Source organism: Pagrus major, chromosome 12 (assembly GCF_040436345.1).
Source record: "Pagrus major chromosome 12, Pma_NU_1.0".
NCBI classification, from domain to species: domain Eukaryota; kingdom Metazoa; phylum Chordata; class Actinopteri; order Spariformes; family Sparidae; genus Pagrus; species Pagrus major.
The window spans coordinates 25,508,342-25,624,422 of NC_133226.1; the positions used below are offsets into that span (position 1 = coordinate 25,508,342).

General features: G+C 40.8%; 11 protein-coding genes across 14 annotated transcripts; 4 read left to right on the forward strand and 7 right to left on the reverse strand.

Annotated features, from left to right (window-relative positions):
* Positions 1–769: 769 nt before the first annotated feature.
* Positions 770–14,261, forward strand: LOC141005939 (G protein-coupled receptor kinase 5-like). 2 transcript variants are annotated; one of them, XM_073478005.1, is made up of 17 exons: positions 770–859; positions 3,143–3,306; positions 5,650–5,739; positions 5,820–5,932; positions 7,019–7,096; positions 7,647–7,744; positions 7,829–7,921; positions 8,087–8,150; positions 9,333–9,473; positions 10,369–10,559; positions 10,643–10,680; positions 11,229–11,318; positions 11,608–11,816; positions 11,891–12,028; positions 12,879–13,016; positions 13,102–13,233; positions 13,925–14,261. In XM_073478005.1, exons 3-17 carry the CDS (start codon positions 5,688–5,690, stop codon positions 14,012–14,014), a joined length of 1,665 nt encoding a protein of 554 aa, XP_073334106.1. In that variant the 5' UTR covers positions 770–859; positions 3,143–3,306; positions 5,650–5,687; the 3' UTR covers positions 14,015–14,261. The 2 variants fall into 2 exon arrangements, with proteins under 2 accessions (XP_073334106.1, XP_073334107.1); XM_073478006.1 differs by lacking the exons at positions 770–859; positions 3,143–3,306 and having other exon boundaries at positions 5,595–5,739.
* Positions 14,262–15,184: 923 nt separating this feature from the next.
* Positions 15,185–22,638, reverse strand: ash2l (ash2 like, histone lysine methyltransferase complex subunit). 3 transcript variants are annotated; one of them, XM_073478669.1, is made up of 17 exons: positions 22,556–22,638; positions 21,727–21,793; positions 21,493–21,638; positions 21,320–21,408; positions 21,111–21,205; positions 20,639–20,734; positions 20,368–20,463; positions 20,184–20,259; positions 19,977–19,994; positions 18,268–18,367; positions 17,501–17,718; positions 17,234–17,401; positions 16,821–17,014; positions 16,191–16,283; positions 16,011–16,109; positions 15,864–15,923; positions 15,185–15,768 (listed from the first exon to the last, which is right to left on the reverse strand). In XM_073478669.1, exons 1-17 carry the CDS (start codon positions 22,612–22,614, stop codon positions 15,661–15,663), a joined length of 1,782 nt encoding a protein of 593 aa, XP_073334770.1. In that variant the 5' UTR covers positions 22,615–22,638; the 3' UTR covers positions 15,185–15,660. The 3 variants fall into 3 exon arrangements, with proteins under 3 accessions (XP_073334770.1, XP_073334769.1, XP_073334771.1); XM_073478668.1 differs by having other exon boundaries at positions 20,169–20,259; XM_073478670.1 differs by lacking the exon at positions 19,977–19,994.
* Positions 22,639–28,019: 5,381 nt separating this feature from the next.
* pnx (posterior neuron-specific homeobox) lies at positions 28,020–28,720 on the forward strand. Its single transcript, XM_073477571.1, has 2 exons — positions 28,020–28,134; positions 28,227–28,720. Exons 1-2 carry the CDS (start codon positions 28,020–28,022, stop codon positions 28,718–28,720), a joined length of 609 nt encoding a protein of 202 aa, XP_073333672.1.
* Positions 28,721–32,890: 4,170 nt separating this feature from the next.
* On the forward strand, positions 32,891–48,257 carry aebp1a (AE binding protein 1a). The gene is made up of 21 exons (XM_073478193.1): positions 32,891–33,399; positions 37,931–38,176; positions 38,521–38,589; positions 39,538–39,600; positions 39,949–40,014; positions 40,635–40,694; positions 40,792–40,851; positions 41,419–41,496; positions 42,517–42,626; positions 42,737–42,876; positions 43,125–43,209; positions 43,297–43,441; positions 44,437–44,516; positions 44,611–44,734; positions 45,454–45,650; positions 45,801–45,974; positions 46,060–46,185; positions 46,274–46,520; positions 46,695–46,834; positions 46,984–47,083; positions 47,299–48,257. The coding sequence occupies exons 1-21, from the start codon at positions 33,153–33,155 to the stop codon at positions 47,847–47,849; spliced, it is 3,108 nt and encodes a 1,035-aa protein (XP_073334294.1). The 5' UTR covers positions 32,891–33,152; the 3' UTR covers positions 47,850–48,257.
* A 759-nt stretch (positions 48,258–49,016) lies between these two features.
* Positions 49,017–54,565, reverse strand: ddx56 (DEAD (Asp-Glu-Ala-Asp) box helicase 56). The gene is made up of 14 exons (XM_073478679.1): positions 54,475–54,565; positions 53,545–53,706; positions 53,190–53,344; positions 52,921–53,091; positions 52,365–52,455; positions 51,982–52,223; positions 51,649–51,786; positions 51,443–51,556; positions 51,221–51,315; positions 50,713–50,786; positions 49,952–50,041; positions 49,755–49,860; positions 49,568–49,665; positions 49,017–49,437 (listed from the first exon to the last, which is right to left on the reverse strand). Exons 1-14 carry the CDS (start codon positions 54,529–54,531, stop codon positions 49,354–49,356), a joined length of 1,677 nt encoding a protein of 558 aa, XP_073334780.1. The 5' UTR covers positions 54,532–54,565; the 3' UTR covers positions 49,017–49,353.
* A 1,716-nt stretch (positions 54,566–56,281) lies between these two features.
* dusp26 (dual specificity phosphatase 26) lies at positions 56,282–57,699 on the forward strand. Its single transcript, XM_073478409.1, has 3 exons — positions 56,282–56,460; positions 57,136–57,347; positions 57,488–57,699. The coding sequence occupies exons 1-3, from the start codon at positions 56,282–56,284 to the stop codon at positions 57,697–57,699; spliced, it is 603 nt and encodes a 200-aa protein (XP_073334510.1).
* A 5,151-nt stretch (positions 57,700–62,850) lies between these two features.
* LOC141005871 (uncharacterized) lies at positions 62,851–64,610 on the reverse strand. The gene is made up of 5 exons (XM_073477921.1): positions 64,505–64,610; positions 64,342–64,372; positions 63,384–63,472; positions 63,112–63,284; positions 62,851–63,024 (listed from the first exon to the last, which is right to left on the reverse strand). The coding sequence occupies exons 1-5, from the start codon at positions 64,571–64,573 to the stop codon at positions 62,892–62,894; spliced, it is 495 nt and encodes a 164-aa protein (XP_073334022.1). The 5' UTR covers positions 64,574–64,610; the 3' UTR covers positions 62,851–62,891.
* Positions 64,611–66,818: 2,208 nt separating this feature from the next.
* On the reverse strand, positions 66,819–69,406 carry LOC141005684 (peptidyl-prolyl cis-trans isomerase-like). The gene is made up of 5 exons (XM_073477635.1): positions 69,262–69,406; positions 69,098–69,128; positions 67,624–67,712; positions 67,316–67,488; positions 66,819–67,228 (listed from the first exon to the last, which is right to left on the reverse strand). Exons 1-5 carry the CDS (start codon positions 69,328–69,330, stop codon positions 67,096–67,098), a joined length of 495 nt encoding a protein of 164 aa, XP_073333736.1. The 5' UTR covers positions 69,331–69,406; the 3' UTR covers positions 66,819–67,095.
* Positions 69,407–70,136: 730 nt separating this feature from the next.
* LOC141005682 (peptidyl-prolyl cis-trans isomerase-like) lies at positions 70,137–72,618 on the reverse strand. The gene is made up of 5 exons (XM_073477634.1): positions 72,472–72,618; positions 72,292–72,322; positions 70,932–71,020; positions 70,634–70,806; positions 70,137–70,547 (listed from the first exon to the last, which is right to left on the reverse strand). Exons 1-5 carry the CDS (start codon positions 72,538–72,540, stop codon positions 70,415–70,417), a joined length of 495 nt encoding a protein of 164 aa, XP_073333735.1. The 5' UTR covers positions 72,541–72,618; the 3' UTR covers positions 70,137–70,414.
* Positions 72,619–75,295: 2,677 nt separating this feature from the next.
* Positions 75,296–80,956, reverse strand: LOC141005883 (peptidyl-prolyl cis-trans isomerase-like). Its single transcript, XM_073477937.1, has 5 exons — positions 80,879–80,956; positions 77,537–77,567; positions 76,008–76,096; positions 75,749–75,921; positions 75,296–75,642 (listed from the first exon to the last, which is right to left on the reverse strand). The coding sequence occupies exons 1-5, from the start codon at positions 80,945–80,947 to the stop codon at positions 75,507–75,509; spliced, it is 498 nt and encodes a 165-aa protein (XP_073334038.1). The 5' UTR covers positions 80,948–80,956; the 3' UTR covers positions 75,296–75,506.
* Positions 80,957–81,823: 867 nt separating this feature from the next.
* On the reverse strand, positions 81,824–108,996 carry zmiz2 (zinc finger, MIZ-type containing 2). Its single transcript, XM_073478083.1, has 20 exons — positions 108,751–108,996; positions 101,411–101,512; positions 97,713–97,830; positions 95,078–95,280; positions 94,070–94,238; positions 92,872–93,078; positions 92,218–92,430; positions 90,920–91,003; positions 90,607–90,784; positions 90,318–90,459; positions 89,838–89,916; positions 89,547–89,678; positions 89,331–89,436; positions 88,915–89,072; positions 88,765–88,832; positions 88,605–88,673; positions 88,270–88,511; positions 86,855–86,976; positions 85,431–85,640; positions 81,824–84,633 (listed from the first exon to the last, which is right to left on the reverse strand). Exons 2-20 carry the CDS (start codon positions 101,458–101,460, stop codon positions 84,526–84,528), a joined length of 2,658 nt encoding a protein of 885 aa, XP_073334184.1. The 5' UTR covers positions 101,461–101,512; positions 108,751–108,996; the 3' UTR covers positions 81,824–84,525.
* Between the last annotated feature and the right edge of the window lie 7,085 nt (positions 108,997–116,081).

Sequence of the window (116,081 nt, forward strand, 5' to 3'; positions counted from 1 at the left end):
GTAATAAGTAAAAAGTAAAGATGTATTTCGCTCAAAACTAGTTGAGTTTAAAGCAGCATAAAATGCAAAATACTCATGTAAAGTACAAGTATCTCAAAATAGTACTTAGTACAGTCCATAAGTAAATGTGCAGAGTTAAATTCCAGCACAGAAATTAAGCAAATAAATTCAAATAGCATTAATTCTGATGTAGTTGTTCAGGCTGATGGTATCTGATGAACATAATTACGCAAACAATGGCTGTTTTAAAGTTGAATTTAGTTTAATAACATTTTATTTATCCTCGTTTAAACACATAACGATGCAGCAGATATGAAAAGAAAGAAAAACACAGTGAATCACAAAACAAAAAACAATCAAAAAGGCCATAAGCTTAAAAACTATACGTGGAATTATTTTATCATAAAAAGATAAAATAAATAATGCGTATATAATGAAATCTTCACGATCACAATATAATGGGGCAGTTTAGTCTAAACTCAGTTATATAAACATGTTATAAAATAGGTCACATGCCAGTTAGCAGTGTTGTCTTGTGCGTGCCGACTGGTTTCACCATGTGCCTGCTGTTCCCTTTTCCTAATGTCAGTTTCCTGTGTTTGTCCAATCATGTGACAGCTTTCAAACCTCGACATGTTTTAACAGAATATTTTTAATGTTTCTGTAGACGATGACGACGCTCAACATTTGTGCTTCCTTCTTTTCCAACATATTTATTTGATTAATGTCCACAGTGCAGACCAGAGGAGGGCGGCTGAGGGGAGGGGACTCCAGCTGCTCCGTCATTGGCCGACACCGGCCTGTGACGTCCTCTGATTGGCTGGAATCTGTCTGTGTTTGAGTCTGTGTAGCAGAGGAGGTCTGTCTGTCTGTCTGTGTGTAAGAAACCTACATCACACCTGTCTGTGTCTGATGAGTCTCCATCACACCTGTCTGTGTCTCATGAGCCTCCATCATACCTGTCTGTGTGTGAGGAGCCTCTATCACACCTGTCTGTGTGTGATGAGCCTCCATCGCATGTCTGTGTCTGATGAGCCTCCATCACACCTGTCTGTGTGTGACGAGTCCCCAATCACACCTGTCTGTGTCTCATGAGCCTCCATCACACCTGTCTGTGTCTCATGAGCGTCCATCACACCTGTGTCTCATGAGCCTCCATCACACCTGTATGTCTGATGAGTCTCCATCACACCTGTATGTGTCTGATGAGTCTCTGTCACACCTGTCTGTGTCTCACGAGCCTCCATCACATTTGTGTCTGATGAGTCTCCATCACACCTTTCTGTGTCTCACGAGCCTCCATCACACCTGTATGTATCTGATGAGTCTCCATCACACCTGTATGTGTCTGATGAGTCTCCATCACACCTGTCTGTCTCATGAGCCTCCATCACACCTGTATGTGTCTCATGAGCCTCCATCACACCTGTGTCTCATGAGCCTCCATCACACCTGTCTGTGTCTGATGAGCCTCCATCACACCTGTGTCTCATGAGCCTCCATCACACCTGTCTGTGTCTGATGAGCCTCCATCACACCTGTGTCTCATGAGCCTCCATCACACCTGTATGTGTCTGACGAGCCTCCATCACACCTGTATGTGTCTCATGAGCCTCCATCACACCTGTGTCTGATGAACCTCCATCACACCTGTCTGTGTGTGACGAGCCTCCATCACACCTGTGTCTCATGAGCCTCCATCACACCTGTCTGTGTCTGATGAGCCTCCATCACACCTGTGTCTCATGAGCCTCCATCACACCTGTATGTGTCTGACGAGCCTCCATCACACCTGTATGTGTCTCATGAGCCTCCATCACACCTGTGTCTGATGAACCTCCATCACACCTGTCTGTGTGTGACGAGCCTCTATCACACCTGTATGTGTGTGATGAGCCTCCATCACACCTGTATGTGTCTCATTAACCTCAATCACCTTTCTGTGTCTGACAAACCTCCATCACACCTGTCTGTGTGTGACAAGCTTCTATCACACCTGCCTGCCCTTGTGTCACACACAGCTTCTTCTTCATCATCCGTTGAGTCTCTTCTTCAGGTTTAGACGCAGACGCTGCCACACAAACAAACAAAAACAAACAAACAAACAAAAACACTGTTCTGTCTTTCCCAAACTTAAAAAAACAAAAAAACAAGATGCTGCTTGAATTAAACATTTAAAACTAAACTAATTCAACAATCTGTGATGGATTTCAGTCAAATATGATCCAGTTTGCTCAAATGTTATTAAGTTTTAATCACATTTCACATTAAAAGGCGCTGTGATTAACAGACTCTTCAGTCCTGGAGGGAGCTCTGCCTCTTCCTTCTCTTGAACCCGACACGGAAACAAACACTTTAGACTTTCTATCTGATATCAGCTGATAAAATCTCCCTGCAGTGACTGTGTTACATTAGCTCTATTGTCTAGATGTAAATATAGTCCATCGCTGGATGTGGAGCAGTATTTATTACACCATCGAGGAGCACACACACAAACCGGTTCTGCAAACACCAGCATAAAAACAGACATACATGCACTCAGATCTACATTTATTATTATTATTATATTTCCTACAGTAAAATGCTACAAAATCCTTTAAAGTTTGGTTTGTTCTCACTGTTTGTTCTCACTGTAAAATCACTGTAAAGATGTGAAGATTGACTGTAGAGCTGTTCTGATCATCTTTGTAACAGACATGCAGAGGAAACATGTCGGACCCAGGTCTGTATTTAAAGCCTCACTCCCTCTGATGTCCAATTAGGCCTCAACAGTTTTCCTCTGATTCTTCATGAACAGCACGAAGGCATCTGGTTGGCTTCCTCACATGCGGCCGGACTTCCTCCTGCCAGCTTTCACACACAAACAGAGTCGGAGCTCAAGTCACGGTCATGTAAAACTACGAGGATATAAATGTTTTAGAAAGAAACATGAAGGTAAAGAAATGAAATCCTATTAAAAGAGACATTATTGGTAGACAAATAGCAGATACCTGAACTCAAACAACAGCTGCTAGAAAATTTTAAATCATGAGTCTGGCTTAGGATACTTACCAAAAACTATTTGTCCTGAGTATGTGTGATGATACAAACACAAGTTTAATAACTGTGTTCACACGTGTTTGTTTGCTTTTGTGAGCTGCAGACCTGCAGATTCTGGTCGATGCCCTCAGGGAACCTCACCGCTGGTGCATCTGGAGACAGAGAATTAGACAAGCTGCAATGGTGTCATCCATCCACCAGGTGGCAGGATTACTCCTCCTCGTTTGAATGAGCTGCTGTGACAACACATCTGGAGCATCAGCTCAGGTATATAGTCAGGTGACCACAGCCAACAAAGACATACAAAAGGCTAAAAAATGCAATAATTCAACTTGATTGAAACTGAATTTTAGATCCAGCTCTGACTTGCTATGAAAAAAAAACAGCTGAGATACAAGAGTGTACATCTTAACCTTCTAGTTAAATAGCTCTAAAATGTGCCATTTTTCTTATGGAGTTTTGAACTGGGACTGCAGGACCAAAACAGAATATGTACATGACTGATGTTTCAGCGTTGATATCCTATGACAATGCCACAGTAATGAACCTGCTGCCTGCTGCAACACAACAGTGTCAAGTGTGCGCAGCCTGGACGTCATCTACAGGATACGTCAGGTAACTGTGGACAGAGAGAGGAAAGGTTATACTCTCTACTTTATCAGATATATCATATTCTTTTAGGGTTATATCAGATGTTTAAGTTCACTATATTTATGTGAAAACTAGAGTTACTTTGTCGATACGGATTTTATATAAAGAAAATGTACTTTTGAGCTCCTCTTCAATATATAAAACATGTCACAGCGGCTTCACTCGGACCAACTACATTTAAAATGCTGCTTACATGTTAAAGGTGAAATATGTAAGACTTGGCTTCCTGTTGAATTCATACTCCGAACAGATAGGGGGCAGCATATCACCACAAGAACCGTCGTTGATATTTTCACTTAAGTAAAAGGTATAAATACCAATGGTGTATATTTACTGTATTTAAGTACAATTTTGAGGCTCTTAATTTGAGTATTTGGATTATACTTCTAGTCCACTGCAGTTTAGAGGCACATATTGTTACTTTTTAGATTTATTTCACAGATTTATTGATCTGATTCAACAAATAAATTACGACGTATTAGAAATGGGCCTGTCTGCATAATGAGGACTTTTTACTAAGTCTTTTATTTTCAAGCTAGTAATTGTACTCTTATTTTATGAGGTATTTCTACACTGAGGTATTTCTGCTTTTCCTTAAGTGAGAAATTAGAGCTTTTTCCACCACTGATTCCTCATTCGTTCTTTTTAAAAATCTGACACCAGCTCGACTCCTTCTGTTCAATAACAGTGATGACACGACGTACATGTGAACGCATCACTCCAGCACAGTTTAAATTGAATCGTGATGCAACAACATGATGCAACTCGTCACAGAGTTCGTCCCTCCTCTGTGACGAGGGAGTGTCGCGCTGTCATGCAGAAACACCTGCATCTCCATTCATCAGTGCGTCACTGCAGCGACTGCAGGTTAGACACTCCTCACTGTCTCAACCCGACCAACTGGACTGTTGTTGTTCACTGTGGCTGGTGATGAGCTCTTACTTTACTACAGTCAGTGCATGAACGCTTTGGACAAATAGACAAGGACAACTTGTAGGACAAACACACACTCCTCCATGGAGATTGACAGCATGGTAGCAAATAGTGCTCTGATCAGAGCCAGAGAAGGTAAGAGGCCTCTTTCATGTTTTTCTGCAGACTGTTTGTCCAAAAATGTTTGTAAAAACTTATTTTCTCAGCTGCTGAAAGTAGTTGCAGTGACAAAAACTCATGTAATAGGATGTCAGAGGACGACAGGTGCTTATTATTTATGGTTTAAATGTTTACTGGCACTTTTGGAGCAAAGAAGAGGCTCATTTTAATGTGGTGCACATGGTTTTAGATCAGTGACATGCAGAGTTTTTAGACTTTAATTTGAAGATTTTCCTTTGACAGTTCATGACATAATTTTCTGGATTACAGATGTGGAAGATGTTTCTTGGTGGGGTTATCTGAGGGCACTGACTGTCCTCGACAACACAGTGTTTTGAGGATGATAAATTATTTTGTGCACTGGTTGCTTTAACTTTTCTTTTATTAATCCATGCTAATCTTGGTTTCATTTTCCTCAACGGTTCTTTGCTGGAACATTACAGGGTTCAGTCATCGTTCATCCTCAGTGAATCTTCCAACTAAAACTGAGCAGAAACATATCATTTTGCTTATTAAAGTGAAATGTTAAATATATTATTTGTACATGCTCTGTTTTCTTAAACAAACATGCTCTGGGGGTAATTGAGAAGTGACAGCATGGCCATTGAAGTTTGAAAGTAAGTTGCAGAGTAATGCGGTCCCACAGGCTTTGCTTACCTGTTCTCGGAGCTATTAATAGTCCATTCACTGTCGTGGAGCATACTATTGTCTGAAACCTGACGGGCTAGGCATGCGTGTACGCGTGCACGCTTATGACACGTTGCTGACATAAGCGCCATTCTGAGTTCTTCGTCATCACCATGGTGAACATGTTTTCATAACACGAGAGCCTAAAATACCTTCACTTCCTCCGTCCTGTGCCTGCAGGTGGAGGCAGTAAAGGGAGGAGCTGGAAATGGAAGGAGATGCTTCGCTTTCCTCACATCAGTCAGTGTGTGGACCTGGCCATGAACATAGGTGTGTGTGTGTGTGTGCACAAGTCAGTACATCATCAGTAGCCGTGTGTGATTTCACATGATGTTTATTTTCTCCATCAGAGCGAGATTACTACAAAATGTGTGTGAAGCAGCCGATTGGAAAGAAACTGTTTGAGCTCTTCTGTCGGAGTCGTCCTGAGCTGCAGAACTACATCTCCCTCCTGGACGCTCTGGTACACTTCAAACTCAAAAACATGATTTATAGCATTTCTATTGTAAGAAATACAGAACAACTCAAAGCTCAGGAGGCAAATAAGTGGTTATACAGTATGTAGTTAAAACACACACTAGACAAACTATAAGGACTACAAAATCGTTTTAATGGTACAGTAGCCTCTTATAAATACGTCTTCAAAGGAACAGTTCACCCAAATATTAAAAAATTCAGTCGTTCTCTACTCGTCCCCATTGGTTAAGTTTTGTAGTCCACAAAACATTTCTGGAGCTTCGCAGTAAAACAGAGCTGCAGCATTCTGCTAAACAACCGAAGTAGCTGGAGACTTGTTTTAAAGTAAGTTAGTAAAAGTAACAAAACAATTGAAAGAAAACATTAAATGGCTCCATTCAGCTCATCAAGTGGAATCCAGGTCTGCAGACACCATGAGATCCCAGATTGATTGTTATCTACACCCTTGACGCACGATCGAGTTTGTGTAGCGACTTCAGACGGGGTGCAGCTTAACGATTTCAGCTTTAAAAAGGGTGTAAATCATATCTTTTCAAATCAATTTGGGATCTTGGGGGAAATCTAGAGACTTGGATAACACGGGACGAGCTGTATGAAGCCATTTTATAGTTTTTTCAGTTGTTTTTTTACATTTTAAAACAAGTCTCCAGCTACTTCAGTTGTTTAGCAGAAAGCTGCAACGCTGTTTTGCTGTGAAGCCCCAGAAATGTTTTGTGGGCGACGAAACTTCACCTGACTTCCATCAGCATGATGGTAAAGATTAAATACTATTCACCACATGAAAGGAAACTTTTAAAACTGGACAACCTTATCCCTTTTAACTTTAATGCAATCAATGTTACCTCTATTGCTTTAAAAGTATTGTAATATTGTTATATTGTTTTTAAGATCCAATTTGTAAGTATCATTCCCAACTCAACAACAAATTGGACCCTTAAATCTGTTGCAATTTTGATATTTCTTGTCTTTATATGTTTTATCAGGGTGTCATTGCAAAAGTGAGCCTGCTCTGAATGGCTCTCCCTGTTTAAATAAAGGTATTGATGATGATTTTGTTCTTTGTGCTCTGTAGGAAGCCTTCGAGACAAAATCAGACGAGGAGAGGAAGGAATTTGGCGTCAGCATCATTCAGAGATTCCTCATGAGTCAGGTCTGACAACGACACAGAAAACATGAAATTACAACAAATATTCTTAAAGGAGACATGTTATTCTCAATTTCAGGTTTACAGTTTTATCTGGGTCACTACTAGAATAAGTTTACATGCGTTTGAAATGCTGTTTTAGCTCCCGTCTCTTTAAGGCCCCTCCTCCTGAATACCCAGTCTCCTCTGATTGGTCAGCTCACACACGCCTGAGCCAGCATCGCTAACAACAACAACAGAGCAGCTGTGAAAAATCAATTATTACGTGCCAATTAGCCACTAGGCATAAATTATGCAAATGTGTGACATGGTGACGTAGCGTGATGTCACAAAGTCACAGAATTAAAGGCGGGACTACTGACGAGGCGTTTAAAAGCAGTGTTTTCCGTGGGAGAAAGGACTTTCAAGACCTTTTACATGCACACGAACCTATAACACACCGAAGGAAAGGGGAACACCAAACAAAAAGTCTCATTTAAATCAGATCTACATCCAATCAGAAACCTCACCAGGATTTCTTTATATGTCTGACTCCTGCATGCTGTTTTCTCCTCAGTCCATTCAGTGCGTGTCCGTCGTGCAGAAACACGAGCAGAGCTGCGTCGAGAGTCTGGAGCTCAATCCCTTCGGGGACGTCTTTCACGACTGCAGAGAGTAAGTCCACTCGTTTCCCTCTTTCCTTTTATGTGTGTATATGTTTTAATAATGACTAACCTCTCTAACTGTGTCATGGATCAGAGACCTACATAAGTACCTCAGTGGCGAGACCTTCATCCAGTACCAGGAGAGCATGTTTTTTGACCGTTTCCTACAGTGGAAGACGATAGAGAGGTCAGTACATGTGAGGACACGTGACAGATAAGCCGGGCATCTGGTTTATCTGCTCGTACTTGATCCACTCCGCTGCAATCGCTGTTGGCTCTGTGCCACATTCAGCTCACAGGTTTTTTTCCTTTCAAAACTTGAAAAACTGATCCTGGTGTGTTTCTTTTCAAGGCAGCCCATCACCAAGCACACGTTTAGACAGTACAGACTGCTGGGGAAAGGAGGGTTTGGAGAGGTAAGACTGCAGTCACATCACATAAAGGCATAATTACATATTTATTCATCTTCATACAGCAACTACAAACCTTAGTAAAGGTTTACCAGTGCTCATCAGGCATTTAGTAACATTCTTAATTTCACAAATTCATCTCCTCACCCCCATGCTGATGAACATTTCTGGAGCTTCACAGCAAAACACCGTTGTAACATTCTTCTAAACAACAGAAGTAAATGGAGACTTGTTTTAAAACATAAAAAACAACCACAAAATGGCTCCACACGGCATAATCCCAGTCTCCAGAAGCCCCAAGATCCCAAATTGATTTGTTATTTACACCCTTCTGTCTCCACTGTAGCTGCTAAGCTAAAAGTGTCATCCGAAGTGGGATGCACGAGCTCGACTGTGCATCAAGGGTGTAAATAACAACTTTTTAAGTCAATTTAGGATCTCTGGGCTTCGGGAGACTCAGATTGAGTCTCCATCTACTTCAGTTGTTTAGCAGAATGCTGCAACTCTGTTTTGTTGTGACGCTCCAGAAATGTTTTGTGGAGTACGAAACTTCACCTGACTTTCCATCAACATGAGGGTGAGGTGATGACTGAATAATCCTGTCTGGGTGATCTCATCCTTCAAGAAGTCTATTGTTTACAAATGTCTTATAGTCTAACAGTTAAAGTGTTTTTTTATGCTATTGTTTACACCAATATAGTCTTATAATGTTAATAAACATTTAATCAGGATATATAAGGGCCTTATTATCTATTAACTAACATTTAATAGAGGGAACTTAATATAAAGTGTTTTCTTTTTAGGTCAGATTTCTTTCAGTCAGTTTCTCAGAATCAGAATCAGAATTCCTTTATTTGTCCCGCAAGTGGGGAAATTTCTGTCACAGCAGCCAAAGGAAGATTAGAAAGATTTTTGTCAAGTCGAGGCTGTAAAGATAAAACTATTCGAGTGACATCACGATGGTATCTTGGTTTGAAGCTGAAGGCGTTTACTAATCAAGGAAGTTCGACCAAAACATGTTAATTTGCTTTGTTGTTGTTGTTGATGTTGTTGCATTTTGAGAAAATTTGATTACGTCAACCCCTTTTGACTAATGTCTGTCCCTCTGAAGTCCTCCAACTTCATGGAGGTCTAATGGTAAATCACTGGAGCGCTGTCACTTTAACACATACTGCGTTTTGTCTCCAGGTGTGGGCTTGTCAGGTGCGAGCTACAGGAATGATGTACGCCTGTAAAAAGCTGGAGAAGACTCATGTAAAGAAGAGGAGGGGAGAGGGCATGGCTCTCAATGAGAAACAGATACTGGAGGGGCTGGACAGTCGATTTGTGGTGAGACGACTACAATTTACACTCTTTTCTGTTTCATCCTGCAGCTTTCTGGTTGCTTCACTGAAACAATTGGTTGCGGCAATTCACAAAAAAAGCGTATTAATTCACCAAAAAGAAGACTGCAAGCAAACATGGTCATTAACAGCGCACATTTAAAAAACATTTCCATCAGTGAATAAACAAGCTGTTCTCAGAGGCAAATAAGGTCCTCACAACACTGTTTGATGCTAGTAAGGTGGCAGGGTCCGCCACATATAAACAAAGTAAAACAGTATGAGACTGTGTTGTCCTTTAAGGACAGTTTGTTTAGTTTGTTAGGCATAAAAAAAAAAAAATCAGTCAAGGAATCTTCTGATTAATATTTGTTCCCCAAAACTCCACAGGACGCCTCTAATGTCAAGTAAAAATTAATAGCATAGAATAAAAAGCCTTTAGTGTCATCGTACAGAATATAACGAAATAAGGAGCACTACTCGTGATCAGTGCAGTAAAAAAAGAAAAATATAACATCTCACAACAGTAAACAAACATCTGGGTAGTAAACAGTAGAATAATAGAATAAAAACTACTGAGCTAGAATAAGAAATATTAAAAAAATAAACACAATGCATTATCCATTAAATACCAGAACAGCCTCAATACACAGGGAGCCATGAGCCACTACGTCCATGCACGCCGCCATCTTGGATCTTGGCATGATAACATAAAAACCGCTGATAGAATCGATATTGAATCAGAAATAAAATCGAATCAAGACTTTTGTGAATCAGAATCAAATTGATTCAAGAAATCGGTGGTGATGCACAGCTCAACTTCAGCGGGAAGCGTTTCTAGTTTTGTATTTTGTACTTTGTAATCTGATCTAAACTTCACATGCACTTCCTCCTCTGCTCAGGTGAACCTGGCGTACGCTTACGAGACCAAACACGCCCTCTGCATGGTCTTGACCATGATGAGCGGCGGGGACTTGAAGTATCATATTCATAACATCGGCTCGCCCGGCCTGGACAAAGAACGAGTGCGGTTCTACGCTGCAGAAGTCTGCTGCGGTTTAATTCACCTCCACCAGAAGTCGATATTATATAGGTCAGTGAGTTTCCACGTCAGCATCAAGTCATATTTCTTCTGGCCTGGACACACTGAATGACACACTGCTGTTTATCTTCCAGAGATCTGAAACCAGAAAACATTCTGCTGGATGACAATGGTATGTACCGACACGGTGTTTAAAAAAAGCTCCTCAGATCCTCAGATCACATTCCAACCTCTGCAGACAGAACACGAGGACGTTCTTGACAGACACCTCGCTGCTCGGCTATTTATAGCTCTGAAATTAGTTTGTCTGGTTTCATTGATAACAGTCGGTCAATTGCTGGGCCAATCAGATTCACTCTTCACATGCACCTACTTGTTTTTTGAGAAGGAAATGGTGTCGAAGGTATTTTTTAACAGGTTAGTATGAGGAAGTGAAGAGCTTGGGGGAATCAGGCGTGGTGTCTATTTAAAGCACACCTCTGCACCTGTGGCTGCATTCTTGGCTGAACGTTTGAAGACCTGGAACCACCTTAGTTTTGAATGCCATTGTAATTACAAAAGGCTAGTTAGAGTATTTACGGCTGTCACATGGTGTCTGTAACAGTTACACTAACCAGGGCCAACTCCTGGGGAGGCAAAGTAGGATCTGATTAAGTAGAGTAGAAGCAAACATCTCAAACCAGTTCTGTGGATTTTTTTGATTGTTTTTGTTCCCCCAAGGACACATCCGCATCTCTGACCTGGGCCTGGCTGTGAGGCTGACTGATGGGAAACTGGTGCGAGGCAGGGTGGGAACGCTGGGTTATATGGGTATGTATCTACGTCACATTATCGATGTTCAGCCAGTGTCTACAGAGGCTTAGACTGATTTCGCTCATGGAGCCAAAAGAGGCACTAATCTGTCAACTGTGCTAAAATAGCATGTAAAAAAAATATGTGAAAATCTGGAATTCACATGTGAAGATGCAAATTTACACGTTTTACACAACTGGAAATTCTGATCCACGTGTGAAAACAGTCATATATGATCATATGTAATGCACATGCACGAAATTGGAAAAATCACAAGCAGATTTTTGGATTTGCGTCGTATTTTCAGCTCCTGAGGTGATCGGCCACAAACATTACGGGATGAGTGCTGACTGGTGGGGCCTCGGCTGTCTGATTTATGAGATGACCGCCGGTCAGCCTCCACTCAGGGAGCACGGAGAACATCCCAAACCCTCAGAGATGGAGAGGAGGATTCTGACAGAGCAGGAGGAATATGGTGACAAGTTCAGCAAGTGGGTGAAGGACCTGTGCTCTTCGGTAAGTTCAGAAACTTCTCAACAGGTTCATGAATCAAACATCAGGAAGTAACAGGTTTCTGTCCTGGACTGCAGCTGCTGACCAAGGATCCAGCTCAGAGGTTGGGTTGCCAGAGCTCAGGGGGGGCAGAGGTACAGTCACATCCTTTCTTCAAAAAAATCAACTTCAGGATGCTGGAGGCCGGACTTGTTGAGCCTCCATTTAAACCTGACGTGAGTACACAAATGATTTATACAACTTATAATAAAGAAAATAACACAAATACTGTCTCTGCACACGTGTGGATTTACCTGTCAATGACGTTGAACTGACAGAAGTATTCAGATCCTTTTCTTGAAGTAGAAATACCACAGTGTCAACATACTCTATTACAGATAAAAGTATTAAAAAAGTATTATCAGGAAAATGTACTTTTGCATTTGGTATCACTTTCTAATAAACCAGTTTATGAGGGGTTTATACAACCTATGAAAAGTCTGTACTTGGTATTAATTATACACAAAATAGAGTCAAAGTTCTGTTATTTTAGCTTCAGTTTAAAAGCAGTTGTTGAGGGACGTCCACAGGACTCTTCATGCTTGAATGTAAATGTCTGGAGATTGACGTCACGTTTGCACGTTCAGTTGACCGGCTGTGCACTCACCAGAAAGTAAATCACACCAGAAATATGAGGAAACGATGCACTGATAACGTGGGTTATGGTAATTCGAGAGTATTCCACTTTCCTAATAAAAAATCTGCTTCCTACATAACTTGCTTTGTCTTTGTGTAACTCTACCTCCGAGGAATTCACCTCCAGTGGATAGTTTGAGCACTTTGTACCTTCTGCATCCAGAACTTTAAGAAAAAAAAAACACATTTTAAAAAGTATGCTTCTGTGGTTTCTGAATGTAACATCATTGTCATTAAATACACATCCCAGGTCTGTAACTGTTTATCAGATGTAAAGTAGGTCATAACTACAAATAAAGTGATTATGTCATAACAATGTTGTGTTTTAAAGTATGTGGGTGGTTCGTTTATGAGCTCACTGTATTCTGTGATTTGTTTTCACTCCTCCAGCCCAGACAGGTTTACTGCAGCGACGTGCAGGACATCGAAGAGTTTTCTTCAGTGAAGGGAGTCACTCTGGACCGGACGGACAGCAACTTCTACTCCGAGTTCATCACAGGCAGCGTCCCCATCACCTGGCAAAATGAGGTACGCTCATGTCAGGGTTACATTATATCATCAATCCAGAAAGAATCTACAAACTTCACTAACTGTCTTCTTCCTCCTTTTATAGATGATAGAGACGGGATGTTTCAGGGAGCTGAATACTTTTGGACCTGAGGGATCTCGATCTCCAGACCTCGACTGGTCCCAGGCCCCCGGAAGCCCCAAACGCAGCCTGCTGGACCGGATCTTCCGCAGACGTGTAAGAACACTTTCTTCTGTGACTTGTCAAAAGTGCACACATTCATTACGCAAGTAATGAGTAATTACTCGAGTGAAAGTAATAAAGTACAGGCTCTGAAATGTACTCAGTGTATCAAAATTTGTGGTCAAAGCTAACTGAAGCTCACGTCATATTAATATAATTCAAAGACTATTAAAGTTAAAGGTAGAATCAGTAGGATTTGTCCCAGCTGTTCCTGAACGCACCACAAAGATAGTTGATTGTTGAGTCTCATTCCCAGGACGTCAAATAGCCACATGTTGGGTTGGTAAAGCGTCCCGAGCAGCAATAAAGTGAGAAAATAAGAAAATCTCTGCAGATACGAGACACTAACACGCCTTTTCTCCCCAATCCAGTCTCCCTCTCTGTCTGTTTACGTCTTCTTACGTCTTTGTTTCGTCTGAAATCAGTCTTGTGATGTTGGGGAGGCGGCGTGCGATGATGCAAAATAAAAATAATCCATAATTCACATCAAATGCATCAAACTAAAGTAACGAGCCTGTTTTGAAAATGTGAGGAGGAGAAAGTTCAGTATTCAGTTCAATAAATACTCAAGTAAAGTACAGATACCTGAAAAACCTACCTAAGTACAATAACAAAGTATTTGTACTTAGTTACTTCCCACCTCTGGGAGTGTTTGAGACGGCTGAACATTTCTCTCTTCTAACAGCACCCTTCAGATGCGTCAGAGGAAAGCAAACAGAGTTTGGTGCCCAGTGAAACCTACATGAAGTCAGGACTGCTCAGCACGGCCCTCTGAGGACGCTCACAGCACACTGCTGCTCTAAAGACACTAAGACACAACAATCATCCAGCACGCTTGTAAATCACAGCATAGCATGTTTCACTGTATTAGCACTTGCTTCTTCTTGTAAATTTGAACTGTTCTGTCAGTCACGCACACGCTCCAACATTTATTATTTCCATCCATTTTAAAAACACATTGTGAACGGCCGTTTGCTTTTTGTACTTGTATTGTAAATACTTGAATTTTGATACAAACAGCAGGACACATGAAGCTACTTCATAACAATAATTCCACCAGTTACGCTGTTTTAAGTGAAATGCCTTAAATAAAACTGATTTTTTTTTTTTTACGCAGTGCTTCCAGGAGTTTTATCCAGATTAGATGGCTGAGTAGGAAAATATGTGTTACATGTTAACCATTCTTGTGAAAGCGAGATCAGAGGAACAACTTGATGGAATTTCTTCAAATTTGGCTCAAACGTCCACTTGGACTCGAGGATGGACGGCTTCGATTTTGGTGGTTAAAGGTCACTATAGTCACACTTAACCGAATGTAGACTGTTATTCCTTCTTATACCTTCCTTCCTTTTTTTTGGTCAAGTTACTTTGAAACCCTGTTCGCTAATGGCACGAAGGTTAACAAGCTAGCAGCTGTTATTTCCTTTAGCAGGGATTTACCAGAACTCACCTCCCCACATGCAAACCAAGTTTTCCCAAGAGTAGCGTCATGGCTTCCTGGGTTAAACACAGCACAAGATGGTTGAGTGGTTTAAAGACATGCAAACAAACCAGAGCGTTGTGCAATGCAAGAGTAGTTGTAGTCCTATTTAAAAGTCCAGTGAGTAGGATTAAGTGGCCTCTGGTGGTAAGGTTGTAGATTACAACTAACTCTATACCCCTCGCCTCTCCATCCTCTACAGTGGCCGCTAAAAACGCCAATGTTTGGTTTGTCCATTCTGAGCTACTGTAGAAACATGGCGGTGAAGAGGAGCTGCTCCATCTGTAGACACGAAAGACTGAGATTCTAAGTTTCAGTTGATAATGTACTGATGTAAACACGATTATTATTATATTCCTCCTAAATCCTACACACTGCACCTTTATTTTTAAAGGCTCACAAGCCAAAAAAGTCAGGAACCACCAGTTTAATGTCAAATGTCCAGGTTTTATGAATGACTCCAACTTTGTCCATGTAGCATTTTTTTTTATTTAACTCAAGAGTATAAAACAGTAAATAACTGACACACATTGTAAAACAAATAAAAATAGCAAAAAGACTGAACACACTAAAGACTGCAGAATCGACTCCTGTCTACAGAATGAAGTGGGTCTGTTTGGGCTTCACCAGAGGTTCGACATGATACCCGGTGACGTCTCTCGACAGCAACAGCAACTTCAAAATATAAATATTTTAAAGCAGAGCACCAAAAATAAGTTGATTCATTTGTCAGATGTTCAGAGTGGAATGTCAGCAGATGACACGCTAACAGATGTTGACAAGCAGCCATCGTGAACGTCATCGTTTTCACAACAAATTTACAATTTTTTAAATCAGGCACATGTTTGCTGCAGCGTGTGGTGGTTTAACTTCACTGTCTGAAAGTGGAACCATGTTTTGACTGGCGGTGTGTGTGTGTGTGTGTGTGTGTGTGTGTGTGTTCATCCTTCCCACGGAGGGCTGCGTCGTCCGTCCACGTCCGTCTCCACGTGGTACAGCATGTCAGCCAGTGTGTGCTCGATCACAGCTCCCCAGCCCATGTCGCTCATCTGAGTGGGAGAGAAAAACAAACCACAGAGGATCAAACGACAGCTGACGTGAGTGTGAGGTTTGTAAGGATGTGAGTCTTTACAGAAGCTCTCACCGGCTGGTACTTCAGGTCCTTTGGAGGGTGTTTGAAATGTGGCCCAAAATTGACAGACACCTGAAAAGAGACGGGGTGAAGTTTAGTTAACTGAAGGAAAAACAAACAGGGAGCAGGAAAATCACCTACACAACATGTGCGACTAACCGTGCAGCTCTTGTAGAGTGAGATGGCGGGGAAGTAGAGGCCTTCAAACAGGTTTTCATAAGCAACACCTTGGCTCACTCCGTTTTTAAAGAATATCATCTGAAAAACAGTAACCTCAGGTTAACAGCAGCAAACAGCGGCAGGATTTCTGACTGGATTTTATTTTGGAGGTGTCCTCACCCTGCTGGGGCTCGTCGGCTTGAGGCTTTTCTCTGCTTTGTCTACGTAGTCCTTCTCCTCAAAGTACAGGTAACTCTTGAACTTGATTAGCGCCTGGAAACAGAACAGATTTGAGTTGTCAGAACAGGGGTTTTGCAGAATTTTTAAAATTAGATTCAATGTTTTTAAGACCTTCTAAGACCTCAACACACAACGTATGATGTAAGACCAGATGAATGTTGAAACAATTTCTTTGAAAGACGAGAAAGAGTCCCAACTTTTGTCATGAAATGATCTGCACCTCAGCTTTTTGTGTTTCTGGTGGTGACACAAAATTGCTCAATGAAGTTTCAGTTGTGCTACATGCAAACAATGCAGGCCCACTAGATGTCGCTGTGTACTGCGGCTGCTTCTCAGGTTTCATGTGAAATTCAAAAGCTTTCTCCCTCATGGTCTCTAATGTATAAGTCTTTGAGCATAAATCACACCTGGCTTCGTTTCCTAGTGGCACCAACCACCTGTGAGTCATTAAACTTGTATTTATGAACTTCAATTTATTATTGGATTAAGACTATTAAGGAGAGGTGAGAACCCTGCAGAATGAAGATGTGTGTTGAGTCAGTGTGGTTCTCTGTGTGTCTCAGCTGTTACCTTGTCCTTGTACGTATCAGGCAGAGCCTTGGCGGTCTCTGTGGTGTCGGGCAGCTCTATGAAGAAGCCCAGCGTGTCTCCCTGACCGTAGCTGGAGGAATAATGCTTTCCTAGCGACTGGTGAAACTTTGTGCCCTTCTTGCTGCGCCACGAGTAGCTGAACTTGTCGTAGCCCAGAGGTGCCTGCAGGTTGCCTGCAAAATAAAAGAGAGTCAAGAGTTACTCTAACAAAATATAATGGTTCTTTTAATCCATCTGGTTTTTATTCCTGATTCCTGAAATAAATGTATGTATATATATCTGACAGCTTTAGTTATTTAGGACCTCTGAGCTAAATAAAATGTTTATAAACCCTCTTGGATTAGCTGAAAATGCATCGTCACAAAGCTTCCTCGAGATGAAGCAGTACTGACCGAGTGGTTGCGACCAGCCGAGCCTGGCTGCAGTCTCTGACGGCATCTCCTCAATAGAAACCTCAAAGTACCAGGAGCCTTTCCGTACGCCATGAGAGGCTCGCACCATGGAGTAGCCCTTCTCCCCGGTCACTGTCAGACGGTCGTCAGAGATCTTCAGCTGAGGTGCTGCAACATGAACATGTATTAGTCTTGCTCAATTACATATAACCTCCTTTTTAAAGGTTAAACCACTTTTCCAAAAAATGTGTCTTGACTTGTTAGTACCTCGGTCATGTAAAGCCAACAGCACTCTCTCATACAGACAGGCTCTGTACAGATCACCAGGGATGGGTTTACCGGCCCAGCAGTCCAGTTCGAGCTTCTCCGGGTCCGGAGCGTGAGGATCTGGTTCTGCTAGGATGTAACGGTAACCGTCTTTATTAAAGGGATGCTCCAGTGGGTAACCGTGAGGAGGCAGGCGCTGGGCCGAGAACAGAGGGTCGCTGTGATGAGGGAGAAGAGAAGTTTGTTTAGCATCTTCACTGATTTAAAGGACGACTCCAGTGATATTCTAAATAATCCTTAATTTCATCTCATGGTGATACTACAGGGATGAATAAGGTGCCTCTTTTCTTCCTTGACCTCTATGTTTCTGAAGATCTGCAGGCGACAGGCTGCACACCTCCAACTTCTCAGTAAGGCAAAAAAAACTTTGTCCTCATTAATGTCATCGGGTCTAATTCTGAAATATTTTCCCAAAAAGGTGCTTTTGCTTTTCGCTTCGACAGCAAGTTAAATGTGACTCTCTGTGTTGTGCTGCTGCACTGAGTAGACACCTGCAGCAGTTTGTAATCGCAGCGTCCATCGTCTGACTAATAAAGCAATTTTTTTAAAAGCAAAACGACTAAAGGGGCGGGGGGCAAGTAATGTAATCAGTGTAAGCCTGAGGTTATGGTGGGAACTGAAAACATGGTGTCTCATCTCAGTTTGCATCATGAACACATGAATAGTTTCTGTGTGTGTGTGTGTGTGTTCGCTGACAGTTCTTCTACCTTCTGGTTCTCTTCGTGGCTCCTGCAGCTGTGCCCTCCTGTTGCTGCTGTTGTTTACGTTTTGCCCCTCTTCCTTTTCCAGGGCCCGGGGCCAAAGCACCTTCAAAAACATCAGACGGATTATACACCTGAACATAAAGAAATTCTCACACACACAAACACACACAGGCAGTCAGTGGCACAGGGAATATCCACTCAGTTGCCAGCTTATTCGGTACACCTGCGTAGCTACAGTCATTGCAGTCTAACACAACAGACGTACATTAAATCCAACCTCTCCTTCACAGTGACTTTGGTGCTGTTCAATTGTGTTGCACTACATTAAGAGGTGTTTCTAATATTTTGTCCACCACATTTATGTGAATGAGGGTAGACTAAATATTTAAAACACGTCTGACTCCTGCCATCATTAAGGTGAGCTTCACTGAAGGACTGTTGTATTAGACTGCAGTAGTTTCAGATAAGTGTACTTATACGCTAAATTTAGGGAGAGAACAGACATCCACACGATGCCATTCCTCCCCACAAAAACTACTGAATACTACAGTCCAGTCTTACTATTGTGGACTATGTGCCAACTTACCACCAAATCCTTCTCTTCATAATCTTTAAACACTGACAACAATGCCACGACTGCCACTGAGCACACACACACACACACAGACTTACACAAAAGGTGAAAGCAGGTTATTAGGTGTTTGGTGTACACGGGGAAACAGCAGGCACAAAAAGGCAGGAATTAGTCCGCATGGCGTTTTCCAAACACTATCAGCCTCTTAATACACCTCCTCAATGTGACACAGATCGAGAAACAAGAACTTTTGAGAAACGTCCACAATCGAGAGAGAGGGTGAAGGTCTCAATTTTCATGTCATGTTAATACAATAAAAAAAGTGATGAATACATGTAATCTGCTACAAAACGGTTACACACAGCCCCTTTAAAGCATTTGAAAAAGTGGTATACAGAGACCATAGATTTGAGGTGTATTCATTGCGTAGTGTCAAAAGAAAACCGCACATTACAAAAAAAGTTTGGCTGTTCTTGCTTGTCACGCTTTTTAAAAGCTCGGGCCAGACAGAACCGGAGAGAACAGTTGCTTAGAGCTGCGTGAAGTTGACGCCAGCTTGACGTTTGTGGTCGAGACACAGGGTGAGAAGTAGTTCTGCACTTTAAACTTATAACTTTAAACTCACATTTTACATAATTTAATTTCAGCAGAATCAATGTGGCTAAGGGTCTGACACCAAAAAACTGCAAATGGAGAAGAAGGAAGAGAGAGGATGAGGCTAATCAGCATTGGATGAAGCCCATGGCAAATCAAAAATGGCTCTCTGCTCCCACATGTGTTGCCATGTAGAGGACAGAGAGTCATTTCAGTGAGGAGATTTTGGAGCCCATTAGCAGCAAGCCAGAGACGAGGAAGATATGTTCACCAATCAAAGGGGGCAAAGCTTTTGGGAGGGGAGGGGAGGGAAGGGAAGGGAAAGGGGACGGGGGGCACCAAACAGATGCGGAAAGCAGACAGGGAGTTTACAACTGGACATGGATGAAGTTGCCCACAAGATGCTAATTTAGGATCAGTTTGGTTTGAGCTGAGGGGCAAACTGAAGTCTGATTGGAACCTCAGGGCCAACTTCTATCCAGAGGGTTACAAGACACAAAAACACACTGATCAGCTGCCAGATGCCAAGATACCACATATTCACCTGAGAAAGCAGATCCACCTGGAACACAATGCACAAAATCACCACAGTCATCACATTTAACAGGCTCTCACTCTCAGCTTTGGGGAGTGATTACAGGCCAGGGATGTGAAACATTTCCCCTCTGGGCCATGGTGTATTAATCTTTATCTGTGTTACAATACTTTTTTTTTTCAGTTTCAATTTTTTTCTTACATTTTACATCCTTACCATTCAGCCCGCCAGCAGTGGGGGCAGCAGTGGTCTGTTTCTGATTGTCATAGGAGGGTCCGATGTTTCCCAGGTCCTTCAGGAGAATAACAGTGGAAAACCATTACTTTATGTGTAAATAAACATTCTTCAGTATCTGCAGTCCAAATCCTTTTTACGTGCAACAGCAACAAGTGGTCAATACCTGATCTAACAGGCCAAATTTGGGGTACTCCTCCTCTGGGTCTTTACTGCCGGGATCAGGGTGTTCCTTCACCAGGAAAACATCTCGCTCTTTACTCTAGAAAATGAGAAAAAGTACAAAATCATTACTGTAAAGAAACAATGGATGGCTGCAACAAAGCAGCTGCTGGCGGAGATTCAATGCAAGGGGCAACTTGCTAGAATGATGAGACACAACAGCCCTTCCAATTGGCTGCCTCAGACTGTTTCCCCACTATCCACCACAACATTACCATTGACTTCACTATGTTGTTGGGCCAGGTGAGCTTCCCCGGTCTCTGACGAGTTGTCATGCACTCCCAGTACTTGTCAATGAATGGTATGATATCCTGCATTGGAAATGAAAAAACAGACAAATATGTTGATAAGTGATAAAGCATTCACAACTACATCAGGAGACATTCATCACACTTCACATTGATCATTTATTAGTTGTTTAATTTCCACCTGTTGTCACAGGCAGCAAGAAGCAACTCAAATAGTATCCTACAACTAATATCAATTTAAATGGAAAATCAGAATTATTGTAGTCATTCAGTAACAGTAAGAATTCCTTCCTTCTTGGCTGGTAAAAATCTGGCCTTAGTTTGTAGAATTATCTTTATCTTTGAAAGTCAATTTCCCATATGCTTGAATTCAAGAGTACTAGAGTCTTTAGAGGCTCACATGAGCACCTACAAAAGTTGAGACACATCTTATGCTCACCTTGTCTTTGGAGAACATCGTCTTTGGGTGCTCCTCTTGTGTTCTGGACCGCCATGTCAGGTTTGCCAGGGCTGTGAGACACATCTCCTTCAGGTCTACAACACAGAAATTACCAGTGGTTTGTGGAAGAAACACTAATGTTGAGTGCAAGAAGCTTAAATCCACTGTTATGGTAATTTTAGGTAGTTTATAAGACACAGAACACCTACTTGCTTGTTTTCTGAGGAAGTATGTGTTGCCACTGTGATGGCACACGTTACAGTGAAACACATAATTAGTCATGAAGGGCAGACAGGTCCTGTAGAAGAGGAGAAGGGTCAGTACTGTACAGTCACATAACTGCTGATATTTCACTGACCACTGAAGAAATAGCTATACATACGCAGTATCGATGCCAAACGTGTCCGCGGTGAACCACTTCATACACAAGGCACACTGCAGCTCCACCTCTCCCAGCTGCCTCCCACTCTCCTCGTCTCCGGATCCAGTCATTGCATCAGCAGCCTCTGAGCCTTCACCTGCTGTCTCCTGTCGAAAAGAAAGTCTTATTAGAAAAACATCATAATTTAAAGCAAAGCCAATGAAAGTCATAAATAATTATATCTAACAGTGTTACCATTCCCTCTTTGCCGTTTGATGATTCAGTATCCATGCTGGTGGGTAGTTCCCCAAATGCAGCATCCCTGAAAGTCAACACAAAGATTAATCAGAAGACTCAATATTTACACAGTTATATGCTGTAAAGCTGGTGTCAATCATTTTTTTGAGAGGACAATGGACACGACATATGAAACTACACTGGTTTTACTTCTCAAGAGGAACTTCCTTGACTTATTACCCAGCCATAACTTGTAGGAAGTCTTCCTAATTTTCCCCACACAGAGAGCTGCGCTGTTAACATCCTCTCTTAGCCGTTCTCCATTTATAGAAATCGCATTTTTCATTTGATTTGCTTATGTACAGCTGTATAATCACTGCATATGAGTTACACGAGTTCAGATATTTCACATCAACTCGGATGTGCTCATCGGCCCCTCCGTTACTATTCCTACCTATCATACACTGTGTTTGCTGAAGTTGACATTTTTCAAACGGAGTCTGGCGTAAGGTGTTTACATATATCATTATTGGAGGGAGATAACAACACATACAAAGTATTCAACTACGCCTCGTAGACTTTATAAGTTCACAGGCAGACAGGGTAACATTAAACGATCAGACACTTTTGGATGTCGGGATGTTTTCTCTTTATAAAGAGCATCTTAGCTGTAACGTTATACGGTTCAGTCGGTGAGTCTGTGGACCGCTAATGTTAGCTAGCCGGCTTGCTAACAGCGTTTACAGCTCAGAAAGAGCGTTTCTGCGGTTTATATTTTCACAGATCACCAGAATTATATCACACAAGCTTGTAATAATAAAAAATGTGCTGCATGACGCAGCCTTACCCCTCTCCAGCCTCCGGTTCGGTTGTTGCAGCGCTGCCCGCCTCCCCTTCAGACGCCATCTTTCAAATCAATGAAAACAAAAAACATCGCGAGACACAGTTCGAGGATCAACTTCCGGGTTGCTGCCGCGGGTTCGCTCGGCAGCGACACCGCTGGTCAACAGGTGAACTGCATCTCATCTTACAATCAATTAAATATATTTACTTTTTAATTAAAATACAATTTAATTGGATTTAAGTAACATTCAACTTGTAATATAAAAATGGTTAATATAAATTATATATATTTAATTTTAAAATAAAGTTTCAATGCACAGAAATTAAATTCTATACAACTTGTAATATATTATATTATGCAAAGATACTTTATCTTAAAACTAAATACAGTTAATTAATGAGTAATCATTTTATATAAGAAGTTACAGAACATTAAATTCCTATGCATTGAAACGTTAAAAATTAAAAATGGAATAGCCTATATTTAATTAACGAGTAATGGTTTTATATTAAAAGTTACATTTTTATAACATCCATCCCTCATACACCTCAGCATAATCCTAAAATCTGTGGTGGAATTTAACTAAGTACATTTATTTAAGTAGTGTACTAAGGTACCGTTATGAGATACACACACATATTGGACAACTACTGAAAACAGTAATCTGACACAAGAGGAACAAACTACATGCAGATTTTTTTAAGAAATCAGAAACAGAATAAGATCATGAACCTCTGAAGCAATGTGTTGTATTTTATCATCTTCTTATTTTGTTCCTTAATGTACTAAAATAATCTGAAAAGTAGCCCAGCTGTTGAATAATTGCATTCAGATTGATCTAATTTTAGAGATTTAAAATAATGCAACAAAAACACTAGAAGATCGATGTCATTGTAATTGTATTAGCGACTGAATGCAGAGTGACTGTTTTTTTTCAGCTGACTCTCTACTGTCTCCATTTTGTCAACCATATGTAGAGTAACACATCATTTTTGCATTTCTAATCCAACAACAAAAAAATATATTTTGGGTTGAGGGACAGAGTTTTATGATAGCACAAATACAGAATGGACGAGACTGTAAACTATCTGGAGATAAAAAATAAATAAATACATTTAAAATAACATGTTCTGGTTTGACCACTAGAGGGCCCATATCAACTTAACACTGCTACAAAAATATTTAGCAAAAATACAACCTGTTAGATGGAAAATCAGTATATTGTTATTAGATTGGAGTTATTTTAGAACTGGTGCATGACTTTATAGCATTTTTTACATTTTTTTCAATTTGAACTTAAACCAGGCAAATATTTAAGAACAAATTTCTTCTTTATTGAATCCGTTAATTATTTTCTAATTCTTATTTGCCTGGTAAAATGCAAAGCCTTTTGAGAGAAGTGGAGTGAAAAGAAAATATCAAAAGTTAAAAGGCAACAGGTGAAAAATGACACTTTACTCTTTGTGGAAAAGATAAGACTGTTATTTTGCTGCATGTTGAATGTTGTGGAAACTTTGCACGCTGTGGATTTTTTTTCTGTTTGATTTAAGACAAACTGGAGATGAGGCTTGTGATTTGGTTAGAGATGATTATAACGTTGACGTGTGATGGTGGAAGTCAGGGTTTTGCTCTGTGGAAGTCGGGTGCTTGTGGATTTGTCCCCTCGTAGTTTTTCTCACTGGATGATGGATGTGCGGTCGGGATGCCTGCAGCTTCAGAAGTTGCCAGAAGAAGAAGCAGCCAGTGGTTCTGGCTGAAACCTGACGACGGGGAAGAATCCAAAGAATGAGAATCCATTTAAGACTCTGAATTAATCATGAAGTCTCACTGAGGTATGATGCTGTGGCAGATTTACTGCTGAAATCTGCAGTCATGCATTTGTGTAAAAACAAATCAGAAGGAGAGCGAGAGACCTGTGCACCCTCAACGTCTCTGCTGTCATCATGTCATCAGTTCCTTCAAGGAAACGACTTCTGAATTTACTTATTTTCTTCTGTTTGTTTGTTTGTTTGTGTTTTAACCTTTTACACTCCTGTAATGTCTTTAACAAAACCTCAGCTCCTCTCCAGCCGTGTTTGTAGTGATGTTTTTAAGTAGACCATGGGACATTTGCAGCCGAGTTTGTGGCGAACAGAACTTGATATTTTTTTACGGAAAGTCGGGCCATCTCGAGCCATGTATGTGGAGACAGAACAGGATGCTATTAAAGTAACCTCTGGACATTTCCAGCAGTGTTTGTGGCAAACAAAGCCGGATATTTTTCAAAGGAAGTCAGGCCATCTCAAGCCGTAGTTGTGGCAACAAAATTAGTATTATTTTTATGCCTAAATCTAACCAGAGCATAAGCACAGCGTCTATTCTGAACTTAGACACTGTCAACAAATCAACCAACTCAGTTGATCCTCAGTGGAAGTAATTACAGAGTTTGAACTGTTGGAGACATTTGGGGTAATGTTTGTGCACAACTCAACAAAATATATCCAAAGGTCAAATTGTTTTTAGACATTTGAATGCAGAAATGTTACATATTATATCTTTAAATGGGACAACTCAAGTAAAGTGCTGGTACCTCACATTTGTACTTAAGTACAGTGATTAGGTACAAGTACTCAGTTACATTCCACCACTGATCTACAGTTGATCTGGTGTTTGGACGTGCAAATGTCTTCTTTACTTTTCTTCACAGAGTCGTATAAGAAGCTTTGTGAGGAGGGGAGACCACCCCACGAACGTTCTGAAAGTCAAACATTATTTAAAGTTTGCGGCGGTCGTTCCAGCACCAGTAAAGACTCGTCGAGCACAAAGACAAGTGTGCCGGCAGTCGTCTCACAAAGGAGCCGGGGGAATGCTGAGAGCACCCCTGGGTGTTGTAGTAAATGCCTTCGAGTCATTGTAAAGAAGATAATAGTCGTGTTTTCTCCTCCCTTTTCCTCCTGCAGTGGAGACACATCTGTGACGTCGGGACAGTGAGAGGAAGTTATGAAGTTTCTGACCTCATGTAACTTTTTCCTCATATTAATTTATAATGAAAGGAAAATGAACTCCACTGTCTTTCTGAAACACTTTTGTATTATTTGTTTATTTTAAGGTTTTGAAGAATTTTTTCCAGTTTGGATGTGAGTCTTGAACTGGTTCCTGTCCAGTATGCCTCTCCTATTCACTGACTGATCAACTCTCGTTGATTTAAAACACTTACTTTGCATTGTTTAGGATTTTTCGCTTGATTAATTTCACATGATTTCCTTAATGTGTTTTTAGCTTTTACACTCCTTTAACGGCGGCCCTCTCCAGAGATTGGGACATTTGTAGCTTTGTAGTGACCAAAACCGCATATTATTCACGGGAAGTCGGGCCATCTCAAGCCATGTTTGTGGCGACAGAACCAGGTATTTTTACGGATATCTCAAGACATTTCCAGTCGAGTTTGTGTAGAAAAAATCTGATGTTTTTAAGGAGACTTCGGGACACTTCCAGCGTCGCTTGCGATGAATAAAACTAGATGTTTTTCAGGGAAAGTCGAGCCACCTCCAGCCATGTTTGTGGCGATAGAGCCGTGTGTTTTTAATGAGACCTCAGGACTTTCCCAGCCGGGTTTGTAGCGATAAAACCGTCTTTTTTAAGGAGAGCTTAATGTTTTGGTGTTTGTGGTGACCAAATCCACATATTTGTCACAGGAAGTCAGGCCATGTTGAGCCATGTTGAACTGGGTATTTTTTTTTTGGATACCTCTGGACATTTCCAGTCATGTTTGTGGTGACTAAAACAGATATTTTCAGCCAAAACATGATGTTGTCTTAACTATAACCGAGTGATTTTTGTGCCTACGCCTAACCAGAGCATGAGCACAGCACTGTGACAAGAGAGGAAAAAGAAAACTAAACCTCAACAACCTTTTTTTTTTACTGTAACGATATTTAAGGGCATGTTTAGCACCACTGCTGCCTCATTTAGAGACTTTTCTCTTCCTCAGTATTTTCAATTTTCTGTCCACACCAGCTTACATTTTCTGTCTTCATCATTCCTTCATCACCTCATCTTTCTCTCCCCCCTGAGTCTATCCACTTCCCCTTGTCCCGCAGAACAAAGCCGAGGGTCAGAGAGGGTCAAGCCCGCTGGTGACATCTGCTAATTGTCCTTACGGGCCGGCCTCTCTTGTCCTTTCAATACCAGCCACTCTGTAGGTGTCTGTACCGGCAGCTGCCACCTTCATGAGTTACCTCCACAGGATCATTTACCCCTCGACTCTGAACCCCTGTGGACCCTCCTTTACATTAAGAGGAGTGGTCACTCTGGGGTTTTAGGAAACTATAACTGATAATGTGGATTTAAAGATGGAGCTGTTACCCGAATTGTGGAGTTAATGAAGCAGTTTAAGGCAGATAAAACTGTGGAGGGGAGATGCAGCCGGTTAAACATGAACACATCAAATACTAACTGGTTATAAATCAGTCAGTGACCTATGTAAGCAAATGAGACCCTTAGTGGGAAGATTAGTTAATGGTAATGTTAATAACTTTAGCATTCTCTACAAAATTACTATTATTTGATTGCAATCAAATCCATGATCTGCAGGCTGCATGAAGGCTAAATAACCTCGGTGTATGGACAGCAGGAAAAAGTTTACTATTGTCATGCTAATCTTACATTTCTACAAATAAATATATTAAACCTCAGAAAAATAGAATTAAAGATATGATGTGTCTTTCTTTCACTTACTTCCAAAACAATGGATGCATGGATGGATGGATGGATGGGTGGATGGATGGATACATGGATGGGGGGCATAACCTCAGTATTTCTAAAATCCTGGCTGCGGCCCTGCTTCTTCTACTTGGTCCACTTGTTCCAGCACCAACTAAATAAAATTAAATACAAAAAAATGTCCCTGAATGTGTCTCACTTCAAACCTTGCAGAGGCTTCAATGATCAGATGGCCTCGTAAAGTTGTTAGTGGGCTTCTAATTAAACCGAGGTGCTTTGTGGGGACGTTGCTCTCAACGGGACAAACGGCACTATGGAAACTGTGACACAAGAGAGAGAAAAAAGCGCAAAACTTTCCCTTTGATGAGTCCATAAATTAGCATCACAACCGGCGTTCACGTGTCCTACCACCGTAAAATCTCACATTTGCAAATAATGACAAGCCAAAGCACAAAAAGGAACACGGAGGGAAAGAAAGGGGGCACATTTTAACCAGATGCCCGGCAATAAATAACCCGGCACAGTGCGCCCCCCCTCCAGCTGAGAGCGCACATTTACATTTTCAAGTGCCCACACGGGGGTCCCACGGGGCCGGAGCGTGTCTGCGCGTAAAGGCGGCGATTGTTCCCGTAAGACGCATCGCTTCATTTGGGTAACTTTGTTGAGTGAAATGTAAATTTGCAAGCGTGTGCAAGAGGCTGGGTATATAAACCCCGGAGGAGCGGCATGCAGGCACCGACACAAGCCGCCTGCCATGAGAGCCGAGATGCAGCCAAACGCAGCCAAACTACCGCTCGTCCACAGGACACCTTTTTCTGTGGAGGATATTCTGGATCCACGAAAGTTTACAAGGAGAATAATCTGTGCTGAGGAGACAACAGGTGAGAAAACAACTCAGAACTGCCGAGATAAGTCGCTGTTGTCTTATTTGTATTCAATTATAATGGATTTATTTGTTAATTTCTTGTTTCAGGAGCTTTTTCTCCAAGAAATGGACCCAAAGCGCAGCAGCATCCTCTGGCAGGTGGAGGCTGCAGCCCGGATGAGGAGGAAGAGGAGGAGGAGGAAGAAGAAGAGGAGGCTCCGTGTAAGAAACCTCAGAGGTCGAAGGCAAAACGCCGGCGGATCCGCACCGCCTTCACCCTGGAGCAGCTGCAGATCCTGGAGCGCAGCTTCCACAGGTGCCACTACCTGTCGGTGCTGGAGCGCCACACCATCGCCTCCGCCCTGCGCCTCACCGAGACCCAGGTGAAGATCTGGTTTCAGAACAGGCGCACCAAGTGGAAGAAGGAGCGGCTGCAGGGTCCGGAGGCAGAGGAGGATCTACACCCCGGCTTCCCCTCGTCCTTCTCCTCACACCCTGCTGCCTGCTCCCCTCTCTCCTACAGGCCTCTGTGCTACCAGCAGCCGCTGCAGCTGTTCGCGCCTGCGCTGCCGCTGGTGCCATATCACCATTATTACAGATGATCTTTGAATCTGCACTGACTGAGCAACATGATGGACCAACATGTCTCCAGGAGAAAATCTGCAAAGAGTATGGCACTATTATTATTATTATTATAATTATTCAGGAGAGCTAAAGTGCCAAACAGGACTGAGTGTAGAAATATTTTTAATGTAATTATGCTATAACTTATTTTAATAAACATTTTTTTATCAAACTTGATCTTGTTTGTTCCTTGTTTCTTCGGACATATTGATTTAACCTCTTGATCTGAGGCGACAGAAAGTCTTTTTGACCCTCAGACAGAAAGAAAAGTTGACTTTTTGAACAAGTGTTGAAAGAAACATACAGTATAATGGATGCAAGACGTTTTTTATTAAACGTACAGTATTCTTAAAGTGTGATAAAGAGGTTGTTCAGATCTGGCTAACATTTTTGCAAACTATTCCAGTCTCGACCAAAGTGGTGTCATCCCTGGAGCAACACCTCAAGCATGGCTAAATCATATCATTAAATAATCAAATAAAGACACAGAGGACCACCTGTATCTTCTACAGGTTTTAAATCAACTTTTCTGCTCCACATGTTGCTTGTTTTCTCCTAAAATGGAGAAAGTATCCGGGTCAGATTTCAGCTAAAAGAATCGCATCGTAAAAAACAAAACACAAAACTCCCTGAACCCTCTTCGACTGGCCTCAGATCAGTTTAACTGGTCACAGGCTGAGGTCAGATGGGGTTAAGAGTGTGTGTGTGTGTGTGTGTGTGTGTGTGTGTGTGTGTGTGTGTGTGTGTGTGTGTGTGTGTGTGTGTGTGGTGAGAGAGACAAAAACAAAAATCCTAACTGGTAAATTCCATCCTTCCTGGAATAAAAGTGTTTCAGTGACACACAAAAAAGAGCTGCTTTAATGTTTTGCTCACAAAATATTTTCTTTCTTACACACACACACACACGCACGCACGCACGCACACGCACGCACACACACACTCCTGAGCACATCTGTATGTAATTTAGCACATACTCTTATCCTCAGATGTCAGGAGGTTCTGAACTCTCCTAAATGTCGATCCACTACAGTGAATGAGACAAATCAGAGAAGTATTTAGTTTAATGAATCACTCAATAAGTCATATCAGCCCTCATAACAAAACTGTACGTGGGGAAAACGTAAACATCAGGGGCGAAAAGGTGCCTCGAACTCTTAAGATTCCTTTACTCAATACATAAATCTTCCTGATAAAAGATGAAAGATAAGACGTCACGTTATCACGAGCTGCTGCTGGGATTTCTTTTTCCTGGCAGGCTGGTTAGAACGAAACAAATCTGAGACCACCTCCATCAATGAGCGATTGGAAACAGATGGAGGCGAAAGAAAACAAAAGTGGATGACTGGACACAAAGGCAGATAGAGGAGGCTATTGTTACAAACACACCATTATGAGTGTGAGCAGAGAAGCGAGTCCACATCTGATGGGGACAGATTAAATGTTCACGATGGAGTCTGCGAGATAAAAGACGACGGATATTGTTGATAAGTGACATCCGGCGAAGGCTTTTCTGTCCTTTTCTGCAGGAATTAAGATCATAAAACCAGCAGACGACACACCTGTTGTCAATCTGCTGAGTCATCAGTTATGTGATGATCACTTCTCTGAACATTTCTGAAATCAAAGTCATGATTATTGACTTTGACGACTAATGTTTACACCATTAACATGCGTCTTTGATAACCACTTGATTGGATTTTACTTCTCAAAATCAACACGTCCATTACTAGGACAAACAGGATGTTTTTTTCCCACAAAGAAGGAAAAACTTAATGGTTAACATTTGCCGAATTTACAAGAAGGCCCAATTAATTAAGAATTTGTCATACAGTGTTCCAAAAAGTTGATAAAGTTTCTCCTAACTCAATGAATCACAAAATTTTACATTTTTGTAAGGGAGTTCGGGGACTTTCTCCACCGTAGCCTTTATTAGTTATTGTTTTTGTAAAAAGAAATTAATGTTCACCATCAATAAAGTGTTTTCTTCTTTTATGAATTTAGTGTAAATGGAGATAGTGTGTGTTCAAACAGCTGCTTAATACGGCAGGTAGGACGCACTTTAGACAGCGATTCTGTGACAAACTGACACTTTTTACAAGGAAAGAAACAACTTAATCTTTTGCATTTAATGCCGAATTCACAAGAAGGCAAAGATATTTTTGAATTTTTCATAGATAGCGTTCACAACATTTATTATGTTTCTCTTAACTCAACAACTCACAAAATGTAGCGTTTTTTCAAGGGACTCTGGGGACATTCTCCACAGGCTGCAAGGAAGTAGCCTTTATTAGTTACCGTTTACTGTATTTGTCAAGTTTGACATGTTTACCATCAATAAAAAGAGTCGGGTCTCAAATGTGTCCTCAATCTGTTTTGAGGGCATCCACACCTGTACTGTCCACTCAGGACGGATGTTAATACCAGGTCTGAACAGGGCCTTAGTTACATCAGCATAGCTGTTAGCACGGCTGTCAACTCTTGTTCTTTCATCACATTAACTTTTGGCATTTTCTGTTTTGGGTGCATGGTACCAAGACTTTTAACGTCCATCTTATCGTTTAATTAATGTCAGCTGACGTTGAGATGACCGAGCGGAACAGAATGTCCCTCGGCTGACTTTACAACATGACTCATTTCGTTCGCTCATGAGTAAATACATCAACCCTCACAGCTGCTAACAGTTTTTCTGACTGAGGTAATGCTGCGTGATCCATCGGGGACCGAGACCTCAATCAAAAAAGTGTTATGTAATACGATTCCTTCATTAAGATATCGCTTTATTTAATCCTCAACACAGTCAAAGTTCACATCTTTTTAACATCAGATTGTTTAAACGTTTCATGCATGTTTTACATGCCGCTTTCTGGCTGAATCTAGAAAACATTTTGGAGGTTTTAGGGCGTCTGTTCTGGCACACACTGGCCGTCAGGACATGGTGATTTAGAGAGAGACTCAGGATATATTTTAAGGGAAAATATCCAGACATCTAGCCAAAAATAGCCAGATTCTTGCCAAAATGCCTTGATAGTTGCTAAAATGACCCAGTTTTATCAATTGAAAGTGGAAGCAAATACTGGTATCAATGTCTCAACACGGTCATGAAGCGGTCTCTTGACTGTCTTGCCAAGCTGTCACGCTAAAACCATCACCCCCGCTTTCCTCCTAAGAAAGTCAGCCAGAGACTGAAAAATTAAGCCCATCTATCGATTGTAGAAACTTACAATGCCAACATTTTACATTCAAGATCCCTAAAAGAGTAATTAATTCAGCTTTAACATTTGCCACCATGAGCTGCTGATCATACACTGTAAAAACAGTTACCGGCAGCTGTGGTTGCCAAAATCTTACAGCTAAATATCTGGTGACAATGTAAAACAGTTAATTACTATGAAAAAAAGAGATTATGTGTTTTCTATGTATGACGACAATAAAAACATTATACTATGTTTGATTTTATGGTCTTTTACCATCGCTACCAAGTAAGGCTGCAGCAGCAAAGACCCTAAATGTGTTGAATTGAGAAATCACTTTTTGATTCAAGGTTTTTATTTATAGACAGAAGAAAAAGTTGCACACTATGTTTGTTTTAAACTACCCAGAGTTTGTGCAGCTACGTTGTGCCCACATTGTTTACATCCTCATATTCATGTCTTATATCTCCCGAGTGTCTCACAGACGTCAAGCAGACGTCCTGGTGTCTATCTTTCTTTTTAAAAGGAGTTGTGGAGCTTCAGCTCAAGTTGTGTTTTCTATCATTTACTTTCCACACTGAGGTGTTTTCCACATTACCTTTCCTTATCCTTTACCTCCACTCTGGTTGAGTGACTCTCAAGTATTCTTATCATTCGAAGAACAACTGCAAACCAGATCAAACTGTCTTTCTTTAATGGTCTTTCTTTCTTTCTTTCTTTCTTTTCCTCCCTCGTAGGAATGTCACATGTGGCAGATGCTCCTCCCCTCTGCTCAGAGATGGGTGAGGGGAAAAGGGGGTGAAGGGCCATGAGGGAGAGATGTGACTGAAGAATATGTAGAAGAGGAGGAGGAGGAGGGAGGTGTGCTGCGCTGCTGCTGCTGGAGAAAATCCACTCCAGACAGATGCATTTCCTCCACTCCAGCACGACCAGAGGGCTGCTTTGAAACTTCCAGCCCACAACATTTTCTCCCTCTCTCCACGCTGACTCGCCATCAGAGAGGAGGAAGCTCTCTAGACTTCCATAGGCTCATCCTTTTGTTCTCTCCAGCACACATCCCTTTCATGTCTCCTTTTTAAGGACCTCAAAGTCTGGTGACACGAGACGTCTGAATCTGTGCATCTGCAGGTCAGATGTTAGTATTTAGCTCTTTTTACAGCTAGTTTCTTGGAGTACGTCTGCTCTGCCTACATCCTCGTCAGCGTTTCCAGTTGAGAAAATGAGGGCTGAGGTGCTGGTCGTCTGGGTGGGTTTGACCCTGTGCTGCGCTCTGGTCCTCGCTCGAGAAGATGTGGAGGAGGAGGACAAACTCTCCAGAGGTCGGATTCAGGTGAGAGAAACCAGAGGACTGGTCGAGGACAGGAGACGGGAGGAGGAAAGGGATGTTGAAATGTCAGATGAGCCTGCTGGAGGGGTGGAAGTGACAAAACCAAAGAAGAAGAAAACACCTGAGGAGATTGAGGCAGGTAAGTAGGAGCTTCTCCAAACATGCTCAACCACAAAGACTACTGATCAGATGATGATTATCTGTGCGTCTATGCAGTGTTGTCAAAATACAATATACAATATTTACCTCCAAAACATAGTGGAGTGGAAGTATAAGTATCAGAAAACTGAAATACTAAATTGCAAGTACCTCAATACTGTAAAAAGTACCGTACTTGAGTAAGTGTACTTAGTTACATTCCATCACTGTGTTATCTGATTGCCAGATAAAATAAATGAATACAAAAATGTATTATTTGTATTATTTTCTATTTGAAAATAGAAATACTCAAGTAAGGAACAAGTACCTCAAAGTTGTAGTACTTGAGTAAATGTACTCAGTTACATTCCATCACTGAGAGTAAAAGCCAGGAGATAAAAGCTTATTCAAACACATTTATGCTCATAGATACAGTGATTGAATGTAACTAAGTACATTTACTTAAGTAGTGTACTTAAGTACATTTTGTGTTTGAAGATTTTTCATGACTTTTCTTGGCTTCTACTCTCAGTGAGGGAATGTAATTGAGTATCTTCATTCAAGTACTGCACTCAAGTACAATTTTGAGGTACATGCTTGTACTTTACTTGAGTATTTCCATTTTTTTGCTACTTTATACTTCCACTTCACTGCATTTAGGAGACAAATATTGTTTACTCCACTACATTTATATGATAATTTTAGTTACTAGTTACTTTGCAGATTGCATGCTAAGACAAAGTAAAACATTTTTAAATTAATTTATTTTAACAGCAATTAGATAGGTATATTAATTGCCAGAAAAATATACATATCTGATATCTTAAATACTATTCGTATGCTTGACTTTCACTTTTACCACAGTAATATTTTAAGACAGTATCTGTACTTTTACTCAAGTATGACTTTTGGGTACTTTTTATGACACTGCTAGTCTGATCTGAGCTTTCGGTGACAGCCAAGCCAAGACAATGACGATACACAGACAGGAAAGGCTGCAATCAATCTCCGAGGCAGGAAAACATTTGGTTTGAACTGTTATCTAGTTCTCCGTCTCCAGCTTTCTCTCTGAACTCGTCCAGCCAATTTCCTCCCTCACAAAAACCTTTGCTAAAGCCTTGTGTCTTTACTAAATGAATTGCACAATAGCAGAAGAGTTTGGGGATTTGGTTTTGATGAAAATATCTCTATGATTCAGGGATGACGGCGCAGAAACTCGCAGTGATTCAGCTGGTGGTCTGACAGATTCTTGGCAGGCCGACCGCACCGCTGCTTACATGACCTGCTTTCTCTGCCAGGAGTACACACAACTGTAAAAGTTTTAGTAGCTTGTTTTGTCCAGGGCAATGATCAGAGAATGAGCTTTTTACCGTGAGAGTGGCGTCTGTGCCTCAATTATGTCTACAAGTGAGACGCATCTGTGGAAAACACAAAGCCTGAGCAACAGCAGGAATATTTCCACTACGATTTTCCATAAGTGAGCCGACAGGATTTATGAGACAGCCCACTTTCAGTAGCACCGATTCAATGGCACTGATGATCTGAATGTTAACTTTCCGCTGCATGAAGCAAAACCGCAGGCCGTAGCAGCCAGAGCTTTTCATGTGTGGCTGATTTAGGTTATGTAAAAGCCCATAATTAACAAAACCGGAGATCCAAAACAATTTTTCATTTCTCTCAAGCTTTGTTTATCCAGGGGAGGCTTTGCTGAGCGTGCAACATCTTTATCAGCCTGTTTCAGACATACTTTTGCATTTTTTTGGAGCCTATCAAGGGTTTGAAGGCTACTATTTTCTCTTTGCCTCCATACAATTAGTCTTTGCATGGCTGGATGCTTTGTTGTTGAGCTCCTACCCTTCAATCCCAAACCTAAAGTTCCTGTTAAATGCATGTCTGTAGTTATTTACCAGAGCTGCTAGCATGGCTTTATTCTTTACTGGACACCAGCTTGTTTAACATAGCCATGGAGTATACCACCCTACATTTCACTGCCCATGTGACAAATTAAACTTATCATTCTTGAATCTGGAATATGCACCATAATATAAACTGAACTGAACTGATTAAAGTCTTAAATGGATTTAAACTACAAAAAGTTACGTTTTCAAGACAAATTAGCGATTATTTTCAGTGACTCACCAAGAAAGCATTAGACATGCAGTGACTCCTGGAGTTTTGGGCCTGTGGGGATCTGGTTCCTGCGGTGTCCAGTTGGTATAGCTATAGTGACACACATCATCTGTGACAGACACCATGTGCAATAAAGCTATAATTATGTCTGAGAAAACAAAACAGGAAAACCTTTGCGGTCAGCTGCAAACACTGGATCTGATGCATGCAGTATAAGGTATAAAAAAACCTTCCATCACTCTCATTCTTTCTGAGTGCAGTCACAGAAAAGGTGAGTGACAGTCATGAAAAGTGGCTCCCCAGTGTACCCAGGGTGAGTAATGGCTTGGCTGCGAGGGAGTGTTGTGTTTAAGGACCGGTAGAACATCAGGAAACACGTATAGTAGACGAAAAACAAGCCGCCCTCTGTGTCTGACTGCGTTGGAGTCTGATGATGCTTACATAACGAAGGCGGATTAAAAACACTGAACCGTGAGGCCCCTTGAAGATCTCCCCTCTGTAATATTCCATGTAGTTTAACATGAAACCAACTATTTTACACTTTAAAGCCCTTACCAAGTTTGTCATCAGACACGCGAGGGGGTGTAAAGCAACACTGAGCTGATTAAAGTTGAAAACATCTGGGAGGTTCTGAGGTCGCCCCTGTGCATCTGTTTGTTGTGCGAGTAATGAGATTTCCAGTTATGTTTATTTTTTGTGATGAAGCAGTTTCCTTTACGCATCGCTCTGATTATGTGACTGTTTAAAGGACAAATAACAAGCCTCAATTAAAAGCATGCACGCTATTGTTTCTCAATGTTTCTGAACAATTTAGATGATTTAGGTGAAAGATCACTTGACCTCATAATTTTAAGTTCTGAAAGGGAGTTGCAGTAAGAGTTAAATGCAGAGGTGTAACTGGAAGAAGGAGAAAACAGCTCACTAATTAACAACTCACTTTACATGAAGAGAAACGTGTAAACAGCAATCTGTGGGTTAATTGGGGATGTTGGAGCTATTTCTTGGGAGAACAACACTCGGGTGTTCACAAATTTGGTGTGGAGAACAAAACCAAAACTGCAAATTTGTTACTTTGACATATCTGGTCAAGTACAGATAAATAAACAAGATACAATTTGTTAATTAAGCCAGCTGTAGGTGTATTTTTTAACTTTGGACAGAGCCAGGTTAGCTGCTTCCCACTGTTTCCAGTCTTTATGCTAAGCTAGGCTAACCATATCCATATGACTTCAGCCTCCATACTCACAGCACAGATGTCACATTGGTCCTAATCTTCTCCTTTCACTCTTGAAAAGTATGCAAACCAAATAAACTATTTAAATAAGAAAATATTAGTTAATTAACAGTAAAGTTATGCTTCCAACAGGAAAACCTAAGAGTCCTGAGTGAGTTAACTGATGACTTTTGACCGAAGGCGTCCGTGGTTAAAGGACGGAAGCTAGCTTGCTAACGTTAGTAGCTAGTTGTAAACAACATAAGGCAGATACAAAGCAGCTAGCCTCAATTCACGTTTCTCTTTTCATTAAAGTAAATATACTTATTCAAGTAGCTAGCTAGCTTCCCTAAAACTTTATTCATCCCTGAGAATAACCAGCAGATAAACTATATACATTTGTTAAACCAGAACAGCAGAATCCAAAAATACAATATACATTATACTGAAATATGCCATTATGCTATAAGAATGTAATGCATGTCTTTTAATTGTTGGTACACTATGGTATTGCTACTTTTACTTCAATCTCTTGTCACAGTTAGTTGCTCTGGTTGGTTGTAAGTCCATAATTGCATCCAGAGACATTCTGGTTGTTGGTAAAGCCCCTTACAAATTGAACATGAGCTGAGAAGTCCCAGACTAATTTACTTTTGGGGATTGTTGTGGCGATGCCAGACTAGAAAAACGCTCTGCAGGCCTTTCCTAACACGCTCTACGATCAGACCAAACTTTGTCTAATCTTATATAACTGTTCCGTCATTTAGACCATACAGTGTTGGCTGTCAAAGGAACAACTTTCTGTGGAGATTATTAGTCTTTGGCAGTGCTCTCCACTGTGACTGCTTTCTCGTTTGGTCTCAGACCAAAACAAACCAGTGAGCCGGCTGAACTCTCCTTCAGAACCGGGTCCTGCTGCATTTATGTGTTATGTCAGTGTCTGAGCTTCAGTTTTATGTTGTTTTACAGGTACAACATGACGCTCGCTGTAAATACACGTGTCCTAACAAACAGACTATAAAGACGAGCTGAAAAGAAACGCTTGGCAATAAAAGTTTTTATAACTCAAAAATAAAATGTTTAAAGAAGCTACACAGCTGCTCCATGTGCCATACTCTCTATCATAAATGTATACATAGACACACATTATAACTGATTGTTTTCCTCTTTTAAACCCATCTCTCTAAAGCCAGGGCAAAGAAAGCAGCAGAGAAGGAGGCCAAAGCAAAGAAGCAGAAAGCCCCTAAGCCCACCAAAAAGCCAAAACCTCCGAAACCCACCAAGAAACCCAAAGCACCAAAACCCACAAAGAAGCCAAAGGCTCCCAAAGCCACCAAGAAACCGAAGGTAGTGACCACGACGCAGCCAGAGCCGAGGCATCCTTCCCTGGACGAGGAAGAGGAGAGGCTGCTGCTTGAACTGGGCTGGGACACATGTACGTACGCATTATATTCAAGGAAATCTATATTATCTGGATATTGATTAACATTTTCTAGGTACCTACAAATCTTACTCTTGACTTGAATATTGTTGTAGATAAATAAAAGATGCAGAATACACCTAAATGTTTCTTCAGTAAAAGATGGTTGTAAATCTCACTGAAATGATTTGATGTTTCAACAAGAAATTTCCACTCTCTGGGAATAAATATAACCTTTAACATTAAACTTAATGATCATTTTTGCAATCAATTATGAGTATTGCATAACCTTTCCCTGGTCACATTTGTTCTGATGGAGTGGTGGGATTCCTTTTAACTCTCTAAGTTCATCTTTACAGTAATTAGACCTGTGACCCCAAAGGGGCCTGGAGTGGGAGAGCCTGTTGAGCCCGTTGAGCCAGGATTGGGTAAGACTTTTAATGGTCACTGAACTGGACTTCTTACATTAAAACTCTGACAACTTGTGTGTTAATCATACACGATCATTCCTTATTCACTGTAGCTAACTTGAGTAAAATACGAAGGTTGGTGTTTTCATTTTCCTCCACTTTATCCTTCTACTCCAGCACATTTCAGAGTGAAATATTGTGCTTTTTACTCCACTTTGTTTATTCATCAGCTGTAGTTATTTGTCACTTCTAATATTCAGATTGAATATATAAAGTATAATCAACAAATAACTTTTGATCTATTATAGTATAAGATACAATTTTTGATCTGGAGGTAAATTCAACACCCAATCAAGTACTTCAAGCAAATAATTAATCAAGTATTTAAAATTAGCTCAACACTTACAAGCTGCAACATCAAATTGATGAGCACATTAATGCATCAATAATTATAATACAACAAAATAATATTCATAATTCTAAGTTCTTATACTTTTTGTACTCGAATCATGTTTCGATGTTATGCTTTTGTTTTTTTATGTAAACCTTTGAATGGTTCACTTGTTCAGCCGAATCGCCAGAATAAATGTTGGCAATGCACGTTTCTGTAAACCACAGATATGTTAATGCTCTGGTTACATTTCAGCACAAAAACCAAACCAAAAGATCATGTTTCGGCTGACCTGCTTCCACAATCGCAGCTAGAAATGTTGAATATTGTAGAAATGTTGATATGATGAAAAGCACAATACCAACATTTTATTCTGGTGACTGAGCTGTACTTCTGCTCTTCACTGTGGTATTACTACTTCAGCTGAATTAAAAGATGTGAGAACTTCTTTCATGACTTTCTAAAATATGAAATAGTCTGTCTGAATCACTTAAAGGGTTGAATTTTCAGTCTGTACTGTATATTTTCTGCCGAAGCCTTAAACCTAATGCTGCCTCCTCGTCTCTTACATGCAGTCCCCAAGAAGCCGACATCTCCAACAAAAACTCTCAGTGAGTTTGACTACTGGGACGCCGGACGTAGGTTTCATCAACTTCTATTCATTCAGAGCCAAATGTTTTATGAATCCTTTTATGCCAAAGTTTAGAGGTTCCAGCAGGGCTGTGAAAATGTGAGATTTTTACGTAGGGGAGCAAATAGAGGCGCAATCAAAGCAGGATACTGTAGTTCAACATAAGACAGGTTTTAAAGTTTTCATCGAGCAAATACAGACACACGACTGGGCCAGAAAATAGTCTTTCGTGTTTTTGTAGTCCATTTATTAATTAGTTTTTCCTGCAGATCTATTTCCCCTATAATGGCACTGAACCTTGTTTTTGAATTTTCTATAAAGTCTGATAACAGAGTTTGCACTGTGTTCTTCACAGATGAGGTGCCTGGTGGACGACCTGATAAGAAAGTCACAACTACTGAGGTCATCATGTATATACCAGGTACCCTTATGTTTTATAATGTTATATAATATATATGTGGTTATCTTTGTGATAAAGTGTTGGTTATCATAATCTTTGGTATGATCATGGAGATATCAGTTTAGGATGTATTTCATTTCAGGTTAACCTCACATTAAAAGATACAGATTTCATAGTTTATAATAATTCTCAGTGTAACAACTGCAGACGTTAAAAGGATCTTTTTTCACTCTCTCGGCTCTGTGTAAGGAACTAATCTGTCTAAAAACAAAATTACACTAGCAGATCAAGATCTTTAAGAAAGGAGGCGGTGGTCCTCATGCAGCTTTCTACCACAGGGGCCGACAGTGGCGAGAAAAAACTGCCTTTTAACAGGAAGAAACCTCGAGCAGAACCAGACTCACTGGTGGGCCGGTTCATTTACAATGAAATATTTACCAGACTATGGTTACTCATTAGTATATCTGTCATTTTCTTTGTTCGATTATATTTGGAGATTACCAAGTAACTGCTGTCACTGTTCACTGACTTTCTTTCGGTTTCTTTTTGTTTGTTTTTACATGTGTAACTGTGTCCATATACCTCCTTGAGGAAGGTAATTAAAGAGAAGTCTAAGCTGTAATCTTCTGCTTCTGTTTCAGAGGAAACGACCACTGTCCCATTTGTCGGCCCCTGGTATGAAGAGTACGATTACGCTGACTGTACGTCCCTCACTGTGATAACTTCCTACCAAATGAGCTTTTATAAATCACCTGTGCTGCAGGTAATGAGTTGTTTCTGTCTCTGATTGATTCACAGTGGCTGCTAAGAGGCAGGAGGAAGAGGATGAGAGAGCTCGAAAAGAAAAAGCAGAAAAAGGTCTTTATTTATCTTTAATGGAAAACATGAATGTTGAAATGATTAATTATATCCCATATTTTTCTTCTGGACAACAAATCACATGAAAAGACCAAACCCAGTATTGGATGTATCTACTAACTAATATTGTCAAAACACTTCCAGCTGCTCTGTTCAGGATCCTGTCGTAGATTGTTACATAAAGCTCAGAGACCAGCTGGCTGCTGTTACGATGATATCAGGAGGAGGGAGGGAGGTGACTGAAAGGATCAATTTTTATAATTAAAGTCTTGCACAACATTTTGGTTTTAGTGTTTCCAGTAAAATCTCATAAAATGTTACAAAACCCTCCACTGACATCCAAACCATTTGCTGCGTTAACAACCTTGAAGGAAGACATGAACTCAAATATTCCAAACTGACCCATATTTCAGATTGGAAACACATGAGGGTTGAATGAGTGGAAATGAAGGTGAACTGTACGAGCACATATGGAAATATTTTTGCGTGGTGGCGGTTGGCTGGAGAGCGAGGTCCATGTGAAAACACTGTTTTGACACATGCTGTTTTCTCATTACGCTGCCGAAGCTGAGCGGCTGAGGAAGCAGTGGGAGGAGGAGGAGGAGGAGCGACTGAGGCAGATTGCAGTGCCTGCTGAGCCCAAAAGTAAGTGATTACATTAAGATTTTGTTTCTTACATTGTTTTAATTCTGTGGGGGTACGCACCTTCAGGAAGTATCAAAAATGCATGTATTTATTTGCAGAGGTGGAACGAAACACAAACGCAAAATCTTCAAGTCTTCAGAGTTAGCATGCACCACGTCTGATGCCAGATTGACCGTGTGTCAAGGATGTAAATAACATCTTTTCATAATAACAACCTTTCAAATCAATTTGGGATCTCTGGGTTTTGGGGGGTTTTCAAGACACACAGTTTTTTCCCCAGTTTTTAATGTTTTAAATCAAGTCTCCAGCTACTTCAGTTGCTTAGGAGAATGCTGCAACGCTGTTTTGCTGTGAAGCTCCAGAAATGTTTTGTGGACTATGAAACTTCCCCTGACTTTCCATCAGGGTTAGTAGATAATGACTAAATTTTTACTGAAGCTGGGCTTTTCCTTTAAAAACCCCTCTTGGATTAGCTGGACAATCCAGTCACAGACAATAGTCCACAAAGCTGAAAACAGGCTGTTTTTCTGACACACGAGAGATATTTGGTTCTCACAGGACGGCCAGGCTACAAACATATGATGATCTTATAGACTATGATGTATTGCTGTCGATTAAACCAGCCAACAGTACGTAAAGGAGTTAAAATGAGCTCAACCTTAAACATCTACAGCAGTAAAATACCACAAAAACATCAGATACACATGAAAACACTGACAGGAAACATTTTACTGCAACATGACTAGATTTACTTTCCGTTCTTCCATCTCGCTAATTGTACTTACATAGTTTGGTTAAGTAAGGGAGTTTTTTCACTACTTTTAAAGGCTCTGAATTCTTCTACAACTCAGCCTTTTTAAAGCCGCATGTTTTACTGCAGCTGCCTTCATTAAAAAGAAAAACGTGCCTTTGACAGACTCGTAAACAGCTGCGATGCTGCTCCCAAGAATAAAGGCAGTGGGTGTTTTGAATTCTTTCTGGAACATTTGTAAAGCGGATCCTGTTTGCTTTTCCTCTCAGAGTGTCCTCCTCTCGGCCTGGAGTCTCACCGGGTGGAAGACGACCAGCTGCTGGCTTCCTCTCAGTCTCACCATGGCTTCTCGGCTCAGCGTGGACGACTCAACATGCAGGTAGACATACAACGCTTTAGGATGATTGGGGGGAAAATGAGGGAGTCTGTACTTCTAATCAGTTGTCTGGATGAAAAACTAGTCCTAAGAGCAGCTGTGGTCACCTGCAGGGCTCTGAAAATGACGAGGATCTGTACGGCGGAGCGTGGTGTGCAGAGCCGGAGGAGACCATCCACTGGTTCGAGGTGGATGCCCGCCGAGAGGTGGAGTTCACTGGGGTCATCACTCAGGGAAGAAACTCAGAGCAATTGTGAGTCCTGCTCCAGTTTTTCCACTACAACATTATGGTTTGCCTTTTGCGTTTTTGCAACAGACTTACCCTCCAACAGAGAGTCCCTAAACATAACTGTACAGAAGCGTAGAATAAGAACAATTGTGCACTTGATGAGTTTTTGAACCAAAACTATAAATCTGCAGGACATAAAATCAAATCAAAAATCAAAAATCTCCATACAGATCAGTACAAATAATGACTGATGAATCTCATTCTCCTCCCAGTGAGGATTTCGTGTCGTCCTACTATGTGGCCTTCAGTAATGACAGTCGAGATTGGACTACGCTGCACGATGGCTACGCTGAATGGGTGAGTGGACTCAAACAATAGTCAATGTTTAAGAGAAAGACATTGAACTATCATAACTTTTCTTTTCTGTGTGATCTTCCTCTGCAGATGTTCTATGGGAATGTGGACAGGGACACACCGGTGATGAGTCAGTTTACTCCGCCCGTGGTGGCGCGCTACATTCGCATCCTTCCTCAGAGCTGGAACGGCAGCTTGTGTCTCAGAGCTGAGATCCTCGCCTGTCAACTTCCCAGTCAGTAACACAGAAAATAACATCACAGCCACATTAACCAGGGTTATTACTGAAAACTAAAACGCAAATGAGCAGTGAAAAAATGTTTTGAGTCTCAGTCCGAATTTGTCAAAAACTGACGCTTTGGCCCGGGATGGCCCGTCCTACAATCCCAAAGCGTCAGTATTTATCTTACAATAAGTCCTTTTAAGAAAACGTAAGTTTAACGTTGGTAAGTTTAATCTGCAACTTTATTCAAGGTAACGGTGCGTTTCATTTGGTCGCCTGTCGCTATAACTTCCGGGAGAGAGAAAAATAGTGAGGACGAAAGTTGCCAAGATTTTCGTGATCGTGAAAAAAAACGTGATCCCATGATACTTACGTCTTTTGTTTTGATTGAGAGGCCCCTAGCGACAGAAATTAGATCTTGTGTTTTTAAAATAAAATGAAAGTGAACATACATTAAAATCAGTTTAAGTTGTTTTTTTGTTTTTAAGGTTCATTTATTGTCATTTTGCAACACAAGGTGGTAAAATGAAGTTAAAGTTGTAAAGCTTATAAATGTATTTTGTATGTATATGTGGCTACATACTTTGTACAAATATCGGGCCCTAACAAAGCAAACAAAACATTTTCTAAAAGTAAATATATAAAAACTAACACTATACTATACAAACACTCTAAAAGCTAATGAAAACTAACATTAAAATAAAAACGGATTAAAAATCCAAAGCTATTATAAACCTCGCCTCTGACCCGATGTAAGTTTCACATCTCCAACTTGGAAACCTTGTTTAAATTTTCTGGTGTTTTATAGGTTTTGAAGGGTTTCATGACCTCGTGAGTCACAGAGTTTGATAATTCCTCTGAGGAATAAGTCACCATCCAAGTTAGTTTCATCCAACAGCGGTGATACACAAGAGTTTATTTCACAAGACGAACTTCATAACCTCAGAAACTGGATTACATAACTGCATCACAGAATAATGGCTGAGTGTTCCCACCATTCCTTTCAGGCAGCTACCGCAGTGAGAATGAAGTCGATCCAACAGATGATCTGGACTTCAGACACCACAACTACAAGGAGATGAGACAGGTGTGTTAATGAAAAATGAACTGTTGTGTAATTTTACTTGTTACTGATAATTCTGCAAATATCTCAAATGTGTTTCTCCCTCTCTCTCTTCCAGATGATGAAGGTGATAAATGAAGAGTGTCCCAACATCACCAGGATCTACAACATCGGTAAAAGCTCACAGGGCCTGAAGATGTACGCCATGGAAATCTCCGACAACCCCGGAGAACATGAGACAGGTATGAGAGACAGACGGCTGAAGAGTACTCTGTGTGTGTCAGTGTGAGTCTGCTCAGTCATACACGCAGGATTCACAAATCATACGATGTGATTATTGAAAGTTTTCTCTCATTGAATAAAACAGATTCCTGCTGCAGAACATTAGAAGAGTCAACAACGGCAACGTGTGGTGTATGTCAACCAAAAACTTCAGTCAGTTCTTCTCAAACAAAGGAAATGCCTCGTGCACATGTGCTGCAGTGGTTCTCAGACATTCCTCTAAAAAAAAAAATTCCTCTGTGTAAACTGATTTCGACATTTCCCAAACATTAACACTTCTAGGGAAGCTAAATTACTCTTGTTCACGATGTATTTTTATACGTTACACGTTATTTTGCTGTCTGACAAAATCTCCAACACCTTCACAGCCTTGCCTGCGTCAGAGCGCTCTTGGTGTTTCCTCAAGATTCAGATTTATTTAACATTTGAAATGCTCCACAATTTTCTCCTCTGGTCAAGTGCACCCCTCCTGCAGTAACTCTATGCCCCCCACATATTAGGACCGGTAATGTGTTGACAGGTAGGGGCCATGTGATTACAGCCTTTCGGGTTCACCTACTGTTGGATGTCATCCCACAATAGTCTTTGGGCTTTGAATAAAGTAATAAAACTCTAAATATTCCCATCGTTTTGTGTCTTTGTGTTAATAAATCTGTTACTTTTCTTCCGTTGTCAACAGGTGAACCAGAGTTTCGGTACACAGCCGGTCTGCATGGTAACGAGGCGCTGGGTCGAGAGCTTCTCCTCCTGCTGATGCAGTTTCTGTGCAAGGAGTACAACGACGAGAACCCCAGAGTGCGCCGCCTGGTGGACGGAGTGAGAATACACCTGGTGCCTTCGCTCAACCCGGACGCCTACGAGCTGGCGTATGAGATGGTACGATGTCATCAACGTTATCTTGTCTTCAACTTTCAAGCTTTTAAAAGAAAGCCTGCATTGCAAAATTGTGGTATGGAGTTTAAAAGATGTGGGCGTATAGCAGGAGAGCTGAGTTGCATTGTGGTGGTCGTCCTTCTTGTCCTCCAGGGTTCGGAGATGGGCAACTGGGCTCTGGGCCACTGGACTGAAGAAGGTTACGACATCTTCCAGAACTTCCCCGACCTCAACAGCATCTTGTGGGGAGCCGAGGATAGAGGCTGGGTCCCTCGTTTAGTGCCCAACCATCACATCCCCCTCCCAGAAAACTCCCTCAATGGCTCTGTGAGTTTATTTTATGCTGCAAGGGCACATTTACCACTTAAATCTACACAGTTCATTAATATTTCTCTGTTTCTTGCTCTCATAGCTCGCTACTGAGACAAAAGCCATCATTTCCTGGATGGAGCGCAACCCATTTGTGCTGGGAGCTAATCTGCAAGGAGGAGAAAAACTGGTCGCTTACCCTTTTGACATGCAGCGCCCACCATTATCTGTAAGGCTGTGTTACAAAGAACAAGCACATAGACGTTCAGCAAGTGTACATCAGTATAATAACCCCATAGTTGTTGATGTTGTTACAGTTAACCGACAGCCGGCGGTGGAGAAGTAACGCCGAGATGAACGAGGAGACGTGGGCTCGCATTCAGCGGCAGAACGAAGGAGCTCTGAGGGAGACGCCCGACGACGCCATGTTTCGATGGCTGGCGATGTCGTACGCTCACAGTCATCTGACCATGACGGAGACCTACCGGGGCTCCTGCCATGGTGATGATGTCACTGCGGGACAGGGCATCGCCAACAGAGCCAGCTGGAAGCCAGTGGTGGGCAGTAAGTGTTCACACAGTGGGGGTAAAAGTTAAGAGGCGAGATAAGAACAAGACAAAATCAGAGAAAGGATATTAGGATGTCTCAGTGGTGGATATCTAATAAATTAAGACACGACTAGGTTTAAGTGGGGGTGTAACTCATTCTTTATCCTTCACCTGTGATCCTCTCTCACAGGTATGAATGACTTCAGCTACCTGCACACCAACTGCTTCGAGCTGTCCATCTTCTTGGGCTGTGACAAGTTTCCACATGAAAGTGAACTTCCTCTCGAGTGGGAGAGCAACCGCGAGGCTCTGCTGTCCTTCATCGAACAAGTGAGAACTGGCCTGATGCAGACGCACCTAAAATCTTAATCACAGTGGCTTTAAAGTTTTGTCTATAGCTGGTGTGTCCAATTGAAATAGTTAAAGACGACATTGTGGTTTGAACGTCAGGTAGATATGATATGCTGTTTCCTGTGCAGGTACATCGAGGGATAAAGGGCGTAGTGAGAGATGTGGAGGGAACCCCACTGCCCAATGCCACCGTAACTGTGGAGGGAATACGGCATGATGTCAAAACTGGTAAAATATTTGATATTTATTTATTTCAGATAACGATGATGGAAGTGTACTTTTTTTTGGGGCTTAAGAGATGTATGGAAACCCTGAGGGCCAAGTGAAGATTTTTTTTTTCTGGTGATGGTGGGTTTCCGCATCAGTTGTTGAGGACAATGCTGCTCCAGAAATGTTTTGTGGACTACGAAACTTGACCTAACATTTTCTGTCTCTCATTCTAGCTGTCGGTGGTGATTACTGGCGGCTGTTGAATCCTGGAGAGTACAGGGTGACCGCCAGGGCTGACGGCTACACCCCTCAGACCAGGCTGTGCATGGTGGGCTACGACTCTGGAGCCACTCCCTGCAGCTTCACGTTGGCCAAATCCAACTGGGACCGCATCAAACAAATCATGGCGCTCAACGGCAAGAGGCCCATTCGACTGGTCACCAAAGTAAACCCGGTGAAAACGACTGCAGCCAGCACCGTCATGAGCACCACAGACGGCCACGCCATCGCTCAGAACGCAGAGCGACTCAGGCGGCTGAGGATCATGCGTCTGCGCAGGCTGAGGCAGCAGAGATTACGAGCCGGTCTTAGTACGAGTACTACGACCACAACTACAACAACCACCACCACCACCACCACCACAACAACAATACCTGAAACAGAGAAAACCACCTCCTGGTACGACTCCTGGTTTCCTGTGGACAGCTGGTCCACTGAGAACCCGTTCGATAGCTTCGACTCGGTGCCCACACAGGACTATCCCTTCGAATACACTATTGATTGATCTGATTCCACATCTATGTTACACAACGACCTTACTAACCACTTCAGTTTGCTGCAACACCACAGCTTCAAAAATAAACAACACATTGATTGTTAAATATTCAGTTTTCACACAGTTTTCACTTGTCAGGTGAACAAATTGAGTGGAGACGAAAATGATTTTAAGGGAACGTCCTCGAGAAATGTGTTTCTCTGGAATAGGAAGCTTCTGCTGAGCAGAGACGATACAGCACGAGTTTAATGTTCAGTAAAACATTTACAGTACGAACAAGATGTGATTAGGTACTTCTCCATTAGAACTGTATGTATATCTTTACGTTTCTGTAATGTCTTTACGGTGTGATTGCTGGATTCAGTTAAACTGCTGAACGCATTTGATTGATTAAAAGGAAGTTTGTTTTCTAAATAACTTCAGTCTTTGTTTTATTTTGTGGTTCAGATTGTGTCTAACGTTACTTGGAAGGTCTATTTATGGATAAAACACTGACTACAAAACCACAGAAACTGTAGGCTGGAGGTTTGGATTCAGCCCGTGACTAAACTAAGAAGAAACCACCATTTTGGTCCAGACTGAAATAGCTCAACAACTTATTGAAGTCTAGACGATTAATCTTGATGTCTTCAGTGGTTGCTCTGACAGGTCGAAGTTTTCATTTATCGGTGAAATATCTCAACAACGAGGGGTTGGATGACCTTGAAATTTTAGGTTTTTAGGGTTTAGACATTCATTGTTGCCAGAAGATACAAAATGACATCCGGTGATCCTCAGACTTCTCAGGTGCCATCATCAGGTCATAATTTTAATTTTCCCCATACTTAGGCTGCTTGTCTGAGACCATAATTTACAAAATGAACATCATCACAAGTTGAAACTAGTGATTGAGACCATAAACTCATCAGGAAATGGAGTGAATACATGGCCATTAGCAAGAATGCACGTTTAAGGCTCTTCCATACTGGCTTCACTTTTCAGACCCGGAAGCTCCGTCTTTATTTTATAGTCAATGGTCTCGATTAAAAATCTGAACCAACACCAACATCAACCTTTGTGTTTCAGGCTAATTAGCAAATGCTCTCATGCTAAAAAACTTTAGTGGTAAAGATTACAGATGCTAAATATCAAAATGGTAAATATGACAGACTAGAACTACAGTTTAAATACTCAATGTTTGGTAAGAAATAATTTTATTTAAATGAACATTTTCCAGAGTAGATGCTTAAGAAATTAGATAATATGGATGCTGTATTTCTCATAATCACAGCCTACGTTTGGATTTGAAATAATCCAAGTTCAAATATATGTTGTGTCGCCATGAGTCAGTATTCAAAATCCATTTTGTCCGCGGTCCAAACAGCTTCACCAGCCCATTAAATCCAGAGTTCATACGATTACATTTGTCTCGCCTCGGGCCAACACCGCAGAACAAACCGCCCTCCTGCTGAAGGTCTCTGCACAAGTTCAAACATCCGGGACTGATTCACATTCACGTGTCCTGCTGCTGCAGCTACGACTGGCCTGCTTTGCCTTTTCTGTTCCTCCCTCCGGTGTAACGGAAACTCTTGAGCGGGTTCTTCCCCTGGACGTTCTTCTGCAAGAGAAAAAATGAGTTATCATGAGACCTGAAAACTCATCACACTGCTCTGTAGTTGCACATCAACACCAAACTCCACCACAGTTCCCAGTACGTCATTCAGTCAATCCTAACAGATTGTTGTCACCTTGAAACTGGGCTTGGCGACTCCTTCCCGTTTTTCCTTCCTCAGCTTCCTCCTCTTGGCTGCCAGCGGATTCACCACGCTCCTCAGAGTCTCTGGGACTGGAGGAAGTCAGTGAAAACGATGAGTTACTGATGATGGATATCTCCAAAACCATGATGTAATTCAGCTTAGCGAGTGTGTGTCTTACTGAGGTACTCGGGCACGTTCTTCAGGTGAGGTTTGACGACAGCAGGATGGAGGTCTTTGTCGTGTCTGAGCAGCTGCAGATCTCTGGGGTTATCCTCGAAATATGTCTGAGTGACAGGAGAAACATCCAATCACAACACGTCCACACACTCCCACCTCCTCCGTTCACGTCTCTGAGGAGGAGAGACCATCACTCACCTTGAGTTTTTCTGAATTGAGCAGCTCCTGTTTGATCTCCTTCAGTCGGGCCTCCCTCACCGCCTGCTTGGTCACTGAACGCATGGCGTCCTACACATAAAAACGAAATACAGTTTCATCAGTGTTCAGAGCTTTTTAAGAGTAAAATTCAAACACTTTCAAGCACTTTCAAGGAAACTAAACCAACAGTTTTCAAACTCTATTTGTTATGAATGCAATTGTGAAAAAATAAAGTTTACAGAATTCCTGTATAGCCACATTAATCAATGTCCCTGTTTACTTTTACCAGCTGTTCATTTTAACTTTTAATGTATGTTTTGATGGTGATTATTTAATTTTCGTTAATTTCTACTCTAGAAGACAAAAAGTCAATATGATGACGGGATTGTTTCATTACAAATATGAAAAGGTTTTTAGTTTACATGAGTGAATGTGTCGATGAAAGACAAGTTTAGTTTTTTCAAGGATTATACTTTAATTTAACATATTCTGAACTTTGAGAACATAAAAGTTCAAACTAATTTTCCAGACTTTAAGATTTTGTATGAAAACTGGAAGCACAGCGTAACAAACTGATCCCCATGTTGAGCCCACTTCATTATGTATTCTTGACTTTTCTTTAGGTTTCATCAAACTGGTTGAAACTCGTACCCCAGAACAGACGTCAGAAGCTTACTCAAACTTTTCTTCTGAACACGGGAGACAACAAATGTTTTGACCCTTCACACACCGATGATGATGATGATGATGATGATACTCACCCTGCACCTGTACCTGAAGCCTTCAATCTCCTCCATCTTAAACTCGTAAGGTTTCAGAACACAATCAGCATTATCTAAAAACAAACAAACACATGTTTCATTTAAATAAATAAACATCAGGCTTCTATTATAAGGCTGAGGTGCAGCAGCCAAATGTTTTTGAATTATTATTATTAATGTAAAAGGCATCAAAACCAGATCAAACAGTTGCAGTTGGACCCCAAGCTTTTTATGTGTTGCTGCTCTAACTTTTCCAATTGTTTGTACACAAATACAGGACAAATAAAAAGGTCCAGAAGGATTTGAAATTGTTTTTTTTTAATTAAAAAATACTAATTACACAAATACAGGAGGGAGTCGCTGCAGAGCTGAAGCAAATTCATCTATTTTATATCACTTTTCTGCATTCAAAGACTCTCTTCTGGCCTTTTTCCACATGTCACTACAACAGAGTTTAGTCAGATTGCTTCAGATTTAGTAAAAAGCAATTAAAATAAATCCGTGTTACCTCCCATCAGAGCTTCCTCCACCTCTGACAGCAAACCAGTCTCCGTGTTAGAGATGAAGGACAGAGCGGTGCCGGGGTTGTCTGCTCTCGCCGTTCTACAAAACAACAAGACACCATGTCAGGATTTGACTTATTTTAAACATAGCCTGAATCCAACCACCACTCAAGAACAGATGTTACTGAAAGCTGAGAGAAGTGTGACTGAACTGAAACTCTACTTACCGTCCAACTCGATGAATGTACGACTCGACAGTTGTGGGGAAATCAAAGTTGATGACGTTGCAAACATTTTGGAAGTCCACACCTCTGGAGACTCCGTACTCTTTGTCTTTAGTCCTTTCAAATCATTTAGAATTGACAGTCAACTATTCAGTTAATCAACTAATCATTGAAAGCCAACATTTCTTGAAACACCTCTGTTGACTCACTTTGCTTCTTTTTCTGTCTTCTTCTTGCCTTTGCCTTCAGGCGTCGGCCCAGCAGCTGCTGGAGCGGACAAACTCTGTTCGTCTGTGGCGATGATGTAGTCGTAAAACCCCTGGTTAAACTGAGTGATGATGTGACACCTGCAGTGGACCGAATGAGCAGGAACAGGGAATATAATTACTTAATAATCTGCTGCCCGGTTGAGGTCTGTTTTCATACAGTTAACGGCAGGCTCTTGGAAACTTTTCAGAGCTTTTTATGTAATTCACTATAGAAAGACACACCAAAATACACAAAACACACTCCTCTTTAAAAGAAGGTCAGAGGTCGTCTACCTGGACTGGACGGGCAGCTCGGAGTTGAGCACACAGGCAGGAATACTGAACTGTTCTAGGAACAGCTTGAGTCTGTAGCATCTGTCCACCGCTCCCACAAACACCAGCGTCTTGCCCTGAACCAGCCGCAGCCTCAGCAGCGTGTAGATGAGCAGGAACTTGTCCTCCTCCTCACATTTGATGCTGTACTGCTGCAGCTGGTTGCTGCTGGGGAGCTGAGAGCCCTGAAGCTTCAGGATCACCTGAGAGAGCACAGATCCAGGTGTGAAGTCAAAAAGCAGACCCAACAACACTGAATGTACAAAATCATTAATGTGTGACTGCAGCTTTTATTATGATGAGTGTCCCACTGACACTGGAAGTGTTGGTGCAGGTGAACTTACAGGGTTGTGAAGCAGCAGCTCCTTTAAGGCCTGAACGTCCTCAGTGAAAGTAGCCGACATCAGGAACGACTGGTAGATCTTCGGCAGATGACTGTTAAAACACAACAAAAGGTTTTCCAAAGAACACGTTCATTTTGAGAGAAAAGAAATACCAAGATATTTTGTTGATTCTGGTGGCAACTTATTTTTTAAAAGATACACGATACATGGCTGAAGACATACGCAGAAATATATTACATTCATATTTTTAATAATACATCAGGCTAAAGGGTTCCTGTCACAATTTACTGCATTAGTTCTCTCAGAAGTGGATAAAAAAGGGAAAGAGAAAAGTGAAATTATTCTCATTGCCTCACTCTGGTTATAACCTGTAACAGGGGGTCAAATATAGACACCTCATTTTAAGGAGTCACAAGACAGAGAAATTGGGGACCACTGCTAAATTTCTTCACGGAATAGGACAATGATCTTTCTGGCAAATAATTCACAAATAACTCACATAAGCAGCTGTCTAAGGTTAGTAAATTAGTGAAAATCTATGCCCATGTGTTCTCACCACAACAAGTTCTTCAGATCCGCCTCAAAGCCAAAAGAGAAGAGCAGGTCGGCCTCGTCCGCGACCAGCATCTCAAGGGACGAGTGCAGGACCAGGTTCTGGGCGTTGAGGTGGGCGAGCACGCGGGACGGCGTCCCCACGACCACATCAGGCTTCTCCATTAAGATCGGCCTGTTCAAACACAACACACAACATCAACCACAGATTAAATCACTGGATCTATTTCCCCTCGATATCGGAGAACGACTCAAGTCCCCGAACAGACCGACCTCTGTGCAGATATGTCAGCTTTTCCGGAGATGTCTGCCACTCGGACGTCCCTCGAGCAGAATGCTGTCAACTGTCTGATCATGGACTGGACCTGCTGACCCAGTTCTTTGGTCGGTACCAGGATCAGAGCTCTCACATCCTGCTCACGAACACTCTGAGGACAACGACACCAAACACAAAGAAAGTAATCAGGATGAAGAATAAAGCTGAAGATAATGAGGTTAATTGGCAGTTATACTGTACTATACAGTTATGACTAGCTACAGGTGTTAATTAGATTGGATGGTTCACTGATGGACTTATAGATTAAATTCACTTTCCTTAAAAAAAAAGTTATTCCTGTTTGTTCCTCACCTGTTTGGAGGTCAGGATGCGCTGGATGACAGGTACAGCATAAGCAGCAGTCTTCCCAGATCCGGTCCGGGCTCGAGCCAGAAGGTCTTTCCCCTCCAGAGCCAGAGGGATGGCCTTCTCCTGGATCAGCGTGGGCTGGGACCAACCCAGATCTGCAACCGCCTACAACATGACAACAACAACAACAACAGATTTCACATTTCTGTCCATCACTTAAATGGAGCAATTGATTCAGCTGTGCTTGTATATACTTCTGGGTCATTTATTCGATAACAAACATTTTATAAATTTGTGTGAAAAAATCTCAATTTGCAAACTAGTATCTACAGCTGTCAGAAATAAGTTAAAAGTACAGTATTTTATTCTGAAATGTTGTGGAGTTTGAGTAAATGTACTTGATTATACTCCACCACTTCTCTCAGGTGTCAACAAGCTAAACAACTTGCAGAGAGCTGCAATTTAGGATTATTCTCAATCTCGATTAATCTCCTGATTGTTGTCATGACTAATCGATTAATCGTTTAGTTTACAAGGTCGAAAATTTGTGAAAGTTGCTCATCAGAATTTCCCAGAGCCCAAAGTGATGCGTTCAAATGTCTTCTGTAAACCAACAGTCCGAAATCCTCACATGTAAGAAACTGAAAAATGACGATTAATAGGTTACCAAAAATTAAATTTAAGCTGTTACATTAAACTGTAACTATCAAACTGGTTAAATTAAAGAAAGCATAACTTGTTTCTAACAGTTTACAATACACGATACACGAGACTGCTGACAAGCTAGCGCAGCAGTGAGCAGCTCCTCCTGTATTTACGTCGAGTTTTCTTCGCCTCACTCGGGTTTTTACTCTTCAGCTGCTCGTTCAACAGTTCACTAACATTATTAAACATTTATTTAACGTTTACCGGTAATGTCAAACTGTGTGTTACCTTTAAAAGACGGTCGTCTAAGCCCATTTCATGAAACTGCAGCCTTTCAGGGTCCATCTCTGCTCCTCACGACGTTCACACGTGCGTCGCAAGTGTTTTACGTCACGGTGCCTTCACGGCCCTCCTCCAAGCTCGTGAATACACAACTCTCAAGCACCGTTATCTTTTTGTTATTCTTCGTCATGTCGTATCTTTCGTATCCTCTCAATCAGATGTGCCCCATCGTATAATTAAGAACAGATGTAACATTCATCTACTGGATTTCTTAAACAAATGTCCCATTAATAAGTTTATTTGATCTATGAGGCCCAGCTTCATGTTTTAACAATTAATCATGACATGAACGAAAGTTTCTGCTCGTCCGCAAACGTCACATTATCATGTTTAATTGTGATGTCATAAATATGAGATAAAAAGTCAAAACTATGAGATTTTAAATCAAAATTATGAGGAAAAAGTCGAATTTATTAGATAAAAGGTTGAATTTATTAGGTAAATGTTATAATTATGAGGAAAAAAGTAATAAATATGAGATAAAAAGTTATAACTATGAGATTTTAAATCAAAATTATGAGGAAAAAGTCGAATTTATTAGATAAAATGTTGAATTTATTAGGTAAATGTTATAATTATGAGGAAAAAAGTAATAAATATGAGATAAAAAGTTATAACTATGAGATTTTAAATCAAAATTATGAGGAAAAAGTCGAATTTATTAGACAAAATGTTGAATTTATTAGGTAAATGTTATAATTATGAGGGAAAAAAGTAATAAATATGAGATAAAAAGTCATAATTATGAGATTAAAAATCAGAATTCCGACGTAATGAAGTCAAAATTCTGATATAAGAAGTAAACAATTATAAAATGAAAAAAGTAAAAATTACAAGAATAAAAAAAATCAAAATTATGAGATTAAATCAAATTATTATGGGATAAAAAATTTACATCAATTATTGTCAGACAAACAAGTGAGAAGTGAAGATGGTCTATTTGCCTCTGAGATGTTGTTGAATAGAAATACTCAGAAAAGTAACTAGAACGAATACTTGAGTAAATTTACTTAGTTACATTCCACCACATAGAGACTGTTGAATTTATTTATTTATTTATAATTTTCCCTCATTTGACCAGAAGATGGCGACAAACGTCACCGACGACAGAAACCCCGACGTCACATAAACCATCATTAAACAATTAAATATAAAATCAGGTCCAGGAGAGAAACACATGAACCGCTGAGCCTCTTCATGCTGCGCCAGTGAACGCACCATCCGTGTGGCTTTGACACCATGTTTGTGGAGCCGCGCGCGTCTTCACGAGGACTTGTTGAGAAGGAGAAGATGGAGGAGCGGCGGGTGGAGGTGCGGATGTCTGGTGGATGCTGAGCAGCAGCCGCCTCATCACCATCATCTCATCTCATCCATCCTCCCACAGCGAATACATGAGTCAACATGGCCGCGGAGCAGCGCGCCCTGCAGCAGCACTGAGACGCGGAATAAAACCACACACAGGTAAATAAATAAATCAACACACACACAGAGAGACACACAAAACAGCTGCTGGTTTTAATTCACATGGTGGGAAAAAAATGGAGTGAGCTCACTGTGAGTCACATCCAGCCTCGTGCCCACCAAAACAAAAAGCCACAGGTAAATATTCGTTATGTAATCAGAAAAATGTCTGGCCCCTGAACGCATCTTTTTACTCTAATGTTTATGTTTTCTTATTTCTTATTTTCTTATTTCTTATTTTCTTATTTATTGTTTTCTAATCGCTCTTTTCCTCCTCTGTGGTCCAGATTAAATGGCGTTCATGTCCCGGTTCTCCCGGTCCCGGAGCAGCTCCAGATCTCCGAACCGAAAGGACTCCGAGCGCGTCTCCCCGAACCTGACGGTGTCGGAGCTGGAGCGGCTGCTGTGCACCGGGAAGACCGCCTGCAACCACGCGGACGAAGTGTGGCCGCGGCTCTACATCGGAGACCAGTGAGTGTCCAGCAGCTCTGTTTGGACCTGCAGCTGAGCAGAACCGTCAAAGGGACAGTTCACCGCAAAATACAGTCAGTAAAAAGGGCAAAATTATGAGATCAAACATTTAATTACGAGATTGAGAAAGTAAAAATTGTGAGATAAAAAGGAAAAAGAAAAAAAATAGATTCAGAATGTCAAAAATATGAGATAAAAAGTCACACTTATGGAATTAAATAGTCAAAATTAGATAAAAAGGAAAACAATTAGATTATGAGATTACAAAGTAAAAATTGTGACATAAAAAGTCACAATTCTGAGATTAAAAATGACAAAATTATGAGATAAAAAATCTAAATTGATTAGATTTATCTAGATTAGATAAAAAGTAAAAAAAAAAAAAAGAGAGATGAGATGAGATTAAAAAAAAAGTCACAATGATGAGATCAAAATTTAGATTAATAGATTAAAACTTTTAAAAATTAAAAATGTAAAAAAAATATTAGATAAAAAATCTAAATTATGAAATTTAAAAGTAAAATTAATGAGATTAAAAATGACACACTTATGAGATAAAAAGTCATAATTATGGGATAAAAGGTAACAACTGTTGCAGCCCTAATGGGCTTTTTATTTTGACATTTTTGCAGGTGCTCAAAATGAAACTGAAGTCATTCTCTCTCCTCTCTGCAGAGATATTGCATCAGACCGGCGTGAGCTTGCCAAACTTGGCATCACACACATCCTCAACTGTGCCCAGAGCAAATGGCGCGGCGGAGCCGAGTATTACGCCGGGATGAACATCACCTATCACGGCATCGAGGCTCACGACTCGCCCACCTTTGACATGAGCGTCAACTTCTATCCTGCAGCTGAATTCATCCACAAAGCCCTCACGAGTGGAGGTCAGCCTGTGTGTGTGTGTGTGTGTGTGGAGGACACGTATACATACATATAAGAAGCTCTGTGAAGCTGAAGGGAGCTGCAGATTCAGATCATAGATATTTATTGTACATCTCATATCTCATATTCTGTGTTCATGCAGGTAAGGTGCTGGTCCACTGCACTGTGGGAGTGAGCCGCTCAGCCACTCTGGTGCTGGCCTACCTGATGATCAGACAAAACCTGACGCTGGTGGAGGCCATCAAAACGGTGAAGGACCACCGAGGCGTCATCCCCAACCGGGGTTTCCTCCGGCAGCTCAACGGCCTGGACGGCATCCTGAGAGAGAGCCGCAAGACGTCGCAGCAGAGCTGAGAGTCTCCTCGACGCTCGAACAGGCCGAGGTAGCAGCTGGGCTGGTTACACCGAGGGAGGTACCGGGACCAAGTTAGGAGCAAACTGTCGCTTTCTGACGCTATTACTCTGTAGCAGCAGGTGATTTACTGATATCAGTATCCTCAGATATTTGTTTGTTTTATTTTTGTTTTTAATTTGGAAGAAGTGATTTAGTTTTTTTTTTATTTAATTAAGTTATTGTCCCATTAGCCACCAAGCTAACAGCGAACCGACAGTAAACGATCTAGGAAGCAAGCTTTTAAACAGTCCAGTAAAGAGACGATGCTCAGAGAGGTCGTTCACAGTCCAAGTTTATCATCTGATGCTTTTGTGCATCAGACTTGAATGCAAGTGAATAAAATAAAGTTATAGGACCAAATAACTGGTGAAAAAAATGGAAATACCAGCTAACAGTATTGCCACTGCCCCCTAGTGCCACCAGTAAAATCGTGTTGTTTCTCATTTTGGAGAAATTATCTGCAGTGTTCCCGTCAGCCAGCCTGGAGCTCAGGGTCGGGATTCAAGGGGCCCCAAAACGCCCTCACCTGGCCCCGAGCACACACTGGCTGTACCGTCTTTTGTAATCAAATCTGAGGTTCGATCTGTGCTGTCGGCCCACAGAAAGAAGATTCTTGCTCGGTTTCCCCAAGTCTTTGCAGGTCTTCCCTTGACTTACTTTTCTACATTCAGCAAGTGTCATTAAGTGCTCTGAACAACTCACACACTAGTTGTAGCCCAGGTCTAAACCAGCACAGTTATGTAGCCTGTTGATTATCGTACTACAGTGTTGTCACGATCTGTACACAATTATTACCTGTGACGAGTTTGTGAATAGCAGCGTCGATGTACAGTATTATTTTTGTTTTCAATTGAGTGTTGAATAAGTTCAATGTATTTTATTTTATTGTTTTTTTAAAACCAATGTATTTCAAATAATCACTTTTGTATTAGATATCTTGTGTGTGAAGATCTGAAATTCATCCCGTAGGTCCAGCAGTACTGAAGCCCATTTGGACTGGATTAAGATTACAGGGCGAGGTGAGCAGTGAAATATTCACGGCGCTCTTAATGTGATTCATCGTTCTGGATGAAATATCAACCATGGCGTTATTACAGGAAGTGGTCCGTAAAAGACATCGACGTTCTGCAGAACAAAGTCAAAAGAGAAAGACTGCTTGAGGTGAATTTGAGTCACATCTTCATCGAATCTGAACAGACAAGCGTAAAATACACATTTTTAGATTCAGGATTAACTGCACTTACCAAGCATATCATTCTCTTGTATGCTTATTGCAAATAAACGTCTAACAATCCACTTCAAAACTTAGAAAAATTATGGTTCAGAACTTGCCTTAGAATCCTCACATTTTAAGTCTTCTTCAGTATCAAAGTAATCCAGTGGTAGTTGTCTGCAGATCCATCGGTTCACTGCAAAAAAGGAGTGGCTTCTAGGTAATTCGGCATACTTTCAATAGTACCAGCAACAAACATACACGGGTGAAAACATAACCTCCTTGGTGGAGGTAACAAGGACGTCCCTCCAGATGGGATTTAAATTACAGAGTTCACAGTTCAAGCTACAGGTAATTGCAGCGGTAATTTGAAATCAGCCCACCTCCCCTTGAGAATGAAATCCAGTCTGAATGGTGCTTTAGACTCAACATCGTACTCTTAACGAGGCTATTAAACAACTTCCAGTCTGGTGTATCGCGTCAACTTTACGGTGACTGTTAGCTGTCTAGAGTAGTAACTCTCAGTGATAATTTAATATGCCAGCACAAAGAAGCATTTAGAGTAGACAAGCAGTCGGAGACAATACCGCAAATGTGCCATTGCAAAAGCTACCAACTGCCCGGACGACAGGAGAGTGCACAGCGTTTCGCTGCTGTGCACGAGTCCTGGAAAGTCCGCTCTTTTGTCTTGGTGTTCAGTGAGGCTTGTGTTCTCATGCTGGTGAAAAATAAGAGATGATCCAATGCTGAAATTTAAACCAGCTTTTCAAATACCCTTGTGTTTTATTAATGATTACCTCAAGTATCAAACATATGTTTTGTGACTCGTGGTCTTTGTCTGTGCTCTTTTAATGCCAGCATGAATACGTACAGGTTGGAGAGGAAAAGGAAGGTGAGCGACTTTGTTCAGCTCATTTGCAGAAAAAAATGTAAATAAATAGCTGATTAGTAGATTTGTACATGCTGTGTACACCTAAAGGCATGGTTCGATTTTTTTATTTTTTATTTTTGGACACATGCTCATTCGCTTTCCAGCCCAGAGTTAGATGAGAAGACCGATACCACTCTCTCGATTGTGCGGAGCTGAGCCGGGAGGCAATTAGCTTAGCTTAGCATGTAACTTGTGTAATCAAACGCGCTGTAATCAGGAAATCGACCCTTCTGTAGCTTGTTTTTACAGCGATAACAACAGATTAGACTGAAACATGAGGGTGTTTGATCTTCTCGTCTAACTCTCGCCTAGAAAGCAAATATTTCTGGCCTATTCAGTTAAAGAGCGCTTTGCGTTGTGGTCTTGGAAAAGCAAGGCAGCAACTAATCTGGACACGACTATCATGAGTAATTTGTTACATCGTGTGATAAATTAATACCCACTTCACAGCTGGCTACTTGGGGACCAATAGATGACCCAAGGGGCCACATGAGACCTCTATATCCCCACACATAAAATATCCTGGATGTTTTAAATTAGCTTTTTTTTTTTTGTACAATATTTTGATTGAATTGTGAAGTTCGACCTGTCAAAACTCCTCTCGTGTCAGGAAAACAGAGACTTCCTTCTCTTCGACTCTCTGTTAAACGCTACGATGTCCTGGTGCAGCAGAATCTGCCTTTTTCCACTCAGTTAAACTCCAGAGGAAACATTTAAAATGGGGAACTATCCATGGGTATTTTCTGAACAGGGCCTCATTACGATCTTTACCTTTTGCTGTATTGGATCTGTATGTTTTGTATTTGTGGTTTTATCGTGCCGTGATTGGTCGTTGGTCTCGATTCCTGTTTATATTCTCGTATATAAAAATATATATATATATCTTTGTTTTCTTACGGAGACCTTTCTATAGGGAAACTTGAATTCTTTTGAATTTATTTTTGTATCACTCTCTTTGAGGTTCACTGAAGGAGAAACTTGCAAAGGAGATGTTGATGCCTTAATCTGTGTACTTCAACTTGGTTTGTAGACTTTTGTTTCTATGTTTTTATTGTGAATAACACTGAGCATTGATAACTTTGTTTTGATAAATTCTGTACTTGATCTTAATCGGAAATAAAGAAAAACTTCTCGTAGCTCTGTTATACTGTATTTTGTATTAAACAGAAGTACATAGAGGAAGAACTGTGTTTTTATTTGTGTTAAATCTTTCATTGTCATGCTTTTATTGCACTGAGCAAGAAAGAGTATTCCCAAGATTCAAAGTTCAATCTTGACCTCCAGAAAAAGACAAACGATCTCACCCAAAGGTCCGTTCCTTAGCTGCACTGGAGCTTTTATAAATACCACATTCACCCAGATTATAATGTAACATCATTTTGTTGCATTGCTCCGCTACTAACTATTTTGTCGCACCAGATCCAGCCACTCCCTCCTGCACTGCCGTGACCTTACATTTCCCGCCGTTTCCATCGCCTGATCTTCCCGCCCACTCGCTCACATGCTTCCCACCTCCCCGAACAACAGCGCAGCAGCATGTACGTACTGGTTCAGTCCCACTCTGCTGGAATGTCTCATTTGCATCCTGCCTAGCTTTCCCAGCCTTGTTTGTTCTGCCTGCCCGAACCCGCCCGTCTGTTTCCTGAGTCACTTCCTGGTTTTTTTCCAAGGAACCTAAAAGAGGAGGAAGGGTCCTTACGTCACCGTATCTTGCTTTGGTGCCAAACTGTGGTGACGGCTGTACTGAAGTCAGTGGGAGATGCATGGAGAAACACATTAAACCCAACATATCTACGTCGCATGACTCCAGAGAGTAGGTTAACTACTGATTACTACTGAGGTCTGATAATGATGAGACGGCACTTACACACCGAACAGGAGCTTTTCCTACACAAATTCAGGGAACGAACAATGTGTTGACATAAACATCAATCATAGACCTTCTCTCTGAAGTGTGTTCTCTCATTTTCTGGAGGCATTTCTTAATCAGTAGATATATGACGTAGATATCTTGGGTTTTAGTGTGTTTCTCCATGTATCTCCCATAGACTTCAATACAGCTGTCTGGAACCAAAACGAGATTCAGTGACGTATTGACTTCTTTTTTTGGGTTCCTTGGTTTTGACACTGCATATTACTGGATTAAAGCTGACAAGACCTATTGCTCTTATGTGCCTGTGCCTGTACGCTGGGTTAAAAGTGGAGTTTCAAAGTTAGAAACAGTTCACCCATGAATTAAAATTCAGTCATTAGCTACTCATCCTCATGCCGATGGGAAGGCGAAGGTGAAGCTTCGTAGTCCACAAAACATTTCTGGAGCTTCGCAGCAAAACAGTGACGCAGCGTTCATCTGAACAACTGGAGTAGATGGGAACTTGTTTAAAGACAGGGTGCACACTAATGCTTTTTCCGTACAGGCTGTATTGAAGATTTTGGCTTACAAAGGGTGTAAATTTGGGATCTTGGGGCTTTCGAAGACTTGGATTATGCCCGGTTTACTTTAAAACAAGTCCCCAGCTACATCGGTTGTTTAGGAAAAATGCTGCAAAGCTGGTTTGCTGTGAAGCTCCAGAGATGTTTTGTTCACCTGACTTTCCATCGGCTGTGGTGGGAGTAGAGCTCCTTGAAAGGTGCAATATGTAACAATATGTAAACAAATAGGGTGCAACACAGACGTTAATTAGCTAACTGTAGCTTCCAAGTTGTTTTATTTACACATTCACCATCATTTTATTCAGATTTTGTTAACAAATGTGGTCCTTAAACAACAGATAAGGAATTTCCCCATTTGCGGGACAAATAAAGGATTTCTGATTCTGAGATTAGAAAGTACAAAATAATACACAACAAATATCAGCACAGGAGACAAACATTTGCAGTTGAGAAAGAAAGGCTGATTTTCCACTGATGCTGCAGATATACATCCTGTCAGAGAAGACTGGGATGTAAAAAAAAAAGCTTACATCTGACAGGTGAACAGGCTGACCTGAAGAAGCTTCGTCGCAGTATTACAGCTGACCACAGTCGGCGATGACGACCTTCTTTGAAGTCTTGCCGCTCTCTGAGCCTACTTTCTCTATTGCTTTGACAACTTCCATGCCCTCCACAACACTGCCGAACACCACATGCTTCCCGTCCAGCCTGGAGAAGAGAGACAAACATGTGAAACAAGCTGAAACTGTTGTTCAGGCCTGAACACAGCAGTAGATGGGTCAGAGTGAAGCTCACCAGGCAGTTTTATCTGTGCAGAGGAAGAACTGGGAGCCGTTGGTGTTTGGCCCAGCATTAGCCATGGACAGTATACCAGGTCCTGTGTGCTTCAGCTGGAAGTTCTCATCAGCAAACTTCTCCCCATAGATGGATTTGCCTCCAGTTCCATCACCCCTTGTAAAGTCTCCACCCTAAAAAAACAAATAAAAAAGACTCAGACAAGTCAGCAAATGTTGTTCCAGCAATCAAATATTCATTAGCTCAGCTCAGCTGTCTTTCCGTCACTGTACCTGGCACATGAAGCCAGGGATGACGCGGTGAAAGCTGGAGTCCTTGAAGCCAAAACCTTTCTCTCGGGTGCACAGAACACGGAAGTTTTCTGTAAAATAAAGACACCATAACCTCATTAAATTCACAGTTTGACTGAAAATGCGAGGAACGGGAAAAGTTTAAAAATCCTTTATTGGTGAATGGATATGCGGAAGTGTTTCGACTCAAAAAGTCTACATCTGGGCATTTTTTCAAACTTCTACAACACTTCCTTTTTTCTCCTTGACTCTGCAAGCACTCTCATTTTTTTCTTAAGATTTTTATTCCTCTGCATCAGTAATTTACATCTATGTCTGTACCTGTCATGCTGCTTTGCATGCTCAGTGGAGTAATGCTGTTAGCATGGACAGCTTGCGACATAAACATACAAATGTTGAATTGTTACAGCGATGGTATTTTTCAAGGTCCCATGAATTTAATAGAAGTTCAACATGATTTTCAAGTTTTTCAAGAAAAGCCATGACATGAGCTGGAAGGCACCAGAATGCAGGAAACACAGTCCTTCAATCTCAATTTTTTTAGTAGAACTCTACTCTGGATATGAAATCCTCCCTATTTTTGAGGTATTTGACGGTCTGGTCTGGGGATGAAACTCAATAATCCCCCTCTCAACATCTTGTAGGAGGTATACAGTCAACCACCAGGTGGAGATGACCACTCAAGCAAACAAATGAGCTTTTCTTCTGCTTCCTATGAATCACGCACTGCTTGTTACACTGTTTGCACTTGAACTTGGCTCTGAACGTGTTTTTTCTGGCTCTTGCACCAGGCGTCAGCCACAGCCTCGCCCCATAGTCACAGCGCATGTTCAGGGGAGGATTAATGGAGATGCATAGATTTCTCAACCGAGAATAAACCCATTTTGAATGTTTGGAAAAACCCCAAGCAGAGTTTTCTCCTGAAGTAAAGATCACATACCTGCAGTCTTTGGGACCACATCAGCCCGGAGCTGCGAACACACACATTATTCTTTAAGAAACATACAGATTGATGCAAAAACACTCATTTAAAACCCAAAAGACTGAGCGTAGCTGGAATAAAGCGACACATGTTAAGTAAATAAGTCAGATTTTTCTCTTACCTCCATTTCAATCCTGCCAGCTGCAGCGCCTCCAATAGTGATGTCAAAGAAAACTCTAGGATTTCCCATTTTTATAAACGCGTTTAATGTGATTATAAAAGAGAGAAACAGCTCCTGAATGAGTTCCTGGTTGCAGACACACAGCTCTGTGTTGAGGTGAGGCTGCACACCGGTGAGGTAAAAGCTACCGACAGCCAATTTTTTTTTTTTTTTGACAATTAAAGTGAAGACAAATCTTACGAGCAGAATCATTTCCAGCAAAAAATTCATTTTGTGACTGAGCGAAAACACTTAAGTACAATATAACAAAAGAAAAAACATAAACAAAAACTGGAAAGCCATAGGAAGGGAAAAAAATGTTGCAGTACTCATCGCACTTCAGTAGGTCAGCATTGACTTTCCAGTGTGTATTCTTTTTGTTATCATTTAGTGAAGGTTGTAGCACAAGAGATAAGAGGCAATGATCAGTTAAGGATGCACTTGACATTGATACCGCTGATACAAAATCTGCTAATTCAGGTGTTGTAACCACAGGTCACTTCTGGATCTGGCATTTCCATTGGGTTTTTCTCCATGAAAAATGACCAATATTCATATTCCTACTCCTCCAGATGTCAATAAGTGAATGAGTGTTACAGAAACCGAGTCAAGTTGTATTATAATGGTTATTGATGAATTTAGATGGGCACCTATCAAGCCAATCATCAGGTGCCGTGTTCAAGACATCAGAGATTTCTGATAACATAAGCTTATTCTGGTTGATGTTATTATAACCATAAATGTTTTTTTTGTTCATATTTTCTGCTAGTGGGCGAGCTTTACAGTCTTTTGGACGCGTCGGTTAAGCTAGCTATCACAGCGTAGCTTTGTTTCTTCTAGCTTCTTGTCTTCTCGTCTTCGCTCTTTTCGTTCATGAGGGGGATATACGTCGTGTTTCAGGCTAGACTGCTTCATTTTATCGTTGATTCTTGAGCAAAAAGTACTTTATAAACTTCAAAAAACAAAGTTGAGGAGGGGATAAGAAGTTAATTTACTTATTTGAGGAGATTTAAGTAGGAGAGACTCGTTAGCACGACCGCTCAGTCCACCATCTTGCAGGTGTTGCATTGAGAGAGCTGAGGTTCAAAACCGACTTTTGTTAGCGTGTTTTATCTGAAGATGTTGTGTTGTAGAAGTGAAATACAAATTTCATGACTGTCTAGTTATATTTTTAAACTGGAACAAATATGTTTGTGTTTTTATGTCTTTATTAACACAACCAACTACTGTTATTTCTATCAATGAAAAATATTATATTTGTGAGAGACTTTTCATTTTGAATATTATGGACTTTTGGAGGAAAGTATGCTGATTCATTTATAGGCTAAGTATAAATTGCTATTTTATCATAATTGTCTTAAATCCAGCTCCATTATAGCAGGTAAAGCACATCCTGACAGCTTGTAATATTACTGTCAGATACTGTTCCCCCTCTGTTCAATATGAAAGGACGCTCACACATCTTTCAAATTCATACTGCTGAACAGAGGACAATGAACAATGGTTAGCCTGAAAATTGCAGGACTTATCTGTTGTGGGGAAAGAAGTCAGGAGTATGAATTTGAAAGATGTGTGTCAAAACACAAGAAGAAGAAGAAGAAGACGAGCTGATGCTGAGGAAGTCACATTCAAACGTGTTAAAGTCCAACTCACACAGAGTATTTTGTGATCTTAACTGCCATTTTATTAGAGAATATAAATCCGGTGGTAAGCTTTGACTATTTAATGTGTAAATACCTTAAAATAGGAGATTTCTTTCTGTCAAAAGCTTAAAATAATATTTTTTCTACTCTAAATGCAATCCCTACCAAGTAAAAACCTACTTTTATTTGAAATATACCTATAACACTGGTGGTTGTCCATTCTGACAGATATCCCACCCGACAAGATAGTTAAAATGAGTTCATCCTCAAACATCTACAGCAGTAATGTATAACATACACATTAATGCAGCAGTCATTAATACAGAAACATCATGGTGAATCCTGGGAGTATAAGAGTGTGATAAGTACTTTATTGAAGTAATACATCTGAATACTTCCTCCAATACTTTACAGAAGTATGGCAAACATGACAAAAAGTATTATCCTCGCCTATAATGACCTCTAGTGGTAAGATATTGCAACTAGAAATACCACAAAATGAAATAATTAGATCACTTCATTTTGATTTCCACTGACATCAAATTATAATGTGATTAATTAATGGAAACACTAAAATACACACGTTAAGTAAGAACACAGTTGGTGTTCTTGAATGAGAGGACATACACAAATTAAGCTTTGAAGTAGTTTTATTCAGTGTTTTTTAAATTTATTTACTCAGATTTTGTTAACAAATGTGGTCCTTAAACAACAGCTTAGAAGGTACAAAATAATACACAACAAATATCAGCAAAGGAGACAAACATTTGCAGTTGAGAAAGTGGGTGCACTGGCTGTTTTTCCACTGATGCTGCAGATTTACATCCTGTCAGAGAAGACTGGGACGTGGATGATAAAAGGACACATCTGACAGGTGATAAGCTGAACTGAAGAAGCTCCGTCGCAGTATTATAGCTGACCACAGTCGGCGATGACGACCTTCTTTGAAGTCTTGCCGCTCTCTGAGCCTACTTTCTCTATCGCTTGGACAACATCCATGCCCCCCACAACTTTGCCGAACACCACATGCTTCCCGTCCAGCCTGGAGAAGAGAGACAAACATGTGAAACAAGCTGAAACTGTTGTTTAGGCCTGAATACAGCAGTAGATGGGTCAGAGTGGAGCTCACCAGCTAGTTTTAACTGTGCAGAGGAAGAACTGGGAGCCGTTGGTGTTTGGCCCAGCATTAGCCATGGACAGTATACCAGGTCCTTCGTGCTTCAGCTGGAAGTTCTCATCAGCAAACTTCTCCCCATAGATGGATTTGCCTCCAGTTCCATCACCCCTTGTAAAGTCTCCACCCTAAAAAACCAAAAACAAATGAAAAGGCTCAGGTGAGTCAGCAAATGTTGTTCCAGCAATCAAATATTCATTAGCTCGGCTCAACTCTGAACTTGTGAACACAACGAAACAGGACAAATGTCTTTTTCACTGTACCTGGCACATGAATTGTTTGATGACGCGGTGAAAGCTGGAGCCCTTGAAGCCAAAACCTTTATCTCCGGTGCACAGAACGCGAAAGTTTTCTGTAAAATAAAAAACACCATAACCTCATTAAATTCACAGTTTGACTGAAAATGCGAGGAACGGGAAAAGTTTAAAAATCCTTTATTGATGAATGGATATGCGGAAGTGTTTCGACTCAAAAAGTCTTCATCAGGGCGTTTTTTTAGACTTCTACAACACTTCCTTTTTTCTCCTTGACTCACTGCAGCACTCTCATTTTTTTCTTAAGATTTTTATTCCTCTGCATCAGTAATTTACATCTATGTCTGTACCTGTCATGCTGCTTTGCATGCTCAGTGGAGTAATGCTGTTAGCATGGACAGCTTGCGACATAAACATGCAAATGCTGAATGGTTACAGCTATGGGATTTTTCAAGGTCCCATGAATTTAATAGAAGTTTTTCCAAGAAAAGCCATGAGGTGAGCTGGTGTGTAAAGACAGTTATTATGCTGTATACTGTTGCACCTCGTCCTCTTAGTGAGTGAGAGACAGACAATGAAATGGAGAGGAGAAAATATTTAAGCAAATTCCTGCATATTACTTATAATTTTGTTATTTTCATTCCTTCAATGGTCACCAGAATGCAGGTTAAACACGGTGAATTAACGCTTCAATCTCAAATTTTTCAGGGGTCGGACCTCCAGAAGTCCAATTTGGATTTGAAATCCTCCCTATTTTTGAAGTCTTGACGTTGGGACGCAGTTAAACAGGCCTGCTACAGAGAATTTGACAATTAAAGTGCAAAAAACAACAGAAAACTTACTTCCTGGGGAAAGATATCAGATTGTTTAGTCTCATTCCAAGACCATTATACACTGACACTTTGGGTTTTGCAGCTCTGGTTGAACGCACCCCCCCAAAGTCCCAGTATTTGACGGTCTGGTCCGGGGATGAAACTCAACAATCGGCTATCTTTCTCCAGGAAGTTACATTTTGTTGCTTTTCAGTGTTTGAGCCACTACAGAAACTACTGTGCAGAATAAAAAAGGAGGCATACGGGCCATTTTTTTCTGCATCCACTGAGTCATGTGTGAATATGTATCATGCAAAGTTGTTTTTTTTTTGTTGTGAGCTGCATTTAGGAGGTATACAGTCAACCACCAGGTGGAGATGACCACTGGGCCTACAGGACATCTCAAGCAAACAAATGAGCTTTTCTTCTGCTTCCTATGAATCACGCACTGCTTGTTACGCTGTTTGCACTTGAACTTGGCTCTGACAGTGGTTTTTCTGGCTCTTGCGCCAGGCCTCAGCCACAGCCTCGCCCCATAGTCACAGCGCATGTTCAGTGGAGGATTAATGGAGACGCATAGTTTCCTCATCCGTGCATAAACCCATTTTGAGTGTGCGTGGAAAAACCCCAAGCAGAGTTTTCTCCTCAAGTAAAAAAAAAAAATCACATACCTGCAGTCTTTGGGACCACATCAGCCCGGAGCTGCAAACACACACATTATTCTTTAAGAAAACATACAGATTGATGCAAAAACGCTCATTTAAAACCCGAAAGACTGAGCATAGCTGGAATAAAGCGACACATGTTTAGTAAATAAGTCAGATTTTTCTCTTACCTCCATTTCAATCCTGCCAGCTGCAGCGCCTCCAATAGTGATGTCAAAGAAAACTTTAGGGTTTCCCATTTTTATAAACGCGTTTAATGTGATTATAAACGAGAGAAACAGCTCCTGAATGATTTCCTGGTTGCAGACACACGGTATCTACAGCTCTGTGTTGAGGTGAGGCTGCGCACCGGTGACGTAAAAGCTACCGACAGCCAATCACAGCGGCGCTCTTTTGAAAGTTTCAAGAGTGGGCCAATGGGAACGGGAGGTGGGAGGAGCCAAGATGGCGGATCGTGAGATCGTCTCTGCAGGCGGAAGAGAGAACAGACGAGCCGATGTTGAGGAAGTCGTGTTCAAACGTGTTAAAGTCCAACTCACAGAGTATTTTGTGATCTTCACTGACATTTTATTAGAGAATACAACTCAGGCGGTAAGCTTTGACTATTTAATGTGGACATACCTTAAAATAGGACGTTTTATTTCTGTCAAAAGCTTATAAATAAGCTCTAAATTCAATCCCTACCAAGTGAAACCCTACTTCTAGTTAATGTAAATTTTTAATACTGGTGGTCATTAATACAGAAACATCATGGTGGATCCTGGGAGTATTATAAGAGTGGGATATTAGTACTTTACTGAAATAATACATCTGAATACTTCCAATACTTTACAAAAGTATGGCAAACGTGACAAAGTATCATCCTATGACCTCTATGGTAAGATATTGCAACTACAAATACCACAAAATGAATCGTATTGTTAGAGCACTTTATTGTGATTTCCACTGACAATTTAAAATGTTGTGATTAATTAATATAAAAACTAAAATACACACATTAAGTAAGAACACAGGTGGTGTTCTTGAATGAGAGGACATACACAAATTAAGCTTTCAAGTGGTTTATTCAGTGTTTTTTTTTTTCCATTTATTCAGAATTTGTTAACAAATGTGGTCCTTAAACAACAGATTAGAAGGTACAAAATAATACACAACAAATATCAGCACAGGAGTGAAACATTTGCAGTTGAGAAAGTGGGTGCACTGGCTGTTTTTCCACTGATGCTGCAGATTTACATCCTGTCAAAGAAGACTGGGATGTGGATGATAAAAGGACACATCTGACAGGTGAACAGGCTGAACTGAAGAAGCTCCATCGCAGTATTATAGCTGACCACAGTCGGCGATGACGACCTTCTTTGCGGTCTTGCCGCTCTGCGAGCCTACTGCCTCTATCGCTTGGACAACATCCATGCCCTTCACAACACTGCCGAACACCACATGCTTCCCGTCCAGCCTGGAGAAGAGAGACAAACATGTGAAACAAGCTGAAACTGTTGTTCAGGCCTGAATACAGCAGTAGATGGTCAGAGTGAAGCTCACCAGGCAGTTTTAACTGTGCAGAGGAAGAACTGGGAGCCGTTGGTGTTTGGCCCAGCATTAGCCATGGACAGTATACCAGCTCCTGTGTGCTTCAGCTGGAAGTTCTCATCAGCAAACTTCTCCCCATAGATGGATTTGCCTCCAGTTCCATTGTGCCTTGTAAAATCTCCACCCTAAAAAAAACAAATAAAAAAGGCTCAGGTGAGTCAGCAAATGTTGCTACAGCAATCAGATATTCATTAGCTCGGCTCAAATCTGAACAAAAGGAAACAGGACAAATGTCTTTCCTTCACTGTACCTGGCACATGAACTCAGTGATGACGCGGTGAAAGCTGGAGCCCTTGTAGCCAAAACCCTTCTCTCCGGTGCACAGAGCACGGAAGTTTTCTATAAAATAAAAGACACCATAACCTCATTAAATTCACTTAAAACAAAGGAAAAAATAGGAAAATAAGCTTTAGGCTCATATTACCAGTAATTCGCACTAAGATTGCATTCAAGCAAGAGTAACAAACTTATCTCTATCTCGTTTTTCTGTGTTTTAATGTTTTCGTTTTGCGTCCCTTTGCAGTTGTTTGTGTCTCTGTGATCATTCTGCATCTCTTTGAGCTTGTTTCAAATCACTGTAGTTGACTCTTTGCAGTCATTCTGAGTTTCTTTGTCATTTTTTTTTGCATCAATAACTTTTATCTGCCCCTGAACCTGTCACACGGCTTTGCTCTCTTTACAAGCGGCTGCTGCTGCTGCTGCTGCGTGGACAGACAGGTGCTTTGTTGAACATCATAGCATTTGTACAACCCACAACTCTTTTTTTCCCCCCCTTGCAACACATATACTAGTTTGCAAAAACATTGTACATGAACTTGTATATATGGAGGTCTATTGCTGCCACGCAAGGGGAAAAAAACAAAACTATCACATAGCAAAGTAATTTTTCACACTAAAACATGATAATTTGTTATATTTGAGCTCTGCTTCGTGCCTGGGTTGAGAAACAGTGAGATTTTGCTGTTATTGAGCGCAGTGGATGGCACCGAGACAAACATACGCAGACTGAGGAGGGCTTTAAAATGCACGGGGCTATACCATGGAGTCATACAGGAGAGTCAGATGCCAGATGGAAAGATGGCGGCCATTCAAACAAATGAGAATTGCTCGCCACGCGCATGCGCCAAAGAAGTTCTCTGGCTTTCTGCGAAGACTTCCTGGTTGTGCGTCTCATTGCACATGCGCAGTGGAGTTTCGCCCACTGGCCCCGCCCTTGAGTTCCCGTTAGGCCCACAGACTTCAGATTGTGATGATATAACGGATTTTTAAAATCGCTTTTCTCAGCTGATCGAAAGTTTTACAAATATAAAAATCCCTCTATGGATCACAAATACATAATAGAGAGAGTCATAATCAACGTCGTTTGCGGATCTTCATGTCCTGTCCGCATTTTTAAAGACGTCTCTCTCTTTTTTTTTTTTTTTTTTTTATAATGGCGGTCAATGAGGAAAAAAGGGTTTTCCGGCCGCATGGGAATTTTTCTCTGCAATACTGCGAGTGTCCATCAGGCCCGAGCGGCCATCGGGCTGAGTGGCACCTCCGGGGCCTGGCTTTTATACGGAGGAAAGGATCAATTTACATAGTTTTCTCCCGATTTAAAGATCACATACCTGCAGTCTTTGGGACCACATCAGCCCGGAGCTGCGAAACAAGACACACCATTCTTTGAGAATCATACAGACTTGATGCAGGAGACTCATTTCAAAAGCTTTTTCTTTTTAAAAAAAAAAAATTAGCATTGTTGAAATGAAGCGACACATGTTTAGTAAATAGTCGGACGTTTCTCTTACCTCCATTTCGATCCTGCCAGCCGGAGCGCCTCCGATAGTGATGTCAAAGAAAACTTTAGGGTTTGCCATTTTTACAAAAACGGGCTTTTAATATGATTATAACGGAAAACAGCTCCTGAATGATTTCCTGGTTGTAGACACACGGTATCTATAGCTCTGCGCTCGAGTGAGGCTGCGCGCCGGTGACGTAAAAGCCGCCGACAGCCAATCGCGGCGACGCTCCGTTTGAAAGGCTCGAGAGCGGACCAATAGGAGCGGAGGTGGGAGGAGTCAAGATGGCGGATCGTGACATGTCTCCGCAGCCACAGATTTATATAGAAGAACGAGCAGACGAGCCGATGTTGAGGACGTCATGTTCAAATGTGTTAAAAATCCAATTCACGCGGAGTATTTTGTGATTTTCACTGATATTTTATTAGAGAATAAAACTCACGTGGTAATTTTTGACTATTTAATGTGGAAATACCTTAAAATAGGCCGTTTTATGTCTGTCAAAAGCTTGAAAATAAAATGTGCATCTACTCTACAATTCCTGCCAAGTGAAAACCTACTTTAATTTTTAAAATATGCTGTCAATACTGGTGGTCGTCCATATTCTGCTAGATATCCCACCTGACATGCTATGCAAGTTCATTTGCTGAGTTAATGTACTTCAGTGGGGGGAAGTACTTTTGATCCTTTAGTAAAAGTACAAATATCACAATGAAAAACTGCCATTTTACAAGTAACATTCCTGCATTCAGAATCCTGCTTCACAAAAGTACAGAAGTAAAGTCAATATTCACTCAGCGGCCATTTTCCTCTGACTTCTGGCCTAAATACCTGAAAACATGGTTATGATGTCACCACTTCTTAACTGATCGGCTACTGAAAAGATGATGTTCCCTGTAAATGAAAACTGGGAAGGACATCGGGCCATTGTGACCTAAAATAACATTTTTCCTGACATATTCCTGACCACTAGCGTTACCTTTTGATTACATCTATTGCATTTCACTTCCAGACTTAAATAAATGTGTCCAAGATGTGTGTTGATAATTTAGGGTTATTTTATGCCTTCCTATACGTATCTTGTAAACAGGAATGTGAGCTATAAAATGGCTGAATGTTAACATTAGTTGTTAGCTAACAGAAGCTAATGGGTTGATATGATGATATACTTATATGTTGTTTTACCTTGAAATATGGTGAAATATGGCCGGATGGTCCTTCACATTTTCGATATCCAATGTCTTTTCATTTGCTGAGCAGTCACGAAGTGGTGAAATGATAATTATCAGATTTTCTAAGTTCGACTACGTTTCGACTTTCATATCGAGAGGTGAAGCGGGACACAGCCAGCGTTTCCACATTTGTAAGCGTGACACCACTTGATATTTGTAAGGAGACCTCGGGGGCATCTCCGGCCGTGTTTGTGGCGACAAAACCAGGTATTTTAAGCCAAAACATGATGTTTTTCTACCAAGTGTTTTTTGTGAGAACTTAAGCAGACCATAACCGCAGCACCGTCATAAGATACAACTGAAAATTTAAACCAAAAGACTGAAAACAGCCTCAAACTTTTCTGAAAAATCATTTAAATCAATCCTACCTGTCTGAATCCAAACCGGGTCTGATCCTGATAATTGGACAAAGGGATAGCAAAATAAAACATTTAGCGAAGACTAGCTCTACATCTTTCATTCATTACGGCCACGGTGGAATGTAACTAAGTACATTTACTCACATACTGTACTGGAGTATAAATTTAAGACATTGTACTTTACTTGGGTGTTTGTGAATATGTGTCATTGCTTTGAACTAGCCAACAGTATATAAAGTAGTTAAACATCTACAGCAGTCAAATGCTTCATACACATTAATGCAGCAGGAATATTAAAGGTGCACTCTGTAGTTTTGGGGAGGAAACGTTCATCAGAAGAGAAAGATCCTCACTGATGGATTTTTTCTGCCTAAATAAACTAAATAAACAAACTCTGGTTGTGTTCATGACTGAATAAACAAGCTGACCTTAAAGGACAACACAATTTATACTGTTTGTTTTTTTTGTTTATATGTGGCACTTATGGAAAAAAATAAATATTTAATTTAATTTTCATACTTTAAGTACATTTTGCTTTTTGTTTTAAATGGATGATATTTTTCTTGGAGTACTTTAACCATGAGATATTAGCACTTTTACTGAATTAACAGATATGAATACTTCTTCCACCACTATACAAAGGTGTGAGCTTTTACCTTGCCTACCTCTAGTGGTAAAATGTGGCAGCAGCAATAATTCAAAAATGAAACCACATTGTTACAGCACTTCATTTTGATCCAACTGGCATTAATCGAATCACAATATTGTGATTAATCAACTGTCTGTGTTCTTGAATTAGACAACGCACACAAAGTAAGCTTTGATGTGGTTTTATTTACACGATCATCATCATTTTATTCTGATTTTGTTAACAAATGTGGTCCTTAAACAACAGATTAGAAGGTACAAAATATTACACAACAAATATCAGCACAGGCGTGGACATTTTTAGTGGAGAAAGTGGGTGCATTGGGGTGTTTTTCTACGGATGCTGCAGATGTAAACACAAAAATAATTTGCCTGAAATGGTGACTAAGTATTTTAATTACATGTACATTTTCATTTAATCTTATAAGTTCAAAATAAGGGGTCATATTTAATGCAAAAAAGTTTTCCCATCCAATAAATTAAATAACATAAATAAAATCATTACATACAAAGTTAAGTGGAACTTCTACATAAACATAATGTGTTTTTCAAGTGTTGTTATTCAAGTATTACACATAAAATAAATGCATTTCAGATTGGTTATTCTGTCTCCTGTAATAAATCACACATCTAGTGAAAAATGTTGTATTAAATGTCACTCTTTACAACTTATGTCACAGAAAATATACACAAAATTAAAATACTTAAAGTCAGTGTTTTAGGCAATATATGTTTCTGAGAGCACAATGTCAAAGATGACTGAGAGAACAAGGTGAACAGGCTGAACCGAAGGAGCTTAGTCGCACTATTTCAGCTCTCCACAGTCGGCGATGACAACCTTGGCTTTAGGGGTGCCGCTCTTTGTGCCTTGCTTCTCTATCGCCTTGACAACATCAATGCCCTCCACAACTTTGCCAAACACCACGTGTTTCCCGTTCAGCCTGGCAAAGAGAGCGGCCGATTAGTATGTGAGAAGAACATCGGAAACAAGCTGAAACTGTTGATTAAATCCGAATGCAGCGGTAGACGGGTGAAAGTGGAGCTCACCAGTCAGTTGAAGCTGTGCAGATGAAGAACTGGGATCCGTTGGTGTTGGGCCCAGCGTTAGCCATGGAGAGAGTGCCCATGCCCGAGTGCTTCAGCTGGAAGTTCTCATCGGGAAACTTCTCCCCATAGATGGATTTGCCTCCAGTTCCATTGTGGTTGGTAAAATCCCCACCCTAAAAGGAAATCATCAAATATCAATTAGCTCAGGTTAAATCTGAAACAAATCTGAAACAGGACACATGTCTTTCCTTCACTGTACCTGGCACATGAATTTAGGGATGAGGCGGTGAAAACCGGAGCCCTTGTAGCCAAAACCTTTCTCACCGGTGCACAGAGCACGGAAATTTTCTGTAAAATAAAAAAGACATTAAATGCACTCAATCCAAATAAAATACTGAAATAAATCACAGGTTTATAGGATGATTTATTTCTTCACAGCAGGGGTCTCAAACTCAAACCACCCGAGGTCTCTGACCAGGCTGCTGAATACTTCATTTTTCTCTGCGCAGTTGTTTGGATCTCTTTGTAGTAGTTTCCAAAGTCGTCCAAGTGGATGGATAGTGCTTCCCAGATGTTTTGTATCTTTGTGGTTGCTTTGTGTCTCTTTAGTCTATTTGAGGTTTTTTGGGTTTCTTTGTCATTATTTGCATGTTTTTCTGTCCCTTCTCGCTTGTTTTTAGTCTCTTTGAGGTTGATTGTGTCTGTTTTTGGTGGTTCAAGTCTCTGTGTAATCGTTTTGAGCCTGTTTTTAGTAGTTTATATCTCTTTGTGGTTGCTTTGCATCTCTTTGTGTAGTTTTAAGTGTCTTTACAGTCATTTTTTGATTATTTAAGGTTGTTTCCAGTCTCTGTGTAGTTGTTTTGAGTCTGTTTTTGGTTCTTTCTGTCTCTTTGTGGTAGTTACGTGTCTCTTTTCAGTCATTGTTTGTTTCTTTGTGGTTGTTTTGTGTCTTTGTGGTCATTTGTACCCTCTAGTACCCACAGCTCTTGCCACAGCAGATCCACACTGACACCCCTCTGATAACTACAATACTACAGTAATACTACAATACTACAGCCCATTCTCTGACCCCTTGAGGATCCCTTACATGTGGGGGCCTTATACAATTGTCTTGTGGCTTTGATCCGACCATCGGGCTGCTATTTTGAGGCCCTTGCCTCAGAGAACATGACAATTAAAGTGCAGAAGCAGCAGAAACAGCATGATGTGTCTGAGGCACAATAGAAACTACTGTATGCACAAAAAAAGCATATAGGCCTTTCTTTCTGCATCCGCTGAGTGTAAATGAGGTCACATAACTAACAATAGCTAAGTGGGACCGAATCCCAGTCAGCTGGTGATGCATCATGCAGGTTTTCTTGTTGGTAGATGAAGAAGAAGGTTGTGGGACAGAGAACTGATATATTACAGTCAACCACTACCAGCTGTAATAAGGTGGAAATGATCAATAAAAGACATTTCAAGCAAACAAGTGTTCTTTTTACTTCTTCTTCCTTATTATCATTAATCACCGCAGCGGGAGCACTCCTTGTTTACACTCACTTTTATCTCCACAAATGGCTATTAAGGCTCTTTTGATCAATGCCTTCCAGCCTCGACCCATATTCAGAATAAACTCTCGGCGGAGGATTAATGGGGACGCATAGTTTCCTCGACCAAACACGAATCCATTTTGGGAGTGTGGAAAAAAGAAACCCAGAGCAGCAGCAGCAGCAGCAGCAGCTCTGTGGTTGATGCTGAATGCACTGAACATACAAGGCTTTCTCCTTATTCTTAAAGCTTACCTACCTGCAGTCTTCGGGACCACGTCGGCCCGGAGCTGCAAAAACACAGACATTTACATTAGTGTGGAGGGAAACAGCAAAGGTGGGTGACTTAAAATAATACATACAATAGTTTTAGGTTATATCAAGATAAACAACATTTTGAAATCTCCTGGAAAGCTTCTCATAAATGCGAATATCATATTGATATTACAACAATATCGGTACTTTCACAAAACATTAACACAATTAGATTTATGATCAATAATCATCAGTAATGTGGATTTAATGACTAAGTGGGTAAGAACAGAGAACTTTTACTCTAAACTGTCTAAAAAGTCTTAAAAACAGACTTATAGGAACAATTTCTACATTTTGGGAAATGTACATGTTCGCTTTCTTGCAGAGATTTGGACTGATATCAGTCTCTTGTTTGTCAGAACCAGTAATTTTCCAAGGAAGCCATGTGGCTTTTACCCAAATTGTGGGTACTTAAATCAGGTAAATACCCAAAGTAGGGCTGGGCGGTGTGGCCATAAAAGAGTTACGATGTATGTCTCGATATTTTGAAATCTCATAAATGTTAGGACTGGGCAACAAAACCAAATATCACAATATTAAAACCTCGATACGGTATATAATAAAACATTAACACAATTAGATTTATGATAAATAATCATCAGTAATGTGGATATAATGACGAAGTGGGTAAAGACAAATATTAGAACAAGTCTGGTGAGTTAAGAAAACTTTAGTGTAATGCAGCCTTTAAACACAGGGAAAGACTTTTGTCAGATCATGATATATTTAAGACATTATATAGTTTCATATCTTGATAAACGATATATATATATATATATATATATATATATATATATATATATATATATATATATATATATATATATATACATATATATGTATATATATTGCCCTGATTAACTATAAACTAAACCTTTAGAAGAAAAGAAGGCTCAAAATGGACTTTTTAAACACTTGTCATTTTTAACTCAGCTGATAAAACTACACAAGACTTTAAGCCTAAAATCCAAAGATTAGTTCTCCAGGAAATGTCGTTTTTGCAGCTGTAACTTTAGTTTCAATATAAATTAATCTCACAATTATTTATTAATAATTTTGTCTATAAAATGTTTAAAAATATGTCCATGAGTTTATATTTTCCCAAACTCCAATATGACTGATCTAACAGTCAAAAGCACAAAGATACTCAGTTTACTGTCACATACGACGAGATACAGCCAGAAAATCTTGTAGTGAGAGGCTGAAATCAAAAACTGGACTTTTTGCTTGAAATATTGATTATCAGAGAAGAAGCTGATTAATTTTGGTAACACTTTATAATAATCCTCTTTTAAATATTTTACCTTTCAGAAGCATGTTTTGTACGGTGATATTCATTCTATAAACTGGGTTCAGAGTTTTACTTTAAAAATGTATTCTGATACAGTCACTAATTACCTGTTAAAAGAATGAATCAGTAACGTAATAATCCTAATTTAAGTAAGAATTCACTTTACAACCCGCTGTACGTGCTGCATTGTCTCAGGAGCGTCTTGCATGACGTTTCCTCCTCCTCTGCTGCCTGAAGTATTCACTTAGCACTTCACCGCTTGGGGCCATCTTCCTGGTGACCTCATGCATCTTTGTTGAGAGTGGCTTTGACGCTCACTCGTCCTCCTTCTTTCTGCTTAACCTCTGGACGCTGGACTTCATGCGTTGTAAGGAGCTTCCTTGTCTTGACATCGGTGGCCTCTCTCTCCTCCTTTGGCCTGCTTATTATGCCAGCAGGGTATCTGATGACCAGCAGGGTTCAGGTGTTGATGGCTCGGATCTTGTTCTCTGACTTTTCAGGACTTGGCTCATGGTTTCCATTTGCTTGCGGGACCCCAAGGTCTTCTGGCCCTCTGGTAGTTCAACCCCTTCTGTTATCCTGTCTGTATCCTGTGCAGTCATGTTTCTCTGTGCAACTGTATTTATATTTTCAAACTTTTCTTTAAATATACTTCTATTTCACACTGTGAGTGTCCCCCTAATTATCAGATCAGCTGAGTCAACTCCTCGATTTAATAACTTTTAAAAACACAGACAAGCATTTGGATGATGTCTATTCAAAGGTTTTAATGTAAATTGTATTATATTTTAGTTTATTTATCCGTCTTTTATATTTCTTGTCTACTGTTCTTGAAATCCTCGATTTCATTGCAGTTTATTTTGTTTAATTTCTCTTTGCACCTGTGTTGTATGTACTTGTATGTTTTGTGAAGCACCTCCTAACTTTGGTTTTGAAAAAAATTATTATTATTATTATTGTTATTATTATTATTATTATGATATTATTATATGTTTGTAATATTCATATTTTCTACTTTATGTTTCTATTTTATTTCATATTTACTTCTATTTTATCTTGCTTTATATCTTGTTTTTGATTTTATAGACGAATTACACAGTATTTATCAATCATTTACAAAATATTTTAAACATCAGTTGCAACTTTACAATAAACAGCTGCTTAAAGGGGCACTGTGTGGTTTTGGAGAAGAAATTCCAACTCAGAATTTTAATATTTACAATATTAATGAGGTAGTATTATATATAGAGAGAAATATTTATTTTTTCCATCAGTGAATAAACAAGCTGTTGTCAGAGGAAAATAAGGTCCCAGAACACTGTTTGAAGCCAGAAAGGTGGCAGGGTCCGCCACATATAAACAAAGTAAAAACAGTATAACATTCAGTCAGTTTGTTTATTCAGTCATGAAAACAAAAAAGTTTATTTAGTTTGTTTAGGCTGAAAAACAAAATCTTTCTCTTCTGATTGAAATGTATTCCCCCAAAACTACAGAGTGCACCTTTATGCAATGTTTGTTGACAGTGAAACAACTATTAATTAAAATGTAATTAACTATAAATTAACCATTTATTAATGATTCTCTATCATTTCCCTCTTTAACTGTGCCTGTGTGATAAGCAGCAGCCACCTGCCATCACAAGGCACCAGCAGCAGCAGCAGCAGCAGCAGCATCAGCTGGGCGTTCCCATCAGAATAAAATCACTCTGCAGGATTTGCATTTAATATAATGTCTCTTATCTGCATTTATGCATTTATTAACACAACATCAGGATATATGGATGTACATATGCAAGGCTGGCTACCAAAATGGAAGCCTAAAAGCTGCAGGAGAAGTTGACGCACCACAACATGTCTGTCAGAGCTGCAGGCCGGTTGCACCTCACACAGATGGATGTGAAAGATAATAACCTTGCCACCGATTTTAAACCTTGAAAAATCAACCAAAGTGAGAAAAGTTAAGTGAATAGTCAGATTTTTTTTTTTTTTATCTTACCTCCATTAAAATCCTGCCTGCGCTGACGCCATCAACAGTGATGTCAAAGAAAACTCGCGGGTTTGCCATGTTTATCAGCGTGAGATGTTGATTAAAAGATGCCCGCACGCACTTGAACGGACCCCGCACGGCGCGTCAGACTCGCCCTGCGTGTTCAGGTCTGTATTTATGTGGCGCTGTGCAGTGGTGACGTAAGCCTAGCCGACAAGCCAATCGCAGCTGCGTTCTGCTGAAAGGCCCGAGAACGGACCAATAGGAACGGGGATGGGCGTGGCTTAAACGCGATTGGGGGCTTTCGGTTGGTGAGATGTCTCCACGGCAACCCCGGCCGCGACAGACAGCGAATTCAGTGCAGCGGTGTGAAAATCAAGCTCACCCAGGACGTCGTGTGACGTTTAGCTGCCATTCAGTGGCGGGAAAAGGGTGAGTTCGATTATTTCATCTGGAAATCTCTGTCAAGATGTGACGAGAAATGTGCGAAAAATACGATTTTTTTTTGTCAAAAAACTAAAGTATTCGTCCATTTTGATAGATATCCCTCCTACAGACCCTGTAAATGGACCAATAGCAGTGTTAAAATGAAGTAAAATACTGCTTAAGAGAAGTATTAACGGCTAAATATACTGAAAATATGAACCTTAAAATGACCCGAAAATCAGTTGCACTTCCGGTTCCCTCATCTTGAAGTCAATGGGTATTTTGAATAGTTTTTTTCAGTTAAATGCCTGAGGGGTCGTCAGATGATTAGGATTGGGAGGGGGAGAGAAGAAAACAACTTTTCTGGACTTTTGGAGGGTTTAATCTCTGGACGTATACAAACTTTCATCACTTGGTGGTACGGAGAGTTATTTCCTCTCACACAGGTGCAGAACATACAAGCTAGCTGGTCGTAGCCTTTGTAGCCGACTGTGCCGCGAGAATCAACAACACAAAAAGAAAAGAAAGTTCCTTGTAGCAGCTTTAATGTTGAAATTCACAGACCAGAGCCACAAACTCTTTCGTCAAATAAAGTGATTTTTAATTCTGATTCTGAGTTTCAGGAAAGGGACAAGGTAACTGTAGGTACAATGACGATTATGATTAAAAAATAAATAGAAAATAATGGCAATTACAATGTGTTACAAAATATGTGGAATAGTTTACATATTAAAAAACTTTTTTTCTAGCAAATTTGCAGTTAAATAGTTCATAATTTTTTTTCCAAATATAACATTAATGTGTTGCTCAATTGGCAAAGAACATTATTTCTTCGTGTGTTTCCGTGTCTGACCGGTCGGAAAATCATCTGTAGAAAAAAACGTCAGCTTTAAAAAGTGGTATTAAGAATAATTTCTGCGTCTTTAACTGCATTACTGGATGTCAGCTGACTTTTCTGTCATACATGCTTTTGTACGACCTCAGATGATTTTTTTTTTTTTTTTATACAATTGCTTTATAATTTTCTAACATACAGTATGTATACAGTGCCAACAATGATCCATTATCCAACTAATAACATTAAAATGACCATGATTAACAATTCATTTGATACACACACGTTCTCTAATGAAAACAGCTGATTATACAGTACATGAACCCGTGTCATGATGGGTTACACATGAAAAACATACTAATAGCTTTCAAATGGCAGAAAATGCCATGACACACAGCTGTACTCATTTACAGTATGCTTGAAAAAACCCTCGAAAGAGGGTGAAAACCAACAGAGGAAAGGAAAGATGGGAGTTTTTATATTCTTCACAGTGCTGAAGGACGTCGGAGACACAATGAACCTCAGCGCTCTCCCAACTTCATGTATAAAAAAAATGTCTATTGTACATTTTTATTTTTTCCTTCTTTAAAACGTGAGGTCACTCTTGGATTCTTTTACTTCGTCTTCTGGAACAAATGTGACCACTTTTAACTGCCCTTATCTTACATCATTATGTATTAAAGGAAACCGTTCACCCAAAAATGAAAATTCAGTCATTATCTGATGGAAAGTTTGGTGAAGTTTCGTCGTCCACAAAACATTTCTGCAGCTTCGTAGCAAAACAGTGATGCAGCGTTCTCCTAAACAACTGAAGTAGCTGGAGACTTGTTTTAACACTCGTTTGGTTTAATCCAGGTCTCCGGAAGCCCCCAAATTAATTTGTAAAGACCTTGTTTACACCGTCGACATACAAAACTTCGCCTGACTTTCCATCAACATGTGGGTGAGTAAATAAATAGAAATTCATTTTTTGGGTGAACTGTTCTTCAAAGGATAATTCTCGTGAAATTATGTATTTCTATTATTGTCAAAAAAATCCCATGTAAAATCAAAATCAACACTTGATGCATCTACTAACAAAGAGCTCCACCGTTTTCCAAAAACTATTAAAAACGCATCAATAAGCCACACTGACTACGTTTACATTCACACTAATTTCCCCCTATTATTCAGAATGTGACGATATTATGAATATAGGTCATGTAACAACATATTCAGTTTGTATATTACAAATGTAGAATTTTCTGATTAAGTCATGTAGATGTTGATATTAGCCAGACTTTTGTGCATGTAAACGTAGTCGCTGTTGTGCTGCATGACATGTTCCTTCAACACACAAGCTGCAATTGATTTTGATTTAATCCTGCTGCTGAAAATATTCACTAAAGCACCAAATGTGGATTAATCCACCGCTGCAAATAGTCCCCAACAAATGCACATTTTGCTCCTGTTTGAGTAACGTTTGATGAAAACTACAATGACCAGCTGATTAGGAAATTATTGAACACTTTTTATGAAGTCTAATTATAATGAAAGTATAACCTTTTTGAGAGAACCAATACGCTGGGAGCGGACGGCAGAAACACAATGTTGGTTTCGTTGTTTGTTTTTTTTCCATGGGAGTTGTTGACAAAAAGAAATATGTAGAATATCACGAGCCTTAACCTTAATGCAGTGGTTCCCAAACTTACATCAGAGAGGTGAAAGTAAAGCACGGACAAGTCTGTAAAAGTACATTTAAAGCAGACGATAAATAAACAAACCCGGCACAGCGGTTAAAATATTATGAGAAGAGATTTTACAGCTCTGCAACAGTAAAACAATGATAATCATTACATATGTTGTCACAACGATCATGAGGTAAAGAGTAGAAATATGGTGTTTGTGCTGCAAAGTAATCCACCAGGAACGTGCGAGTGTGTGTGTGCTCGTTAAACAACAGAAAACGTTTGGGAACCAGAGCATTAATGGGTCCATAAACACATCCCAGCATGCATCATCCTCCACTTGAGCTCATAAAATCTATAAATTAAATAGCGTATATTTAAATCCTTCAGCCTGTGGTTTGTGCTATAGTTTTAAATGCTGGTCTGCAGAGTCAGTGCCTATAGACAGTGTTCACATGTGAAAGTGTTCCCTCCTCTTCATGTAGACTGCACTGAATGAGTGTCACAGTACAGCTGGACACTTCAAAAAAAGATAGAGATACACAAAAACACACTCGCAATTATCCACACACTCACTCACACACACACACACTCACTCGCACACATAAACACACACACACAAAGTAGTGGGTGCCAACAGAGACGGTGCTGTCTTCAACCAATGAGGGCAGGGCTACAGCGGACAGAGGAGCGGAGGCTGGACTGGAAGATGACCGTTGTTAAAGTCGTCAGTTGTTCTCGAACAGGGACAGCAGGTCGTCGCTGCTGTTGTTGGGGAGGTCGGGGGGGCCGAGGTACGACAGCAGCTCGTCGGGGTTCGTCAGCTCAGGAAGAAGCTTAATGACCGACAGAGAGAAGAAAGAAAGAGAAATTAAATTACACAAAAAAAATCAGTCTGGATCTCCCAGAATAAACCTCATTAACTTTTATTATATTGTAATGTTACTAATGTTGCTAGCTAGTGTTGGCAACATTAACATTAGATAGTGTTAGCAATGTGGAACTTGGATGGAGGATGTGCCCCCATTAGTTTTTAATAATATAGTAATAATAAAGCAAGTTTCTTAACAAAGTTACAACGTGCTTTACAAAAGAAAATAAAACCAGACGCGACAGATAAAATGAGAACAAAAGACACGAACATGGAGGAATTAAAAACAATAAAAATGAATACGATTAAATTAAAAAATTATAAAAATAGTGGCGTGGATCTGGTGTTTTTGTCTCACTTTCTTTAAAATTGTGAGACTGCGTCTTTAAAAATCTTGATGGAAGAAATCTGGCATATTTAGGTGGCTGGTATCAATGAAATAGTACAAAAGGAGGACTGTTGGGCCTCGGTGGAGGTATGCGCTCTACTGAGTGGTATTCTAGTTAGGTGTGCTATGAAATGTTTATGACAGGTTATGTTGTCTTGGTTAACGTCGAGTTGTCATAACAAAGACATCTGAGACAATGAGATAACAAGTGAAGATGAATGACACCTGAGAACAACAGTCACAAACATTCATAAAGACGTCTTTATGTTCATGACAGTTGTTACGTCCCTCACATGAACATCCCTACAGTCAAGTCCTGTTAACGTTGCACACTCTTATATAACTGAACACACGATCAACAGTCATCCACTCACATCGAGTGCATGATCTGCTCCCTCTCCTCCAGGTGCTCCCGGCCCTCCCAGACCGAAGGAGCCTTCGCTCTGCAGCCGGGAATTCTGGGCGTTGGTGTTCCGCTGCGGCAGTGGACTGCCTGCGTCACCGAGACTCTGATTACCGTGAACGCCTGAACTGTGCTGCTGGAGGACGTTATGGGCGTGCTCGATTCGGCCAGGATGAGGTGTCTGATGGCGAAGGGAGAGAAAAACACGAACGAGAGGAGAATCTTTATTTTACGGCCATAAAAATGACAAATTGACAGCAGGTGAACACCGAACACATCTCTTTTCTTAAGAGGCAGAGCAGCAGAAGTGTGTGACAGTAGACGAGGACAAACACTTTATTCTTCCTCTTAAAACCTTCAGCAGACAGCAGAGCAGCTGCCTGCGACAGGTGGTGTGTGGTTTAGTGGCTCGGCATGTGAGTGAATATATTCTGAGTCAGTGCTGTCTACTTCAGGTTCGGTTAAAGGCTCTTAACTGAGCTCACAAGCCAGAAGGAAAAGACAGTCAGTGTTACGTAACGGCGGCACACAGTTAGTCCTCCAGGCACAAACCAGGGTCATCATAGTTTTATATTAGGTTTTATTTGTATTTCATTATTCATTTTGGTGTTCAGTTTAGTTTCCAGAGTAGGTTTGCTCGTTTCATTTTTGTTTCTGAATTATTTTATGATAATATTAGTCTGGGGCGAGATTTAAAGGTGTAATTTGTAAGACATGGGCAGCCTTCGAAGGCAGCTCCAAAACTATAGCTGCCTTCGAAGCAGCAGTTAGCGGTTATGCTGCCCACTACACTCTTTGCTGTAGCAACTAGCTGCTGTTAGCAAGTAGCTCAGTTAGCCGTGGAGCTAAGTGGCCATACTTAAGCCAACTTAACCTACAGTTGAAATAAATTGTTTTGGAATACATTTTAATATATTCATCATCTTTTAATAAGAAGTGCTGTGTGGTTTACTACAGCCGCATGTAACATTAAACATGTAAAAGACCCAACAATAATGTTAAAACAATAATGAATAATATTCAAGATAAAAGAGCTCTGGTGTCACCAGATATCTGACTCAGATTGGACCTGAAAATAGTGGATCCATCTCTAATTTTAACTACCTCACATTCAGGCAGTGTGTGCCTCAGCTTGAGTTGCGTAACAGATACCTTTAACTCTGAGTCTGCGTGTGAAGCAAGCTCATGCAGCAGATCCTTCTTGTCTGGTCTATTCATACTGATGCTCACTCAATCATTAAGAAAAAAAAAAAGTCCTGAGTGAGCCGAAGAGAAAAGATGCTCATCACTGTGGCCCGAGGCTACACCAAGAAAAGGACAGGAATGTATGTATGCGCCTGTGTGTTTGCTCATACATGTGTTATGTAACAATGGGGTATTTCAAAGGTGTCTAACCTGCTCAGGCTGGTAGGAGAGCGGAGGCGGTGGTCCGGACGAGGCGTACTCTCCCAGTGTCGGGGTGCCGGGAGTGTTGGGGAAGTCTGTGAATGCTGTTTGGCTGGAGAATCCCTGGCTCCCTATGAGACCAAAAGAAAACATTTATTACTTCCAGTCAGCAAATAAAAACAGGTCAGTGTTGACTGACTTTGTTTTCTCTTATGTAACAGTGAGCAGAGCGGCGAGGAGAGAAAGAGGCTTCCGGCTGTAAGAGGACATATGCAGGGGGATGGGACTCACAGGTCTTTGCTCTGCTGCCTGAAATACTGTTCTGGGTCACCGCCCATCTAAGAGCTGATGACCCTTTTAACTGAGCCACAAAGTCTGATTGTGTACAGTATGTGTGCATGTTACACACATTACATACAGAACCAGTCGAGAGTGCTTACACCAGGTTTATGAATATCTTCTATACCTCAAAACACCAGAAAAAGTCAAAATTTTCTCTCTTACATTGAATATCCAAGATTTTTTTTTTTCTTTAGGGGTGCCACGATTCTCCAAATCCATAATTCGATTAAATGTTTTATTTAAAATTTTCTTCAGCACTGATGGCTCTGCTATTGTACGACTAACCCCCGGTGTCCACCGGGCTCGTCGCGGCCACGATACAGTTGCCGGAGCTGATCGTGGCCGTTCTGGACAACGCTCGTGTTTCCACCGTCTGCACCACGTCACGTCACGTTTCAGCAGCGTGGTGGCTGAGTCTATTTTTGAGAGAAGTGGACTGCAGCGTGTAAATCTGCACAGAGCAGATCGAGCCAGACATTTTTTATGAGGTGCACTTGAACACACCACGACGTTCCTGTCGGTGCATATACATCGGTATATACTTTTGCCGTACAAAGCACAGTAGATTTCAGAGTTTAAGACGTGCACCTGAATGCACCATGAAGTTCCTACGAGTGTGAGATTAACCTACAGAGATCAACGACTCATGAAACAAAGCAGAGATGCTCAGCAAAGAATTTTATCAAATTACTTTCGATACAAACTGTGGCGGAGAGTCTCACGAGATTTACTCGATTTACTTGCCCTCATTTGGAGCTTGGCGGACTCTGTTCCCCACATATTCTTTTAACTACATTTACAGTAGAAACTGCACTACAGAAAACGAGGCACATTATGTATCTGCGATTGAGGAGCTGACATCTGGAAAACAAGATTTCAGGACGTCTCTGCAGCACAACAGTACTTCATTATGATGATTATGATATTTTACACATTTCATCTTTATCAATAAATTGCAGTTTGGATATTGGTTTTGCACTCGGCCATATTACGATTTCGGTAATATTTTGATGAATTGTGCAGCTCTACTTCAATCTCGCCACTAACTCACACACGGTTTCCCTCCGGAGTGTTGACTCTACCTGGCCTGTTGTAGTCGGGGGTGTTTCTGCCCCCTGCAGTCATACTCTGGTAGGGCGACGACGCCGGACCCAGAGCGGCGATCATCTCCATCACGTTAGGCAGCACCATGTGACTCGGGCTGACTGTTCGGCAGCGTTTCAGGACCGGACCGTCGGGCTCCTCCTTTATGTGCAGGTCTGGTTTGACGGGCACCGGCCTCCAACCACAAACTGGGTCTATGGTGATCTCCTCGTAGTCCGAACTGAGAGGTAGGAAGACAAACGAGGGTTACTGGACATCAAATAGAGGAGTAACTGTCACCATATTTACATGAAATCCACATGTGAACACTTACTTCTGGATGTAGACAAGAATCCCGAGCATGTACTGGTCAACCTCGAGCCCCTCGAGCAGAGCGGTTTTACTGTGAACGACAGGAACAAGCTGCTGGTTACGTTTCACGCTGAGAGCATCTGATTTTAAAACTTGCGATGAGACGTCGATACCGTACGTACTTGCACACCGGACATCTCCAGGTTCCTCTTTCACAGTTAAGCTGCAAATAGGACTCCAGGTCGAAACACTACAAAACAAAGACATCAGTGTGAGAGAATTCATTTGCATGGATGCTGTAGGTGCATGTATACGTGTGTGAGAGAGCGTACCTGTATGTGTCTGCAGTCGTGACCTCTGGCTGGCAGCTGGATTCGTCTGAACGTGATCGGACATTTGAGGGAAACTTTGATTCCCGTCTGCTCGACGCCGTCCTCTCCATTCAGACCGGGGGTCCCGGGGATGGTGCCGCTGCTGAAATTTCTCTTTACTGAAACAAGAAATGATAAAAAAGGAAGCAGAATTACTTTACTGCTGTATTAAAAACACTATTCTGTTGCTCAGAAAAACTCTGAGGATCTTCTTTATTCAGACCAGCTCAGTCTTTCTGGAGTCACATCAGTGGTTCACAAACCTTCCAGACAACGACACCCCTTCATATGCTTTATTTTTTTACATAATCATTTAATACACCCTCTGAGACTTGATCCCATATATCAGTTATTTAGATCAGATGACAGTGACTCACTCTTAGTGATGCAGTGCTCGGCCGGCAGGAGCCTCTTCTTCATCAGTCCCTGCAGGACAGACCTGACAGACGGCCGGTGGACCAGCTGCAACACAAACAGGTGGGACTACGGAGAGAGAGGAGGGACAAAATGTGTTTAAAATGAGATCTCAGTATAAGATATATAAATGTGTTGTACTGTAGGAACCTAAAGCCAGAGAGAGGAGGGAAACTTACACAACAGCAGGCCGTTACTGTGATCTGTACGGTGTTGCGTCCTGGCTGACACACTTGCTTCAGGTACAAGGGCTTGTGGGACGTTTTGTTGTCGCCTCTTTCGATGCACAGAGGAGTCGCGTTGACACTCACCTGAAACAGATACAGAACAAAAAGGTGACGATTTTTCTGACAATCGGTCTTAAAAAATATCAAAACAAGGGAAAGAAAGCCTAAAAACCACATAAACTATTATGATAATAATAATTTAGAAGAAAGAGTCTCATGTCAAAGCTGATGATGCTGACTTACTTGTACTGATGCAGGCCAGTTAGTGTTCATCTGTCTGTCCTCGTGGTGGTAACACTTGAACTGCAGCTCCAGATCAGGCCTGCAGGGGGCGACACAACACAAACCATCAGGGACAGACTGGGTGGGGTTATCAAACATTCCTCATTTGTTTTTCCTCATCTGGTGTTTTTTAAAATCACTCAGGAAGAGGTGTGCTGCTCTGATTTCACACTGAAGCCACATAATATGTTACAGAGGAAGATAACACAATGAAAGACACATTTTATTGATGATTTTGGTGTTGAAACACCAGATTATGTTGAAAATCAAGCGTTTTTCAAGGAGTATATTCAAATTGAAGCATATTCCTGACATAAAGGTTCAAATGAAGCATTTTACAAACTTCCACGACTTTCTGTTTTTTATCTAGGTTTTATTTGTCCGACACAGATAAGAAACAGGAAACAAGGGATATGAGAGTGTGATGGAGCGTCTTTGTACCTCAGCATGAGTGTTTTGTAGACGGAGTCTCTCAGCTGGAAGGCGTGGTTACTGACGGCCAGGTTGTGCTCCAGTCTGAACGGCTCCAACACGATGCCGTCTCGTACTGGGAACGTCAGACGCAGATCGTCGCTGGGGTTACCTGGAAAGGAAAATAGAGGTGACTTTGCAGAGGAACAAAAACTTTACCTACACTTCGACCAAAAGAACGTCCCGTATCTGTACAACAGTGACAGGAGTGAGACAGAGAGTGTGCTTCCTGATGTGTGTTCACTGCAGCGAGTCTCACCTGTGGAGATCTGCTGGGTGTTGATGTTGGGTTTGATGTCCGGTGGAAGGTAGGGGGGTTTTGTGTCCTGGCCTGGGGACAGGTAGGGAGGTATGGACGTCCCAGGTGTCATCGGCGGCGTGGGATTCCCTCCCATCGGAGAGCTGGGATACCCGGGCATCACTCCACCCCGACCTGGCTGAAAGACGACGGATGACGACGAGTGTTTAGAACTTCAGAGTATCTCATTAAACATCAGAAACTATATATTTCTATGTGTGATTACTGACTTTTGACTTTTAAAAAGTGAGTTAAGTGTATATATATGAGTTACCCCGCTCACTGCAGCCTGTGTGAAGGCATTGTATCCTCCAGCTCCTCCAGATGGCAGGCCGCCCTGACCGTTGAACGGCTCTGACTGGAGAACAAAAACAGGAAACAATCAGCTGATGATCCAACGATTATTAAGAATTTCTTTGCTGTTGGTAATTTGAAACAACACCAACAAAGCAGACAGAAAGAGGGCTGCAACGTACAGTCACTTTCATTATCAAATTTGGGATTTGCAGCTTTTTAAGAGGAAAGTACTTTTCAGGCACTTTGAAGGCACCTAAACCAAAAATGTCCTTTGTCATCACATCTTACTTGTTACTATAAATGCAACTGTGAAAAATAAAGTTTACAGATGTCCTTTACATCGACAGCAATGTATATTGTCTTTTTGTTTATTTTAGCAGCCGTTTATATTAACGTTGACTGAATGTCTTCATCGTGATTATTTAATGTTTCCTCATTTCGACACCAGGAGACCAGGGCTGCAACTAACGATTGTTTTCATTGTCAATGATTATTTTCTGGATTCATTGATTAGTTGTTTGTTAAGAAAATGTTAAAAAATGAGGATCAGTGTTTCTCAAATCTCAAGATGTGATTAAATGTCTCGTTTTGTCCACAACCCAAAGATATTTAGTTTGCTGTCACAAAGGAGGAAAGAAAATAGCAAATATTCACATGTAAGAAGCTGGAATCATCAATGTTTGCTTTTTTCTCCCATTAGAGCCTGAGGGGACGCGAGTGTGTTTTGGATGATGTTGTCACTTTCAGGACATTCATTAATGAACAACAGAGCAAAGCCAAAGTCTTAAGCTCTTAAATGGTTTTTATTTCGGCTCCAGAGGCCGAGATATAAAAGGTTTTAGTGAATGTTGACGAGGCTGTCAAGTTTTTCAGAAAACGTTTTAGAATGGATTTTTAATGGTCGCCCTAGCTCTCAATAGGATAATAGATTAACAAAACAGTTGGGGATTCATTTAATGGCTGAAAACTAATTGATTCATTGTTGCAGCGCGACAGGAGACAACAAACAAATATGACAACGGGATTCATTTCAAATATTATAGAATAGTAAGAATATCTGGTTTTCTAGTTTCTGTAGTGATTGATGTAACAGAGTTTATCCAAGCATATTCCTAACCTTGAAAACATGACGATTAAAGTCAAGCATACTTTTAAGACTTTGTACGAACCCTAAATAATTGATATATGTGGATAATCATACATTGATATCAGCCTCATTCATTCAGACTCGGTCAGGCTCTGATCTGTGAAGGTAAACACGGTGGAAGTGATCACCTTGTAATACTGAGGAGGATTGGGCTGACCGGCTCCGGGAGGAAACTGTCCTGGGTTGTGTGATCCAGATGTGTACTGTCCCATGAGGGGCATCCGACTGGTGGGGTAAGAGGGTGAGGGGGCGCATCGCTGCGGTGGACCGGCTGGGTACTGCAGAGGCTGGTTAGGGTACCCGGACATCCCACCAGAGCCGTACTGCTGCACCGGAAAACCCTGGAGAAAGAAAATAAAACAGACACTTACAGACTTACAGTTACTCAACTGTTTGGAGTTTATTGAGAAACACAAGCTACAGAGGCTCGGTTAAAGGAGCAGGTAAAAGTGGAAGAATTATTACAACAGCACAAACACTGACTCACCTAATCTCTTTGTTTACACATATACTGTTACTAGGTGTTACACCTCTTGTCTATTTGATTCTCATTTCTGTTCCTTCCCCTCAACAAAACTGCTCCACATCCAGACCCAAAAAAAGACCTGATGTCCCAGTTATGATGTTGACAAATAATGAACATTAAGCAGAGCCTCTAATGTGGTATTATAGGCCTTTAAGTGAGCCTACATGTTCATTTATGCGAAGCATGTGAAGTAAAAATGGATCGTTTAAGACAGGTTGCAGTGCTTATGTGTTAGCATCAAGCTAACACCACTGACCTCTGAATGAAAAGGCCGTTTGAGCCCCTGCGGTCCCCCTGGATACCCTGCGTGCTGGGGCATCTTCTGAGCCTGGGCAGGGTGGGAAGGATACAAGCCTCCGGTGGTGGGTGGAGGTCCGGGCCTGGAGGAGACCATCCCTGGAGGAGGGCCGCGGGGGCCCGAATGAGACAGGAACTGGGTGCTGTAAGAGGATGCTCCACCCATCTGGGAGGGAAAGGGAAGTACGACAGCAAGGGTAAAAACACAGACATGGTAGCCAAGTCCAGGCCTCATAGAAATCATGATGTAGACGTAGTTGTGGTTTGGCATTGGATTTCTCTGCTTGAACATTAATCCTGGATGCTCCGAACGCATCTTGAAATCTCCTAAAGGAGTCCTTCCCTTCTTTAAGAAAGTCGGTCTAAGAGTTGGACCAAAGATGACCAGAGTGTTTGGTTTGAAAGCAGAAATCTTGGACAGAATTAATCACAGTGTTTTCTAAGCTTCTACACTGACTCTTGTTTTGTAAATGAGCCTATAGAGTAAACAGTCTGGCAAGAGAGAGCGGCGTCAAATTATGTGATGTCTCGGCTGTTAATAAGAGACATGTGGCATGAATCTGTGGAAGCAGCAGAGAACCAGCTTCTGCTTTGCAGCCCTCCCACCGTCCTGCAAACAAACATCACAACTCCAAACCAGCCGGCGTGGATTAAAACTGTAAAAAAACAGTGTGAAGAGCGGTCTTTAACTTTAAAAACTGGGCTTCCATCAGGTATCCTTAGTTGTAGATAGAGACCTGATTTCCAGACAGTCAACAAAACTTTTGCATAAAGTAGTAAAGTCTGCGTTCTGTCACACATTTGGCAGAGCAGATGGTAACGCCACGTTTTGGGATGCGGGGTAAAACATAAATTAAATTAAAGAATGTGATAATTTGCTAATCGTTTATGACACATACTCAATTGAAAACAACACAAAAGATATATGTATTTAATTTTTTACCTCAACAGCTTCGTAGATTTTTGTAAATATTTGCTTATTCTGAATTTGTTGACAGCTACACGTTAAAAACAAGTTGGAGTAGGGGCAACAAAAGATTGTGAAGTGTCTGCGTCTGCACCGGATGTAGTTTTTAAGGAAAAAGACATGAATGAAATGACTCTGGTCTGGTTAGAAGAGGCTCCAGTACACACAGTCACCTGGTAGAGACATTTACCTGTCCATAGCTCAGCTCCTGGTTCTGTTTCTCCTGTATTGCTGCAACAGTTGCCGTAGCAGTGGCAGTTGCTGTGGCAGCGGCGGCAGCAACAGCGGCGGCAGCAGCCTGAGTGAAGTCAGAGGGAGGACGGACGCCCAGACCGGCACCTCCACTGTTACCAGAGTAACTGCACGGGGAAAGACGGGGAGATGAGTGGGCAGCATGAGTGTGTGAGGTTTCGTCATGAGCGTGAGTCAGAGCGGTGGGTGAGAGCAGCCACGCTGACATATGTTGATGATAAACGCCGCAGAAAGAGCCTGAAATAAAACGGCTACATAAAAATACACCGTTCGACTATCAGAGTCATCAGGGAGAGAAATAATGTTGTATGGAAACTGTGAATTCTTCATTCAATAGATGTTAATAATGCTTGGCAGATCTCTGCTGTAAATGGCTCCAATGTGATTTCTTTTTAACCTTTTTTTAAATCTTTATTTCCTGGTTTCTTTGTGTTTTGTCACAGATTTAAAAAAAGGTCCAAACAGAGAACAATGCTCTTCTAGGGAGTCTCCTTTTATGTGTGCCAGATATTCAAGGGCAAAATCAAGTGTAACAGGTACTGAGGCACTGAGATCATTCAGAGTGAGTGTCAAGAACAAGACACAAGTTGTTTTTGAATTTTGTGGATCTCAGTCACAGATTAATTTTTTAGCCCCGCTGGATAACATGGATCTAAAAATGGCAATGTTCCAGGTGGAAATATCTCAACAACTGTAACACTGATTGTCATGAAGTTTGGTTGAAACATTGACCAGTGGAGTCGCATCTAAACCACGCCTGTAGCCGACACTGATAATTTCTGATATTGAAGGTTCTGGCAAAGGTAGAAAACAAGCCTTTCAAACCCGACAGTGGGCTGTGGGATTAAACCATGATGAGTCATATTCGTTTGCAGTCATACTGAAAGTAAAATTCAGTGTTGAATTTGTTCCCAGTTGACACTTAGTGAAAAGGAAACCAGTGTACCTTCCACCGTAGGCTGAGGCGGGGTTGTAAGCAGCGCTGGGACGTCCGTACATGACCGGCTGGCCGTAACCTTTAGAAACAGCCTCTCCGTACGACTGCTGGCCCATGAACTGGGAGCCCATTCCTGGACCCATACCAGGGCTGCCACCGGGCATCATGTGACCACCAGAGCTCTCACCCGGACCCATGTGTCCACCGAACACCTACGTGGGAAACAGAGAGGTGTCAGTGAAACGACAACGTGGGGGGAATAAGTGAAGTAAAGTCAGACGATGGTGGTCGGAGAAACTGATGTTAACACACAAAGACGACACTTTACAGTCAGACTGACTCCGAAAGAGTCACAGTGAAAGTGAAACTGGGACCAAACATGAAGCAACAAGTAGACAAAGAAGTTCATGTTCTCATGTATCCAAGACTGACATCTCTGTTTTATAAACTCAAAGATCCATTAATGAAATGAAATGAATGATGGTTTGTGAAATCAACACAACCAGAAGACTGACAGAATGATCTCGATACGGTTACGAAAATGTAATTTTATATATTATGAAGCTTGTTGGTACTTAAATCAAACAGTCTTTGTTCTGCAGCTCTCCTACATCCTTCCCGGGATAACAAAGTCGATAAAACGCTTCAACTCCTACACTTGTACAACAAATCTGAGAAGCTTGAAACCTTATTTATTAGGATGTAAGAATAACACTGAAAAATGCTCTAGAGGAGGAGTACACTGAGGAGTAAAAGCGTTTTTTCTTTAAAGACTGAGACAAATTTATCAAGCGGCTCACTCCTACTTACAGTGAAGTGTAGGTGTGACCTTTAGCAGCAGCCTTCGACTGTTTATTTACGACTTCGTGAGCTCACATCAGTTGGCTTGATGCGTGGATTTAGCCTACGACTGCTCCATTGATAACTGTCTTCATCATTTTCATTATTATTTTTATGAATTCACAAATATCTCCGTTAACAAATAATTTAATTAAGACCACACTGAAGTTTGGAGGAGGTTGTGCTGGTGATGGAGGAGGTGTTATACAATCGAAGAAAACATCATCACAGACGTTACTTGAGAAATAAATCACACTCAAGTATAAGTTATGGGTACTTTTAACAACACTGGTGTCCACCTGATGAATTTAAGTCCAATATTCACTCTCTTTTAGCTCCGTTTTTTTGTCTCCACCAACTCCTGAGGAAAACATCTGACTCTTTAGCTGCTAAATGCTCCACTATGTTCACCAGCTAGTCTCTTAAGGGCCGTCCACACCAAGAACGATCACTTAACCATAACTGTAAAGATAACAACGTGAGTGTCCACACTGATGGCTGATAAAGTTCTGTAAACTGTAGCGCAGAGTCACGCTGCGGGAAAATGGATATTGATAACCTGTTACTGCTGTTCGTTGTACTTTTGTTGTAACGATACTGGAGTTTCTGCATTTTCAGCAACATCCAAATTAATCTACTTCTGGAGGACGTGGGACTTTATATAAACTATAGCGACGCATTTGTCAACTTGCTGTCAATGAGGAGGGCGAAAAAACACAGCTTGGAGTATCAATACGGCAAAAAATGATCACTGAAACCATTTTAAATATTCAGTATTGATATTTCAATACAAAAAACTCTTCTCCTTGAGAATGGTCGTCTTTTGAAGACATTTTTTATTGTACCTATTGTAACATCAATAATCTTGGCCATCGTTACAGGACATCACAACAAATTTCAGAGATACAAACTTTCATCACCGCCAGAGATAGTTAAAGGTAAAATTATGTTTTTTATCTGTAATTTGCAGTCTAATATACGTTTTATAAACGTTTATTAAGTTGTACCAATATTTAAGAATGAGTTATTAAAGTAGACCATCTAAAAAGTGTCTAGCAGTTAGCTTACATAAAAGAGGTCGGCTACAGTTAGAAACCAACATTATAATCACTCCTGCAACATTATTTTCTAGGAAAAGGTCCCAAAAAAAAATCAAGCTAATGATGTTCCTGTGATTTCAGGTGTATTTTGATTGGCTGTCAGTGTTTCTATCGTTCATCAAATCGCTCTGAAAGTGATGCCAACGATATCGTTCCCCGCTCTTATTGTCGTTATAGTTGTGGTGTCAACAATCTATTTTTACTTATTGTAATAGTTATCGTTCCTGGTGTGGACTTCCCTTTACTGTATCTGTCTGCTGGTTTACAGCTTTTTCTTTGAAAAACAACACCATGACTGCAGTCAGAGTAAACCAAAACAGTAAAGCTGCAGCTGCACAGATAAATAACGAGCTGATACTCGTTATAAAGCCTTGTAAAACAGAGAGGAGCTGCAGATTCAGATGATGATTATTAAAAGAGCAACCATTTTACACTGATACATTATTATAATTAAAAATATAGATTATAATCGCTTTAATTAAATAGAAATATTAAAAGCTTTTTATTTTGAATGTCACTCAAATATAATGCTGTACTTTTACTGTAGCAGTCTGATAAATATGAGCCTTGATTGAATGCATCCAATAATTAAAAAAAACACAAGCATTTTATCTGCCGTTGTTCTGCCTGGTGTCGTATCGTTGCAGCACATAAAACAGGAGGAAATAAAAAAAAACGTCCCTGGGTGCTGAGACATGTGTTACCTGGCTGTGTGTGGGATTGGTCACGCCCCACACTGTGGTTACTACAGAGAGAGATCCTGCGTGCTGATTGGTGCCTGGTTGCCAGGAGACTGGGTCATTTAGGAAGGGGCCGTCAGTGCTGCAGGAGGATATGAAGCTGCGTTACTGGGATGGTTAGGAAAGGTTCAGGAGAGCATTCATCCAGATATCAATAACCGCACAGTGTCACAGAGGATTTGTTATCACTTCCTCATTAAAAACTAAAGTGTCTTTAACACCTGATTCGGGCTGAGCTGTCCTGCAGCAGCGCAGAGACGGTATTGGATAAAAGACTGTCGATATATCATTTACAGCTTGGTGAGCTAACGATTAACCTGAGCATGGTTTATTCATCTGACGGTTGAGGTTACCCTCCGCTTCCTCCTTTTAAACCATTTCCTCGACAGGAAACTACCGCAACAGCATTACTGTCAGACCACATGTGCAGGCAGCATAACTGATGTGTTTTTTGTTTTTTTTACATTTTACTGCCATTTTTCACAAAGAATCATAAGCTTCAGTCGACATTATTTCAAATACACAAGATCTGATTCGACTACTGGTTTGTTCTTTCTCTTTCTTTCCTTCTTATTACAGATCAGCCACATTTTTTTTTTTTCCTGAGGCTGCTTGTCGTGTCAGCGAGCTGGCAACACGTCTCTTTCTTTCATGGCTGTCTGGAGAGAAACAGAGCAGTCAACAGGCTTTGTGGCTGCGCTCAATTAAAGAGTGTTTTTGGCTGGAGTAAACTTAATGGAGATGCATCCAAAGAGGCTGAACAGAGAACGCCCAGCAGTCGATCGCCGTCACAGTTTATAATTGAGGATTTGAAGCTAACCTGTTTGACAACCTGCAGAGAAAACACATTTTTTCTCTCGTTTACAGCTACAAGTTTAGCGGCGACACCACCCATGCCTCTTAAATTTACGCCATTTTGAATTTATAGTTGAATTTATTTCTTCTCCTTTGGCATTTTGCTGCACATTTTCAGTTTTCCTCTTCGCTGTGGAAGAAGAAACAACTTGACTTCACTTTGAACTGTATTTCAGCGCATCACATTCTAGTTTTGTGATCATATTGCACATATTTTACCTCACTGAATATCACTTTTTCCTTCATCTCATGTCATATGAGGTACTCCGCTTACACAAGGCTTAAGGGCTGTCCACGCCGAGAACGGTCACTATAACATTAACTGTGTGAGCGTCCACACTGATGAGCAATAACCTTCTGTAAACGGAGGAACCGGGCTCACGCTGCATGCTCCAGCTGTGTCTGCAGCTTAGAAAAATGGATATTGATAACCTGTTACGGCTGTACATTGTGCAGAGAAACACAAAGAAAACCCCCAGAAGGATATTGCTTCACACAATTCTTAAAATATGAGGAGTTAGGAGAATCTAGCAAGTTAAGTTGTCGTCTAGAGGTTGTTTGATGTTAGAAACTAATATTATTGCAACGTTATTTTGTAGGAAATTGTCCCCAAAAGTGATGTTTCTGTAAATTCAGATGGATTCTGATTGGCTGTCGGTGTTTCTATCGCTCATAAAACCCTCTGAGTGCGATCCAAATGATATTGTTCCTCGCTGTCGTTGTCGTTATTGTTGTGGCAACATATTAATGGTGACAATAATTTATAGTTACAGTTATCATTCTTGGTGTGGACTTGGTGTGTCGACTTTAAATATATCACATTCTAGTTTCGTGATTATCTTATCTATATTACAGCCCCGGTGGATATTATTGAACGATATTTGACTATCCCGCACACATCAGTATCAGCGTTTATGTTTTTCAAGATTATAACGCAAAAAAAGATGCATGGGGTCATTTATGATTTATTAAATTCTTAGTCTATTGTTTCACTGCTCTGGTGTCATTTCATAATAAACTTTAATACATTTTTATTTATATAGCACCTTTAAAAGCAGAGTTTACAAAGTGCTTCGGCAATCAAACAAAAGCAGGAAGCATACATGAAGCATGTGACTTAAACATAACTCGACTCTTCCAGTGAAAAGCTAAAAACATCGGGTCTGTGTGGAGCGATGAGGAGTAACCTTCCTCACATCAACACATGAAACTAAGAGAAACACCATATTTCCATCATGTATTTCCATCGTTTCAGCTTCGTCTGGAGCCCTTTTAATGACGTCACCTCTCCACCAACAGTTTATCCAACTCCTACAGCCGGGCGAACACTGAATTGATCGCTGCTGCCTAATTTTAGAATTGAGATGATCGGTTGTTGCTCTGTGTGTGGTTTGAAGGGGGGGTCACAACGCCTGATTAACTGCCTCAGCGATCAATGATCTGGTTCGAGACGCTAGGATGGATTTTTCTAGCAGCTCTGAATGTCTGTCCGAGCAGTGTCGCTGTCGAAAGGGCCGTTTTAAATCAGCAGTCGGCTTGTTTTAATTACTGCAGGATTATTTTACATGTTGTGGCTAAAACTGTGGCCTTGAATGAGGCTGAACTGAACTGTGATACAAAACAAACCCACTGTAGGAGAGACAGCGTATCGTCTGCGTCTGAAAATCTGCAGCTCCACATTTTTCTTTTTAATTCTTACTTTCAAACCAACAGAGCGATGAAGCCAACCAGAATGACTTCATATGGGTCTTCCTTGGGCGACGTATTGCAAGCAATGAAATGTGAGTTGCAGCTAGCGGCGTGGCAGAGGAGGAGCTGTGTTTTAAAAGGTGCAAATGGAGAAATTTGGAGACTACTGTAGCATGCAGGGTATTTCAAAAATGAGAAAGATTGCAGTTTAGATTGTGGATTGTGATTTCAATAGATCGTGTTATAAATACATTTAAAAAAAATCAATATTCCAGCACACGCCAGGATACAATTGACGCCATTTTTTTTGCATTTACATTGAAAACAAGAAGTGAACTATGCTTTTTCACACATATAAAATAGTGCTGTTGTACCCTGGAGTGCGCTGGTATATTGATTTTTTTTGGCCGACTGTTGTTTGCCGTGTACCGGCTGCACCCAGAAGAGAAACACTGGGGTATCTTCTGTTTTTTTTAAATCTTGATATTAGCTTTTGTCTCTCTTGCTCATCCCTGATTTATCATTTTGATCCATTGTTCTTAAACTGTTGCACAAGTACCACAGGCGGTACATGGAGTCCCTGATATTATACAGATAAGTTCATTTAAAAAAATATAATACTATCAAAATACAGGCAGAAACTGAAATATAATTCAAAATATGTTTTGTCTTGCCTGTAATATTTTTGTTTCAGCCTGCTGCAAAGTCATGTTCATGCATTTCGCACGTAAATACGTCATCCATGATTAGTTACGAGCTATAAACTCCAGCTGCGATGGCAAGATAGTAAACGGAGGTAGACGAAATGTCCAGAAACACAACAAAAGTGGTGCTGCTGAAGCGTCCACGGCACCTGCTAACCGAGCCCTGGTACTTGGACAGCCTAATATTTTTTGAGGCGGTGTAAAAAGTTTCTAGAAACGCTGATTTAGTTGGAAACGTGAAGATTAGGCTCAGTGAAGCCAGGGAGCCCAAAGAGAGCCCGACTCTGATAAAAAGGCCCCGCGGCCCACAACAAACGGTGATAAATACGCCACTGAGCAGAGCAGGTGAGGTGTCACAAGGTTCACCTGAGGACACTGAGCTTAATGTGTGTGTGTTTGTGTGTGTGTGTGTACCTTTGCGGATTGGGCGGCAGGGAGGGTTTCATGGAGTTAAGGTGGTTCATCGGATGAACGGGGGGATCATTCGAGAGCCCCCACTGTCCACAGGAGGCAGCCCTGAGGGGGGACGAAGACACACACGTAGAGAGACGGTTACTCAGAGCTCATTTACTGCACAGCAACAATTTATCATCACTATAGCCCACACTGTGTGCACAAAGACACAGTGCCCTCCCACTCAGAGCCACTCACTTTAATCTGTGTGTGTGAGTGTGTGTGTGTGTGTGTGTGTGTGTGGACTGTGCACATCAAAACGTTAGCCTATCACTGACTGCTGTAGCTCTGATACCTCTCAAAGGAGGGGGAGGGGTGCTGGGAGCTAAATTTAGCTTGCTGATTTCAAAAGGAATTTAAGAGAACAGAGATGTGAAGAGGCAGACTCTTCTCTCAGCAGCAGCACGTCGACACACACCACACACACAACAATCATCTTTGAATTGGCTCATTTAATAAAACCCCTGCATGTTGATCTGCCACTTTCCCTCCTTCAACACCAGATGTTTTCACTGTTCTCCTCACATTCCTCATCCTCGTCCTCCTGCCTCCCCGCTAATGATTTTCTTTATCTGACGGTTTCCAACTGACATTTCTAATTTTCCAACATCACAGCCTCCAACATCCTCCTCCACCACCACCACCCCCTCCTCGTGTCTTCTCTTCTCTTTGGTTTCCTTTTTGCACTTTGCAGATTTGGGTCAGACGCCCCACATCTTGTGTAGGAGGAGGCGTGGAGGGGGGGGTTTTTTTGTTCAGATCACATGACCGTTGTACCTGATTTCCCTCCTATCAAAAGGCAGCGGCATCCTCCAGACGGCACCTTTTAACTTCCATCACAGCTCAGCAGGCAAACCACACAAAGAGAGGGGAACATGTAAGATGTCTGTCTCTATCAGACGTTCGAGCCGAACACCAGCAGCACAGACTGTGTACCTGCTGTGGGATGATTGAGACACGCTGTTCTTTCTCTCGCTGTCTCTTTGCCTCTTCTGACCTCAACTTCCTGAACTTTTCTCTTTACCAGCAGCTCCTCCTCTTCGTCCAACTGTCTCTTCTCGTCCTTTTTCCCTCCGACCTCTGAGCTGCTGCCGTCACACTGACAGACAAAAAACACCCGAGGCACTCGATCAACCCTCAACTGACCCTCTGAACCACCACCGCTGCCGCCGCCACGATGTTTCGTTTGGACCGTTTTCAGCTTTTTGTGCAAAAGCAGATGAGACAGATGAACAGTTGTAGTTCTGCAACTAAATTATTTTCATTGTGGATTAATCCGATTACTTTCTTGATTATTCGATTAGTTGTTTGGCCTATAAAATGTCAGAAAATGTCGATCAATATCAAATGTCTTGTTTTGTCCACAACCCAAAGATATTCAGTTTACGATCACAGAGGAGGAAAGAAACCAGAAAATATTTCACATTTAAGAAAGCTTTAACTTTTCTTCCCCCTTATGTTACTTAAATCGATAATTAATCGATTATCAAAAAAGCTGCCAATAAATTTAATAATTGACAACTTATATATTAATAAGTGCCGCTTTAATAGTCAGGTCTATAAATGAAATAAATGCCTCTTACAGTCCAAAATCCAAAGTGAATCAGTTTACTACGTCTCTCAAGGTCTTTATTAGTTATTATGACCTTTCTTTCAAGTCTATGAAATATCGAAAATATAATTTCTGAGTCTAAGGTGACATCTTTTCATCTTTTGTATCGCCCGACCAAGAGATTAAATGCAAAAAGGTTTTCAGTGTACAGAGCTCGATCAGAGTGAAGCAGAAAAATTCTCACATTTGGACATTTGAAAGGCTCGAACCAGCAAACATTTTTCTTGTGAAACGACTAAAACGATGAATCACATGTAAAATAGTTGCCGAGTCATTGTCTGCTGATGAACTATATGAGCAACAAAGTCAAAAATGTAAAAAATGTACTGCGTCCAGCTGCTCAAACGTGAATATTTTCTCGTTTTCTTTGTTTTCTAGGGTAGTAAAGATTACAGTTTAGGGAAAATACAGTTGGAGTAAAACAATTAATCAAGGAAATAATCCTGAGATTAACTGATAAAGAAACTAAGTGTTACTTGCCAACAGGGCTGGGTAACAAACCTCAATACTTTTTTTAATTTTGACAGTTTTACACCTCTTAATTTTAGGAATTCACTGATCTGATCTCAACAGTTCATGCCTTCGTTGTTACTTTGTCAATGCCACTGGAAGTTATTTATTTAAAACAAGCTGCATTTACTCAATTTACTTAATGTTTTTATTATCATCTCAGTGAGTTAAAGTAAAGTAGCTGTCGTACAGGTTTCATTTGGGGGTAAAGAGTTAGTAGTTTCAACCAAGAGATGCCGAGTTTAGGTATCAGAATCAGGAGAGAGATAATCGAACAGGAGCATCCCGACTTTATTTAAACAAAGTTTCTCGCAGGCCCTCAGACGAGACTAAAATGTCAGAGCTGTGGCTTCTTATATAAAAAATATAACAAGTGTTTTGTAGATGAACATGTTTATTTTGAATGTTGTCATCACATCAGCCTCTTCATCTTGATCTCAGACCTTAACCGTACTGTAAGACAGCAGCTTACACACTTATCAACACTAATCCAAACACACTGTGGTCTCTGGACATCAGTTTAAAGCTGCCGTTACATTCGGAGCTACAATCAAATTCAATTAACCTGATAATCAATTTTAAGTCTTGACTAACAGCTATTAATGTTCAAGTATGTATGAAGTGCTCGAGGGGAGGAGAGGTTGGCAGCTAGTCAGTAAAGATGATTAAATACTCCCTCTGCTACTTAATCAAATAAAAAATAAACACACTTTACATAATTTATCAGCTGCCAGTCGCTCTGAGCCGCACCATCAAACACTCGGACCGCAGCGACACCACTTCACTCCAGTGGTGGAAAGTAGAGCGCATCTGACTAAGTACTGTGTGTTTAAATTTCAATTTTGAGCTACTTTATACTTCTATTCCACCACATTTTAAAAAGGGAAACACTGTACTTTTTACTTCACTATACAGCTTTAGTTACTAGTTACTGCACCAAATATATATTTACATATAAAATTTGAGCAGAAACAATTAATTGATTTGTAATCGATGCAAGATTAAAACTATTTTGATAACTGATTCACCTTTTAAGTCATTTTTTGTGAAATATTGCAAAGTTGTAGTTGAAAAATTAAGAAACAAGCTAAAGTTATGAACAGAACGCTGCGAAATAACAGTTTTCACATTATGACGTCCGTGTGTTGTGTTGCAGCTACAGGTGTATCTGCTGAAGTTAGCGTGCTAATCAGCTACCTGGGCCAGATCGCTAGCTGCACGGCTAACTGAGCTAACTACATAAAGCCAGCTACGTTTAGCAGCAGGTAGCGGTTACTCTGGTGATACGCAACCCCTTGTTTGGTGGCCAATTCTTACATATTGCACCTTTAAAAGTGAGGTTTTGCTGTTTTATCGTGGCTTAAATTACAGTAAACCGAATAATTTTGAGGTTTGACAATAAGTAGGAAAAATATGCATCGTGAAGACGAGCCTGACCAATATTATCGGCCCGTATCGGCCTTTCCAAGATACACTGGGATCTGCGTATATGTCGCCCAAATTGCGTTTGATAACCACATTTGAGGGATTATTAGGGAAAAAATGTGTGAATATTGGCCGATTTACTGATCGGTATCGGCCCCAAAACTCCTTTCTCATCATTTTCTGTATTTTAACACACTAACCAATCAATCGATTAATAAAGGAAATAATCAGCAGGTTAATCTATAAGAAATGCCATCCTCAAATGTCTTAAGATATTCAGTTTATTGTCACAGAGGAGGAAAGAAACGAGAATATATTCACATTTAAGAAGCTGGAATCAGAGAATTATGACTATTTTTATTTCTTAAAAAGATTATTCAACCTGATTCATCGATTATGAAAACAGTTACCGATTAATTTAACATTTAACAACTAATCGATGAATTGTGGCAACACAAACTACATCCTCTGAAATGACCCGACAGCTGAATCAACATCTCTCTGAAACAGATTTATTACAAGACTGTTGTGTCAGCATGTAGCGGCATCATGTTCATTGTGATCTGATCTACCCGTTATTGTCTCCATCATTGACTGATCAATCATTTGATCTCATAAAATGTTAATATCACATAAAACAGACAAAAGCAGCAAACCTGCACAACTGAGAAACTATAACAAAGAAAGGTTTTATTTTTGCTTGAAAAATGACTCAAACAATCAAGATATTTGCCATAAATCTTCTGCAAATCCACCAAATCAACTACACGCTTCATCAGCGACTCCTTCAGCTCTACTGTACTATTTAACACCGGCTCACACACTTAGCAGGTAAAGTGTTTTGACACGGAAGAGAGGAAAACACTCGCTTGCTTGTTATTACGAGAACACACCTTTTTACAATCCTGTCAGCTCGGGTTAATGTCGGTGAAATGAAAAGCATTTTTTCTGAATAAGTTAATCAGTGATGAAGGCCACTGGCTGCTGGTTGAAATCATACTGTACAATACACGCGCTTAACCGGTCGATCTGCGGAGCACCTGCCTTTAATAAAGCACTAATTAAGAGTCTCAATGGGATCTGAGAGATTACCGATTAATAGCCTCTTAAATACAGAAGAGCAGCAGTCGGTACGGCGATAAAAAGACAAGATATTATTAAAACTGTCTCGCGCTGACAAAAGCCAAAGCTGTGCAGGAGGGATCTGGAGGACCTGTTGGATGTTGTCATATACAGTGTGTGCTGGCTGGTGTTAAGTGTGGTGAGGAGTTTGTTGTGTGTTACAGGTGCTTCATTGGCGTTATCAGGATCAAGGTCTGGGTCAATGAATAGGTTGATACTATTAATACCCTCCTTTACGTCACTTTACTGCAGATATCTATAAAGCGACGAGGAATACAAGGAAACATCTTATAGTGAAAAAGAAAGATGCTTTAAAAAAATGTCCTATTTGTAAGAAAGTTGATTTTTGAGTGGCTTTGGGATGGCGAATGTGACGAGTCGGGAATGAGAATCAAAAATCAATCTGTTTATCTGTGTTTTTCTGTCCGATTGCTGAAAATAAATTAATTTAAAAATGCGAAAACAAAAAAAAACATTTGAGGACGTCATCTTAGGCTTTGGGAAACACTGATCAACATATATTTTCTGACACTTCATAGACCAAACAACTAATCAATGAACCAAGAAAATAATCCACAGATCATTTAACACTTGCAGCCGTAGACCTGAATACTTCTTGCAACGTTTAGTGGTGTAAAATGTACAATTTTACAAGTATAAAGTCAGGATAGACCAATTAACAGCTGATTATCGGGCCAGATATTTTTCTTTCCGATTGCCAATAACATCAATTAATTCAAAAATGCAAAACTTTGGCTCTGATACAGCATCCTCTGTCCGTCTGAAGTCACCAGTCTCTGTGGTCTCATCAATGTCCTGCCTACAGGACCCCATGAGGGGGTACGAGAGGGGCAAATCAGCAATCGGACCTATAACTAATAAATTATTGAGAATTCATACATTTTCTAGCCTTTACAGCACCAGCAGCCCAGGACACTCACAGATAAGTTGTGCGTTATGCTACGTGTCCACAGGATCTGTCAATCTGAGGCCTCACATTCATCGTCTACGTCAGCAGCCGTGCAATGCAGACGTAGATTCGTAGCGTAGCTTTTCCCACATTCGCATGAAACTGAGGTCTAGGCTACTTTAAAGGGATAGTTCGGGTCTTTTCGTACAACATCCGCATTCCTAGGCGCAGGCAGAATGTAGTGCCAAAGGAAAAGGCAACGGAGAGCACCAAAAATACAGCGTGCGCTTTATTTACCCACCTTAAATATATGTTTTTAAGGTCGGCAGCGAGATGACACTGACTGGGGATAAGTGCCTCATACAACCCTACAACAAAAGACCCAGACTGTCACTTTAAGCAAATCAGGACAGTCCAGCGCGACTGCAAAACTAGCCGAGTTACAATAAAGACAGTTTCTGCAACTGCATCGCTTCGTTCTCGCCTTAAATGTCTTCAGAAACACACTTCAGTGAGCTGTTTTTGTGATATAAGAGAAAGTTATTATCAGTGCAGAATCGCCGTATCGCGATATTATCGTTATCTTGGGCGACGCATCGTGAATCGTATCGTATCGTGAGCTACTCTGCGATTCCCGCTCCCGATCGACACTTAATAATCTGAATCTGCAAAGCAATTATTAACTAAAGTTATCAAACAAATGTAGAGGAGTGGAAGTGTAAAGTAGCGGAAAATGGAAATACTACAAGCACCCCAAAATTGTACTTGAGTGAACTGTACTTACATTCCAGCTGATTATCGGTTTCAAATATCGATTATCGGTCGCCGCGGTTACAAATATCGGCACGCGTATCGCTTCACTCTGCAGCTTCGGTCTCTCCTCCACCTTCTTTATCTGCCTTTTCATGTAAACACTGACCCCGACTAACTCAGCCGGGCTGCGAGCCAAGGCGACATGTTATTGTACCCATGATACATCCAGGAAGTCATGGTCGGGGAGGGAAAACAAGGCACTGGAGTACAAACCCATGCATATTTATTTATTTATTTATTTATTTATTTTCTTAAACTCCAGATCATTTTTGTGTAAAAAAAAAAACACAATCTCTTTTTTTTCCATGATGTGGCTTTGCTCATCTTGTTGATGAGATGATGCTCAAGACCAATGCAAATCATGCAAATCTCTACCTGCAACAACACAAAACACACAAGAGGAAGAGGGAAAGACATGCAGCAGACCAGAACAAAGCGTTTTGAGCAGTGTGTGTCTGCTGTGGAGGGAGTGCAGCCTCTCTGTTGCCCATCATCATCACTAAAATATGAGAATAGCAGATGTTTTTCTTTCACCTACCTGACTGACTGACTGACTGACTGACTGATAACGTCCAGCTTTTTGCAGTTCACCCGCAAAAAAAAACAAAAAACACGAGAATAACAAGGAAGTGGGAGAGAGAATTAAGTCCTGGTTTTTTTTGTTGTTGTTGTTGTTGTTGGTATCTTTAGCTTTAACTTTGAATTGTCTGCGGTTGTCTTGTTAGTGGCAGCGGAGGTCTGGAGGCTGCGGAGGGTCTTTAACACACCGTTAGCCGCTCAAAGCTACTTAGCTCACGTTAAGTTTGTTTTAACATTTAACGTGGAAATACCGAGCCACACGGCGACGCGGAGGGCTAGCCGAAGAGCTAACGATGAGTAAAAAAAATGCCGTGTGTAAGGGGAGCTTACCTTGTTGCCTGCTCCGGCTGCTGCCAGACGACGAGCCGCTTCGGTTGTGGACAGTTAAGCTAGCTAGCATTAGCCGAGCTAGCTCGCTAGCTAGCTAGTGTCGCAGTCGGGCTAACAAGACGAGGCTGCCTGATAGCCGCGCTGTCAGAGGCTGTTAATAATATATTTAACGTCGGCTCCTTTCTTTTTTTTAACACATCCCAGACTGTTTTGAGGAGTAAGTACCCTATTTAACACTTTAAATATAATTATCCTGCTGTTATTTATCACAAACTCTCACCCCCCCTCCCTCCCTCTCTCTTCCTGTAACTGTGTTGTTATTAACTAATAACTATGAGAGGCTAACTAATAAAACCCAGCCGAGTTAATCAGCTTGTTGCAGCCTTGTGTTTTTTGGGCAGGCCATAACCTGGCAGCTCGGTATATACCTTCCTCATTGCACAATGACCCCCCCCCCCCCCCGCTATAATATATTCATGAGATCACAGGGCTAATGTCTCCCACAGAGAAAGGCATTTTCCTGTCCCTCCCTCCTCCTACAAGTCGGGCTGACTGACTGCAAGACCAGAGCAGCAGATCATTTCAGAGGAAGACAGGGTGTGTGTGTGTGTGTGTGTGTGTGTGCGTGTGTGTGTGTGAGGAGGGTGTCATAGACAATGACGTCACCTGCAAATGATCACACATGTGTGATGATCCATGCATTCAACATGGCGTGTGGTTTTCTTCTTCTCACAGCCATCATCGTGCACCTGCAGCACACACACACACACATGCATGTCACATATTGGCTCTGCACACACACACACACACATGCAAGAGCGTGTGTGTGTGTGTGTGTGTGTGTCACTTGAAGCCAGGCAGTGTTTCAGCAGCAGCAGCAGCAGGGCCGGCAGCGAGTGTTTTGGAGTCATTAGAGGTGTCTGCGGTATCTTGCCAGAGGGCAGTGCAGCGTGGAGAATAAAAAGTCCAACCTGCCTGTGTTTTTCAGACCTCTGTTGCCCTGGAAACAGGTGCCGAGAGTTCCCATTTCTTCATTTTTTTATTTTTTTTTCTCTACACTATCCATATCACTCCCCACCACCACCACCAACGCCGCCGCCGCCACCACCACCACCACCTCTACACTCCACATGCTGCTGCTGCTGCTGCTGCTGCTGCTGCTTCCTCCCCCACGACCTGCCGCATAGTACAATCACACACACACTCGCACTCACGCTTTACACACACACACACACAATTTCCAATCTACTGCAGTCATTTCACAATGTCACAGGACTAACTGACTCCTCCTCGACATAACTACACACAAAGCTGGAGAGCGTGTGCAGCCTTGACCCTGCGCTGACTCTCCGGCTGTACGACCATCAGTGCTGCAACAATCTGACCTCCAGCAGGAGAAATAATAAAAGAAAAGAAAAAGGAAAAGACGAGGAGGGGAGGTGGGGAGGGGAGTGTTGAGGAGACAAAGAGGGAACAACTGAAATCAAGGACTAGTGGGAGTAAAAACAAAGCTGGCTGCACTCTCAGATTTAAGAATGTGGCTCATCTCGCTCCTGTATTTCTGGTGTGGGCGAGTATAAAATAGTCAATTTTATTCATAAATCGCACATTTTGACTCGAGGGGCTTCGCAAACCTGTACAGCGTGCAACACCATCCATCCTGCACCCCTTGAATTGATGATGATAAATCCTTTAAAGGATTGAAAGAAACCTCAGAGGGTGCAGGGGGACGACTTTTCCTGAACGGAGAGACGGGAAAAGGCAGTATATCAATATTATGTCGTTGTCACGATATGAGACGACAGCATATTGTCTTAGATATTTGAATCTGATCTCTCAAACGTGGTTGTTGAACACGTGACAAAAATATGTCCCAGAGGCAGGATATTTTAAAGTTTAATGGTGCGTTACAATCCAATTTCCCAGTCTGTATTTCTGACTTTCAATCCAGAGTTTGAACGTGGAGTCTGCGAACTTCACGAGCAACGACAGGGGCACCGTCACAACGACAAATGGAAATGACAAAGGTGAAAAGTATCATTCGCTGTCATCTGTGTGCGTGTGTCGGCGAACTCGAGCTTAGCGGATACCGACTTGGATGGCCGTTCCTTTGCACTTTTCTGTGTCGGAGGTGGTTCTTTCAAAAAATAAAGTTTTCATATCGGCAGATATCGACGATACCGATATATCTGTGATCGGCCGATGATATCCACCAACCGATATATTGGTCGGGCTCTAAACATAAGTGTTGTCTTCTCCTGGTTTTAAAGTAACGTGATGTAATTTCTAGGCTGTTCTCATACTTGTCTTTACCCACTTAGTCATTATATCCACGTTACTGATAAGCATTTCTTTTCGTCCTCCTCTAACACAGATAACTAAATATCTTTTGGTTGTGGACAAAACAAGACATTTGAGGACGTCATGCTGCGTCTTAGTAAACACTGATCGACTTTTTGAGCCATTTTCGGACATTTTATAGACCAAACAACGAATCAGTGAAGAAGACAATGAAAATCAATCACACGTTTGCTGCTTTTCTCTGTTTTATGTGGTAGTAAAATTAATATTAATATTAAAACTGGACATTTAAGACATGACTTTGGACTTTTTGATTGACCGAAAATTAACAAGCAACTATTTTGATCATCGATTAATCGTTACGGTCATTAAATCCCAAAGCTCTGGACTGGTGACAAGCCGCTTGAAAAACATCAGCTTGGGTTAATGCATATTGTAAAGCATTTTCAACTATTATCTGACATTTTATTGCCTAACAAGATGACTCAATCATGAAATCAATCATTAGTTACAGTCCCCTTCTTTTGCACTGAGCCCTGGAGACGTCACTGATGACAGTGTGGTGAAAATGAGGATTTGTACGGGTCCAGGAGTTGACAATGGAGTTACAGAGTAGCTGGGGGGCAAAGGCTGTCATGAGTTCTTGAGATGATGGTCATGTGCGCTGCCATCCCAGCTGCATATACTGTACAGTATGTGTGTCTGAGTTTCTCCGCCTGAAACGTCATGTGTCTGTTAGGAAACAGCGGTTAAAAGTAAGCGCTTGGGCAACGAAAGGGTGGAGGACCTCACTCCCTCAGTCATCCTGCGTCTGTGTGTGCGCGTGTGTGTGTGTGTGTGTGTGTGTGTGTGTTATTCTGGGTCAGCCATTTCCCTGGAATGTTCTGCCTCCTGCCAAAGAGAAGTCACTACAATGGTATGCACACATAACACTGCAGAAACACAGGGATGACTTAAAAAGGCCTGAAAGTGAAGAGACAGGGCCGCTGTAGCTGTGACCGATGTTTCTGCTCCTGCAGCACATGTCATGCCTCCTCTCTGCCGCACTTTAATGCACGAATATTCAAAATAACACCCACAGTCATGAAATAGGTGTGTGTGTGTGTGTGTGTGTGTTAGTGTGCAATATGGTGAACCATCTGCCTGAACTCTACATAACAGTCCCATGAGTATAATCCATTGGATGAACATTTTTCAGAGAAAGGAAAGCAAGATGGCACTTTTCCTCTCCCCTTACTTTTTCCTCATATGTTTACAATAGAGCTGGGTGATATGGCCTTAAAGGGACAGTTCAACTGAAAGTGACAATTCAGTCATTACCTCCTCACCCTCATGCTGATGTAAAGTCAGGGGAAGTTGCATCGTCCACCAATTTTTCCAGAGCTTCACAGCAAAAACATCGTTGCAGCATTCTGCTAAACAACTGAAGTAGATGGAGACTTGTTTTAAAATGTAAAAAAAACAAAACACAAAATGGCTCCCAAATTGATTCAAAGAGTAGTTATTTACAGCCTCATTGGGCGGTTGAGCTTGTGAACGTACTTCAGACGGGCTGTGCCGACTACCGCTTTTAGTTTAGCAGCTACAGTGAAGATTTCAACTTCTTTTCACCTTGTCAAATCTAATTTTCAAAGTTTGGATCTCAGGGCGTCTGGAGACTTGGATTACACCGGACGAGCTGTATGGAGCCATTTTTATGTGATTTACAGTTGTTTTAAAAAAAAAATGTTTTAAACAAGTCCCCATCTACTGCAGTTGTTTAGGAGGATGCTGCAACGCTGTCTTGCTGTGAAGCTCCAGAAATGTTTTGTGGACTACGAGGAGAAAATGACTGAATTTTCAGTTTTGGGCGAACTGTTCCTTTAATGCATCAGCGTATATAGTAGTATAACACTCACATGGGCCATTTTCTGCATTGTGAAGACTGTCACTTTTGGTGCTTTGTTCAGATAACACTTTGAATGCTTTAACTTATCACAGAGTATTTCCACTGTGCGATATTTCTCCTGGATGATAAATGATCTGAACACTTCCTCCTCTGCAGCTCCGGCAGATGATTCCTTTCCCCCAAAAAAATCCTGCTGATGTTGATCTCTTTATCCTGCTTGGCCATCTGCGTGACCCTCCATTTGTTCGACGTGACGGGGAAGTCGAGTATTTTTACTCCTATTTGTCGCAATTAGCATGAACTCCAGTCGTCCCTCTGTCCTTCGACCTCCTGATTTTCATCTTTTTTTACTCCCACGACCATCTGGTGCCAAGGACTCAGACTTCACTTCCGTTCTGATCTGGGCAGAAATGACACAGACATGTAGATGAAATGTTCTTGGAGGTGCATTGATCCAAACATCTGCAACAGCTGGACAGTTACTGTAAATACTTGTAGTACATCTATGCAAGTGTTGCCATTTTGTGCTACACTACATTTCAGAGGGAAATATTTTACGTTTTGTATTTATTAACAGCTGTAGCTACTTTTAGGAGAGACAGCTTGTAAAATACAAAGAATAATGGAAGATTAAATCAGTGGTTTTCCAAAATATTTTGCTTGAGTGTTACCCAACGAGGTCAAATTACAACATTCCCTTGAAAAAAGGGCAAAGTTTAGAGAAAAGTACTTAAAAAATAAAAACACATTTGTGCACCAGAGCTTTGTTTTCTCTTCCTTCTTCTCACATTCATCATCGACCCTCTAAACTATCACTCAAAAAGATATTATGCCTACAACACTGACTTTATCTATTTGTGTTCAGTGTAAAGCGTCACATTCAATGCAAAGACTTTCTATAATGTTGAATCAGTGTGTAAAATAAAGAACTAAATATGTGAGTTTTTACAGGAGACAAAAAATTTGAAATGCATTACTTTTATATCTAATACTTGAATAATAAACACATGAAAAACACATTATGTTTATGCAGAAGTTCCCCTTAACTCTATATGTATTGAATAAACACATTTTATAAATATGTTGGCATTAATTTACATGATAGAAAAGAAAAATGCACTAAATGTGAGATTAAGTAGAAAATGTGCATGTAATTAAAATACTTAAAGTCTGTTTTGAGTTTATAGTTAATTAGATAAATGTAGTGGAGTGAAAAACATGATATTTCCCACTGAAATGTAAGAATGTAAATTATTATTTCAGTGATGGTTTTGTAGAAACTGCTGCAAACTAATCACAGCTGGCTCACTGCTGCCATCTTGTGTTCAGAAGTCAAACTTCACTACAGTAGTAGATTAAATGTTAATATACTGGGACCTTATATATATATATATAGAGTCATATATATATATATATATATATATATATATATATATATATATATATATATATATATATATATATATATATATATGCATGTTCACCTTTACCATCAATAATGAAAAAATAATTATTAATATATCCCAAAACAGGCTTTTTTTGTTTCTACTTTTGTATCTTTAAATATATTTTTATTATATTAGATTTTTATGTACATACGTTTGTACTTTTACTCATTTAAAAATGCTTCTCCCACCACTGATTTCAGTGCTGCATCTGTTAGAGGTGGAGACGTTTACTACAACATAAAGCCTAAAACTATTAAATTAGTCCAACAATAGTCTGTATTTATATTTTATAACCTAACATGTAATATTTAGTCAAAATGTACAAGATAAACTAGAATAAGTACTCATTCAAGTACTTCATTAAATATATTTTGTTACTTTCCACCACAGTCTATAACACATTTAAAGGGTAACACCACCAATTTTCCACATGAAAAAAGTAGTATTAAGCCTTCTGTGGCTCCAGAGGAAGCTGCAGGTAATCTGATAAATTGCCTCCAGTGATGTCACTTAAGGTTAAGTTGCATTGTGGGTAATGTAGGCACCAGGTTTTTTAAAACAAATGATCAAAATCGATACAGCAGAACCAGAGATGTCACCTTTGTTATCCCACACATTCTTCTTAGTTTTCAAAACCTAGTTCTTACATTCCCCCATTACCCTGTAAATTATCACCAAGTATTTTGGTAGTTGATAATAATGTTTTTTCTCTGATTCCAGCTTCTTAAATGTGAATATTTCCTGGTTTCTTTCCTCCTCTATGACAGTAGACTGAATATATTTGAGTTGTGGACAAAATGAGACATTTGAGGACGTCATGTTGGGCTCTCTTTGTTTTCATGACTGAATAAACTGAATAAACAAACTGACCTTAAAGGACAACACAATATCATACTGTTTTATTTTGTTTATATGTGGCGGACCCTGCCACCTTTCTAGCTTCAAACAGTGTTCTGGGACCTTATTTTCCTCTGAGAACAGCTTGTTTATTCACTGATGGAAAAAAAAAGTTTGTATTAATACCTCATTAATATTGTAAATATTAAAACAATGAGTTTGAATTTCTTCTCCAAAACTACACAGTGCCCCTTTAATAAATTAGGCTAGTGTGAGTTCAGCCTGTCAAGTTGCGACACTAAAGTCTTTTTAAGCTGATTTTATAGCATCAGAAAACACCTGAAAGTGCTTCACATGTCCTTCATCCTCATTATATATGGAATTAATTGATCTAATGTGACTTAAAAAAGTATTTGAAGGCATTAAAGGCATTTTTCTTATTCAAAATCAAATTTTCTTGCTAGACGCCGCTGAAAACAGAGCCTTTTAAAATCAGTTTTAAAGGAGCACTCTGTAGTTTTGGGGAAGAAATGTCAATCAGAAGAGAAAGATCTTCACTGACTGATTATTTTTCTGCCTAAACAAACTTAATAAACAAACTCTCTTTGTTTTCATGACTCAATAAACTGACGAACAAACTGACCTTAAAGGACAACACACTTTCATACTGTTTTACTGTGTTTATATGTGGCGGACCCTGCCACCTTTCTAGCTTCAAACAGTGTTCTGGGACCTTATTTGCCTTTTGAGAGCAGCTTGTTTATTCAGTTAAAAATAAAGATTTCTGAGTTTGTATCATGACCTCATAAATATTGTAAATATTGAAACAATGAGTTTGGATTTCTTCTCTAAAACTA

Bases quoted from the DNA above. Each gene is read 5' to 3' on its own strand.
- LOC141005939 (XM_073478005.1), top strand. From the start codon at position 5,688: ATGCTTCGCTTTCCTCACATCAGTCAGTGTGTGGACCTGGCCATGAAC. The intron at 11,817-11,890 runs GTAAGTTCAGAA...CCTGGACTGCAG, and splicing joins TGAAGGACCTGTGCTCTTCG to CTGCTGACCAAGGATCCAGC. The intron at 13,234-13,924 runs GTAAGAACACTT...CTCTTCTAACAG, and splicing joins ACCGGATCTTCCGCAGACGT to CACCCTTCAGATGCGTCAGA.
- ash2l (XM_073478668.1), bottom strand. From the start codon at position 22,614: ATGGCGTCTGAAGGGGAGGCGGGCAGCGCTGCAACAACCGAACCGGAG. The intron at 21,206-21,319 runs GTAGGTGTTCTG...TCTGTGTTGTAG, and splicing joins CTTCCTCAGAAAACAAGCAA to ACCTGAAGGAGATGTGTCTC. The intron at 20,735-21,110 runs GTGAGCATAAGA...TTTCCAATGCAG, and splicing joins CGATGTTCTCCAAAGACAAG to GATATCATACCATTCATTGA.
- pnx (XM_073477571.1), top strand. From the start codon at position 28,020: ATGCAGCCAAACGCAGCCAAACTACCGCTCGTCCACAGGACACCTTTT. The intron at 28,135-28,226 runs GTGAGAAAACAA...TTCTTGTTTCAG, and splicing joins CTGTGCTGAGGAGACAACAG to GAGCTTTTTCTCCAAGAAAT.
- aebp1a (XM_073478193.1), top strand. From the start codon at position 33,153: ATGAGGGCTGAGGTGCTGGTCGTCTGGGTGGGTTTGACCCTGTGCTGC. The intron at 40,852-41,418 runs GTCTTTATTTAT...ACGCTGCCGAAG, and splicing joins AAAAGAAAAAGCAGAAAAAG to CTGAGCGGCTGAGGAAGCAG. The intron at 42,877-43,124 runs GTGAGTCCTGCT...TTCTCCTCCCAG, and splicing joins GGAAGAAACTCAGAGCAATT to TGAGGATTTCGTGTCGTCCT.
- ddx56 (XM_073478679.1), bottom strand. From the start codon at position 54,531: ATGGACCCTGAAAGGCTGCAGTTTCATGAAATGGGCTTAGACGACCGT. The intron at 51,787-51,981 runs GTAGACGACCTC...GGTCCACTGCAG, and splicing joins GAGCTGCCCGTCCAGTCCAG to GTGTCACATCATCACTCAGT. The intron at 49,861-49,951 runs GTGAGTGATGGT...CCTGTCACTCAG, and splicing joins TCAATTCAGAAAAACTCAAG to ACATATTTCGAGGATAACCC.
- dusp26 (XM_073478409.1), top strand. From the start codon at position 56,282: ATGGCGTTCATGTCCCGGTTCTCCCGGTCCCGGAGCAGCTCCAGATCT. The intron at 56,461-57,135 runs GTGAGTGTCCAG...TCCTCTCTGCAG, and splicing joins CGGCTCTACATCGGAGACCA to AGATATTGCATCAGACCGGC. The intron at 57,348-57,487 runs GTCAGCCTGTGT...GTGTTCATGCAG, and splicing joins CAAAGCCCTCACGAGTGGAG to GTAAGGTGCTGGTCCACTGC.
- LOC141005871 (XM_073477921.1), bottom strand. From the start codon at position 64,573: ATGGGAAATCCTAGAGTTTTCTTTGACATCACTATTGGAGGCGCTGCA. The intron at 63,473-64,341 runs GTATGTGATCTT...TTTATTTTACAG, and splicing joins TGTGGTCCCAAAGACTGCAG to AAAACTTCCGTGTTCTGTGC. The intron at 63,025-63,111 runs GTGAGCTTCACT...TCTCTTCTCCAG, and splicing joins TGCACAGATAAAACTGCCTG to GCTGGACGGGAAGCATGTGG.
- LOC141005684 (XM_073477635.1), bottom strand. From the start codon at position 69,330: ATGGGAAACCCTAAAGTTTTCTTTGACATCACTATTGGAGGCGCTGCA. The intron at 69,129-69,261 runs GTAAGAGAAAAA...GTGTGTTTGCAG, and splicing joins CTGGCAGGATTGAAATGGAG to CTCCGGGCTGATGTGGTCCC. The intron at 67,489-67,623 runs GTACAGTGAAAA...TTGGTTTTTTAG, and splicing joins TCAAACAATTCATGTGCCAG to GGTGGAGACTTTACAAGGGG.
- LOC141005682 (XM_073477634.1), bottom strand. From the start codon at position 72,540: ATGGCAAACCCTAAAGTTTTCTTTGACATCACTATCGGAGGCGCTCCG. The intron at 71,021-72,291 runs GTATGTGATCTT...TTTATTTTATAG, and splicing joins TGTGGTCCCAAAGACTGCAG to AAAACTTCCGTGCTCTGTGC. The intron at 70,548-70,633 runs GTGAGCTTCACT...TCTCTTCTCCAG, and splicing joins TGCACAGTTAAAACTGCCTG to GCTGGACGGGAAGCATGTGG.
- LOC141005883 (XM_073477937.1), bottom strand. From the start codon at position 80,947: ATGGCAAACCCGCGAGTTTTCTTTGACATCACTGTTGATGGCGTCAGC. The intron at 77,568-80,878 runs GTAAGATAAAAA...GTGTTTTTGCAG, and splicing joins CAGGCAGGATTTTAATGGAG to CTCCGGGCCGACGTGGTCCC. The intron at 75,643-75,748 runs GTGAGCTCCACT...TCTCTTTGCCAG, and splicing joins TGCACAGCTTCAACTGACTG to GCTGAACGGGAAACACGTGG.
- zmiz2 (XM_073478083.1), bottom strand. From the start codon at position 101,460: ATGAACCACCTTAACTCCATGAAACCCTCCCTGCCGCCCAATCCGCAA. The intron at 93,079-94,069 runs GTAAATGTCTCT...TTTCCCTCCCAG, and splicing joins AGGAGCTGAGCTATGGACAG to ATGGGTGGAGCATCCTCTTA. The intron at 85,641-86,854 runs GTTAGACACCTT...CTTCGCCATCAG, and splicing joins TCTCCTACCAGCCTGAGCAG to ACACCTCATCCTGGCCGAAT.